Genomic DNA, 137,715 nt, shown 5'->3' with positions numbered 1-137,715 from the left:
CCACCTTATCAGACCCCGTAACGCAGGGCATAGGTGTACCCAGGGCCGCCAGGGGCTGAAGCATGTATTATGCCACCCCTGGCTGGCCTCCTAAATTTGACACAACTGGCTGCACGACAGCTGGGGCGAAGACGTGTAACCACCCTTCGCTTTAGGTATAGTAGCTCTATATCTAACCATACAATGGACACCCGAGTTCCTATCAGTCACTCCTATGGCAGGCCTTAACGATCCTGAAGGCAGAGTGCGTGGGCTCGTGTGAGCTAGGTTCAGGCCCGAGCCGAGCCCGGTTGCAGCTTGCGGAATCAAGACCCAATAGCTGTTCCATGATAACGCGTACCATATCGGTAACTCCGGTGTCGCGTTATCAAGGCATGTCGAGTAAGGTGTCATACGAATCGGGGTGCTGCCCTCTCACCAATTCTGGCGATGAGGTTAGCATCCCACCCTTCTAGAGGGACACGACATGTACGTAACTGTGAACCCCGGTTAAAGTTAACTGAAGCCTCAGCTCCACAAAATGGATGCTGCCACCACAGACACGAGTCTGACCTCCTGCTGCTGGGAGTCCTTCCAGCGAGGAGCACTTGGACAAAGGGTTTCCTGTCGAGGGCGGTGTTCGCACCGTCCCAGACAGGGTTTGTGTATTCTGGGTAGGTAGGGCTTTGGTGAGAAGGTGACTGCGGAGTGGCACCCCGGTGCTCACTACGCATCTGCCGGTTAGAACCAGTTCCAGGGGCGACAGCCCTGGCCTGGGGAAAGTCCGGCAGGGGAGAGGGGTGTAACTACCCCCCTTCCTGGTCCCACCCTTAGGGCAGGACCTAGTCATGTACCCACCCCTTTCTTTAGAATAAAGACCGGAGCGGGGACCCTTCCAAATTAGATCATCTTTGACTCAAGAACTACTTTCTACGAAAGGACATTCAAGACTCTTCTCAAGATTTCTCCCTTGTGGCTAAGGAGTAGTCACCCTGCATCAGCGGGCACCAACTAAGAACTCTGCGGTTTGCTGTAAGTCCTTCCTCAAGGAATCCGACGGCCCAGCTCGACGAGAACCGGCTTCCCTGGCACCTCTGACCTCTACCCACGTCATCAGCCCAGCTGTGATCTGTGGGTGCGACGAGACCTCGAGGGACCGGCCATCATCAGAACCTGCACGCTCTTAAAACCAGCACGACCATCGAGGTAACTCTCTGGTGAGTGCTCTGGGGTCCGAGAAGCCCCGACCCTGAGCCGCTCCAGCACCGAAGTGCAGTCTCCCAGCATCTCCACGATCTGCGTGGGGCCCTTCTGCTCGCTGCTCAGCACGTTGTCTGGTCACTAGCCGCTGGCTTGTGCCCTTCTGTGACGACATCCGAGAATCATCACTGCTGGTCTGGTTGCTCCAGACTGGCCCTTGCGTCCATCTTTGCGAGAAGCACCCCGGACCCTCCTGGTCCACTCAAGACGCCATCTTAGGCCCACCACGTGGCCCTGAGATCTGCCAAGGCTTGTTGCCCCATCCTGGGCCCAGCGACGCCGACAGCATCATCCTTCGTGGGACAGCTCGCACCTCCACCGTGGTCGCCGACAACGCCTCCTGGTCCGTGAGACTGCAGAGCCTAGCGTCGCCCACTCACCTGGTCGAGGTGACGGCCAACCGGTGCCTTCCTGGTACCCTTTGACTACTGGCTAGTAGTACGAACTTGGTCCCCTCTGCTTTCAGGTTTCATCAATCTCCGATCCAGGCTTGGATCTCTACGAACTATTCAGCACTGGTCGCCGGCCAGCAACTCCTTTTCTTCCGGCTCCTGGCTCGTCAGCGAAGACCCCGACGCCTGTAAGACTTGTGCAGCCGCAGCCCTCGTGGCTAGGTAACTCGGCATTTCGGTGCCTGCATAGCCTCCTTACTCTAGGGTCCTGAGTCCCTCGCTTCCGACTTGCCTTATCGGGTCCGCCCGAGATCTTAATCTTTCCGTGTCCTCGGACACTTGTTTTAATTGTGCACTTGAAGTATTTGCTAAAGAGATTTGGTTTGTGCTTAGTACCCTGTCCTCATAAAGAGTACAGGGCTGTTGTGATTCTTAATAAATATACTGTTTATTTTCATAACACTTGTGTGGTGTCCTTTCACTGGGTGTTCAAGGGGTACATGTGTGGTAAACAGCTGGCTTAACGCGCCCTCTCGAGTCTTTAGCCTTAGACTGCTCGTATCCACGCTACTAGGATAGCTGGTCTATAGGTTGACTTACAACCAAACACCATAAGGGTCGTTGGAACGATACATAGCGGTCGCTAGAATAGCGAACGTTGCATATCGGGCCAACTTCTCACATTGGTGAGCAGCGGTTGGGATTTGAGCTTGCTGTTGTTTTACCACACGTATCCTAAGAATATCTTGTTGAAAGATCGCACAAGTACTGTTAGTACATATAACTAAAAGCTTAGAATACTCTGAGTTCTACTGAACCAGCTGTTGTAGCTCCTCAAGGCTTAGCACACCTTGGCTACAACTCTTAGCAAGGGTACAGTAGGTAAACACGTAGTGTAGGTAGGTGCATCACTTACACCACACTAGAAACAGTATGTCGGACAAAGGAGGAAACTCTGGGTCTCCCCTTGTGTCAGTTGACCCTCCACAGGTCATCCCTTCAGGATATACTGTGCTGAGCTTCAAGGAGTTAAGACGACTGTGTCACTCCAGGAAGATTCAGCAGGGGTCTAACCCCACAACGTCCTTTCTGATTGGTCTCTTGGAGACTTATGATGCCAGAAGAGCTGAGAAACTTCGTAGCTCTTCTAATCCAGAAGGAGACATGCCTCCCCTCGAGGGAACCCGAGACGATCCTGACCTCATCCACCTCGCAACTGAGAACGAAGATGTGGAGGAGGATGAGGATGAGGATCTCTCTGGGGATGAGGCAGATAAGGGACAGGTAGAAGTCGTCAGACTAAGCAGGTCCAACTTAAGCAAACATGATAGCGGTACTGGGGGACCCCTGGGACCACTATCAGGTCAGCTTAACATTGGGAATGGACGAGCCCGATCTCTGTCAAGAGGCTCTGGCAGATCCCTTCAAACCAATGGCTCTCACAACTCGTCTCAGAGAGGGATGACGTCCCCTCAGAGGAGAGTGTACGAAGCTAAGGAAAGGGCAGCCAATCTAAGGATTGAAAGGGAAGAACTTGCCCTGGCCAAAGAAAGGCTTGCCTTTGCTAGAGAGCAACAGTTAAGTGGGGCAGTCCCCACTGGTGGCAGCAATGTACCTAGTAATAGGGAAAAGAGTTTCGATACGAAACACCTTGGTAAGATAGTGCCCCCCTTTAAACAAGGGGACGACATCCACAAATGGATTACTGCTTTGGAGAGGGCCTGCACTGTGCAGGGTGTTCCCCAGAGTCAGTGGGCAGCTATCTTGTGGCTCTCCTTTGAAGGAAAAGGAAGAGACAAGCTCCTCACCACAAGGGTGGAGGATGCTAACAATTACCAAATCTTGAAAAATACACTCGTTGAAGGGTTCGGCCTAACCACTGAGCAGTACAGGGTGCTGTTCAGGGATACCCAGAAAACGCAGTCTCAAGATTGGTCTGATTTTGTCGATTGTGCCACTAAGGCTTTTGAGGGCTGGTTGCTGGGCAGTAAGGTTACTGATTATCAAGGATTGTATAATTTGATGATGAGAGAACAAATTTTAAACAATTGTCAGAACCAGTTGTTGCATCAGCATCTTGTCGACTCGGATCTGACCTCTCCCCAAGAATTGGGAAAGAAGGCAGACAGATGGGTTCGTACAAGAGTTAAACAGAACCAGGGCCAGAATCAAGGTGGTCAGAAGAAAGCAGACCAGAAGGGTAAAGATTCTAAAGGGGAACAAAATGACCAGAAGTCTTCGACAGGTCCCCAACAACCCAAAGAGGGTGGGGGTCAGGCTCCCCAAAAGAAGAAAGAAGGCCAATCCAAAAGATGGTGCCAGTACTGTAAAAGTAAATCTCACTGGTTTAGTGAGTGCACCAAGAAAGGAGGAGGGCAGACTCCTGCCGCTGCAGCCCCTAAGGCACCTGTGCCCCCTAGTACAGTCAGCAGTGGTAGTGCGCCTCCCAAGGGTTTAGTAGGGTTAACCCTGGGTTCTGAGGGGCGTGACAACTTAGTTGGCACACTCACTCAGGCTGTCCTTGTCAGTACAGGGGACGCGGACGTATCCCCTGACGTAAGCCCCAATACTTTGGGCAAATACCGACAGACGCCTTTCATAAATGGAAAGATGGCTCAGGCCTATAGGGACACTTGTGCCAGCGTCACCATGGTGACGCCTAACTTTGTGGACCCTGGACAGATCATGCCAGGTACAGAATTCCTGGTGACCAATGCAAGCAATGTCACTACCAATCACAGTATGGCAATTGTAGCTTTCTCCTGGGGAGGGGTAACTGGCCAAAAGAAGGTTGTAGTTAGTCCAGACCTCCCAGTGGATTGTTTGTTGGGCAATGATTTGGAGTCGTCACAATGGTCAGAAGTGGAGCACCGGACTCACATGGAAATGTTAGGTTTGCCAGCACATGTGTTCGCTGTGACTAGGTCACAGGTCAGGAAATGCCCCACTGAACAGGTGCTGGATCCTGGAACAACGGACCAGACACCTCCCAAGAAAAAGAGCAGTAGGGTTAAGGCTGCGCCTTCCCCCTTGCCCCAGGTCGAGGATCAAGTCTCAGAGGAGGCTGACCTACAGGAATTGAGGGAAACTGAGCCTAGGGAATTCGAACTTGATCAAGTTGAATTCTTGGGTTCAGGGGGACCCTCAAGGGAAGACCTGGGGAAGGACCAGTTAGACTGCCCTTCTCTTGAACCCCTCAGACAGCAGGCTGCTGCTGAGGCTGCTGGGAACGCCACAGGTACCCACAAGGTATACTGGGAAGATGGACTCCTGTACACTGAGTCAAGAGACCCCAAGCCTGGCATGACCAGGAGGCTGGTTGTACCCTTGTCTCAGCGTGGTTTCCTACTTACCTTGGCCCACGAGATTCCCTTAGCAGGTCACTTAGGTCAGACGAAAACGTGGGACAGGCTTGTCTCACACTTTCACTGGCCTCACCTGAACGAAGATACCAAGGAGTTTTGCCGCTCCTGTGTCACTTGCCAAGCCAGTGGTAAGTCAGGTGGCACGACAAAGGCCCCCCTTATACCAATGCCTGTGGTGGGGGTGCCCTTTGAACGGGTGGGGATCGACATCGTCGGTCCCATGGAACCACCTACAGCATCAGGGCACAAGTTTATACTGGTGGTAGTGGATCATGCCACCAGGTATCCTGAAGCTATTCCCCTTAGGACCACTACAGCACCTGTTGTGGCAAGAGCCCTAGTTGGAGTGTTCTCCAGAGTGGGCTTCCCTAAGGAGGTCGTCTCCGACAGAGGTGCAAACTTTATGTCGAGCTACTTAACTGCTATGTGGAAGGAATGTGGTGTTAACTACAAGTTCACTACACCCTATCATCCACAATGCAATGGGCTTGTTGAGAGATTCAACAGGACCCTAAAAGGGATGATTCATGGACTACCGGAAAAGCTTCGGCGTAGATGGGACGTCCTGATCCCCTGCCTCTTGTTCGCCTACAGAGAAGTCCCGCAGAAGGGGGTTGGCTACAGCCCTTTTGAACTTTTGTACGGGCATCCTGTAAGGGGACCCCTGTGTTTGGTGAAGGAAGGATGGGAGAGACCTCTCAAAAAGCCTGCAGCCAACATAGTGGACTATGTGCTTGGCCTCCGCTCGCGGATGGCTGAATACATGGAAAAGGCATCTGACAACCTTAAGGCCAGCCAAGAACTCCAAAAAGCTTGGCATGACCAAAAGGCTGTCTTGACTGTTTACCAGCCCGGACAGAAGGTGTGGGTGTTGGAGCCAGTGGCCCCAGCAGCACTCAAGGACAAATGGTCCGGGCCCTACACCATCCTGGAGAAAATGGGAGAGGTCACCTACCTGGTCGACCTGGGAACTCCCCGGAGCCCCCACAGGGTGCTTCATGTCAACAGGCTAAAAGCAAATGTCGACAGGACGGACATGAGTTTGCTCATGGCCCTAGATGAGGCCGGGACAGGAAGAGGAGAGTGACCCTCTCCCCGACCTGCTCACTCAGAATCCTGACGATGGCTCGGTAGATGGAGTTGTCTTTTGTGGCAGCCTCTCCGAACATCAACAGAGCGACTGTAAACAGGTTCTTCAGTCGTTCAGACATATGTTTTCTCTAACACCCAGTCAGACCGATTGGTGTACCCATGAGGTTGACACTGGTGACAGCTTGCCCGTCAAGAGTAAAATCTACAGGCAGCCTGATCACGTTAGAGACTGCATCAAGAGTGAAGTGCAGAAAATGTTGGAGCTGGGAGTCATTGAACCCTCGGATAGCCCTTGGGCTAGTCCCGTAGTTCTAGTGCCGAAACCTCACACCCAGGGTGGTAAGAGAGAGATGAGGTTTTGCGTAGACTACAGGGGTCTCAATGCAGTCACTAAGACTGACGCCCACCCAATACCAAGGGCAGACGAGCTTATCGATAGATTGGCTTCGGCCAACTACTTAAGTACGTTTGACCTGACAGCTGGGTATTGGCAAATCAGGTTAGCTGAGGACGCCAAGCCTAAAACCGCATTTTCAACCCCTGGTGGGCATTATCAGTTCGTGGTGATGCCCTTTGGTCTGAAAAATGCACCTGCCACCTTCCAACGGTTGGTGAATCAAGTCCTTACTGGGCTGGATGACTTCTGTGCGGCGTATCTTGACGATATCGCTGTCTTTAGCTCCACCTGGGAGGATCACCTGGTCCACCTGCGGAAGACGTTAGAGGCACTGCAAGCAGCAGGTCTCACTATCAAGGCCACCAAGTGCCAGATAGGGCAGACACAGGTTGTATACCTGGGCCACCTTGTAGGTGGAGGTCAGGTTCAGCCACTGGAGAGCAAGATACAGTCAATCAGGGACTGGGCTCCTCCAACCACCCAGACTCAGGTTCGAGCTTTCTTGGGCCTGACTGGTTACTATAGGAAGTTTGTCAGGAACTATGGTTCCATTGTGACACCATTAAACGAACTGACAAGTAAGAAAATGCCAAAAAAGGTTCAGTGGACAGCGAGCTGTCAAAAAGCATTCGATGACCTAAAGCAGGCCATGTGCACGGCGCCTATCCTCAAGAGTCCGGACTACTCCAAACCATTCATTGTCCAAACAGATGCTTCTGAGTTGGGTGTGGGAGCTGTTCTTTCTCAACTGAATTTTGATGGTCAAGACCAGCCCATTGCTTTTATAAGCAGAAGGCTGACCCCTAGAGAGAAGAATTGGTCAGCTATTGAGAGGGAGGCCTTTGCTGTGGTTTGGGCCCTGAAGAAGCTGAGGCCATACTTGTTTGGCACTCACTTCAAGATTCAGACCGACCATAAGCCCCTCTTGTGGCTAAATCAGATGAAGGATGAAAACCCCAAACTGCTTAGGTGGTCCATTTCCCTACAGGGGATGGACTTTACAGTGGAACATAGACCTGGTACTGATCATGGCAATGCCGATGGGCTCTCCAGATATTTCCACTTAGAACAAGAAGACTCACCTGGTCAAGGTTAGCTTATTGTTCCGACGTTTGGGGGGGGGTCATGTAGGAGAGTAGGGTCTGCAATCCTATGATCACCCAGATTTTTTGCTTTTGTTTCACTGGTTTACGACTTTCTCTGGCTGTGGGCCTGCTAATCAGACCCACAGCCTGGCTGTTCTCTTTCTAAATTACGATATGTACCCTGGGTGCATTTACCAATTGGTACTGGGCCACCTTATCAGACCCCGTAACGCAGGGCATAGGTGTACCCAGGGCCGCCAGGGGCTGAAGCATGTATTATGCCACCCCTGGCTGGCCTCCTAAATTTGACACAACTGGCTGCACGACAGCTGGGGCGAAGACGTGTAACCACCCTTCGCTTTAGGTATAGTAGCTCTATATCTAACCATACAATGGACACCCGAGTTCCTATCAGTCACTCCTATGGCAGGCCTTAACGATCCTGAAGGCAGAGTGCGTGGGCTCGTGTGAGCTAGGTTCAGGCCCGAGCCGAGCCCGGTTGCAGCTTGCGGAATCAAGACCCAATAGCTGTTCCATGATAACGCGTACCATATCGGTAACTCCGGTGTCGCGTTATCAAGGCATGTCGAGTAAGGTGTCATACGAATCGGGGTGCTGCCCTCTCACCAATTCTGGCAATGAGGTTAGCATCCCACCCTTCTAGAGGGACACGACATGTACGTAACTGTGAACCCCGGTTAAAGTTAACTGAAGCCTCAGCTCCACAAAATGGATGCTGCCACCACAGACACGAGTCTGACCTCCTGCTGCTGGGAGTCCTTCCAGCGAGGAGCACTTGGACAAAGGGTTTCCTGTCGAGGGCGGTGTTCGCACCGTCCCAGACAGGGTTTGTGTATTCTGGGTAGGTAGGGCTTTGGTGAGAAGGTGACTGCGGAGTGGCACCCCGGTGCTCACTACGCATCTGCCGGTTAGAACCAGTTCCAGGGGCGACAGCCCTGGCCTGGGGAAAGTCCGGCAGGGGAGAGGGGTGTAACTACCCCCCTTCCTGGTCCCACCCTTAGGGCAGGACCTAGTCATGTACCCACCCCTTTCTTTAGAATAAAGACCGGAGCGGGGACCCTTCCAAATTAGATCATCTTTGACTCAAGAACTACTTTCTACGAAAGGACATTCAAGACTCTTCTCAAGATTTCTCCCTTGTGGCTAAGGAGTAGTCACCCTGCATCAGCGGGCACCAACTAAGAACTCTGCGGTTTGCTGTAAGTCCTTCCTCAAGGAATCCGACGGCCCAGCTCGACGAGAACCGGCTTCCCTGGCACCTCTGACCTCTACCCACGTCATCAGCCCAGCTGTGATCTGTGGGTGCGACGAGACCTCGAGGGACCGGCCATCATCAGAACCTGCACGCTCTTAAAACCAGCACGACCATCGAGGTAACTCTCTGGTGAGTGCTCTGGGGTCCGAGAAGCCCCGACCCTGAGCCGCTCCAGCACCGAAGTGCAGTCTCCCAGCATCTCCACGATCTGCGTGGGGCCCTTCTGCTCGCTGCTCAGCACGTTGTCTGGTCACTAGCCGCTGGCTTGTGCCCTTCTGTGACGACATCCGAGAATCATCACTGCTGGTCTGGTTGCTCCAGACTGGCCCTTGCTTCCATCTTTGCGAGAAGCACCCCGGACCCTCCTGGTCCACTCAAGACGCCATCTTAGGCCCACCACGTGGCCCTGAGATCTGCCAAGGCTTGTTGCCCCATCCTGGGCCCAGCGACGCCGACAACATCATCCTTCGTGGGACAGCTCGCACCTCCACCGTGGTCGCCGACAACGCCTCCTGGTCCGTGAGACTGCAGAGCCTAGCGTCGCCCACTCACCTGGTCGAGGTGACGGCCAACCGGTGCCTTCCTGGTACCCTCTGACTACTGGCTAGTAGTACGAACTTGGTCCCCTCTGCTTTCAGGTTTCATCAATCTCCGATCCAGGCTTGGATCTCTACGAACTATTCAGCACTGGTCGCCGGCCAGCAACTCCTTTTCTTCCGGCTCCTGGCTCGTCAGCGAAGACCCCGACGCCTGTAAGACTTGTGCAGCCGCAGCCCTCGTGGCTAGGTAACTCGGCATTTCGGTGCCTGCATAGCCTCCTTACTCTAGGGTCCTGAGTCCCTCGCTTCCGACTTGCCTTATCGGGTCCGCCCGAGATCTTAATCTTTCCGTGTCCTCGGACACTTGTTTTAATTGTGCACTTGAAGTATTTGCTAAAGAGATTTGGTTTGTGCTTAGTACCCTGTCCTCATAAAGAGTACAGGGCTGTTGTGATTCTTAATAAATATACTGTTTATTTTCATAACACTTGTGTGGTGTCCTTTCACTGGGTGTTCAAGGGGTACATGTGTGGTAAACAGCTGGCTTAACGCGCCCTCTCGAGTCTTTAGCCTTAGACTGCTCGTATCCACGCTACTAGGATAGCTGGTCTATAGGTTGACTTACAACCAAACACCATAAGGGTCGTTGGAACGATACATAGCGGTCGCTAGAATAGCGAACGTTGCATATCGGGCCAACTTCTCACACCCCTATCAGAAATGGAAAAGTGGTACAGAACCTACTGGAAGCAATCCAGTTACCCAAAGAATTGGCAGTAGTCAAGTGTGCTGCTCACAAATCTGGTAATGACGATGTGACAGCTGGAAATAGATATGCTGACCAAGTAGCCCAATATTGTGCACGACACAAAATGTCACTAAACATCAAATTGTGGGGAGGCGGAAACAGCTGCCAACTTATGGTGTTTGAGAGTGTATCTACTTGGGAGGAACTGAAGGGGTTGCAAATGGCAGCAGAACCAGAAGAACAGGAAAGATGGGAGAAAGATGGTTGTCAACCCAGGAGTAGAGATGGTGTCATTGCTTGTCGTGATGGTACGCCTGTGTTGCCAGACAGTATGGTTGCTCCCATGGCCAGATTAATACATGGAGACTCACACATAGGGAGAGATGCAATGGTCCGTGTTTTCAAAGAAATATGGTACAATTCGAAGTTTAGGAACATTGCAGAGGCACTTTGCCAGAGGTGCTTAACTTGTCAGCAGTTTAATCCTGGGAAGAGAACAGTAGTGTTACATAGTACAAATGGAAAGGCAGAGGGTCCTTTTATCAGACTACAGGCTGACTTTATTCAGTTACCCATGTGCAAAGGATATAAGTACGTTTTGGTTATAGTCTGCCTGTTCTCAAGATGGGTGGAGGCCTACCCAGCAAAGAAAAATGATGCTATTACTGTAGCCAAATTGTTACTAACGGAACTGATACCTAGGTACGGTTTCCCAGTCACAATTGAATCGGACAGAGGTGGGCATTTTGCTAATGGCATATTAACTGAACTCTATGAAGCATTCAAAATTACCCAAAAACTGCACTGTGCATATCGTCCAGAGGCTTCTGGAGTAGTTGAACAGGTGAATGGCACTATAAAGTCAAGATTGGGAAAAATGTGTGACTCTACTGGATTGAACTGGATAGACGCTTTACCCCTTGTCCTGATGGGATTGAGAAGCATTCCAGACCGAAAGACAGGCCTGAGTCCCCATGAGATACTAATGGGAAGAGTGATGCGACAGGCATGGGTACCAGGACACAAACTGTTAAGTATTTCGGATGATTTGGTACTAGAATACTGCAAGCAGCTGGGTGACCAAGTGCGTTCTATCTCTCACCAGATTGGGGAGGATGCCGTCGCCTGGCCAACAACTCCAGTCCATAATCTGAAACCCGGTGATTGGGTTGTGTTAAAGAAACATACCCGGAAGAGTTGCCTTGCACCGAAGTGGGGAAAACGCAGACAAGTGATTCTTGTCACCACAACTGCAGTAAAGTGTGCAGGGGTGCCAAAGTGGATCCATGCCAGTCATACTAAGAGGGTGACGGAAGAAGAAGCGACTGAAGCTGAAGATTGTGCAGCTGAGGGGTCTCCAGATGAGGGTCCGGAACTAGCTGATGACGAACAACCGAGCACCAGTCAAGACGAATGGTTCCCAGCAGACGATCTGATTCTTGATCCAATAAGAACCAGAAAGTACTCCTACCTAGATAGAGAGTGGGATAGTGAGGACGAGACAGGAACAGACGGAGAAAATCAGGTTATCGAGAATCACATCAGACCTGATGAGAGGATAGGTCAGGTAGGGACAGACCAAGTCATCGACACACCTCCAAAAACTCCAGAAACCGAAAAGGGACAGATAGTAATTAGGGCTGAAGTTCATGCGGAAGAAAATCAAGGGTTCGAAGTGCATCAACAGGAACAGATAGAAATAGACGAACGTGTTCAGGAGACAGAAGCTGAAACAGTCGAAAGTCAAAGTCAAAGTCAGCATACACCTGAACAAGGCCAGCTTAGAAACCAGGCGGAAGACACTGAAGTAAGACCTGGGACTAGTCAGACAGGAAGGGACGAAAATACCGTCGAAGTAAATGTGCCACAATTGAGCGGAAATAAAAGAGCTTGTGAGGAGAGCCAAACTACAGTGCCAGTTAAAAGACTCAAGAAGAAAAAGAGTGAACCAAGATTCTTAAAAAGACTGAGACTGAGATTGAAAACTGTAGAGGAAAAGCTAGAAGACAGAAAAAGGGCTTCCAGTGAAAAAGAGAAAGCAGGAGCCCAGCCTAAAAGAAGAAGTAGCAGGATAAAAAGACAAAACAAAAATTATCGAAGCCCTGAATGGACTTGCCTAGTGCTAGAGGAATTTGAAGATCTTGAAATAAGTGACGAAAGTGAGGAAGATCTGATTGCTGATCGGGTGTCCGAAGAAGACCCAACCTGAAAACTTAGCCTGTGTAAGTCACTTGTGTAGAGACACAAAGAGGGGTTGGAAGACTTCTTTTAAGACACAATGTCTGATTCAAATGTGAATGGAAGACCTAGACAGAATTGCTGTAAAACATGCTGTAAAGTATTTTTATGTAGTGTAGCAATAGTACTGATATTATGGATAGGACTAACAATTTGTATCCCGTTCATGTTAAGCAAAGATTCTAACTTGTACCCTACTAAAACAGTGACAAAAGACTCAGACATTCAAACGACAGAAGAAACACCACGAAGTGTAGAAAGACGTGAGAAAGCATTTAGCCTTAAGCAGACTAAACAGGACGAAGATGCATCAGATGAGGGAGGACTACATTATCACAGAATCAAAAACAGAACACATTTAAATGTATTTGCAAATCTTTTAGTACACTATGTAGAAGCAATGGAAATAGAAGACTGTTACGTATGCATGAAGCTACCCACTTCTGTAGCTGAAGGTGTGACCTATCACCATCTACCCCTAACCTATGGAATTTCCTGTAGTATATTAGCAAGCTTATTTTATAGAAGCACCTTACAGTATTACTATTCAAATTCTGACGTAATTTTTTCTGAACTCCCTATTCGGGGAAACCTGAATATTGTACATACCAAAAGCGAGGTGACCCGTTATATGGGAGAATATTTTCTGACTGTAGGTATTATAGATTCAGGTGATGTACACAGAGATAACTTGACCTGTTCATTACATGAACAAGAGAAAATGTTTCTGAATATGGCAGAGAAAAGGAGGGAAAGTTACCAAAGAAAAGCCAATGACAAAAGACAGAAAACTCCTAAGTGGGCAGAAAACATGGAAAGTACCTCAAATGGTGAAGCTAATCCTGCACTGTTGTTGGACTTCGAAAGAAAGGGAAAACTTTGCCTTCATAGAGAAAAGAATAGTTATTATAACAATGTATTCATCGGTTCCAGTGAATGCAAACACAATTATAAGGTAATTGGAGGTAGGGGATTCAAAAATGGGTCAGAACCTGTGTTTCCTGGAATTTATTATGTATGTGGAAACAGGGCTTATTTCAAATTGCCGGATCACTGGTATGGAAGCTGCTATTTTGGCATTGTCTTCCCGAAAATATACCATGTGAACAACGCCGCTGGGCAACAAGGCCCGTGACGGTTACGAGGCGGCCTTCTCTTCCACCCCTATTGACTTTCTCTACTGATGAGGGAAGATATCCCGAAACCCGGGCCATGTCCCGGGTCTAGAGATCGGGGGAACAACAAGTATCTACTTGCACCTACATAGGTGAACCACTTACAAACTTTCAGTAATTATTCGAACTTCAGGCACTGCACATACCAGAGAGCATAGGGGCGACCCGGAGGAGGGGCTAGCGGTGTGCGGTCCATTGCTGTTTTTTCTACATAAGGGCTCCCTTTGCCTCCCAAGCTGACGAGCTTCTGGACGACGCACCTGCGTGCTGGGCAACGAGGCCCGTGTCGGTTACGAGGCGGCCTTCTCTTCCACCCCTATTGACTTTCTCTACTGATGAGGGAAGATATCCCGAAACCCGGGCCATGTCCCGGGTCTAGAGATCAGGGGAACAACAAGTATCTACTTGCACCTACATAGGTGAACCACTTACGAACTTTCAGTAATTATTCGAACTTCAGGCACTGCACATACCAGAGTGCATAGGGGCGACCCGGAGGAGGGGCTAGCGGTGTGCGGTCCATTGCTGTTTTTTCTACATGAGGGCTCCCTTGAGCCTCCCAAGCTGACGAGCTTCTGGACGACGCACCTGCGTGCTGGGCAACGAGGCCCGTGACGGTTACGAGGTGGCCTTCTCTTCCACCCCTATTGACTTTCTCTACTGATGAGGGAAGATATCCCGAAACCCGGGCCATGTCCCGGGTCTAGAGATCGGGGGAACAACAAGTATCTACTTGCACCTACATAGGTGAACCACTTACGAACTTTCAGTAATTATTCGAACTTCAGGCACTGCACATACCAGAGTGCATAGGAGCGACCCGGAGGAGGGGCTAGCGGTGTGCGGTCCATTGCTGTTTTTTCTACATGAGGGCTCCCTTGAGCCTCCCAAGCTGACGAGCTTCTGGACGACGCACCTGCGTGCTGGGCAACGAGGCCCGTGACGGTTACGAGGTGGCCTTCTCTTCCACCCCTATTGACTTTCTCTACTGATGAGGGAAGATATCCCGAAACCCGGGCCATGTCCCGGGTCTAGAGATCGGGGGAACAACAAGTATCTACTTGCACCTACATAGGTGAACCACTTACGAACTTTCAGTAATTATTCGAACTTCAGGCACTGCACATACCAGAGTGCATAGGGGCGACCCGGAGGAGGGGCTAGCGGTGTGCGGTCCATTGCTGTTTTTTCTACATAAGGGCTCCCTTGAGCCTCCCAAGCTGACAAGCTTCTGGACGACGCACCTGCGTGCTGGGCAACGAGGCCCGTGACGGTTACGAGGCGGCCTTCTTTTCCACCCCTACTGACTTTCTCTACTGATGAGGGAAGATATCCCGAAACCCGGGCCATGTCCCGGGTCTAGAGATCGGGGGAACAACAAGTATCTACTTGAACCTACATAAGTGAACCACTTACGAACTTTCAGTAATTATTCGAACTTCAGGCACTGCACATACCAGAGTGCATAGGGGCGACCCGGAGGAGGGGCTAGCGGTGTGCGGTCCATTGCTGTTTTTTTTACATAAGGGCTCCCTTGAGCCTCCCAAGCTGACGAGCTTCTGGACGACGCACCTGCGTGCTGGGCAACGAGGCCCATGACGGTTACGAGGCGGCCTTCTTTTCCACCCCTACTGACTTTCTCTACTGATGAGGGAAGATATCCCGAAACCCGGGCCATGTCCCGGGTCTAGAGATCGGGGGAACAACAAGTATCTACTTGAACCTACATAAGTGAACCACTTACGAACTTTCAGTAATTATTCGAACTTCAGGCACTGCACATACCAGAGTGCATAGGGGCGACCCGGAGGCGGGGCTAGCGGTGTGCGGTCCATTGCTGTTTTTTCTACATAAGGGCTCCCTTGAGCCTCCCAAGCTGACGAGCTTCTGGACGACGCACCTGTGTGCTGGGCAACGAGGCCCGTGACGGTTACGAGGCGGCCTTCTCTTCCACCCCTATTGACTTTCTCTACTGATGAGGGAAGATATCCCGAAACCCGGGCCATGTCCCGGGTCTAGAGATCGGGGGAACAACAAGTATCTACTTGCGCCTACATAGGTGAACCACTTACGAACTTTCAGTAATTATTCGAACTTCAGGCACTGCACATACCAGAGTGCATAGGGGCGACCCGGAGGAGGGGCTAGCGGTGTGCGGTCCATTGCTGTTTTTTCAACGCCGCTGGAAGCAATGAAAATAATAATGGTTTAGTACGTAGTAGAAGAGAGAGTGTAGGAGAAATTTTAGGTGATATATTTAGTGCATTGATACCTGGAGTGGGAGTGGTTCTGAATACACACCGAATTTGCAAATTGTCTACAGTAGTGGATCGGTTATCAACTGACACTGCTGCTGGATTCCTGCTGGTCAATACCGAACTGGTTGCGATCAGATCAATGGTTTTACCAAATCGCCTCGCTCTTGATACCTTATTGGCAAAAGAGGGCGGAGTCTGTAGAATGTTGAAAGCGCAACATTGTTGCACTTACATTCCGGACAAAAGTGTCGAAATTAAGAAATATGTGAGAAACATAACTAATTTGGAAAAGGAACTCAAACCACTGGAGGTTGACAGTGCCTGGAAGAGACTAACTGATGGTCTCTCCTCTGTAGGTAGTTGGTTTTCTAACATAGGTAAAAGTCTTGTGAGTAAAATACTGATGCCAATAGCAGGAATAAGTTTAATTGTGTTAATCATAATAATTTGCTGCAAATGTCAAAAATGCAGAAAGAAGTATGCTGTGAATAAGAGAGGAGTGAAAAGGAATCTTGATGAACTGGAACTAGAAGAGCTGAGAAATCAGATTTATAAAAGAGCCAAGAATTCTCATCCTAATAAGGATGCAGAAAAGAGGCTCAATAACAAGTTTGTTGAGATCGAAATGAATGAGATGTAAAAGAGAAAAGTTGGCATCTGTTTCCATTAATAGTGATGATAGTAGATATCATCAAAGAGGGGATTGATGGAGCAAGGATTCGCACGTTATGCGACTTGCTTGAATTCAAGAACCTCGCATAATCATTTACGTTATTAATCACCCTGTTTTGTTATTAATATTGCACTTTCACACTACACGTGGGTGTCCCAGAGACGCTTGCCTATGTGTTCTCTAATACTAACAACGCTTGCATATTGACTGATCGCTGCTTTGCCGGATTCTAGTCTGCGCATGCGTCAGTTATACTCACGTGATGTGACGCACTCGCAGTTCTGGAGGGAATATGTCGCACATGCGCATCATTGCAAACATGGCCACTTTGTTTTTTACATGCATCTTGCTTGCTACCGCTGCTATTGCACAAATGTCTATATCTGCCTAACTCCTAATGCTATAGTCATTATAAAGTAAGGGATGTAGTATAGCCAATCACGGTATACAGTGTATTCATTATTTTTGTGTTTCTAAATTGTTTTCGCTTACTTTTCATGTGACACACTTTGGGGGCCTGGGAGCTGTGCGCCACTCCATCTTTGAAGCCCATATCACTCTAACCAAGTGTTGAGGGAGAAAACAAATTGCGCAGGAGTGGAACTAAGCCAGCTGGCTGCCGAAGCTGAGATGCTCTTGGGAAAGTGACCCTTGCTCTAGGAGAAGATTTCGGCTGTACCTGAAATTGAAACAATGTTGATATTTTATGTGTGTCCTATTGTACTATACCTTCCAAATGCCATGGGAACTGGAATGTAAGGGGTGGGTTCGAAATAATACATATTAATTATGAGAACACCAAATTCTAGGTGGTGACAATGACCTAACCACCTCTCTTGTCCAATCCAAAGTTGGGGATCCTGTCACTTGCAACGTTTGTGGGTGGTCCACTGACCCGAAAACAGTATAACTAGGGGGGACCTGACACTGCCACTGACCTGGGAGGTCACCACTTGGGCTCCTGGACCACTGCAGCCCCAGCGCTGCTGCGCTGCTACGGACACCAGGCTCTCTGCTTCCCTGCTGCCTGCGGCTCTCCAACCATCGCGGCGAGGCGGCAGATCGGGGACTACATCCCCCAGCACCACTTGCGCCTAGGAAGGCGCGCATCCTGTCCTGCCCCCGGAGGTGCGCTTAAGGTCAGTGTGAGCCCCGGGGGAGAGGGGGACCTGACACTGCCACTGACCTGGGAGGTCACCACTTGGGCTCCTGGGCCACTGCAGCCCCAGCGCTGCTGCGCTGCTACGGACACCAGGCTCTCTGCTTCCCTGCTGCCTGCCGCTCTCCAACCATCGTGGCGAGGCGGCAGATCGGGGACTACATCCCCCAGCACCGCTTGCGCCTAGGAAGGCGCGCATCCTGTCCCGCCCCCGGAGGTGCGCTTAAGGTCAGCGTGAGCCCCCGCGTCGCGGGATTGCGCGCGGGTCGGCGCCCGGGGCTAAGCCCGGGCAAAGGGCGGGCCCTCTGTGGCCCTCAGAGGCACAAGGAGGACGGGACGGGCCACCCCACTTGGCTCCATCGAAGGAGGAGGTACAGAGACATTTTTACCTTCTTATTAATCCCACATTGTACTGCCTATTTTCGCTTTTGTAGTTCCGATTTCCATTACTCATGTCCATCTGGGAGGAGCTGAATGCCCTGTGTGGCACGAAGTATGTCCCGGACGCATCAACCCCCCCTATAGTGGGTAGAGACGCTGACCAACTAAACTGCACTCCACAGGATGTACCTTTATCCCCCACTAAAACTCATTTTCAATTCAACACACTGTCCCGGGGTTTAATCAGTAAAAGGAAGTATGATGAGGAAAAAGACAATGTCTGTGAGAATCTATCTAATGCTGACAAAATGTGCACTAGCCCCTCATCATCCCCCTCCAATCCAACCATATTAACGCCGGCTAAGGATGTGAACACAATACATGACTCTGTATCGCCCCTCCAATTGCCCTTACTGGCTCAGATTGAGCAACTGTTTATATCTGCACTATCACCTCTGGTCACAAAAATCAATGATCTAGGGGACAGGCTGACTAGTATTGAAAAAACAATAAAAAGGAACTATCCACCAATTGAAAAAACTGCTATACCCATTTGTCCCATTCCCTCCATCAACAATGAAAAGCCTAAGTCCACTGCACGCAGGAAGGTTCAAACCCTCGAACCCCCTCCTACTACACCCATTCCAAGTGGTCGGAACGTTACTTTTAATCCCGCACTCGTGCCTCACAGAGCTCCCAGGAGCGCTCTAGAAAGAAGGCACCGCATCAATCTACCTCCCGAAGCCGCCCCATACGTGACTGTTCTCTCTGGGGTCCCTGCACTTAGTCAGGACAAACTTGAAACACACCAGGAACTGCTAAACAAAGCCATTTTCTGGCTAAATCACAACAGACCGCTGCCACCTGCTCTAGATGGTGGAATCCTGAGTGTCAGGAGGGTGGGGTGGCTAGGTACGTTGCCCAGAGACATCTCGGGGGACTTGATCTTAATTAAATTCAAGAATAGGAACCTTGTCCCCTACCTACGATCTTCCCAGCCCAAAGAGGGAGATGGCCCCATTTGCATCTGGGACTTGTATGATTTTTATCCCGGCCCCCGTTACAATCCGCCATCAAGACAAATGTCATTAAATCATAATTCTTGGTGAAAGGGGATTCCGTGTATCCTGTGCTACTAACCCTCTACCCTCTAATTAGTTTTGATTATGCACGTACTTTGTTTAGCTGATTCGTTAAATTGATTTTAGCTTGTTTTAATAGTCGGTTTCTTTTTACCTTGTAATGAAATGATGAGTTATCTATGTATGTATGTTTTTTTTCTTGTTGCTTTTATGGTTTTAAACTAAAAACCGAATAAAGCTTATTTGATTTGATTTGATCAGTATAACTAGTCTAGGTTTAGCTAGAAAAATTGTCCGACTTGTCTGAGTAGCTGACCTGTCACTGACCCTACGAACTCTATAGGTGATTGATACAGAGAGCTGCGGAGCACTCTGTCCGTAATTTCCACAAACTCACTGGGGTGGAATAGTCTTAAGTGCTGGCGAAGCACTTTGCTGGGAGATTCGAGAACCCAATCGGGGTTATTGGCAGATTCCTTGCAGAGAGGGAGTAGCGCAGGCGTTGCATCCGAAGCTGCAGGTGTTGGTCGTACCCTTTGATGAGCCCAGTCCTGATCCAAATCCTGAGGAGTATCCTGTCCTGACTGTCCATGAGCTGTACCTGCTCGCCTACTGGCATCCTAAGTCCTTGAGGGTCCTTTTCCCCGCCTTTCTCAACTGACCCGTCAAGTCAAGTCAAGTCAAAAAATTTATATAGCGCGCTACATACCCAGAGGGTCTCAAGGCGCTTGAAGAGGGGTGGGGAATTATTTGTCAAATATCCACGTTTTAAGTTGCTTTCTGAATGCTAGGTGGTTCTGAGTAAGGCGAAGGTGAGTGGGAAGTGAGTTCCAGGTTTTAGCTGCCAGGTAGGAGAAGGATCTACCTCCCATGGTGGTTTTGTTGATGCGAGGTACAGTGGCAAGGGCTTGGTTGGAGGATCGTAGCTGACGGGAGGGGGTGTAGAAGGACAGTCGTGTGTTGAGGCATTTGGGTCCAAGTTCGTAAAGTGCTTTGTGTGCGTGGGTTAGGAGGCGGAAAGTAATCCTCTTATTTACGGGGAGCCAGTGGAGGTTTTTCAGGTGACCAGATATGTGTTCTTTATGCAGGATGTCTAGTATGAGCCTGGCTGAAGCGTTCTGGATGCGTTGGAGTTTTTTCTGGAGTTTTGCGGTGGTACCGGCGTTTAGGGTGTTTCCGTAGTCCAGGCGGCTCGTGACCAGTGCGTGGGTGACCGTTTTTCTAGTTTTGGTGGGGATCCAGCGAAATGTTTTTTTGAGCATGCGAAGAATGTTGAAGCAAGATGATGAAACGGTGTTGACTTGTCTGGTCATCGAGAGTGAGGAGTCCAGGATGACGCCCAGGTTCTGTGCGTGGTCCGTCGGGATGGGTGCTTTTCCAAGGGCCTCTGGCCACCAAGAGTCATCCCAGGCGGAGGGGGAGGTGCCTAAGATGAGGACTTCTGTTTTGTCTGAGTTCAGTTTCAGACGGCTGTGCTTCATCCACTCGGCTACTTCTTTCATTCCTTCGTGTAAGTTGCACTCATCACAAACATTTACGCCGCACCACTTTCAAATGTCACCAGCCACCACTGAGTTCTTTCATGGATACATTTTGTCCTTGGTTCCCAGGCCTTCTTATGTGTGAAGCACAATGACCTTCTTTTACAGACTCAAGCCACATGATTGTAACTTCTTCTTCTCTCCCTGCCTAACTAATAGAACAAAGACATTATTCTAGTTAACAGGAGCGCTTCTTTCACCTGCAACACAAAACGTGAGAAACACAAATTCCAAAGCACACATAAAATTCAAATTATTAGTTCTAAAGCAAGAGTTTCCAGGGAACTACATTTCAGGCCTACAAAATTCAGCTAACATAAGAAAGCATTGTGTGAGCTTTACGAATTTGCATAACGTTAAGGCACTTCCAACCATATTCATTTACCTACATATGAAATGACATGACTAATAAGCACATCTAACATGTATAATTGTCAGTTGCATAACACGAGTTCTTCACGTTCATGTTTCTACTAGTTACATTAATTCCATGTTACTTTTCAATTGCCTAAAATACTTCATGTTTCATGTTATCACATTTCACAATTCTACTCTCTATATTATTATAACATAAGATTCAATGCGGGTGCGATCTACATGTGTAATTATGAGGTACCCTACAAATAAAATGCAATTTCCACTGCATCACACACTTGGCACTGACTCCTTCTGAGCCATCTTCTGTGCAATCTGCATTAACCCGCTATAAACAGGCAGATTATAATTAAGATGGTTTCTTTCACTCACAAATCCAGACGAGGCCTAGACACATACATTACAATCCAGAAGAAAAAGCATGTCCAAGTATCCAGAATTAATAAACCTAGAATGGAAGGGAGAGGTTTTCTCATTTCTCCTCTCTAGTCTAAGGAACCTGCTAGCGCTTGACTATCACAAACAAGAAGGCCCTTTCTAGGTCTATTCTAATAGACAGCGCATGTGCTGTCTGTTGTGAGAGAGATTGTGGGCTTACCAAGAACACACAGAGCTTGGAGCCTGCCCACTGTTTACTACTGGTTGGCTTTCCTGTCTCTCGTTTGTCTGCTTCTTATTCGTGCTACAGCTTATCAGTCTTCTTTTGGTCCCTCCCATAGAGCATTGCCAATTTACCATTTCTTTTAATTGGCTGTCTTCTATGCTTCCACTGATTGATTTTCTTTTGGATTAAACACTTCATGGGAGTGCATGTGTTTTCCAGCTCTCTCTTTCTTGTGTACTTCTCTCCCCCTGCATTCTGTGTTGCTGTCCATGTGCTTCTCCCTGCCACCCTCCATGTTGAGCTTGCTCTCATTTACTTCCCCACCCACAGTTGCTTCCTCGCCTGTGTGTTTCTACCCTGCCTGCTCAACATTGCTCATTCTCTCAGGTGCTTCCCCCAGCTCTCGACTTTGCTATTTCTTTGTGTTGTCCGCTTCTACCCAACTCACCCTTTGCATAGTGCCTCCCCACACCAGCGCCCCCATGTTACTTCCGGCTCTCTCCTGCCCTTGTGTCTCTTCCACCACATGTGTTGCTTCATCCACCCCGCCCCCGTGTTGTTTCCACCCCCATTGCTTCACCCACCTGCTTTAAAAAAGCACGTTTGCCAGGTTTTTTTTCTTTTTTGCTCCAACTAGGATCCGTAAGTACAAAGGCAAAAGTGGCAGTGGTACTTTATAGGCCCGCGCATAGGTTGTGTGCATGCCTTCAAACTAAGAGATGTGGCCAGCCACATCAGACTGTTTCTTTCAAATTCTCTAGCCATGCTGCACAGCAAAGCTAATAGATCACAAAGATAAAACTAATTGGCTTTGTCAATGCTTTTTAGGAAAAGGCTTTAAACAAGGCTCTTCTGTAATGAAGTCTAGCTGTCCCTGTGCTGCAGGAGAAATTATTGCACTGTACTATTTTGGTTGTTAAGTGATCAATCAATTAGTCAATAATTCCTCTTGGACACATAGTAACCACCGACAACAAGTAAGGTTAGTTGATTTATTACAAAGCCAAAATTAACTGAACATAAAGACACCTCAATACGAGGGTGTAGAAATACATCAGAATTAGCATGAAGCCCAATCTGCGTATCCAGTTTAGATGATACAAAGTCCCCTGGTGAAGAAGTGTGCTCTAAATAACTTATACTTCAAGACAGAAACAGAAATTACTCTGCGCCCCACCTTTCCAAATCCCCCATTGTTCTCTCATTTCCCTTTTACTTCAGATACTTTAATGGAGTCACCCTAAAAACAGAACCATCTCCGTGCTGGAGGTTGCTGCAAACCCACTGACTTCCTCACCAGTGGGCTGGTTACTTCCGGCCACTGCAGGACTTCGTTTTCCCTGCCTGGCCTTGTTCCTCTTTTACTCCTCAGGCTCCAGGATGTGAGTGGTCAGTGGCGACCTGAGGCGGTGGCATTCCGCGAGGACCCTCGGCTGCCATGGGCCCGCTCCTGCTTCTCAGCAGCGTAATCCTGACCGTGTCAAGGTCCACACATTCTGCAGGTACGGCTCTAGCTGCAACCCTACTTTTTGACCTCTTACTTGTCTTCGAACCCCCTTCTTTTGCAATATTTGAACATGAAAATATGTGTTGGTTTCTCTTTTTCTCAGTTGGGGTCCTAGAGACAGCGTCTTTCCTGTCTTCTTAAAGATTTTTGGGGCACCGGGCAAAACATTCTTTTAGTGGGCCCTGATGGGAACAACATTGCATTTTATTTCCAGTTTTTTGCTAATTCATGCCCTATGATGCGAAACAATATTTAATAATATTTTAAAGGTTGAGATGGAGAAATAGACAGATGTGAGATAGAGAGAAAGTTCACTTTCCGGAGGGCCACCTGGAAGGTGTGGGCACTTGGCAATTGACTGAGTGTGTCTGACACAGATGGCCCACTAATGTTAATCACGCAGTGTAATGTGATAGGATGCGGAAATTGACTGCCACCAAAAAAATGAGCTTCACACAAATATGTGTATGTGATAGACTATGCTAGCATATCACACGCAGTCTCAGCGTTTGTCGCCATCATAAAATTTGGAACACGGCGGTAAGAGCACAAACGCAAATAAGTGTATACACTTCTTAACCCGAATACAATGGTGGTTGTGCATTGTCTTTTTCTTCTTCCCTCAACAGATGGAGTGTCCTTATCCAAAGTAGTATAGGGAAATTCTCTTACTACCACTTTTTCCAGGGGGTCTCTTGCCCTGAAAAAAGTCCAGCACCCTTCATGGGGCAGCAGCTGACTGAAACATGTTGGCAATAGGGTCTTAGGACCATAATATCCTGACTGACCCTTAATACTATGTTTTTATTATATCTGTCAGATCCAAGAATAAAGGGATACTGGGATCTGATACTGATTTTTAAATCTTTATCCCCCTGGCCAATACTATCTCAGTAAGTGCTCCCTGAAAGACGGTCGAGCCCACCCTGACTTCAAGGCGTCAGGGTGTCCCGATGATGAAGCATGGCACCACTAGGGTGTGTGAGGGAGTATAAAACAAAAGGATGTGCCTCCTTTCCCACTCTGAGTGGTGTTATATTCATAGCTTCATATAGGACATACCACCTCCTTATAGTTGAGAGATTGTTCCAGTTAACTTTACCACTTAACAGCGGGTTAGGTAACCAAGGGAGTACTTGTTGTGAAATAGTGTTATTACACGGGAGGGTGTACTCCCCTCTTGAGTTCCTCTCGGCCCCCTACCAAGCGAGTAACTTCGTTCCCCACCTGGTTTGTGAACCCCGCACTTGGCAATTGCCCATGCCTTAGCCCCTTGCGTGCTTGTGACGGCCGGGAGCCGTCACGGTGGGCGTGTGAGAATCCCACCCACTAATAAAAATTCCCACACAGCGCCAAAATTTTGCGCGCAAGGAAGGGGTTTAAACGTCTCCGCCTCTTCCCCATAGTGAGGGCTGCCTAAACAGTTTATAGTCTCCCCATAAAGGCTGCCATTGGCTGGACATTTACCAAACTGCATAAAATAGTTTCTGGTATCCCTCGTGAAAATGCACACAAAGCAGGCTTAGCAGAGGTTCAGGACACAACATTTAAAATTGGGTTCTTCTTATTATAGTTTTTATGCAAGTTACCCCAGAGGGCTCAACTCAGCCAAGCCATAGAATGACCAGATTCTGAAAAACAAAATCTAGGGCATACCATAGAGCTCGAAGCAGGACTAGTATCTGGCAACAGCCATCGGGGCACCGAATAACCAAATGTATAGCCCTCACCAATATAAAAACCAGACCATAGCAAGACGGTGGTATCCTATATCGGGTGTTGAAGCAAATAACACTAGAAAACAGAAAGAAGATTTAAAGCACATTATTGTCATTGTAACTTTTCTTAAGGATGAGTGGTGTTAACCAATCCTGTGTGGGCACTACTGAGAGGCTTGTCTCCTTCTTGAATCCACTGGGCACATGACTTGCTCTGGGTCATAGCTATCAATGGTGCAGCAGGTGTAGTGGCACTGGGGCACCATGCTGCAAATGTGTGTGCATTCGAGGCAGGATTGTTTATGTGCAAAAAGGGCCACGTTCCTGCAAAAACAGTCCAAAGAGGATTTTTTTTCTTTCTATGTTGCAGAATGTAAACCCATAGAAAGAGGAAGCAACAAGGAGAAATAAAGATATTTCTCCTCCTAGCACCTCTTTTGGGACGGTAAATCATGTTGTAAACAGATTAAAATCTGATACACAGATATGAATCTAAAATTCCAGTTAGATGAAAGGCAAACTATTTCTGACATGAACAACATCAAATGAACCAATCAAGTTCCCAAAATTGATTCCATATGGAACATGTATGGTCCAGCAAGTTTTAATAATTCACCTGGATACATTACAAATGCAAATTTTGGACAAATATACCTGGTAATTAAATGAATTTGTGTTTTTCTTCTGAATTTTTTTTATTAATCTTCTCTGGTGTATAAAAACTTTTTTATGTTCATTTCTTTTCACATCCCTGAAAAAGTTCCATTATTACAAGGAAAGAAACACGTTGGTTGCTAATGCTTGATTTATCAAATTTTTGAGAAAGCATAGGAGGACTTTTAAATGGACACTTGAACTTTTGTCATTTCATTAGAATTGGATTGTGCTCCCCAGTTCAAACACATCTAACAATATAAGCATGAGGTCAAAAACTGTGTTTGGTCACATTCTAATTAGTCGGTCGGGACTGCCGACTGGGTGTCGGTCGGTCCCATGACCGAGACAATGTCGGGCGGAGGTAACTCTGTCCGACATCTCAATAGGGCCCTTTAATGAGCTATTGCCCAGAATCACATGATGCTGAGCTTCCGACCATGGAAGCCCCGTGCTCCGGAGTCAGCCACTCTGGCTGATGTGCCACACCTCTCCACACTTGCTCTTGAATATATATGGCCTATACTTATCATCCCTTAGGTTAGCGGCGGTTGCTGGTTCACATTATTATTTACCAGTGGGTCAGTCGCCCATAATGTGCACGTAAAGTTAGTGATATCTGTGAAACGTGATAATTTTGCTGGCCACTACTCTGAACTTGGCAGTATAGTTCTGTAAAGATTTTGTAAAACTAGTACTGTCTCTTTGGGTTCTGTCTAACTCTTCGTTTGCAAGTTAACTCAAAATCTGGAAAACCATATTTGATAAACTAGTACAATTTCAGATATTTGATATGCATCTTTTTTGAACATTTTCAATTCTCTTCATTAGAAGTTTGGAGCCACATTGGGCATCTCTTCTGGCTACAAATCATGAAAGTTGATTACTTACATGAGATCACTGTGAGATCTGCAGGACCTGCTTTTCTTAGGCATGTTGAGGTTCTGCCAGCCATCACAAATCCCTGTGTCACCACCAATATTAAAGTCTTCTAAGAGCCTGGTGCAGGGCTAGCGAAAGCTGCTTCCTTTGCCATGACTATAAGTTTCAGCATTCCACAATGTCTCATTTAACCGAATGGGGCCTTTGTCAGAGTCTGCCCTTCATCAGGCAAGGGCGGCTCCCAGGTCCACGCGCTCTCAAAGAGGTTCATGCTAAGCACGTCTTAAAGTTCTGCCCTGCTAGAAGGTAGGAACTGGTGGATTGTTTATTGGAGACCCCAGAGCTACACACCTATTCCAGGCAAAGGACCACAGGAGTGAGCTAAATATAATGAATACACTGAGAGCTGCGATTAACAGTAAACCTTTCTGGAGATGACGAGACGAAAATCTGTCAAGAAAAAACTGCATTAAATGACTTCCACGACTCAAAGTTGACTTTAATAGTTGGGTGAGATATATTCTCCCTGACTTCTGAGAGCGGCGGCTGAGCAGCCGGTGAGAGTGCTGGGTCCTAATCTGGGCACATGGAGAAGAGAGAGGTGTGCTATGCAGACTTTCAAATGGAAAACAGGCATTCCCAATATATGCCGCTTCCAATGTCTTAAATCTGGAAGCCATAATTTAAAAACAATGCAGATTCTTGAAGGCTTTGATTCCCTGGGGTGTGCCCTGGAATACAGGGGTGGGAATCTCAATGGCATCAAATATCATGGACACAATATGGAAAGGGAAGTAAGCCTAGATTCGCTATATTTAACTTCACTTATATATACCTTGACGATATGTATATCTTCAAGGTGCAAAGATGTTAAGAATAGTAAATCCATACGTCCTCTATGTGCACTTACATTTTGTTATATTGTCACTTGATATTCTGCAGTACAGTCAGTTCCTGGCTCATGTTGCTGAATGATGTTTCAATTCAGAACTGCGTAAATTACAAACTATTGGTCACCTGGGCCTGCATTTCATTTAGGCCGCACTGTCCTTGTTTGCGCTGCTCCATCCATTTGAAAGAGTGCACAGTGAGCTCTATTATCAATCAATCAGGGAATTGTAAGAACGCTACTCACCCGTGAAGGTCTCAAAGCCCTGGGAGGGGTGTGGCGGGGTGGTCAGCAGTGCTCTTCAGCCGAAGAGCCAGGTCTTGAGGATCTTCCTGAAGGTGTTCAGGGAGGGAGTGCGTCTGGTGTCTGTCAGGAGCTCGTTCCAGGTCCTGCCCATGATGTAAGAGAAGGATCTTCCTCCTGTTTTGGCTCTGCGGATGCGTAGGGTTTCGGCAACGACGAGGTTGGCTGATTGGAGGTTTTGCTTGGGTACGTGGAGGGAGACTCTGTCTTTGTGGTATTTGGGTCCGGTATTGTTTAGGCATTTGTAGGCGTGGGTGAGGATCTTGAAAGTGACTCTCTTCTCAATGGGAGCTAGTGATGCTTCTGTAGGTGTTGGCTGATGTGCTTGTGTCGGGGGATGCAGAGAACAAGTCTGGCGGCGGTATTCTGTATCGTCTGGAGTTTGCGGAGTAGGGACTTGCTTATGCCGGCGTAGAGGGTGATTCCATAGTCCAGCTTGCTGGTGATGAGTGTATGGGTGACTGTCTTCCTTGCATCAGGGTGATCCATTTCAACGTCTTACGGAGGATGCGGAGGGTGTTGAAGCAACTGGAGGCGACAGCGTTGACCTGTCGTTTCATGGAGAGGGATAAGTCGAGTGCAATGCCAAGGTTTTTGGCGTGGTCCATGAGGGTCAGTGGGCTGCTAAGAGTGGAGGGCCACCAGGTGTTGTCCCATGCAGAAGGGGGGGTTCCGAGGACGAGGACTTCTGTCTTCTCAGAGTTGAGCTTTAGGCAGCTGTTAGTCATCCAGGCTGCGACATCCTGCATCCCTTTCTGGAAATTGAGACTGGTGGGGTCGGGGTCCTTGGTGAGGGAGAGGTTGTCGTCAGCATAGGATACAATGCTGAGGCCGTGTTGTCGGACGATGGAAGCCAGGGGGGCCATGTAGATGTTGAAGAGGGTCGGGCTGAGAGATGAACCCTGTGGGAATCCTCAGCTGATTTCTGTGGGATCGGAAAGGAAGGCGGCAGTCTGATCCTTTGGCTTCTGCTGATTAGAAATGATATGATCCAGTTGCGGGAAGTTCCTTGTATGCCGGCGTAGTGTAGTCTGGCTATGAGTGTGCGAAGCGACACGGTGTCAAGAGCTGCTGATAGGTCGAGTATAATCAGGGCTGCGGTGTGGACTTGGTCGAGGAGGGTGTGGATGTCGTCTGTGGCGGCGAGTAGGGCGATCTCAGTGCTGTGCTTTCTTTGGAATCCAGATTGGGATGGGTCAAGGACGGTGTTGTCTTTGATGAATCTTGTCAGTTCCGCGTTGACTGTTTTCTCTGCGACTTTAGCAGCAAAGGGAAGAAGCGAGATGGGCCTGTAGTTTTTTAGGTCCTTGGGATCAGCTGAGGGCTTCTTGAGCAGTGGCCTGACCTCTGCGCTTTTCCAGTTTTCTGGGAAGGTGCTGGTTTCAAAGGTGGTGTTAATGGTGCATTGTAGTTCGGGTACGATGGCGACTCTGTGGTTGACGTGTGGTGGGCGTGGGCTGGTAGGGGCCCCTGAGTGGATGCCTTTCGTGGTCGAGGAGGTCTCTTCGGCCGTGATTGGTGTCCAGGAGGTGATGGTGGGCTGGCTGGTGTGGCTGGGGTTGGGCTGGCTGAGGAGTTGGGCTTATGGTCAACGAAGTTATTGTAGAGGTTTTTGATTTTCAGGTGGAGGTAGGAGTTTGTGGCAGAGGTCCTGGGAGGGGGGATGTCCGTGGCTTCACTGCAGGGATTGGGAAATTCCTGGATGACACTGAAGAGTTCTTTGGAGTTGCTGGAGTTGGAGAGGATTTTGTTGTGGATGAAGGCCCTTTTGGTAGTTCTGATTCGTTGGTGGTAGTCCGTCATGGCGTCCGTGTAGGTGGTCTAGTTTCCAGGTGTCTTACTGTTTCTCCAGTTCTTCTCCAGGCGTCTGCAGGTGTGTCTGGTTTCTTGGAGATCGGTGGTGAACCAGGCTGCTTTCATGGGGTGGTGATTATCGGGGTTTCGTAATAGGGCGAGCTTGTATGCGCAGTTGGAGATCCAAGTGTGCAATTCCCTGGCTGCGAAGTTGGCGTCGGTTGTCGCAGTGTGGTTGTCTCGGATGAGGTTGGATTTGAGTAGCTCGTTGGTGTCCTTCTCCAGTTCCTTTGTGGTGAGCCTGGTTTGGGTGCCTTCACTTTGTCGACGAGGAAGCGTGTGCAGTGGTGGTCGGTCCATGGGGATTACCGTTATTTCGCTACCACAGTGCAGCTGCGAACTTGTGCCTGCTCTGGGAACAGCGCATTAGTGAACGACAGACCGGCTGTTTGAAACTGCCAGTCCCTGTTTCTTTACGCAGGTGGCAATGTGGCTTGTATTTGAAAGGGTGGGGGAAATCCCCCTGTAGATGGGTGCAGAGAGAAGAGAGTCTGAGGTTTCAAGGGGGTACTTTCAGGGGGTACACAGACTGCAAACCACTTCAAGTTTCAGCTGCACCCTGAATAGCGCACTAACCATATGGTGCACTGCCCTGATCTGGACATGATTCATCCATTTAAACGTGCATCGCAGCGTAGGTCGGGGAAGTGCACCCTACACATAATATAGGGCCTGATTGCAAGGGGACTGGGCCTAAAATATGTTTAAGGTGGGTCTCCCATGCAGAGCCTGTCTGTCATGACCAAACCCTTGGTGGGCAATTTTTATTTATGATATATTATATATTTTTATTTTGCTTTGGTAATTTCAGTATGTGACTATCCACAGATTGTAGACGGCATCTTGAATAGGCCTGGTGTACTGCAGTGATACTTACGCTAATGCTTTGACACTTATTTTAATTACTGGTTCAAGTTCCCCTGTCTTCCTTAGCTCTGCGGAGGCCTTTAGTTTTTGGCCGAAATGTTTCGGCTGCTGTGAAAGGAGTCCAGTGAGGGGGAATGCCTTTAGACTACATTAGGAGGAATCAAAGGGTGTCGGCCCATGACTCCTTTAGGACATTAGGACTACCTTCAGGTGGACTGAACTCCGGAACAGACTGGATTCCCTCCTTAGTCCCCCCCCCCCACCCACCCCCCCTCTCCAAAATGAAGGAAGTAACAAGGATCTGACTGAACTTCACATGTTTCTGCCCTTGGTAGAGGACTGGTCTCTACTATGCAACACACAAGAACTTTCTTCAGTGTGAATTTTAATATTTTCTTAATCCCCTATGTCAGAGATCTACAATCATGACTTTTTGTTGTAGGATGATTATAGGCTCAGGGCAGATTTTGCTGGGCAAAGATAAGCACAATAAAAGCACTTTAAATTGGCACCAGAAACGTGGGTCTGCTCATCGCCATTCGGCTTGGAAAAGGCTGGTATCTGTGGCGAAGTTTTACATATATTTGAGAGCTATGTGTGTCCCTAAAAAATGGAATGCTCAGTGATAATTATTTGTTTATTGCGGTTTATATGATTGGATTCCGCTCTGTTTTTCCAGTCTTTGAGGCCCCGGTTCTGTGGGGTCATTTGGGCAAAGCCTTTATGTATTGTTCCTGTGTCTCTTTCAGAGTCTTGGGTGAAGGTGAGAGCCGGCGGCGGTGCTGTGAGGATCACCTGCTCCCTGGACAGCGAGGACCCGGTGCGAGAGTGGAGATGGGCGCCCCGCTACCCCCGCTGCGTCAGCACCGGGTCCACGGAGGCGGTCATTTACATGTCATCTTTCCACCCATGGTGGGTGGACACCGAAGACACCTTCCATGGCCGCCTCGGGGTCTCAAACAACAAACGAAAATTAACGCTGAAGCATCCGAGAGTGAGAGATTCTGGAACTTTCACCTGCGTCGGCGAAGACAACCAGTCCAGCGGCGTCAACCTGACTGTCAGTCACGGTGAGGGCTTCACTGGGAAGGAATGCCAAAAGAGACTGCGTCCCAAAGAGAGAGAGACCGCGCAAGAGACATCTGTGTGTAGTTGAGGAGAGATGGAGGAGAGAGAAAGAGAGAGACATCTGCGTACTGTAGAGGAGTGGTGGAGGGAAAGAGAGATATCAGTGTATGTGAGAGGAGAGATCTAGAGCAGTGGTTCCCAAACTTTGGACTCCTGAGGACCCCCACTGAATCACTACTGGAAGCCGGGGACCCCCAAGCAATTTGTACAATTTCAATTTCAAAAAATTAAAACAGTACTTCGCAAAAAATACACAAACAAGTACACACCAAACAAATATGTGCATCAATAAAGCTTTTATTATTTTATATTGAAAAATATGCAAAAATCAAAACATTTTAATGGGAAGGGTGGTGCTGCATCTCGGCTACCAACTTTTCAATGTTTGGTTTTATTTCAGAAAGTTGAATCCTTAGGTCAGATTCAACATTTTGCAAGCGATTTCTGCACTTATTTTTAAGGTACATAAGATTTGAGAAAGCCTTCTCACATAAATATGTGGTGGGGAAAGGAAGTAAAACCTTAAGTGCCTTGTGCGATAATTCAGGGTAATCTGTACGTACATGCAGCCAAAAATTTGTCAGACTCATAGCCTTTACCTTGAATTGAAGTTTAAGTGCACTATCTGTAGAGATTTCAATCAAACCGTTTTCTTCAGATGCGGTCAGCCCCATTACATTGTCAATATCTACATTAAAAGGATCTTTAATCCAGTTTTTGCTTTCATCTGGAAGTGGAAAGTACTGGCGAAAACTACACCGCATATCTTGGATATGCTGAATAAACATTTCTAACACTTTGTTCGATAATTCATCATCAGTAGATTCCAAGAATGTCTTCAGGTTCTGAAAAGAATCAAAATTTCTTTGTGATAAGCGACGAGCCCATACTTCTAATTTTTTTATCATTGCCTCAATCTTGTCTTCGACATAAAAAATTGTGATACCTACTCCTTGCATACTCAAATTGAGTGCATTTAAATGGGTGAAGATGTCTGCGATATATGCCAGCATAGCTAGCCAAGTATAGTCATGTAAGCGCTCATGAAGTGGAAATGGAGATTCCAGTTCAGTGAAGAAATCTCTGATTTCATCTCTTAATTCAAAAAGCCGAGACAAAACTCTACCACGAGACAGCCATCGGACATCCGCATGCATTAAAAGCTGATGATAATCACTATCCATGGACTGACAAAGCTGTTCAAAAAGCCTTGAATTTAGAGACCTAGCTTTGATAAAATTTACAATTTTAACTGACTCATTCAAGACCTTTTTTAATTCCTCTGGTATCTTCTTAGTGGCTAATGATTCTCGATGAATGCAACAATGATGCCATACAACTGAAGGGTTAATTTCCCTTATTTGTGCTACAAGTCCAGTTAGTCTCCCAGACATGGCACGTGCCCCATCTGTGCTGATTCCTATGCATTTGGACCACTGAATTCCATTTGATGTCAGAAAATCATCGAAACTGTTGAAGACCTCTTCAGCAGTGGTATGTATCAAATAGCGACAGAACAGTAAATCTTCAATAATGTTCCCCTCAAAATCATATCTAACGTAGCACAGGAGATGAGATTTATTTGCTATGTCCGTAGTTTCATCTACTTGCAGGCTATAATGCAGACTCTTACAAATTCTTTCGATCAACTGTTCCTTTATGTTGTCTGAAATGTTGTCAATTCGCTTATTTACAGTGTTGTTAGATAATGGCACCAAATGTAAATCTTTTGCTGCTTTTTCTCCAACCATTGCTGTCACCATGGCTTTAGCAGCAGGTACTATTAGTTCTTCAGCAATTGTATGAGGTTTTCAAGCTTTTGCTATGAGCATGGACACTTCATATGAAGCTTTCAGAGCATTTTCATTAACAGATCCTGTTGCAGTTTTCCTAATTATCTTTCTACTTTTTAGGAGCTCTTGCTCTTTATTCTTGAAGAATTCTATGGATTTAGTTGCATGTTCTTTATGCTTAGTTTCCAAGTGTCTTCGTAATTTAGAGGGTTTCATGGCCTCATTTGACAACATTTCATAACATAGCACGCATTGTGGTTGCAGTTCATGTTCTGAACCTGAACATGTGAAACCCATTAGTAAATATTCACCATCGTACCTCCGGCACTTCCTTTTCTTTTCACTTAAATCACTTTGTTTTGACCATGATGGCCCATCATTGATTTCTTCAGTGGCTTTCCGCTTAAGGTTAAGCCAGCGATCCATCTTCCTTATGTTTGGGATACAAATGACAAGTCTATTTCACAGCAGGTAATGGAATCAATTTCTATCCAAGCTTTTTGGTGAGGCACGTAGTAGACCTTCACTACTTTACCTACTACCGGTTGCCCTCCTCCGATATTTCCGAACTATATATGCTTTGACGTTTAGAGGTGAAGCAGCACCTGTAAGAAGATTTTAACACTGTATCAGCACTTGTTGAAAAGACAGAGGACACTAGCAAATCATATGCATGGATATGAGAATCTTATGTACACTGATTCAAGATAATTCCACTTGCTCAGTTTAATTAAACATAGCTCATTCATTTGGCCTCCATTGTGGAAGCAGTCCATTGTTGATTGTTGTTAATATGGGAAAATATGATCAGGGTTTGAGTTAAGCGAGAACACTTCAGGAATTCATTTTGTGCAAGAGATGTCAGTATGGTATCCGCACAGGAGGCATATTGTTTCAGGAACATCATGGAGCAATGTTATTCCAATTACCATAAACACCTGTTCGGCATAATCTTTAGTCACAGACAGTAGAACAATATTTTACCACCAATGGGTGAGCAGTGCATTTAAGGCATATTTTAGAGAGGCCTCACATGGCACCTGACAAGACCCTCTCCTGTTAAGGTGCCCAGTGCCTCCATCCCCTGCCAACAACAAACCACAGAGGCTATTAAGTGGTCCTGCTAAGGGAGCATATTGCACAACCGTTCAGGCATAGACAAATAGGATTTTTACACAGGAGCAACTCGTAGCGCCCCGAAGACCCTAGCAACTGGGTCCTCCATGTTCAGACCTGTGAACCTTCATAATTTTTTTTTTTTTTAAGAGTTCTATATAGCGCAAACTAGACCCGAGGATATCAGGTATCAGAGAACTTTACATGACTACCAGTTTCGTTACAGAAGGACACATTCATTTTTGTTAGGCACAGGGAGACAAAGTGATTTGCCCAGAATCACAGGATGTTGAGCGTCCCTGCTGAGACTCATACCCGGTTCACCAGCTTCGAGGTTGACCTCGCATAACAAGACGGCCCTATTCAAAGTCAGAAGGGGAGTAGGTCTTTGTTAGTGTGCAAACAAATTCCCAAACAGAAATATATTACTTTGTCAACCTGGTGATCAGTGATATGTAATTGATTCTTTTGTCGAAGCAAAACATTTTTTGAATTCCAGCTCAGTCTCCCCCTGTAGGGTCAGTGGTACAGTCCTCTCTTCCGTGAGTCTATCAGATGAGTATTTCCATTACAGTCCTCTTTAAATTTAGAAGCAGGGGCGAGGTGGGGCTGAAAGAACAAGCATTGGCATAGCCAATAGGTCTCGCCTTTGGGACCTTATAAGTGTTTAGCCAGAGATTTTGACTTTGCCTATGTCTTTAAGCTGTGTTGTACAGAAGTCTGCAGCATGCTGGAAAGTTATAATAAAGAGATGGCAGAAGCAAACTCCACCCAGGCTTAATTGTGGGTTAGGCACAGGGCCCGGCTGGCCAAAGGCTGTGCACATTGGGAAGGGAACACTTTCAGAAGTTGAGTTTACTTGTTAGTATAGTTTGACAGGGGGAATTTGTTATTCTAAAACGAAGTACTCTTTTAATTAATTTTTTTTATTGAATTGAGAAGAGAAGATCTAAAAGTGCAACAACTACAATCCAATGATAACTATAATAAAATAATAAACGACCGCTTGTGAACCCAAAAATAAATGGAGACGCACGAGGTTAACAGAGGCGAGAGAGCGCTTACTGACAAATGAAAGACTGTGGTACAAATATGGGAAATTTCAAACTACACATTTGGCTAGATAGGCGAGATTATAGTAGGCAGTTTAAAATCTCTACCAAACTGCGGATTACGTCCAGTTCATGTGAGGCAGTCGTGTGAGTCAGGCGCATTCACATCAAACACCATCAGCCTCGGTATCAGACTTCGAAGGAATCTGCTCCCAAGCCGCTCCCCCACCCCCCCCCCCGCCACAGCAATTCCGACAATGTTTACAGTATCCTTGCTCCTCAAATGCTGTTGCTGTGTTGCCATCTCTCTAGGTACACTCAGCTTGAAAAGACTCGACTTGCTAGCTGCAATGATGTCTGCCCTGCCACCATTTACTTCGGATCCTCACCGCCTCACCCACCCTCACACAACCTCACTCACCGTCACTCACCCTCACCCACCCTCACACCTTCAGCCCCTCACCCCCTCAACCCCTCACCCTCACACACCCTCACACCCCCTCACCTCACGCCACACACTGCGGCACGCCACACACTGCTGCATGCCCCTCCCCGTCGTGTGTGGCAGCCCGGGATGAGACAGATCCCGGGCACACACAGAGCCGCACCCGAACGTTTAACAGGTCTTTAAAAGACCATTTGAATGTTAATTAGGCCTTGCTGTTTCACCCCTTGTTGGAGGCCCTGCAGCTCAACTCTGCCTACTGATCAAAAGTTCAGCCCCCCTGACATTTTTTCTTAGCCCCCCCCGAAATTTGGCTCTAGTTGCGCCTCTGCCTCACACTGCTGCATGCCTCACACTGCTGCCCGCCTCACACTGCTGCTCGCCTCACACTGCTGCTCGCCTCACACTGCTGCCCGCCTCACACTGCTGCACACTGCTGCACACTGCACACTACCGCACGACTCACTGTTGCACGCCACACACTGTTGGACGCCACACACTGCTGCACGCCACACATTGCTGCATTACTTACACTGCTGAATGCTGCACACTGCTGCACGCCTCAAACTGCTGCACGCCTCACAACACCACCACATCACTCTAGAACACCACCACTTCACTCTGGGACAGCACCACATCACTCTGGGACAGCACCACATCACTCTGGGACAGCACCACATCACTCTGGGACAGCACCACATCACTCTGGGACAGCACCACATCACTCTGGGACAGCACCACATCAATCTGGGACAGCACCACATCACTCTGGGACACCACCACAACACTCTGGGACACCACCACAACACTCTGGGACACCACCACATCACTCTGGGACACCACCACATCACTCTGCACCACATCACTCTGGGACACCACCACATCACTCTGGGACACCACCACATCACTCTGGGACACCACCACATCACTCAGCCCAACCACATCAGCACTCCGCACCACAAAAGCATCACTCAGCACAACAACATAACTGTCCTTGCTTGCTACCAACAAGCATTGCCATAGCCAATAGGACTCGCATTAGGAAAGTGTAAGCTATTGGCTTTGTAAATAACAATGCTATTAATTTATATTTTTTCAAAGCCAACACATATTTAAGAAAATTGTCATTTACAATACCAAAAGCTCACACTTTCCTAATGCGAGACCTATTGCATTGCAAATGCTTGTTTAAAAATACAAGCTTGCCTTTGTCTCCACTCATGGTGTATGGCAGGTACCACTAGTCAGAGTGTCCACTGCTGTGTTAGCACGCTGGATTGTCCAATTCATGATATCTCTCTTTTATTTAACATCCAGCAGATGCATACTGTGCGGGCATCTTGGTCCAAGCACTGCACTTCTGTAATGGGCTCACAGCCCATAATTAATGTTAGAAGGGTTATGCATGTAACAAAGGGCACAACCTATGTTAGGGGATTTGTGGTGCGGGGGGCAACAGGAAGAAGTTGAGAGACTAAAGCAAACCTTTCTGCTACAGTGGAAATGCTATTTCAAAGTGGTAGGTGATCATCGAAATGAAAACTGTGGTAATATTCACACAATCCTACTATTTTCAAAGTTGTAAGTCAGCAAAAACAAATCGCAACAGTGCCCTGTGTTAAAACGTTTCCTTCATAAACTTCAATGGTGGGGGCTAGCATGTAATGTTGGTGAGCCAGAGGCTGTGGTCAAAGCAACAGGCTTAAGTATTGCGCCTTCTGATAAGATGGAAAAACCACTTCAAAGAACTCGAGTGGAACACTTTTTTTGTAAAGGTCAACTGGAAAATAAAGACTAGTCTCTATGTAACTGCTCCACCTCCTAGCAAACATCACTGGCAAGTAATTCCACAGGTGAAGTATTTTCAGACTAGATGGGCTCTGGTCAGTGATTTTTGTTTAGTATGTTAGCTACTTGTATAATGTGTTGTGGTGCCTGAAGACCGCAATAAAAAGCAAAGAGCGGTTTATTTAAAAAAAAAAAACCTTGAGACTGAAAGTATACCCAAAACTCTGTTGTCCACCGGACAGAGCAACAGTGCATATAGGATAGCCATTCTTGAGCATTAGAAAGTACGTGACAGTGTGGATACATTATTGTACACATGTAAATATAAAATACTGGGGCGAGCCAAAGAGGCCTGATGGGCACGTTTTGCAGGTTGTTGATACTGCTGCAACAATAAAAAAGAAAGCTCTCCTTGCACTAGGGGGCGGCAAAACCACGGACATTAATCTTCATTTATTTATGGCTGGTTGCCTGGAATTCTTTTATTTTCTCACATGGTCTTTAATCCGGGAATGCCAGCTCGTTCTGAAGCTACACTTATATTTGTTTTCAGTGAAGGGAAAAGATTAAAACCCATAAATCATTTTAACTAAAGGGCAGTTGTGACAAGCGCACTTATTTCCAAATATAATCCACTCATCTGGTATGCTGTAGTCCTGAGTGAATGCGTGACAGATTTTAGACTGCTTTCTTAAATGCAATTACAAAACAAAACAAACAACAAATCTACACACAAACACGCACACACAATTAAATACTTACATGCAGTTCCGAAAGAAGAGCCCTTCTGCCCGTTCCACGTGCTCCAGCGCTCTTCAAACTCGCCACGCAGCTGCTTTCAGGGCAAATGGGGACAGATAGCAAAATGCCCACGGCCTGGTCTCAAACAGAACAGGAACCACACGCACTGCTGTGCGAGCTCGAGGTCGGGTGGTGGGCAGATTGATTAACACAATATAAGGGCAATCACCCTTCAGCTTGTACCTTTAGCTGAAGGGTGATTGGCCCGATTTCATCGCAGTCATGCCGCCCCTGGCGCCAAGGACATTCACACCTCTCCTGTGTGTGGGGGGGGGGGGGGGGGGGGGGCAGATTGTATGGCAGTGTTGGCGCCCGGGCGCCAAGTATATTCACACCTCCTTATGTGCTACGAGGGCTCGTGATTGTTTAGTTTTTATTCCGACGTTAGGCACTCAAGTCCTGCGGACCCCCTGGGAATGTGTCACGGACCCCTGGGGGTCCGCGGACCACAGTTTGGGAAACGCTGATCTAGAGGAAGAAACATCTGTGTACGGGAGAGGAATGACAGGGAGGGATGGAGAGAGAAAGAGAGACGTGTACGTGGGAGAGAAGACATGAGGGAAAGAGAGCGACAGACATCTGTGTATGAAAGAGGATCTATGGGGAGAGATCAATACAGACATCTGTGTATGGGAGAAGAATGACAGGGAGGGATCGAGAGAGAAAGAGAGACATCTGTGTATGGGAGAAGAGAGATGGAGGGGCACAGAGTGAAAGAAATCTGTGTGTGGCAGAGGAGCAGTGGCAGCTACTACCAGACGGGAGTGGTGGGCAGGGGTGGGTGGAAAAAAGCACACACACCTGGGCCGGCTGGCCGCCATCTCTCCTCAGTTCTCTTCCTTCTCCTTGTCTCTCACGGAAGCAGGAAGCACCCAGGTTCCCAGACTCCTGTAAGCCAATCACAATGCTTCAATGCAACCGGGGCGCAGTGGTTCGGTGCTCAAACAGGGAAAGGGAGCCATTCCATGTTCCTCACCAGCCTGTGTGAAGCAAGCCTGGTAGGGAAGATGCAAAGTGCGCAGGACTGTTTGGCTCGCACAAGAGGGCCGGCCAAGCGGTAATGTGCACTTAAGGATGCAAACCACTCCCCTCCCTGCTCCCCACCTGAGAGCCACAGACTTCAATAGGAAAAATAAAATGATAAGAACGACACGTTATTATCATTTTCCTTTTCCTTTTGAGCAGTGGGGCAACGCTCCGCCGCCTTAGCGGAGGAGCCGCCACTGGAGAGGAGAGATGGGGAGAGAGAAAGAGAGACATCTCAGTGTGGGAGAGGAGAGATGTCTCGTAAGGACGATCTCCACACAGGATGGGTATTTAACCCTTTCTTTGCGTCGGATGGCCCCGGCCATCCGACGTGACAGTGGGCCTGTGCAGAGGACCGCCGGGGGCTGTTCTAACCACGCCCAGTCATAAATCACCCGCACTGCGGCTTAATTCGCGCCGCGGTCAACGAGTTAAAGTACTTTATTGTACAATGCTAACACGGTGAAAGCAGCAGCTGCTTGTGCCTCCAACAGCTTCCCCAGTAACCGTCTTCGCCTCCCACGTCATACAACCCCCACATTCTATTACACATTCTACCTGCGTGCACCCGCGTGCTCCTGTGTCTAAAGGAGAAGGTATGTCACCACACATCCCCCTCTTTTATATATATAACCAAGAATAAAATACATCTGGTTCAACAATAAAAATATTGATACACAAAAAAGGAAATAACAGTTGTCTCAAATTCTAATAAGTTGCATACAGTTCTATTCTAAAATGTGTAAAGTAACACCCCCCCTTTTTTATACAATGCACAAAATTAAACAAACAAAAGCAATAAAAAAATGCGGTGACGAATGTGAATAACAACATCTATTCACAAATATAATCTTCCAACCTTGTGGGTCTCTTCACAACTCTCCTGGTCCTCCCCACTCTACAATCTGTCTCAGCTCTGCAAACTTCAGGAGCCAAGTTACCTGCTAAAACATCCATGCTTCCTCTCGCTTCATCCGTGATGTTATCCCATATCATATCCTTCTCCTCCACTTCCATCCACCGATCACATCCTTTCCCAACTTTTCTTCCTTCATTATCCACACGTTTGTCACACACCGACAAAGCTCTGAAATGACGAACCTTAACATTACTCAACAAAGCAGCATTGCAATCAGCCATCCCTAACAAATGACTTAACTTCACAATCTAATGAGTAAACTAAAAATATTGTCCTGGAACGTTAATGGTCTCCGCACCAAACCACGAGCTAATGAAATCATGCAGTATCTTCGAGATACCGATGCGGGAATCATTATCCTCCAGGAAACTCACTTAATCGAGAGTGAGATACTTGACTTGGTCCGTAGGAATAGATGGATAGAATCATCAATCTCAACAACACAAGGTTCTAACACACGGGGGGTCTCGATCTTTTTCAAAAAATCTGTCATATTCAAAATTAAACAGCAGAAAGTAGACACCGGAGGGAGATGGGCTATCGCGGCAATAGAATTAGGAGACACTAAGTTAACACTCGTGGGATATTATGGCCCTAACATTGATGACCCCTCAACACTGGAAACTCTATTTAGTCACTTGCTTAGTTTCCCAGACCCAGTGATTATAGCGGGGGATTTTAACATAACCTTGAATCCACTCTTAGATAAATCCCCTAACAGTAGGCAGAAAATCACTTCCAAATCCAAAAACTGCCTGCTAGGTTTGATGCACCAATATGACTATTTAGATATTTGGCGGTTTAAAGAGGGTCAAAGGCAAGAATTTTCATTTAGAAATCGGAAATATAGACACAGGTCTAGAATTGATTTCATTCTCACAAGTAGAGCTTTAGCTGAAAATATTATCTCAATACAATACACCCCGATGCATCTCTCCGACCATTCTGCAATCGAACTAGTACTAAAATTGGCTACGACCCCTCCCACTAGAATATGGTCCTTCGACAGATCCCTTCTCTCTTCAACAGAGGATATTGTATTTTTACAATCAGAGACAAGTTACTTTTTTAGTACTAATAAGGATACAGCCCCCATAGGGATAATTTGGGACGCGTTCAAGTGTACACTTAGAGGCCTTATTAAAAATAAAGTAGCCTACCGTAGTAGACAATATATAGACGAAGTCACCTCCATCGAAAGAAACATTTCGATAGTACAAAACGATATAGATAACATCGATCCCATAGGAAATCCAACCCTTACTGTTAAACAAGCAGAATTGAATAGGCTGAAACTTTCATTGTCAGCAGTTTTGGAGAAGCGGGTCATGCAGAGATGGGAGGCAAGTAAACTCTCACATTTCCAATATGGGGAGGGGGCAGGTAAGCTACTTGCCTGGAAAATAAAATCTGATCGGGCACGTAATAACATCTGTTTAGTTACATCAGCGGAAGGTACTTTTTCCAGGGATGAGGAAATCAGAGCAGTTTTCAGAAATTTCTTTGAAACCATATATCAAGACGATCTTAGGCCCAACCATTGTGACGTAATTAATTGGCTGGCGGGCATATCTCTTCCGTCCTTAACAACAGAACAGTCTTGCTACTTGGACGGGGAAATAACTATAGTGGAGGTGGAGGAGGCCATAAAGAAATCAAAAAGTGGAAAGGCGGTTGGCACAGATGGGATGCCTAGCGAGATTTATAAAAAACTTATCTCGGAGGTCTCACCAGTGTTGGCCACTCTGTTTAACCAAATTCTTAGAGAGGGCGAAACACCACCGGAGTCATGGAATAATGCCTCTATAACCCTAATTCTGAAACCTGGTAAACCCGCCTCTGATTGTGGCTCATACAGGCCCATCTCTATACTAAATGCCGATTATAAAATTTTTACATCTATTTTAGCTAATCGGCTAGGTCGGGTAGTTTCGGATATTATAGCTCCGAATCAAAAGGGTTTTATAAAAGGGAGACAGCTCTGTGAGCTTACATATGAATTGATTGGTTCAATGGACATTGCTATAAAGGAAGAAATTCCACTGGTTGTTCTCACTCTGGACGCCACCAAGGCCTTCGATAGGGTGAATTGGCTGTACCTATCGGAGGCCTTGAAGAGGTTTGGCATTGGGGATAGATTTCGGAGGACGATAGAGCTTTTATATCGTAATCCTTCTGCTTCACTGCTAATTAATGGAGGTTTGACAGAACCTTTCAAGGTCATGAGAGGAACCAGACAGGGTTGCCCCCTGTCCCCCCTTCTTTTTGACATATATATAGAGCCATTCGCTCAGACTCTTAGGGACAACACACTCATTAAACCTTTTGTTTATGGTGGCTGGGATAAGAAGGTGGCACTTTATGCAGACGATATTATGATTTTTTCCACAGATTATGAAGAGGCATACCCAGAAATAATTGAACAGGCCCTTACATTTGGGAAAGTGTCTGGGTATGAAATCAATGCTCTCAAGACAGAGTCAATGTCCTGGAATTGTAACAGAACTTACAATAATGGGACACTTAAAAGCCAAATCCGTTATCTGGGGGTGAACATAGTTAAGGATATCAATGCAATTGCTTCTCTTAACTTTAATAAAGTAGCTGCAGAGTGTAGGAAACTCATGAGAGATTGGTCTCATCTCCCGCTTTCTGTTCTGGGTAAGCTTAATTTGGTGAAGATGAGCATTTTACCGAAAGTTTCTTTTTTATTTAATTCAATTCCACTTTATTTTGATCCAAAATTAATTTCTAAACTACAGAGTGCTATTACCAGCTTTATTTGGAATAATAAAAGTGCCAGAATCTCGTGGAAAAAAATTAGACGACGGAGGGAGAAGGGAGGGCTGGCTGGACCAGACCTTCAAATATACGCATGGGCGTTCCAGCTATCGCACATGCGTATGTTGCTTAAAACTCCGATATCTACTGGGATGGGCCCTCTTTTTTCTATTTTATTGGAATGCGAGGGAGTTAATCATGCCGGTTTCTTGTTTAAGTTTAGCGACCCCAAATTTTTTAAAAAGATCAAACTGAAAGTTCTAAAAGGTTGTGTATCTACTTGGTACAAAGTTAGACAAGCGATAAAGATTGGCTACTATTCAGCGAGGGCTCCGATATGGAACTTACCCGCCCCTCCCTTATGGACAATAGACGCCCTTAATAACCCCTTAATAGAAGCTGGTATTTATTGTTGGGATGACCTGTTTATGGACGGGGCTTTACTCCCATGGGATTATCTTATTAATAAAGTCGGCCCTGAGTTGTCAAGATTTAAATATATTCAGATTTCCAGCTGGGCTCAGTCATATATCGGTCAGCCAATGCGACGCAACAAGCAGCCTATAGGCGGCCTTAGTGACTTGTTAACCTCTTTATTAGACAGCCCAGTGGCAAAAAAAGAAATCTCGCGGTGGTATTACAAAATAATAGATGAAATAGATGTTAGTTTTCAGTTACCAACAAATTTGTGGGCAGAACTAATGCCAGGCCTAGATGTGGAAGAGCTCTGGATTGCTTCCTGTTCATTGCTTTGGGATTTAGTTAAACCATCGTGGCTCCGTCGGAACCACCTCTTTACTTTGCATAGGGCATACTATTCTCCCCACAGGTTAACAAAATTCTCATTAACAGGTCCAGTTCTATGTCCTAGATGCGGGTTAACTGCAGCCACGGATACACATATGTTTTTAGATTGTCCAAGTTTATTAGAATATTGGGAAGCTATTAAAAATAAGCTGTCACATTCTGTGGGTGAACACATTACTATAGACCTCGCTCTTGTTATCTTTGGTCTGAGAAATAAAACCCACAACGCAGCAACAAGACTGATATTCTATTCCATCCTTGCGGCACGTAGGGAGATATGTAGACACTGGAAGGATGTTCAACCACCTACAGTGCATGAATGGCGAACATCACTCCTCCAAATTTCCAAACTTGACCTTGCCAGGGCAGGAAATCCGAATACTAGAGCATTCTGGGCAATGCTTGGTTAGTCGCGATCTCACCTGGGGTTTTTTTTTTCTTTTTCCCCAGGTCCTATGATTAATGTGAGCATTGCCTATCCTGGCTATCAAGACTAACAGTCTTGATTCCAATGGGGTCTCGGTGATTCGGGCACTATCAACTGAGGTACCATCCTAAGCGATTTCAAGATTGGTCACTGTATATAGTGCTTAAGGGAACTGGCCTCGCCTCTCGTTAGATAAATTCCCCTACCAGCTATAAGCTGAGTTGGCATAGTACAGGACCAGTTGGCTCATTGCTCTGTGGTGGTTTTCTTCTTGGTTTTGATAGATTGGAGCTATGCACACAAATGAGGATAAAAAAAAAAAAAGAAAAGCAGCATTGCAAAACAATTGAGTTACCTTATGTGGCCTTGAAAACCTGTTCTGTCCCCTCCTTTAAACTCCAGTTCTCTTAATCCATACAATATCTCCAACATGCTACTTAATTGGTTTGCAACCGTGTTTGTTATCGTAATACTCCTTATATACTTGTTTGGCTTTATCAATGCGTCCTTTCACCACTTCTGGATCCCAATTTACTCTCCTCGCGCACAGCATCCACCCAATGTTGTCCTTCGTGAAAGCAGCCCTCCCTCCCATGCTAAGGCCATGTTTTTAAAGCAGCTACTTAATCCCTCACCGACTCTTCCTTCTCTTGCTTCCTTCGAAAACATTTGTATCGATCGACAGATAGACATGCAGTGGGACTTTAGGACCTGTCTAGGTCCTCAAGCGCATGTTCAAACACATTTCCTTGGTCATCTTGTCTGACTTTCTTTTGTACATTTTCAACCCACCTGCCCCCAAGCAATGTAGCAAAAACAAAATCATTTTAACCGGTGTTAATTCTTCATCATAAGAAAAGGCGGACATATAAACCGCAAAATGCTCTTTCCACTCATTCCATTTCAATCCAGGCTCTCCTTTGCCGGCCAAGAGTGCCTGCGGTGGAGACAAATTCCAAACATTGCCAGACGCCATTGCTATATAATAAGGCAAGTGTATAGAAAGTTGAAGGCGCATATCTATTTATATATATTGAGGGACCCCTGGGTGTGTGGGATCCTGTGAGTGGAGAGTTATAGAGGCCTTCTTTGAGAGACACTGGGTATGTGAGAGGCTCGTGAGTGGAAAGTTATAAAGGCCCACCTTGAGGGACCCCTGGGTGTGTGGGACCCCGTGAGTGGAGAGTTATAGAGGCCTTCTTTGAGAGACAGCTGGCTGTGTGAGAGCCGGTGAAGGGAAACAGCCCCAGAGTAAGTGCGCTGGGTGTGCTAGAGTCTGTGAGAGGTGATATACAGGGTTAGTGAAGAGAAACCTCTATATTCGACGGCCTGTGAGCGGTGTTATGGAGGCCTCCCCTGAGAGAGTTGTGTATGTGAGAATCTGTGAGCGGAGATGGGTAGCGCTCCAAGGTGAGTGAAAGCTGAGAGTGTGAGAGGAGAAATGGAGCACAACACAGCTGACTGTGTGAAGGTTTGTGAGAGCCTAGAATGCCTTGCAGAAAGACAGCTGTACGTGTGGGTGTCTGTGAAGGCAGTGTGAGAGGGTCCAGAGAGAGGCAGCATTATCAAGAGTGTTTGAAGGATGGAAAGACACAAAGAGACAGCTGTGCATGTGAGACTGAAAGATGAAAAGAGAGCCGCATTTTAACAGAGGGCTGTGTCCGTCAACAGCTGTGAAGAGAGAGGGAGGTCAAGAAAGAGACCGCTGCATCTGTGACAAAAGAGGCGGGAATGTACAGTGCACAGTGAGCGGACTGCATTGACCTCTTTTCTGCCACAGGTTGTGACCCTGCACCCGTCCAAGGCTTGGATCAACTTGGCGAACAGATGGAACTCTCGTGCTGCGGGAGCCAACACCCCGTCACGTGGCTGCAGGACGGGCAGGAGGTCTGGAGCTTCTCGGGCCTTCGATTCATTCGAAATGGAGTGCTAGCCATCTCGAAGCTGGGCCCGGAGCACCGCGGCCTCTGGAGCTGTCTGGGTGAAGATGGAATGGCGTTGGTCGAGCTCTGTCTGGAGGTGAGGGAGGAACAAGATGCCCCTGTGGCTGCCCAGACAACCTCCGCGCCTCCAGGGGGGCACAGCACCAGGGGTGAGTCTGGCTCGCAGGGCCTGCTATTTTATGCATACATTGTTTTTCTACAGCGCAGATAATACCTCATAAGGTGTTGTAGTGCTTTATGCAGTTTTGCATAGTTGGAAAACGAGGGAACCAAATGTCGCCATTCTCCGAGATTGTAGACCTCTATCTTATCGCTCCAGATCTAAACCCCGTTCTGGTCGTCTGAACCTTTATTGCCTGTCATTGAGGAAAGAAAGTGCATCCGATACCAGGTTAACTTAATCAATAAAGGGCTCGACTCTGAAAAACCACAGACTGCTTCTAAGTTTTAAAGGTTTATTACAGAGTCATTGATAACTGCAAGTACAGACATCTCAAAATGAGATTCAAAAGATACAAAGGCACTATTACAAACATGTGTTCTCTGAAAGCTCTTAAGCGGGCAAAGAACACTACTAGGACTAGCTCCAGAATCAACAGGGCTGCAAGCATAGACACGAACTGCGATCTGTCCGTCATTTACAGGAGGAAGGAAAGAATCAGGTTAGGCTGTCCCTACCCTGTACTAGATGGTATCCCTACTTAACAAAGTCCCTATCTATCAAAGGTGTCAGCTGTGAATGTCTTCCTGAGAAGATCACCCACTCTTAGTCTCTAAGTGAAAACCTATGATCTCCAGTCATGACCCCTCTCTGCCTACCCATCCGCTCTCTGAAGGGTCCTCAGGCATCTGCTCTAACTCCACCCAGGGGTGCTGACCCTAATACAAAAACACAGTTTACAATTGAAACGCCCCTCACGAGACGCCCCTCACATGGTGTCGATTCTGGCTTTTTCCATGATGATCTTCCTCTGGGCCTTGTGTTCAGCGTTGACCTTGCTTCTCAGGCTCTTCTCCGGCCCGCTGATACCCCCTAAACATTCCTGAATCCTCCTCCATGTCTGTACCAGTCTATTCGAACAGAGCTCTATTCAATATACTTTTAATCGGAACCCCCTCGCACCTGCAGACAGACATCCGCAGCTTGAATCTTGTTCTCATAGACTTTTAACAGAAGTTTGCAACGTATTTCTCAATACAACTCGACATGTGTCAACACGTGCAACTAAGAAACCCTATTTCTCTTTTCAGGCCTACAACCCTTTTCGCAGAGGTTAACTTGAAATTACATGTTAGCATCTTATGCTTGAATAATAAGAAAACACTTCTATGGAATATAAATCTTAACGAGTAAACAAATCACTATAACATTATTGCAATACACGTTCATGTATGAGCGTTCATTTCTAAACCCTTCTGCCCTGGCCATGAGGCCTGCTCCCTTCAATGCCTCACAGCATGACATTTCTCCATTAGCAGCTACATAACATGGATCATGATTAATCACGTCTAATAAGAATACATTTACCACACATTTCTGCATCAGTCCTACTTCTATATGTATTTTCTATGTTAACTACACACGTCTAAGTATAGGTGCATATATATCTTCAATCCTTAATGGCACTTCTATTATAATTGTGCGACTAACATGTGCTTATAGTGCACTCGTGCATTTTTGTTCAGTTTGCGCTCTATCAGTTCCCCCCTTTGATGACCTCTCGTGGTCATCACCAACATTCAAACTGAACTAGTTGCCATTCTCACTCTTTTCAGCATCTCTATAGCCCTCAGACTCTTGTACTGATTGTCTTGCATGGCAGCTAATCTTCGTTCCTGCTCTCTCCTGGCCCTCTCCAGCCTATTTGATCTGTACCATTTGTACGACCTCACCAATCCCCACAACACGATCACACAGATCAGTATTATGATGATAGGCTTCAGTATGTACCATACAAAGCTCTTCCCTATGTTGGCGAACCAACCTCCAACTTCACCCATTCCATGACCCACTTTTTCCCAAACATTTACTTTAGTCAGGTCTTCGATCTCCTTGTGAATGTGAGTTATGTTCATGATAACTTTCTCCAGAGGTTTTGAATTGTCTGGAATGTAAGTGCAACATTCCTGGATCTTCAAAGCCTTACAGACTCCGCCCTCTTTTGCTAGCAGAACGTCTAACGCAAGACGGTTCTGAAGCACCATGGCTCTTATCGATTGCATCTCTCCTTCCACCAGCATTAAGGATGTCGCAGTACTGGCAGACAACCTGTCTACGACTGTTGCCAGTCTTCTAATCTTGACATCATTGAGGATCAGTCCTAAAATAGGAAATGCAGCTCCAAACACGTCTCCAACCAGTTCTGCATCTCCTACGTCTCTCCTTCCTCGTGTTTGGACCTTGCCCTCTATGATCTCTAAGTCTTGAGCGTGGTATATTTTGGGGAAGACAATGGCCAAATAGCATGATCCATACCAGTTGTCAGGTAGTCTCACATAGGCATTTCTTCCACAGACAAAATATACATTCGGAATCACTTGCATTCCCTTCAAAAAGTCTTTTGTGTAATACTCTAATCTAAAAGCATGTTCACAACTGACCTCCCCTACGAATACATTTTCGTAGTACGTTTTGCTCCTGTGAAGGCATAACTTCCCTCTCTGAGTCTTATCCAAAGCTATAGGACCACTACTACCCTTTCTCTTGTGATCTTTTTCCTCCTCGGTCCAATCTGTCTTCCACTGTCCTGATTTTTTCAGGATCTTTTGTTTTCTATATCGATCATCCACTTGCCCTATAAACTTTTTCTCGACTTCTGACACTTTGCAAGTCAGATTGTTTCTGCGGGCATGTGAAGTATCTAAAGTATCCCAAGGAAGGAAGAACTTGGCCAATCTGTCCTCACTCTTGTAGTAGTCCCACTTGTTCATCTGTTTATAATTGGGGACCTCAGGTAACACTGAATCGTAATTCGAAAAATAATACTCAAAGCTATCTCTACCATAAAATATGCTAAGCAATAAGCTACATGTAATGCCATAAGTCAACGGGAGATGATGGTATCTAATGCCTTCATCTACAGACGCAGGCAGCTGCATACAGACGTAGCAGTCTTTGACTTCCATGGCATCTACATATTCGTACAATAATTTGGCATAAGCATTTGACCTATAGTCGCCTTGGGACTCATCCATGTGTAACCTATGGGCTTCTGCTGCTAATAGCGCTCTCTCCTGTTCGGTTTCACCGTTCTTACCAGCAGCAGTGGGTTTTGGTGTCACTACAGATTTTGCATCTGGTACCTCTGCCTCACTCTCGTGTCCCATCACATATGATACAGTAACTACTAAAGCTATAAGAAGTATCACCCCTACTATAAGTGTGCCTATTATACATTTGGCTCTACGGTTTGGGCTACCGGCCTCCATGTTCCTCAGACGGTATGGTTCCTTACTCTTTTTCAACACAAAGTTCCTTCTCATGAGTTCCTTTACAGTCTTTTTTTTTCTTTTTCAATCTTTAGAACCACACAACCGGAAGCTAGCAATCTTCTTTTCGCAAAAGTCTTTTCGAACTTTCTCTCAGACAACCCTAGCCCTTCTCCGTCCACTTAAAGGAAACCCCTAAGTTTTCTCTGCATTCCTAGGCGCTAGGTTATCTTCTTTTATTCTTGCTTATTTACAAAGTCTTTAAGCATCTACAATGAGACTGGGACCAGCGGCTTGTATAGCATAGTTCAATAACTCCAAACGAAGAATGTGTTCCTCATGACCTGTTATCGTCATTCCAAAGTCGGGGAATTGCAATTCGGTGAAGAACATGTGTTTTAACTTGCTCAGGTAGGGAGGGTTGGGGACTTTGAACGTTAGTGACCCTTCTGCTTCAACTCCAGGCACCAACAGTTGTACTTCTACTGTGATGATGGGTTCAACATTGGCCACCAGCACCGCCCGTATTCTCCCTGTCGTCTGTTCCCAAGACATCTGTCGCCAGATATGTCCACTCAGGGGTGGCGTATCTTCTGCTAGGCACGCGTACTCGCCTTGACCTTCTTGGACCTGCTGCTTCAGCGCCCAGAGCACCTTCGTCCGGATCTGAGTCCTCGGATACAGGAGCAAGAGTCCTCTCTGGAGTTGACCTCAGACTTGGCCTCCTCCTCTGGGGCCAACTAGCCTCTCTCCGCCTTGCTCCTTCGCTCCTTGTCCTTCTGCTTCTCTCGGGCTCACTTTCAGCTTGGCCCGCGTCTGATTCGTACTCCCAGCTACTTCCTCCTTCTGTGGCGTCGTCGGTTTCACTGTTGTACTGACCGTCCTCAGCTTGGTCAGACACACTCCCAGCTTCTTCTTGCACCTCTACAGCTTGGCTGGCCCCCTCTGTGGCTTCTCTGTCCGCAGCTGGACTTGCATCCGAGAGAGGAGCTGTTTCTTCCAGAGGTGCTGGAACTCTCCGCGTATGAGACGCGTGGATCCAGTTGGGCAGACCTCCCACCTTCACAGCAGTGTTCGATATCAGGATGATCTGGAAGGGCCCACGCCAGCGGACATCTAGGCAGCTTCTTCTGACGTGCTTTTTTATCAGCACCCAATCTCCAGGGCACAGGTCATGACACAAGTCCTGGCTCGACGGGACTTCGGCAGCCTGCACCTGAAGGGACACAGAATGAATGGCGTCAGACAGACCCTTACAATAGTCCAGGATCATATCATCGGTGATATTTAACAAGGCTGCAGTCGGTACTGATGGCAATCTCATGGCCCTCCCCATTAACACCTCATGTGGCGATAGTCCCGTTCTTCTGTCTGGGGTACTACGGATGCTCATGAGAACCAATGGCAAGGCATCGGGCCAACTCAGAGATGTCGATGAACACATTTTGGCAATTCGGGATTTGATGGTGCCGTTTATCTGCTCCACAATTCCCGAAGCTTCTGGTCGGTAGCTACAGTGCAATTTCTGGTCTATGTTCAGGGCTGCACAGATCATCTTCACAAGCTCGCTATTGAAATGCGTTCCCCTATCTGATTCCAAAGAGGCCGGTACCCCGAAGCGTGGAATGAGTTCCCTGAGCAATAACTTAGCTACTGTGAGGGTGTCACATCTGCGTGTAGGGTATGCCTCGACCCATCTGGAAAATATGCAAACAACCACCAGCACGTATCGAAGGCGGTTGCACCTTGGCATTTCGATGAAATCGATTTGCATTCGATTGAATGGACCTCCAGACCTCCCTATGTGACTCAATGCAACTGGTGTTCTTTTCCCTATGTTCAGCTGCTGACAGGTCACACAACGCTGGCACACTGCTTCGGCTGCTACTCTGAACTTAGGGTTGTACCAGGTTTGTCTGAATACTCTCAGCATTGCGTCTCTCCCTAGGTGCACTGGACCATGTATTTGTCGCGCCATTGGGCTCACCTACTCATTTGGCAACACTGCCCTTCCATCTGATGAAACCCAAAAGTTTGTCTCTCCCACCACACATCCTGCCGTTTCCCATGAGTGTCTCTCAAAATCAGGGGCATTCTCTTGTGCACATTTTAACTCGTCCCAAGTATCTACAGTCTCCAATATCATTGCTAATTCAGTCCTTACACTGATTCCACCCACTTCCACCTCCGTGAAAGAGTATCCCTGCTCGGCACAGTATCGTGCCACCTCATCCGCATACCGGTTGCCCTGTGACACAAAGTCTTGATTTCTTGTGTGCGCGGTACATTTCACTACGGCAATAGCTGCCGGACATAGCAAGGCTTCCAACAATAGTCGTACGAACTCTCCATTTCGAATGGGGGAACCTGACGAGGTCATGTAACCCCTTTGAGACCATAATTGCCCGTAATCATGAACTACCCCGAAACCATATTGGCTATCGGTGTATATGGTGACTCGAATTTGGTTGCTTGCCAGGCAGGCACGCGTCAATGCAATAATTTCGGCTACCTGAGCGGAGTGTACTCCTTCCAGGCATGCGGCTTCCACTACTCCAGTAATTGTACAAACAGCATAGGCTGCTCTCAACTGCCCAACATCGTCTCTTACACATGAGCCATCAACAAAGAAAACTTCATCCGGGTCAGTCAGTGGCTCATCCACGATGTCGGGTCTCGGTTTGGTGCATAGTTCAGTCACATCGAGGCAATCGTGGTCTGTACATTCGTCATCATCAATGTCAGTTGGAAGTGGCATCAATGTAGCAGGGTTCAAAACAGAGCATCTCTTGAGGGTCACGTTCTCTGCGGCAAGAATGACTTGCTCATAGCGCGTGAGCCTGCTATTCGTCAGATGCTGTGTTTTGGTCCTGGTCATCAACAGTTCAACAGAATGTGGCACATACACCTCTAACTGGTGTCCCATAACTATATTCTCACAGCGCTCAATACTGACACCCGTTGCAGCAACGGATTTGAGACATCCGGGCAACGCTGCGGCTACTGGGTCTAAGGTAGCCGAGAAGTAGGCAACTGGTCTATGGGCATTCCCATGGATTTGGACCAGGACTGATAAGGCACAACCCTCTCTTTCACAACAGTAAAGCAAGAATGGTTTGTCGTAATCAGGCATTCCCAGAGCAGGAGCACAACACAGGTCCTCTCTCAGCTGCAGGAATGCCATGAAACAATCTTTGTCCCATGGTACCGGATCACTCACCTCCTTGTGCGTCAGTTTTTGCAAGGGTTTTGCTTTCAGTGAAAAGTTCGCTATCCACTGTCGGCAATAACCCACCATCCCTAGGAACATCCTGACCTCTCTCTGTGTTTTAGGTGCGTTCATTTTCATGATCGCCTCTATCCTGTCCGGGGACACCTTCCGCTTTCCTTTTTCAATTCTGTGCCCCAAATACTGCACTTCTGTCAGGCAGTACTGCAATTTGCTCGGAGACACCTTGTGCCCGTTTACTGCTAGGTGATTTAGCAATGCAATGGAGTCCTCCTTGCAAGCTTCTTCAGTTTCTGACGCGACAAGTAGGTCGTCTATGTACTGGACCAGAACCGAATTCTGGGGCAGTATTAGACTTTCAAGATTCTTCTTCAAAAGCTGATTAAAGATCGATGGGCTCTCTGTATACCCCTGTGGGATACGACACCATGTTAATACGCGACTTTCCAGCTTAAAAGCGAAAAGGAAATGGCTGTCCTCGTCCAAAGGGATCGAAAAGAAAGCCTGGCAAAGGTCTATCACGGTGAACCATTCGGCTTGGAACGGTATCTGAAACAATATCACTGATGGATTCGGTACCACTGGACAACATGACACAACTATGTTGTTGATTTTTCGAAGGTCCTGCACTATTCTGAATTTCCCACTAGGTTTCTGCAAACCCATAATCGGGGAGTTATATGGACTACCCACGATTTCCTTCAGTATTCCCTGCTTAATCATGGACTCGATCACAGGTTTTATACCTGCAATGGTTTCTGGTGTCAATTTGTATTGGGGTGTTCTCGGAAACTCAGCATTTGGCTTCACTATTATTTTCACTGGGTCCACTCCTTTGACTAGTCCAATCTCTTCCCCAGTGAAATCCCATACTTCTGGTATCACAGTCTCCCTCAGGTCCCAGGGGAGCTCATCCACTGTCAGAGTGGGATACAGCTCTATGCATGTTCTTGAGTTAGCGACTTTAAAGTCAGCATCATCATCGTTAGTCAGTACCTCCACTCCCTGTGGTGTACAATATATTGTACAATTTAACTTGCACAATAGATCCCTTCCTAACAGACATACAGGACTAGAATCACAAACCACAAACTGATGCTCATCACTGTATTTCCCTATTTTCACTAGCACTGGTTCTGTCAGTGAGCTTGTTATTCTCCTGTTTGCGACCCCCACCACTTGGATGGTTTCTCCGGACATTGGCAGGCCTGGAACTACGGCTGATCTTATCGTGGATCTAGTGGCCCCGGTGTTTACTAAGAAAGTCGTGGGGCACCCTGCCACTTCAGCCTCCACGTAGGGTCCCCTTTGATCTACTTCTAAGACGGCCCCGGGGCTACAGTCCTCTCTCTCCACTCTCTGCCCTGTGAGGGGATCAACGTAGTAACACTCTTCTCCACCCACGAAAAGAGGCATCTGTCTATAGGTCTTTCCCCCTGTCGCTATTCGGGGTGGCTGAGGGAACGGGGCTCGTGGTGCTGGGGTCCCCCCTTTGACCACCTTCCCTTGGTAGGCTGTTGCCCTTCTTCGTGGAGTGTTTTGAACCTCTTCCTCCTCTACTTCTACTTCTCCAATTTCTACATTGTAGGGACACTCGCGTTTCCAATGTCCCACCTCGTTACATTGGTGGCACCGGGTCGTCTTTTTCAATGCCTCGATATCTACCCTAGGTCTGAAGTTAGAGTTCTCCTCATTTCCTTTGTTCTGGTTATTGGGTCTCCTACCCCCAGTCCCTGTTCCCTGTTTCTGTTGTCCACCCTTACCAGCTGACTGCATCTGGACCACCATCAGCTTTTCTTTTAGTTTCTTGGCTTTGGAATCTATCTCATCGCTGCAGTACCTAGCATATCTCAGAATTTCATCTAACGGTTTATTTTGCCAACAAATCAAGTGTTGCTGAATCATTAAACAAATTTCCGGCCTTAAGCCCAAAACAAATTTAGACACAAACTGCCCTATGTCTTTAGGATCCATTACGTCCAACCCGCTGTATTGTTTAAACGCCTTCAGCAATCTTTCGTAATATTCATGGACTGTCTCCTTGGGTTCCTGTCTAGTCCTATCTATTTTGACCCAATCTATGTCCTGCATTGGCACCTTATCCTTCAGCCAAGTCATCACTCTCTCATATTTTGCCATTACTGTCTCAGATGGCCCATTAGTCTGCGCATCTCTCTCTGGTTCTGATGTGGGCCATTCAGCACTGACCTTACATGCTGACCACAGATCCCCTGGTACTACGATGTCAAACAGGGTGTTCAGGTCAATCCAGAGTACTTTGGAGATTTTTACGAACCTCTCTACCTGCTTATACCACTCCACTGGATTCTCCCTCAATTTAGGAAAGGAATTGGTAAAGGCAGCTAAGTCCCCCCTACTCCAGGGCACATGCACGTAGTTCCCGTTTGCGACCTCACGCAAAGGGTATGCCTCTACCTTCTGCAGTCCTCCCTCTGGGGACATCCCAAGCATGCTCCTCCTGACGGTCCCTTTCTTGGACCATCTTTCCTCCCATTTATCCAGAGCTCTCCATGTCCTTATTCCAGTGATCAGTTCCCTTATGTGTGTTTTTAATCCGATTGTCCTTCTCTCATCTAGGTCCTGATCTGAATAATGTAGCCTGTGGTTACCCTGTAATGCTTTGGTCCTTGACAAGTCTACCATGTATTTTCCGGCCAGTTCGACTAATTTCTCATGTGCTGTTCTCGCTTTCCTAGTGACGTCCTTTGCCACGAACAATATTTCATCCTGTTCATACATTTCCATTCTCTCCAAAGGCAAAGTACCATCTACCATGTCGTCCAGATCTGCTCTTAAACTGGCGACATCAAGTCTCTTTGCTTTTATCTCGGCTCGCAATATGTCTTTCCTAGGGGGTTCATTGCTCTCTCTCCCATCCCAACTCCGAGTCCTACGCCTAGGCTCAAGGGCGTTAGGGAGGGTCCTCCCTTGTTCCCATCTTTCTAAGTCCCATGCTCGGCCATCTTCCCTTGGAGGGTGGTGAAACACTGCCCTGTTTCCCCCGCTTTCATTTTGTCCCTCCTGTCTGTTCTCTTTGGCCCCATGATAGGACTCCCTGCTGTTCTCCACTCTGTCGCTATTCCCTCTTTGTCTCTTGTCACTCAATATCTGGTAGGCTCCCTCTCTGCTTCCCATGTCCCCCGGATTACGTTCATGTCCGTGCTCACAGGGGTCATGGCGAGACCTCTCGCAACTCTCATTTTGTCCGCCGTTGCCAGACATACGGGGTGTACACTTAAAGCTGTCCCTGTACTCTTGCGTTCTCCTATCTCCTTCACTGAGAATGGGACAGGACACCTCCCCGCACTCCCGGTTCCTGTCCTCCACTACGGGTCTGCCTCCGCTCCTGGAGCGACAAGTACCGTCTCTATTTTCCTGGCTCCTCCCGTCCCACTCCGGACTGCTTTCGCCAGCCCCGCAGTGAGTCCGGGTTCTGCTATCTTGGCTTTCCCCTTCGGCTTCCGCTGCTATCAGGCTCCTGTGAGCCTCTACTGTCGCATCCCATTCCTTCAGGTACTCTCTTAACTCCTGGAAGGATTTCGGTCCTGATCCCCTCAGATCCGTCGGCCACCTCGGGCCCCTCTGATCTCTCGTGGGATCTACTGCTGTGTGTACTGGGGTACTCCAATCTCTTGGTCCTGGCAGCTGTCTGGGGGAATTGATCGTTTCGTCCCTCCTCATTATTTCTGCTCTCTCCCTGTCCACTCGTACCTGTTCCTCCCCGCCGGCTCTCTCTGGGTCATATATCGATACTATAGGACCTATAGTAACAGGTACTTGCAGGGCATCCGGCAGTGCGTACGATGTGGCACGCTCCGTTTCTGGCGCCTTTTGTACAACAAACCTTCCGACTACTCTCTGCACCGGACCAGGTTGAGGCAATACTTTATTTGCAGTGGGATCCCAATCCGTACTAGGGAGCAGTCTATACTCCCCTATTTCAGCCCCTCCTTCCCTGCTGGGCTCGGCATTTTCTGTCTCTCTGTTGTACGGGGGTGGCCTATCTGTTAGCAACCTATTTATCACGCTGTCCTCTGTCTCGCTCTCCTCATCTTCCTCGAATGGGTTCTTGTTTCCCGCCACCTCTATCACTGGGTACAGTTTGTTTACTACAAGGTTATGCACTCTCCATCTTTTAGCATCCGCATCCCATTTGGCGTCCTGCACTGCTCTTACCGATCTCTTCACCCTTTCTTGGCGCCTGTTCTGGTTTCTCTCGTGCGCCGCCCTAATCCATGCATTGAGGGCTTCAAACTGGGTCGGTCTAGGCAGAGGTCTCATTGCGGTCATAACTGTTTTTAATCTATGCAGTACCTCTAATCTAAACGTCCCGTACTTTGGAAACGTCAGTTCCTCATTCCCTTCTGTAATCTTACTCCAATTTGAAATCCACAATATAGTATGCAACCCAACACTCGTTGCCATATAATCTGCCGGCGTACCCTCCGGCGGGGCTTCTTCCCCATCATAAGATCTCCGCCTCTCTCTCTTAAACGCCGCTCTTATCCATTTAAAACATTTCATGATTAACCGCACAATTTCCTGCTTCGCTATTCTGTTTACTTCCTGGTGACAATCCACCAATCCTAGCGCGGCTTTGCTAGCTGGCCTATCACAGCGCGGTCTCACCCGTACCGGCCAATCCCAGTGCGGCACTTGCTGACGTCACTCGTCTCCCTCTCGCAGCAGTTCCCCTCCTTTCTCAGCTCGTATCCCTGTCACGCATGCGTCCCATTCATACACCGAAAAATGACTACTTCCGACCAAGCGATCACTTTTCTTGACTGTACGTCCACAGTCTATCTGTAATTGTCACCACAACTGGCGAAATGCCTTTTCAGGCAATCGTCTCTCTGATAGGTTACTTACACACAGTAACTTCCGACCAGCGTCCGTTACTCACACGCTCACTCTTACGTTCCCCCTATCACGGTCCTGCGGGCAATCAATGGTACCTCATGACCCCCTTCACACTTGGTTGACAATTACTTTGGATGTCCGATACACCCGAACCACTTAAGCTCTTTTCTGAACTTAAGATTTTCACCGGTTGCGCGCGCTCACAACCTGTTCCACAGTCACTCTACAGGCATTCAACTCCGCCAAACATTACAACATGGAAGCAACACAAAAACACCGCAATCTAACACGCATGACCCTTTATACTCACTTTCGACCGTTACTGCTGCGTTTCTTTCTCGCGCCGTCAGCACCCTCTTCGGCGGGCGGTTCTTCCGATCATCGATCACTAGGGGCCTTGGGGTAATCTAACCTGGCCTAGATCACCTTCCTCAAGAAGGCAACCATCCTCTATAGCTACCAACTGAAAGGGCGAGATTGTAGACCTCTATCTTATCGCTCCAGATCTAAACCCCGTTCTGGTCGTCTGAACCTTTATTGCCTGTCATTGAGGAAAGAAAGTGCATCCGATACCAGGTTAACTTAATCAATAATGGGCTCGACTCTGAAAAACCACAGACTGCTTCTAAGTTTTAAAGGTTTATTACAGAGTCATTGATAACTGCAAGTACAGACATCTCAAAACGAGATTCAAAAGATACAAAGGCACTATTACAAACATGTGTTCTCTGAAAGCTCTTAAGCGGGCAAAGAACACTACTAGGACTAGCTCCAGAATCAACAGGGCTGCAAGCATAGACACGAACTGCGATCTGTCCGTCATTTACAGGAGGAAGGAAAGAATCAGGTTAGGCTGTCCCTACCCTGTACTAGATGGTATCCCTACTTAACAAAGTCCCTATCTATCAAAGGTGTCAGCTGTGAATGTCTTCCTGAGAAGATCACCCACTCTTAGTCTCTAAGTGAAAACCTATGATCTCCAGTCATGACCCCTCTCTGCCTACCCATCCGCTCTCTGAAGGGTCCTCAGGCATCTGCTCTAACTCCACCCAGGGGTGCTGACCCTAATACAAAAACACAGTTTACAATTGAAACGCCCCTCACGAGACGCCCCTCACGTGGTGTCGATTCTGGCTTTTTCCATGATGATCTTCCTCTGGGCCTTGTGTTCAGCGTTGACCTTGCTTCTCAGGCTCTTCTCCGGCCCGCTGATACCCCCTAAACATTCCTGAATCCTCCTCCATGTCTGTACCAGTCTATTCGAACAGAGCTCTATTCATTATACTTTTAATCGGAACCCCCTCGCACCTGCAGACAGACATCCGCAGCTTGAATCTTGTTCTCATAGACTTTTAACAGAAGTTTGCAACGTATTTCTCAATACAACTCGACATGTGTCAACACGTGCAACTAAGAAACCCTATTTCTCTTTTCAGGCCTACAACCCTTTTCGCAGAGGTTAACTTGAAATTACATGTTAGCATCTTATGCTTGAATAATAAGAAAACACTTCTATGGAATATAAATCTTAACGAGTAAACAAATCACTATAACATTATTGCAATACACGTTCATGTATGAGCGTTCATTTCTAAACCCTTCTGCCCTGGCCATGAGGCCTGCTCCCTTCAATGCCTCACAGCATGACATTTCTCCATTAGCAGCTACATAACATGGATCATGATTAATCACGTCTAATAAGAATACATTTACCCCACATTTCTGCATCAGTCCTACTTCTATATGTATTTTCTATGTTAACTACACACGTCTAAGTATAGGTGCATATATATCTTCAATCCTTAATGGCACTTCTATTATAATTGTGCGACTAACATGTGCTTATAGTGCACTCGTGCATTTTTGTTCAGTTTGCGCTCTATCACCTGTCAGATTGAAACATGCAATGTATTCAGTACAGTAATATCTACGTGGAAACAACAAAGAGGTGACGGATGGGTCCATAATCTATATTTCTGGAGCACACCCTGAGAAAGAGCGTGAGAGGGGGGAGGTTGTCCTGTTAATGGGAGCTGCTGCTTTACTCGTTTGAGAGTCTCTCAAACTCCAGAGCTTTGAAGATGGCTCAGTCTGATCTGAAGATGCCTCGGGCCTGTCAGGGCATCCATTCGAGCTGCATCTTTTCAGGTGTAACCTGAGAGAATATTTTGTGCCCTTGATCTTACGGATCCTTTGGTGGTGTGAACCTCTTCCTTGGTTTTAGGAGTTCTTCCAGTTGTGGAGCCATTTGTGGAAGTTTGAGTTTTAATTTTCATTCTGCTGCAAGCCGCTAGATCTGGCGTAGTGGGCAGTTTTAGGGCAGAGTCTGTGTGCCATTTCATGGTGACGTGGCTCTTCGGATCACGACTAATAATGATGAATTCTCTTTTGATTTGGTTCACCGTTGATTGGCGCTTGTTCATCCATTCTTGTAGTTTAGGTTGGTTGTCCATGATGTCTTTAATTGATGGGTTATTCTTCATCTCTATGTTTCTCACGGTTATCATCTTACAACTGGTGCGATAAGACCCCGAAGGCTTGCAGTAAGCTCACATAAACATTATTGAGGAGGGGGAACAACCATAAATTCTTGGGGGTCTCCAAAAGGAGTGGTCATGTGGTTTGTGCAGCTTTGGTTAATTTTACCCTTTGGCTGTGTCTGTAGATAAGACTTGCACCACTCTAAGATGGCCGCCAACACCAAATCGGATCGATGGTGTATTCGGTAGTAAGTCACGGACACGAGTTTCGAACGCTGCTCGTAGGTCCAGAGGTCGCAACAGCTACACTTCCCCTTGTCCATTGCCCGGTAGCACCCATAACGTTGAGCATTGTAGTTTCAGTGCTATGTACAGGTTGACCCTAAACTCATAGTTTTATGGCACGACACGGAGGCTAATATTATGCAAATCTCCTTTATTACCACAGCTCAGCAGCAACAATTGAAGAACATGGAACTTCAATGAACATTCTAAAGTAGTATAAAGTCCCATGTAGACTATCTCTCATCCTTCTTTGTTGCTGCTGCTCAGAAAGATAAGTATCTCTCTTTGACATTCATTGTCTGACTTTATATATCTTCTTTTTATTAACATCTATTTATGATTGATGTATTATATATATATACCTTATAGATGTAAACTGTATTTCATTGTTTCATATGCTTACTGCAATGCTTTTGTGTGTTTTTATGTACTTCTATATAATCGTTTTTTTGGAGACGTATTGCCTTTACCCCAATCGACTGATTAGTCAGGTCACCCTCCATAAAATAACTTTCACCCCCTCCGGTCTTATTTCGGACCGGATTAAATAGTTTAGCTTCGTTGTGACACGAGACTGACTCTCCCCGTGTGTTTACTTCTGAAATTCCCAACGCGCGAGGCACAACACCGAGCTGGCCCCGAGCTGCCACTCTCTTGTGCGCTCGCTCATACCTTCGAGCTGCGAGTCTTGCGTACTGCCCCCTCTCTTGGCGACCTTCGCTCCGTCTCCATGCTTGCACTCATCTGCCCCCTTCGATAATAACAACGAAGGGGCGGATTAGAGGAATGCACCCTAGCGCCGGCCGACGCACGTCGTAACGTGCGTGCCGGCCATTTTATAACATTGGGAATACCCAAATCATTAATATTAGACGGCCATTTTATTTCATTGGGATAAACACGTAACATAATGACAGTTCTAACTGACTTTTATGAACCTATTGTTTACAGTTCATCGGCGAAAATTCAGCGCTTCAATTCAACTCTTGACAGTGATCCTAAATTTATTATTCCGATTGATATATTAATATAGCCAATTAATTATTTAAAATTATTCACACAAGATGTCTGAACCCCTCTCAAACATCGAGGGACAGCTAGAAAAACTCATCAATAAAGCCTTTGAGAAGGTAATTGATTCAATTGATGTGACCATAGACAAAAAACTTGAATCTTTAATACCCCAACGCCCTTCCACTAGTAACCATCAAGAAGGAGCATCAAAGGCTCCACAAAAGCGGAGATTAGGAGGAGGTAAGGGTAAAGACCCCAAAAGACCTAAAGTATCCTCCCTCCCCTCACACCCTCGGGGTGGTGACACTAATGGTGCCTTGGGCACCCCATTTGGGCAAAGTGAAGGCCCGGAGCCCCCCACTATTATTGAAACTAGTGACAACTCAGAAGCTGAGATAGATCTCTCTTGTTCTTCTGAATTTAATTCTGACGAGGAAGAGGCGCAAGAAAGGGGAACAGGGAGCTCACAATTGGCACTAAAGGCCCAAGACAATAACATGGGTCTCTTGGACCCCCTGGGTAATCCGATGTTTGATCCCCTCTTAATCAAACACCCGTTATCACCAGACTGGACCCCCTCCCAAAATGTGGGAGATTACCTTACATTCTGGCTTAAAAAAGAAATCCCACAAGATGTAAGAGCCCGATTGCGCTCCGAATGCCCTAGACCTTCACTACCAAACAAAATTATGGCTACCCCAGAACTTGACCCAAAGGTTATTGCCTTTATTTCAAAAAACTCTAGGGATCCAAGAAAAGGCATCGGCAAAGGCTTGAGATCTTGCCAAGATCGCCTACTTGATACAGTGGGTCCTATCACCAAAATTTTTGAGATGGCGGAATCTGCCTATCTGGAAGAGCGCCAAGTAGACCCTAAAGAACTTAGAGAATGGGTTCAAAGGGCCATTTGTTTAATTGGTAATGCCAACACTGCATTGTCTATTGAGAGAAAAAAGGGGATCCTCTTTAAAATTGATCCAAAATTAATTGAATTAGCGAAAACCAATACAGGGGAAAATACACAGGGTTTCCTTTTTGGAGACGAATTCATTAAAGACATGGCCAGATATGTCGGAGCCTTCAGCTCTATTCAAAAGTCACAAAAAGACATCAAAAAAGTCTTTCAAGATCGTGTTTTTACTCGGGCCGGGAGAATGCGGGGTCGTTTCCCCGGCCGTGGAAATTCAAACACAAGACCCTTCATTTCCCGTGGAGGAGGAAGATACACTAACAATTCAAACTTCAGTCAATTCTACCCGCAGAGGCAAAGAAATCGCGGACGCAACTTTAGAGGAGAACAAAGACAACGTTCATTTTCTTCAGGTAAGAACCTTACCAGACCCTTTAGATACCCTTCCAAAAGTAGGGGGGAGACTACGCCAATTTGCTGGGAATTGGAATCTAATAACAAAAGACCCCTGGGTCCTCAACACTGTCAGGGGCTACAAAATAGATTTCATAGCTACCCCTTATCAATCCAAACCCCCACGAGAAATAGTTTTCTCGGGGAAAGACAAGGCTTTGGTGTCTCAAGAAGTTCAGGAACTTTTAAAAAAAGGTGCAATTATAGAGGCTACTCAAACCGGCTTCTTGAGCAATATATTCCTTGTAGAAAAGAAAAACAAGGAACAAAGACCTGTCATAAATCTGAAAGAATTAAACCAATGGGTAGTTTATCAACATTTCAAAATGGAGGGAATTCACCTCCTACGAGACATCCTAAGAAAAGGGGACTGGCTGACAAGACTAGATCTGAAAGACGCCTATCTAACAATACCAATTTGGATACACCACCAAAAGTTTCTCCAATTCACATGGCAAGGCCATCTATACCAATTTTCAAGCCTTCCCTTCGGTCTGTCTTCCTCCCCATGGTGCTTCACCAAGGTCCTCCGCCCCGTCGCCTCGTGGCTGAGACAAAAGGGAGTGAGACTGATAATATATCTGGACGACATACTCATAATGGCCCAGTCGTCAAACACCGTTACCCTTCACACAGACCTTACAATCAACCTCTTACAACATCTAGGCTTTGTGATAAACTTAAAAAAGTCATGCACAATTCCATCCCAACAAACTCAATTCCTAGGTTTTCTAGTAGACACTGTAAAGGCAGAACTTCGCTTACCAAGCGACAAAGTAAGAAAAGTAAGGAAGGAAATCAGAAAAGTCCTGAAACTAAAGAAATTTCCCCTGAGACTTCTAGCCAAATTATTAGGACTTCTTTCCTCAACAATACAAGCCATATTCCCAGGCCCACTTCATTACCGAGCTCTACAAAGACTCAAAACACATTTCCTGAGATTGAACCAATCATATTCTCAACTAATCTCTCTAGATCAGGAATCCAAAACAGAACTCATCTGGTGGCTAAAGAATCTAGAGGCATGGAATGAGAAAGCCATTTTCGGGGAAGAACCAGATCTTATAATAGAATCAGATGCGAGTTTGAAAGGATGGGGTGCCAGATGTGGAAACTTAACTACCGGGGGTCGTTGGACTCCTCAAGAGAAATTGTTACACATCAATTGCTTGGGACTACTAGCAGGTTCCTTTGCAATTCGTTCTTTTACTCAGAACTCAATGAAATGTTGTGTAACCCTTCGCATGGACAATGTGTCAGCGGTTCGATACGTCTCGAAACTGGGGGGTCCTCACTCGAAAGACTTAACAGACCTAGCCAAGAGTCTGTGGGACTTTTGCTTGAACAAAGGTATTTCTGTTGTGACAGAACACATTCCTGGACTGAACAACGAAGTAGCAGACTGGTACTCCAGAAATGTCCGAGACTCCAGCAATTGGAGACTAAACAGACAAATATTCCTGACAATTCAATCCAAGTGGGGTCCCTTCAAAACAGACCTGTTTGTGGACCGTATGAATACCCACCTGAAGAATTTCTTCAGTTGGAGACCAGACCCTCAAGCCCTGAATGTAGATGCATTCCTGCAAGATTGGAGGGGACTAGCTCCTTATGCTTTCCCTCCTTTTGCAATGCTTCCTCGAGTCCTTCTCCATGCTCGACGTTACAAACAAAGTATGGTAGTAATAACTCCTCTTTGGAGATCTCAAGCTTGGTTTCCCATTATCCTGGAAATGAGCATAGATTTTCCCATCCTAATTCCCTCTTTCAAAGAAATCCTACTGGATCCAGAGGGTCATATCCATCCACTAGTAGAACAGGGACTTCTTCCTCTGACGGCATGGAAGATTTCCGGCGACAATGGCGAATCCCTGGCCTTTCGTCTAATGCTTTCAGACTCATTTCTGAATCCTGGGCATCAGGAACAAGAAAAGCATATAGATTGGCATGGAATAAATGGGTACGTTGGTGCATTCAACGATATTACGATCCCATTTCAACTGATTTAGTTAATGTTGTTAATTATCTTTCAGACCTCTTTACCTCCGGTCTATCTTATAGAACCGTGAATGTCTACAGATCTGCAATCTCTGCTGGTCATTCCTTAATTAATGGGATTTCTGTTGGACAGAATCTTCTAACTAAGAAAATAATGAGAAGTATGAGGGTTATTAAACCACCTGGTCCAAGATACTCTACCCTATGGGACGTTAACCTAGTTCTTAGAACCTTATCTTCGTGGGGAGATAATTCTTCTCTTTCCCTTAAACGTATCTCTTTTAAACTTACCGTTCTTCTATGCTTAGTTTCTTTTAGAAGAACCTCAGATGTTAAAGCCTTAGACATCTCATCCAGAGCCTTTCAACCTGAAGGAGTTTGTTTTTTCTTGAAAAGAAGAACTAAAACACTTTCCTCTTCTATTTTCTACCCCTATTTTAATGGGAATAATAGACTTTGTGTAGTTAAGTGTTTAAAAGAATATGAAAAAAGAACCAAAGTTTTAAGATCAAACGAACCTCAATTACTAATCTCTTATAGATCTCCTCATAAGGGAGTCTCTGCTCCAACTTTAGCCAGATGGGTTAAAAATGTTATGTATGAAAGTGGTGTGGATATCTCAATTTTTGGGGCTCATTCTATTAGAGGTGCCTCTGCATCTAAAGCTTTCTGTCTTGTTGGTGGATTACAAGATATCCTTAGAGCTGCAGATTGGTCTAATGATGCTATGTTTAAAGCTTGTTATTTCAGACCAATCAACAATGTGATTGACAATGTTCTTAATGCACTTTAAACTTGCATAATATGGCCTCCGTGTCGTGCCATAAAATTTAGATTTTTCACAGCCTGCTGGGCAGAAAATCTGGATTTTATTAAGGACACGGAGGCTAATATTATCCCTCCTCTTGCTTTTATATCCCACCCTACTCTTTATACAATTGTATAATATTGTTCTTTTCTTTCAGAATAAATTGTCTCTTCTCTTCTGCAAGTTGATATTGGAATTCTTGGTTCTCCAGTTGTTTTAAACTCTACGCATATGTTCTTCATGATGATCTTTCTTCGCAGTTTTTGGACAAAGAAGGATGAGAGATAGTCTACATGGGACTTTATACTACTTTAGAATGTTCATTGAAGTTCCATGTTCTTCAATTGTTGCTGCTGAGCTGTGGTAATAAAGGAGATTTGCATAATATTAGCCTCCGTGTCCTTAATAAAATCCAGATTTTCTTCCCAGCAGGCTGTGAAAAATCTAAATTGTCCAATAGTTGGTTCCTTCTCTGCAATGCTTAATTTGTAAAATAATAAAGGCCGGGCCATCATCAGGAGGCAACTGCAGCCAGTGGTGTAGCTAGAGGGGGGTGGGGGGCTCCACCCCGGGCAGCACGAGTTTTGGGTGCGGCGGCCTCACCCCCTATCACCTGCCATCTCGGGTGGTAACTGCACCCCCGCTCCTCAATGCACAAAATACTCTCCAGCACCCCCCCACTCTTCACTGAGGCCGTTGCGGGCGGCAAACGCAGAGACCACCGCCACGGGCGCCGATAGGGCTAGCTACGCCACTGATTGCAGCTTGCGCCACCCATTGCCATTGCCCTTGACATCACTGCCAATGACTCTACTAACACATCTACTAACTGTCACACTCCTACGAGTGTGATAATTCAGATTATTCCAGGCCCGCAAAGCTAAAACAATGGTTTAGGTGGCAAGAAATAATCATTTTTAACGTGTATTGAAATAATAAATGACTGTTTCTGTGCTTATCCAAAGTAGGCAAATAGCGCCACCATGTGCAGCACTGCTATAAGTGCCGGTGTTGACAATCAGGTGCATGTGCCGAGCACCGGAAACCTCCGGCTCAAATTAAACACTGCCTCTCTGTTACCTATAGGTATAGATGCTTGGCAACACATTTCTCCCTGATTTTGGCAAGGAATGATAGAGCTGTGGTTCGGCAGGTGTTTTATTTTCAGCCCAGATGGGCCTTTGAATTCTTTCAAATGGGCTTTAGAATTCCTTTCTTTAAGGAGGCGTGGATGATACTGTGATTGAGGCATTATTCATATTGTTCCATAAGAGCATGAGAGAGGGACTGGTGGGTTTTGCTAAATTAGGTGGTAAAGAGTAAAGTGAATAACTTGAACGTTTATCGAAGATCATTACTTCCAGTACTTCCAACGTGACATGTCTGAAGGAAGTCTAGATCTTTGAAGCCACTTTAATGGCAATGTCTGGGTCAAATTTCATTTGCAGATTTTGAATATTTTGGGCTATATTTAAAATATTTTGGCATAGGGCAGCACCACAAGCCTTCTAGATGTGCTTCCCCAAGTCAAAAGAAAATGGCAGGAATGCGCTGTATCTACAAGTTACGGCGCGTTGCTTTCCTTTCTGCCGGCGCACAAAGTGCAGCCAAGTGCCAACACAGGCACTTATCCACCATGGTGCAAGGGTGACTGTGTTGTTGGCATGATTGTTTTTGTGCAGGAAGGGACACCTTCCTGCACAAAAAAATGAAAGGAGGCTTTCCCTTGTCTATATGTGCTGCAGAATGCAGCGCCCATGGAAAGAGGAAACAACAAGGGGAAATTAAAAAATGTCTCCTCGTTACGCCTGCTTTGGGAAGGCACTAGTTTAGGCGCTGCCCCAGATTGTTGCTATGCTGTAAATTTGGGGCAGTGTCAAAAACCATGGGGAATGTTTACAATGCCCTTGTGGCACTTTTACCCCTCCGGAGCATTTCAAAAGGGACGCAGTGTGCCAGCCCATATTTACAATGCCACACACAGCCACCCTGTGGGGCTTTTCATGTCCTTGTAAATACGGAGTAAGGCAATGCCTTACTCCGCATGGGAGGGGCGTTCCATTGGTGTTGCTGTGGGTGTTCCTGCCCTTTTCTTTTGGTGTAGGGCAGCGCAGCTAGAAGGCTTGCGGTACGACTCTACGCAAAATATTGTAAAAATGCCCCCATTAGGTGTTGCGTGGGAATACCCACACAACACCCAAGGAACGCTGCTTCCATGCAGAGTATGGCATTGCCGTAATACTTATTTACAGGGCCATGAAAAGCCATGTAGGGTGGCTTTCCGTGGCCTTTTAAATATGGGCTAGCACACTGCGCCTCTGGAACATCACAAAAGTGACCCTCCGGTGACGTAAATGTGCCGCAGGGGCATTGTAAATATGCCCCTTTGTTTGTCTAGAGGTTTTGCAGGTCTTCACGTTCTCATCAGGTGTACCAGAAAATGTCACAGTATCAGTGGCTTATGATGTTACAGTGTGGCAAAGTCTGCTGGCCAGATGACTCTGGTTTTTGAAGACAGCAGCTTTAGTATTGAGTCGGCTAGATTTGTAATTCCTTCTTCGTTGTTTTAAAGTCTTTGTGAGGTGAACGATGGACATTTCCATGTTTTTCCTTTCTAAGCTTAGAGGAGTAAACCAACCTTTATTGCTTTTTTTAGTCCGTGTTCTAGACACAGGAGCTAGAGTGTGCATCATTTTCAGAATGGTGGAGATGAAATATTCAACTAGTGTGGAAGTGATTTCTTGAGTTTTGGTACAGGACTTGGTGCAGTATCCCGTTATTGCTTTGGAAGACGTAAAACAGCAATTGCAGATTTTAGGATTTTCAAATAAGAATTATTTGTGTTATTGGCAAATTCATATTTGTGTTTGAGATGAGTATAGAGCACAGCTTTCCAAACTTTTTATGTTGGTGGCACACTTTTTGGAGATGCATCATTTTGGGACATAGTAAGACAGCGTAGCGAACGAGCATAGCGTGCGAGCCCCAACCACTTAAGGAGGGTTTGGGGGGTTTTTCCCCCGGAAGAAAATTTTGAAATAAAAGTGGGCAAATGGTGTATTTTTTCAAGCAAATTTGAGACCATGAGGTTGAACACAGGCCCCTGCAGCAGATGCCTTTGTCAACTGAGCCACCAGACCCGGCGTACACGTATCTTTATCTCTCTCTCTCTTTCTGTCTCCCTCCCTCTCTCTATCTCTCCCTCCCTCACACTCTGTCTGACTCCCTCTGTCTGTCACCCTCTGTCTCCTTCTCTCTGTCTCCGTCCCGCTGTCTCCGTCCCTCTGTCTCTCTCCCTCTATGCCCGTCCCTCTGTCTCCCTCCCTCTGTCTCTGTCTCCCTCTGTCTCTGTCTCCCTCTCTCTCCCTCCCTCCATCTCTCTATCTCTCTCTCTCTCTCTCTCTCTACCTCCCTCCCTCTCTCTATCTCTCTCTCTCTCTCTCTCCCTCCCTCTCTCCCTCTCTCTATCTTCCTCTGTCTCACTCACTCTGTCTGTCTCCCTCTCTCTCTCTCTCTCTCTCTTTCTCTTTAATTGGATCACTGTCTCTGTCTCACTCCCTCCTTCCCCTCTCTCTCCCTCTGTCTCCCTCAATCTGTCTCGCTCCTTCTGTCGTCCTCCTCCCTCTGTCTGTCTCCCTCTGTCTCCCTCTGTCTGTCTCCCTCCCTCTGTCTGTCTCCCACTCTCTGTCTCCCTCTGTCTTCCTCTGCCTCCCTCTGTTTCCATCCCTCTGTCTCACTCCCTCTATCTCCGTCCGTCAGTCTCCCTCCCGCTGTCTCCGTCCCTCTGTCTCCCTCCCTCTCCCTCTCTGTCTGTCTCCCGCCCTCTGCCTCCCTTCCTCTGTCTGCATCCCTCTTGTCACCCTCCTCCCTCTGTCACGCTCCTCCCATGTCTGTCTCCCTCCCTCTGTCTGTCTACCTCCCTCTGTCTGTCTCCCTCCCTCTGTCTGTCTCCCTCCCTCTGTCTCTGTCCCTCTGTCTCCCTCCCTCTCTCTGTCTCTGTCCCTCTGTCTCCCTCCCTCTGTCTGTCTCCCTCCCTCTATGTCCGTCCCTCTGTCTCCCTCCCTATGTCTCTCTCCTTCTGTCTCCCTCCCTCTGTCTCCCTCTGTCTCGCTCTCTCTGTCTGTTTCCCTCTGTCTCTGTCTACCTCTGTCTCCCTCTCTCTCTCTGTCTCCCTCTTTCTCTGTCTCCCTCTCACTCTGTCTCCCTCTCACTCTGTCTCCCTCCCTCTGTCTCCCTCCCTCTGTCTCCCTCTATCTGTCTCCTTCTCTTTGTCTCCCGCTCCCGCCCTCTGTTCACCCCTGAACTCCCTCCCTCTGTCTCCCTCCCTCTGTCTACCTCCCCTCCCTCAATCTGTCTTGCTCCTTCTGTCGTCCTCCTCCCTCTGTCTGTCTCCCTCTGTCTCCCTCCCTCTGTCTCCCTCACTCTGTCTGACTCCCTCTGTCTGCCACCCTCTGTCTCCTTCTCTCTGTCTCCGTCCCGCTGTCTCAAGTCAAGAGATTTATATATCTCCGTCCCTCTGTCTCCCTCCCTCTATGCCCGTCCCTCTGTCTCCCTCCCTCTGTCTCTGTCTCCCTCTGTCTCTGTCTCCCTCTCGCTCTGTCTCCCGCTCTCTCTGTCTCCCTCTCCCTCTGTCTCCCTCTCTCTGTCTACCTCCCTCTGTCTCCCTCTATCTGTCTCCTTCTCTTTGTATCCCTCTTCCGCCCTCTGTTTACCTCGGACTCGCTCCCTCTGTCTCCCTCCGGCTGTATCCCTCCCTCTGTCTCCCTCTCTCTCTCTCTCTCTCTCTCTCTCTCTCCCTCTGTCTGTCTCTGTCTATCTCCCTCTCTCTCTCTCTATTTCCCTCTCTCTCTCTCCCTCTGTCTCCCTCTGTCTATCTTCCTCTGTCTGTCTCCCTCTCTCTCTGTCTCCCTCTCTCTCTGTCTCCCTCCCTCTGTCTTCCCCTGTCTCCCTCTGTCTCCCTCCCTATTTCTTCCTCCCTCTATCTCCCTCTGTCTGTCACCCCAGCTTCCTGGGCACACACACAGCCGCACCTGAGTACTTCGCAGGTCTTTAAAAGACCGTTTACTGGGAGACGTTATGCAATAGATGAGGCGTAGTGAGAACAAAGCTTTCAAAGGCATGCCCTTCATTAGCAGCAGTTATATGCTAAGTGCCCGTTAATACCTGTGTCATCCCGCGACACACCCACCATTTGCAGGCGACACAGTACTGTGTCGGGACACACAGTTTGGGAGGTGTAGAGGGTGAGTGTGGGAGTTCCCCTCGGGAGCAGTTAGCAAAGAGGTCAGATCAATCGACTTCCTTGGACTCAACAACAGTTGGCTCTATTCATAACAAGCAACTCTATTGGTTGTGCAGTAACAAGCGACTCAATTGGTTGTGCAGTAACAAGCGGCTCATTTGGTTGTGCAGTAACAAGTGGCTCTGTTGGCTGTGCAGTAACAAGCGGCTCTATTGGTTGAGCAGTAACAAGCAGCTCTTTTGGTTGTGCAGTAACAGCCTGTAGGATTGCCCCCTTACTGTGAACAGGTTCCAGGGACAACTGCATTGCTTTAATCCAGTTTTAATAAGAGAAGGGGCCAATTTGTTCAATGAGATCTCTTCTTTGTTGTTCCAGTGGAGACTAAAGTGCCTGAGAAGGGGGTGGTCCTGCGAAGATAACAATTAGTTGGTTGTTAGACCCCTTCACTTCTTTGATGAAGATGGCATTGCCTGGAAGCTGGTCGAGCTGTCTCTCAAGGCCCGCCTTGAGAGAAGGCTGGGTATGAGAGTGTCTTGAAAGGAAAGATAGAGGCCTGCCTTGAGAGACAGCTGGGTATGAGAGTGTCTTGAAAGGAAAGACAGAGGCCCGTTTTGTGAGACAGCTCGGTATGAGAGTGTCTTGAAAGGAAAAACAGAGGCCCCCCTTGAGAGACAGCTGGGTATGAGAGTATATTGAAAGGAAAGACAGAGGCCCGCCTTGAGAAATATATGGGTATGAGAGTGTCTTGAAAGGAAAGACAGACGCCCACCTTGAGAGACAGCTGGGTATTAGAGTGTCTTGAAAGGAGGGACAGAGATCCGCCTTGAGAGACAGCTGGGTATGAGAGTGTCTTGACAGGAAGCCCAGAGGCCCGCCTTGAGAGACAGCTGGGAATGAGAGTGTCTTGAAAGGAAAGACAGATGCCCGCCTTGAGAGACAGCTGGGTATGAGAGTGTCTTGAAAGGAGAGACAGAGGCCCGCCTTGAGAGACAGCTGGGTATGATAGTGTCTTGGGGAAAGACAGATGCCCGCCTGTAGAGACAGCTGGGTATGAGAGTATATTGAAAGGAAAGACAGAGGCCCGCCTTGAGACACAGCTGGGTATGAGAGTGTCTTGAAAGGAAAAATAGAGGCCCGCCTTGAGACACAGCTGGGTATGAGAGTGTCTTGAAAGGAAAGACAGAGGCCCGCCTTGAGAGACAGCTGGGTATGATAGTGTCTTGAATGGAAAGACAGAGGCTGGCCTTGAGAGACAGCTGGGTATGAGAGTGTCTTGACAGGAAAGACAGAGGCCCGCCTTGAGAGACAGCTGGGTATGAAAGTGTCTTGAAAGGAAAAATAGAGGCCCGCCTTGAGACACAGCTGGGTATGAGAGTGTCTTGAAAGGAAAGACAGAGGCCCGCCTTGAGAGACAGCTGGGAATGAGAGTGTCTTGACAGGAAACCCAGAGGCCCGCCTTGAGAGACAGCTGGGTATGTGCGTGTCTTGAAAGGATAGACAGAGGCCCGCCTTTAGAGACAGCTGGGCATGAGAGTGCCTTGAAAGGAAAGACAGAGGCCCGCCTTGAGAGACAGCTGGGCATGAGAGTGCCTTGAAAGGAAAGACAGAGGCCCGCCTTGAGAGACAGCTGGGTATGAGCGTGTCTTGAAAGGAAAGACAGAGGCCCACCTTGAGAGACAGCTGGGTATGAGAGTGTCTTGAAAGGAGAAACAGAGGTCTGGAATGCGTTGGAGACCTGGGTATTTCATGACTAGTTAATTGTAGCCACTGAAGAGAGGTTGTGCTGAGAGACAGCTGGGTATGAGAGTGTCATGAAAGGAGAGACAGAGGCACGTCTTGAGAGACAGCTGGGTATGAGAGTGTCTTGAAAGGAGAGACAGAGGCCTGCTTGAGAGACAGCTGGGTATGAAAGTGTCTTGAATGGAAAGACAGAGGCCCGCCTTGAGAGACAGCTGGGTATGAAAGTGTCTTGAATGGAAAGACAGAGGCCCACCTTGAGAGACAGCTGGATATGAGAGTGTCTTGAAAGGAAAGACAGAAGCCTGGAATGAGTTGGGAGACCTGGGTATTTCATGACTAGTTAATTGTAGCCACTGAAGAGAGTTGGTGCTGTGGGAATCCATCAGTGAGTACATGACACAAGCCGCACCCAGCTCCAGACATGGGTTTTGTAGGAGTCTGGGTTTGTTTTAGGGTTTGGCGTTGACAGAAGAGCCCTACGGAGCATCAAAGTTCTAACCTTGCTGCAGGCAGCCAGCATCTTCTGTTGATGGTGATGTGTCCCTGGGTCATCCAGTTGGAGCACAGCCACACAGCACCCACCAGGTGTTAAAGCATAACATTTATTAATAGGGACAAGAAGAAGGGCACATTCAAGGTTTCAAAAGAAAGTGGCTTTATTGCCAATAAAGCTGCAGCTGAGACAATTTGCAGGAGTGCAAAGAGATCTGGTTTTTTCAGAAAGCAAGCCAGTTCTTATATACAATTTTCAGAACCTGGATACATTAATCATTAACAATAACATCATGGTGTGACCATGCTAGAATTAGGTCCACGTGTACATTACAGTATCAAGTTGCATTTCAGAAATATGTCTACGTTCACAATTTACATTATTTGCGACGCATCTGACCATGCAGCTACAGGTTAATCTTTAAACTACCACCTCCTGACTTTCAGCCTTGCCTTGGCCGGTTATCTTGAAATGTCAATGTGCAATGTTGATCTACTATCAGCAGAGGCCCGTGTTTTCTGCTTTCCCACACAAATGACCCACTTGCTATCTGTGCTGAGCAAACACTTTGCCTCTTCACTTAACGGGGCAAGGGCAGGCCAAACTTGTCACGTCCTAGGTCAGCGAGCGATTTCTAGAAAGGGCTCGCTGAACTGACTGAACTGGCTCTGTACATAGGTGAAAAGCTAGTGAACCATTAAACAACTTGGAGCTACAGCAGAATGTGAAGACTTTCTGTATTCTAGCGAAAAACCCAGATACTGTTTCTTCAGTGTCTTGAATGCATGCATTTAATTTTGACCAGTCTATTTGTTTTCTGGGTACCAGTGTATTTACTTTAGCCATTATTTTTGCTGGTAAGTCTCTAATATCATCTGATATATCATCTCCTCCTTTCCTTGTTACTGAAGTTATATCTTCCCATTTTATTTTTAAAAATTCATCATCCTCTCTCCTTATTTTTCCCCAAATGTCTGGTGGCAATATTATAGAAAACATTTGTTCTATGTCATCCAGTGTGAGAGTGCTAACTCTTAGTATTATTTCTGTCTGTCTGTACCATTCTTCTCTGTCTTGTCTAATATCTGGAAACTGAAGTGCAAATCTATGTAATTCAACATTTGACCATGGTGTGTGCACTTTAATAGTGGGCTTCCCTTCCTGACTACCTGGTACTTCTCTTAATGGCATGGCAAGAGAAGGGGAAAGAGCCCTAGCTTCCTCCTCTTTACTTTTTTAAAGTTTAGTACATTTTCGTTCTAGTATCATAAGTGTATCTATCCATTCAGCTAATATCTGGACTGCATCTAGTATTTCTGTGCTTGTTGCCCCTACATCGTCTATGACCGCTGATATTGTGCCGTTATGAGCACGAGACAACCTGTCAGGTTGGGGGTAGCTGTCTTCCTCAGGCCAATGTTTGTCCCAGTCTTTAAACCAGTTGTAACTTTTCTTGTCCAGCTTTTCCAAAGCACTGCGTTGAAGTGCAGGCGTGAAATCAGTAGGGAAGCGGCTTTTTGCACTACGCCATGTAGAAGTACCATTTTTCATAACCTCCATCACCCACTCGTGTATTATTTTCTGTTCTTTTTCTGATATTTTTGTTCGTAACCCTTGTCTACCAGAGGTAGAAAGAGGTGTATCTTGAAGTTGTACAGGTACTGTCTTACTAGTTGGTGATGTAGCTTGTGGTGTGCGTGTGTGTGGTGCTGATGAAGTTTGTGAAGTTTGCATTGTTTGCGGGCTGTATGGTGGTGGGGTTGTTAATAATGCCTCTATTACAGGATCTTCAGTATGTTCCTGTTCTAAGGGAGCATTAGGTAGAGTGGGGTATACATCTGGTATTGGCTTGTGAACTGTAAGGCAGTTGTCTATTTCCATTTCTTTTTCCCTACAACTTGTTACACATCTTTCTTTTGCCTTCTCCCTATCATGTGCCAAAGCTTTCCCTTTCGTTGTCCTAGGTTCCCCTGGCCATCTGTTAGCGGCGTATGACCGCCATGCATGAAATGCATCCCATTGTAATAAACGTACTTTCTTCCCTTTCTTTTCACGTTCCCTTAAACAATCTTCTAAATAAAGCATTTTAGCTCTGTCAAATGTCCCATATTCTGGCCACTGTAAATCAGGATTTTTCCTGGTATAATGAGTCCATTGATCTAGATGAATAGCTGTATGGTACCCTTTTTTCCCTGACACGTACCATGCTGGTGTGCCACGAGGAGGTGTTGGTTGAGTGACATCTAAGGCTGCCCTGCGGCCTTTAGCTGTGCTCAAAAATAGTTTGCTAAGCATTTTGAATTTTATTTAGTTACTAATTTTATTATTTTTCCTCTTTTATCACTTTTTATTTCCTTTTGTTTTAAAGTGCACTTAAAATACACTATTTTACACTACTTTACACACTTTTTTATACTATATTTTAACACTTTTGCAAGATACAGTTGTATGACCTATTTCAACAATATGCATATGTATTTTTATTTTTTTATTTTTTTAGACGTCTATCAGAAGCATGCTCTGTCTAAAGGCGACCACCCACGGTCCCTCTCCTAAAAGCGACCACCCACGGTCCCTCTCCTGTCCTTGGGATCCTTATGATCTTTCACAGGTTGGACAGTCCTCCTCAGGCACCTATCTTAAAGGCGCCCTCAGACCTCCCCTAGAGACCTCTAATGAATCTCAGTTTGTACCTTCTGATGTATGTTAGAAAAACACTATTCAATTGATAAAATTGAGTTCAGTGCAGTTAAGCACTGCCTACCTGATCATCAGACCAGTTGTATGCCGTTGTATGCACCCTTCTTAGCTGTGGCAAAATCACCTGATGGCTCAAAGGAAGCTGGTGGTGTCTTTTGTCAAAGGCTTATCAACGGGAGCCTTGTCGTCTGGGCGTGTCAGGAAACAAGTCCTCTCAGTAGCTGCGCAGAATACACTGAGACTGGAAGGCCCCTGAAGAATCCAAAGACAGCAGTTCTTTATCCCCTGCAGAGACCATCAGTTCCTGTCGAGTCACGGCGCCATCTGTTAAAGCATAAAATTTATTAATAGGGACAAGAAGAAGGGCACATTCAAGGTTTCAAAAGAAAGTGGCTTTATTGCCAATAAAGCTGCAGCTGAGACAATTTGCAGGAGTGCAAAGAGATCTGGTTTTTTCAGAAAGCAAGCCAGTTCTTATATACAATTTTCAGAACCTGGATACATTAATCATTAACAATAACATCATGGTGTGACCATGCTAGAATTAGGTCCACGTGTACATTACAGTATCAAGGTGCATTTCAGAAATATGTCTACGTTCACAATTTACATTATTTGCGACGCATCTGACCATGCAGCTACAGGTTAATCTTTAAACTACCACCTCCTGACTTTCAGCCTTGCCTTGGCCGGTTATCTTGAAATGTCAATGTGCAATGTTGATCTACTATCAGCAGAGGCCCGTGTTTTCTGCTTTCCCACACAAATGACGCACTTGTTATCTGTGCTGAGCAAACACTTTGCCTCTTCACTTAACGGGGCAAGGGCAGGCCAAACTTGTCACGTCCTAGGTCAGCGAGCGATTCCTAGAAAGGGCTCGCTGAACTGACTGAACTGGCTCTGTACATAGGTGAAAAGCTAGTGAACCATTAAACAACTTGGAGCTACAGCAGAATGGGCACGTACATGTTCACTTGCCTTTCTTTTCTGGTTTCAGCTGAATTTCAGACAACTTAATTTAACCCTCTGTGCACCAGCTGTGCACCATGGAGCAACATTTCATTATGACTAGTGGGCTCATTTTGATTGCAAGCAGGTTAATAGACAGAAATTAATATAAACTACGGTTCAATTTAATATTTTCATTCAACAAAGGGCCAACTAATTTTTCATCTTTTACACAGGGCAGGCTCTGTCTCCAGTGATAGGGGGCCGGTTCAGCCCCTGACTGCCTCTGGCATTGGAAACAAGCCCTCACTCCAGTATCAGAAAGTGTGTCCAGGTTCTTGAAGTTCTTCAAAGTTCAGTGCACCTTAGCAAGGCACTACAAAGATGGATACTGGGCTTCTGCTGCTATATGTTATAAGCCTAACGAGCAGAAGATGCCCGTAAAGAAAAGAAATCTCTTTTTATAGAAGAGGACCTCAGCAATATTCTAGACTAGTGATATTTACATTTATGTCCTTCAAATCTCATTTCAAGAAGAACGAGCTAAGAGAGTGGCTGCATTCATTCTGAGCTTGCTTCCGTCAGCTACCGAGAACTGAAAAAAATGTGGCCACCTTGAAGAACTTCATAAAGTTAATAGAGGCTTAAAAAGTAGTCAAGGAGTTCACAAAACCTGCTTCGAGTCCGACCTCTCTCACAAATTAATTCTCCCTGAAAAAATCTCTAATTAAATATATTTTGCAGGAAATGTTGCTCTCATGCGTAATGGTGAAAAGTTGACACTGGCACTGTAATTTTAATGTGGCAACACAAACAAGCACCCCTGGGTCTGTATGGAAACGGCGAATGCGGGGGAGTCCCTTTTTAAAGGACGGTTTCCCTCACCCACCCGTGGGTGGCATGCTTCATCATCGGGAACCTCCTCGCACTGTGAACTTTGTTGCAGTGCGGGCTACAACCCCCTCACTGAGAGGGAGGAGCTCAGGGATGCTTTTTCAAGGTAATTGTGAGGTATTCTAAAACCTTCAAATGAGCCAGGCGTGGAGGGAGTATGTGAGGATAGTGAGGGTGAAGTTAAAACTAACTCCCTGGTAGGCCAAAGACAAACTTTAATGGGGCATCTAGGGGTCAGGATTAAGAAGGTATGGGCTATTGCAGGAAGATTCAACCTGTCATGGTCTCTAGATGGTCGACATGTTTCAGCTAAAATGCCCTCCGCTGAGGTGCCGGGGCTTTCTTCAGGACCAAGTGAATTGTGAAAAAATGTGTTTAAAAGTGAATTGTGCCCAATACCAAATTTGGTAGGTGGAATAAAAGGATATAGCCAGCCAGTGGATTATTGAAGCAGTTATAAGGATCTGTTGGTCAGCAAAGTCCCCATATTGTCAGGGGAGTTAATGGCAGCTCATCTTCGTCGCACGCACTCGTGGTGGCTTTCAAACCCTTGCGGGCAAGTTGCCCCCGAGTGTTTGGAAGCCACCTCGAGTGCGTGCGCCGAGGATGAGCTGCCACTTCGCAGTTTCCATTCAGACCCAGGAGTGCTTGTTTGTGTTGCCATATTTGTTATGAGGGGAAGTGCCCCCTGATGGTCTTTAAACCTCCTCAGGCCTCTTTTGTGTGTATCATCACTATAATTTTAATGTCAAACATTTCTAATTGTCACTCAGTATGTTTGCCCCAATCTTTCCTGCTCGTCACAGAGATCCCATGTGTTGAGGACGAGATGGGGGCGGGCGCTCCTGCTGGCTGTGACTTACTTTCAGTAGTAAAGAAAGGGTTATTAGTAGCTTAATTTGCATGTTGTGTCCTTCCTGGGTTAACTCTTTGGGTGTGAACTACCCCTAGATGACAAGCCAGCACGTGTTATAATGTGTTTATTGTTTCATCAGATGCCAGTGTAGCACATAAACATATACTCTGTTTGGATTCTAAGTAATATTTTAAAATGATGATCTAGAATCATAATCTTGCAAAAATAATATCAATTAGTTGTATGATAGAGGCACGCATGAGTAAACCACACGTGCCTCTACAACGCTGCCCTCGCCGCGAATGCGTCTGACAACACATTCATTTACCACCCATGCCTTTACCATGCATGCCTTTACCATGCAATTTTGTGGTAAAAGCATGACTGGTAAAGGGATATGTGTGGTAAAGTTCACGTCCGAGACCTTAAAAAACTACCCGACCCGCCCGAGCCCTTAAAACTATCCTGACCCCCAGCCCTAAAACGTACCTCGAACCTGAGCCCTGAAAACTACCCCAACCCATAAAAACTACCCACACCAAAACTCGGCCCCAGCCCCTCCCAATACTTCCTGTTTCTGCGGCCACCCATTCCAGCATCTAGGCACATGTATGCCAAGGCCTGTGCATGGTCAAGGCATGCCTCGTTGCGCTTGCAGGGGAACTGCACATGTGGCTTAGCCAGTGTTGTAAAGGCTGTTTCCCATTTCAATTTCATGCGTTTTAGTGTCAATCACACATGCCATTTAAAGTTTAAAAGGATTGAGTCATGTGACTGAAAGAGATCCTGTTTCACGCACACGCCTGTAGGCATCCGACATGTCACGGCTGTGGATATTCATGAGGCTTTTCTACACAGAGATCAAAACTCTGTCCTTAGCATAAAACACATTCCTTGTGTCCAGAGCATTAGGTCAGACCTGGAGTCAGCCACAGTGATCAGTGCACAAAAGGAAAGATTTGACCCACCTGCACAGGAGCACATGAGGGCTGAAGCGGGGGTGGGTGGGGCCTCAAGACCTCAGCAGAGTCCACACATCAGGGCACAGAAGAGGTTTAGGGGTTCACAAAGACACGCCGCAAATATTCAACTAGTTGTTCAGTCTTCGCCCCTTCAGGATATTGTTTGGTCCAGACCTTGTAGTGTGCACATCATGAGCTGAACCATCTCTAGGTGTGACCAATCCAGTGCAAGCCACCAATGACGTGTCCAGGTTGAGGATGGGTCACCTGATTTCAAGACTAATTGCTACTGACACCTGACCCTTCAACTTTGACCATTTCGTAAGCCCATGAAGATGTCCAAGGCAAAGGGAGAGCAAATATTGGAAGTGTTCAATATGTGGATCATTAAGAGTTTTTAAAATTTGCAATTTGTGTGCCTCAAAATTTCAGAAGCAGAGTTGGTTTGGGAGTAACCCTGGGCGTAGTTCGCGAAGTAGCGCTACGTGTTGCTACACGAAGTGCACTTTGCACTACGCGAGCTACGCATAGCACGACACGAACTGGGTAGCACCCTGTTCGCACTGTGCAAGATGCCGTTTTCAATGATTGCACAGTGGGGAGAAGCATGCAGCACTGTGCAATCATTGAAAACGGCGTCTTGTACAGTGCGAGCTGTAGTTTTCTGCCGCTCGAGTAGATTTTTACTCGAGCGGCATCTTTCTCAACGCGGACTGGTAGTTTCTCATCGCGAGCGGTCACGAGCATACGCAACCACTCGTAATGAGAAACCTGACCTCCCCGCGTTGAGAATCTCGCCGGTAGGTTTATTTTCCACGCTCGCGATCGGCAACTTGATGTTGCTTATCGCGAATGGTATGTCATTTTGCTTGCTCGCGGTCGCCAACTTGACGTTGAGGACCCCGAGCAAGCAAAAAATGACAGCTGCACTACACTACGCATTTTTGCACTGTGCTACGTGCAGTTCGCGTAGTGCAAAGTAGCGCAAACTTCGCAAACTACGTGGGCGTAGCGTAGTGCTTTGCCCAGGGTTAAGTTGGGAGTTTCCCTTCAATCCATATCTTGGTTGACCCCAATAAGGTTTCCAAATCCATAGGTTAACCGTGAGGTGTCCAAAGGGTCAGCTGCAGATCCTATAATGATGCATATTCAATTCAATTCAATTCAAATGATTTATATAGCGTGCTACATACCCAGAGGGTCTCAAGGCGCTTGGAGAAGGGTGGGGAATTACTTGTCGAATATCCAGGTTTTAAGTTGCTTTCTGAATGCTAGGTGGTTCTGAGTGAGGCGAAGGTGAGTGGGAAGTGAGTTCCAGGTTTTGGCTGCCAGGTAGGAGAAGGATCTTCCTCCCATGGTGGTTTTGTTGATGCGAGGTACAGCAGCAAGGGCTTGGTGGGAGGAGCGTAGCTGGCGGGAGGGGGTGTAGAAGGAAAGTCGTGTGTTGAGGCATTCGGGTCCAAGTTCGTAAAGTGCTTTGTGTGCGTGGGTTAGGAGGCGGAATGTTATCCTCTTATTGACGGGGAGCCAGTGGAGGTTTTTCAGGTGACCAGAAATGTGGTCTTTACGCGGAATGTCTAGTATGAGTCTGGCTGATGCGTTCTGGATGCGTTGGAGTTTTTTCTGAAGTTTTGCGGTGGTACCGGTGTATAGGGTGTTTCCGTAGTCCAAGCGGCTTGTAACCAGTGCGTGGGTGACCGTTTTTCTAGTTTCGGTGGGGATCCAGCGAAATGTTTTTTTGAGCATGCGAAGGATGTTGAAGCAAGATGATGAAACGGCGTTGACCTGTCTGGTCATCGAGAGTGAGGAGTCCAGAATGACGCCCAGGTTCCGTGCGTGGTCCGTCGGGATGGGTGCTTTTCCAAGGGACTCTGGCCACCACGAGTCGTCCCAGGCGGAGGGGAGGTACCTAGGATAAGGACTTCTGTTTTGTCGGAATTCAGTTTCAGGCGGCTGAGCTTCATCCACTCGGCTACTTCTCTCATTCCTTTATGTAAGTTTGTTTTGGCGGTGTCAGGGTCTTTGGTGAGTGAGAGGATCAGTTGAGTGTCATCAGCGTAGGAGATGATGTTGAGGTTGTGTTGGCGTGCGATGGCCGCGAGGGGGCTCATGTATACGTTGAAGAAGTTGGGGCTGAGTGAAGATCCTTTTGGCACGCCGCAGATGACTTCAGTGGCCTCTGATTTGAATGGTGGGAGGCGGACTCTCTGGGTTCTTCCGGCAAGGAACGAGGTGATCCATTCCAGTGCTTTTCCTTGGATTCCTATGTTTCTGAGGCGTTGTAACAGGGTGCTATGACAGACTGTGTCGAAGGCTGCGGAGAGGTCGAGGAGGATGAGGGCGACTGTGTCTCCATTGTCCAGTAGAGTTCGAATGTCGTCTGTTGCTGCGATGAGTGCGGTCTCAGTGCTGTGTTTGGCTCGGAAGCCAGACTGTGAGGAGTCTAGGGATTTGTTGGTTTCGAGGAAGGCGGCGAGCTGGTTGTTGACAGCTTTCTCAATGACTTTGGCCGGGAATGGAAAAAGCGAGATGGGGCGGTAGTTTTTGAGTTCGGTGGGGTCAGCTGTGGGTTTTTTCAGAAGGGCGCTGAGTTTGGCGTGTTTCCAGCTTTCCGGGAAGGTGGCGGAGTTAAGGGAGCAGTTGATGACATCTCGGAGGTGGGGTGCGATGACGGAGTCAGCTTTGTTGAAGATGTGGTGAGGGCATGGGTCTGTGGGGGGTCCTGAGTGGATGGAGTTCATCAGGCGGATGGTGTCCTCAGTGGAGATTGGGTTCCAGTCATTAAGGATGTTCAAGGGGGGTGGGGGTACGGCAGAAGGTAGGGTGGGTTGGTCTCCAGGATGGTTGTTAAAGCTGTTGTGGATGTCTGCTATTTTGTCGTGGAAGAACGAAGCTAGGGAGTCGCAAAGGGCTTGAGAGGGAGTGATGTCGTTGGAGTTGGCAGTGGGGTTGGTAAACTCTTTGACGATATTGAATAATTCCTTGCTGTTGTGGGCGTTGTTATCAAGTCGGTCTTTGAAAGCGGCTTTCTTGGCGGTTCGGATCAGTTGGTGGTGTATGCGGATGGCGTTTTTGAACGCGTCCCTGGTGCTGGTGTTTGGGTCTTTTTTCCATGTCTTCTCAAGGGAGCGACAGAGTTTCTTGGATTTCTTAAGATCATCGTTGAACCAGGGGGCGTTTTTGCTGCCTAGTTTGATTTGACGTTTTTTCAGGGGTGCTAGGCTGTCGGCGCTGTTGGTTAGCCATTGAGTGAAGTTAATGGCTGCTTGGTTGGGGTTCGAAGAGTGGGCAGGGGGGTTTTGAAGAAGCGATGAGGAGATCTGGTCGATGGTGATTTTGTTCCAGTTTCTTCGCAGAGTAGGTTGAGGATGGTTGTGGGTTGTGGTCTTTTTGTAGATAAAGTGAACGCAGCTGTGGTCCGTCCAATGGAGAGCTGTGGTGTGACTGAAGGAGATATGTTTGCTGGAGGTCGAGAGTGTGACCTGCGTGGTGAGTGGGGGTATTAACAAGTTGTTTGAGTCCGAGGTTGGCGAGATTGTCCAGCAGGGTAGTGGTGTTGCTGTCGTTGCTTTTTTCCAGGTGAAAATTGAGGTCGCCCAATAGAATGTAATCCTCGGAGGGGAGGGCGTGTGGGGTGATAAAGTCAGTGATGTCTTCACTGAATTGTGCACGGGGTCCTGGTGGCCTGTAGAGGAGGGTGCCTCTGAGTGTGGTCTTGGGGTCGGTGTGGATCTGGAAGTGAAGGTGCTCGGCGCTAGCGAGGTTGACGTCTGAGATGGTTGAGATGCGGATGGAGTTCTTATGGACGATAGCGATGCCTCCTCCTGTTTGCTTGGTGCGGTCTTTTCGGATGATCTTGTAACCTTCCGGGATGGCAATGGTGATGTCTGGAGCTGAGGAGGCGTTCATCCATGTTTCTGTTAGGAAGGCAACGTCCGGAGAGATGGTGTCAAGTAGATTCCAGAGGTCGATGGCGTGTCTGTGGACCGAGCGGGTGTTGAGCAGGATGCATTTAAGGTGGTTGGTGTCAGGTCTCTGTTTGGTGTTAGTGGATGAGGAGTTGGTCTTGGTGCCGTCATACTTGCAGGAGTTGCATGAGAAGGGTCCATGGGTGTGTCCGGGGGCGGCTTGGGCGCAGTTGTGGAGTCGGCCGGGGTTTAGGGCTAAGAGGGTGGAGGCGGCGTATGTAATGCGGGTGGGGTGGGTGGGACGGGGGTTAGGGGGTCTGGCGCTGGGCGCGGCCTTGGCGCGGACTGGCGTAGACGGGCTTACCTTTGGCGCACCTTCGGCGCGGCCGTAGAGCGTGGATGCTGCGCGTTGGGGCATTCGACTTAAATGGATAGTCGAGGGGGGCGGAGCGTGGGAGGGTCAGCAGGGAGGCGTTAGCTGGGAGGGTAGGCGGGACAATCGAGTAAACAACAAGCCAGGTTCCAAAATGGAGTTTGGAAAGTGAAACTGGGACAGACTATGTTTAGTGCAAAGCTAATACCACAATGAATGCACAGTCGAGGCAGCACAAGAATGCAGATTAAACAATGTCAGCAGTAGCTACAATCACGTGAAGTTAAACCACAATGCAGAAAATGATGCGAGGTACGGTGCTATTAATTAGTCAAAGCGCTATGTTTAAAATAACAATTTCTATCGTGCGCGATGATACCAGGTCAGTTTCACTCAGGCGCTGTGCTTCAATGTCGAGCGCGATGTTCAGAATGCACTTTAAAAGCTAATTGACTCGAGCCCGATGTTCAGAGCTCCTTACAATCACGCGCTATGTTTAGTATGCTAATGCAGTCGAGTGCGAGTTACAAATGCTGCTTTACAGCTATGCGCGATGAAATAAAGTAATTGCAAGTGAGCGTGATGCTCAAATTTCTACAATACCAGCGTGCAGCAGATCTCAATGGCCAGGGAGCGTGGGGGGGAGCGACCGTCTGGAATCAGATCCAGGTGGATCAGCCTCCCTGTTGTCCTGGTGATATCTGACTCCCTGTGACTTTTCATCACAGGTGCCGCGGCCACGCCCATCAGTGGGTTCATGGTGTGGGGTATCGCCAAGGGTCTGGAGGTGCTGCTCTTCATCTTCCTGGTGACTGGAGTCTACTGTTGTCTGAGGAGACAGAAACTGCGAGCTACAGAGAGGTATGGAAAGATGGATGGAGGTATAGAGTGCGCACCACTCCATGCCGCTGCAGAGAGGTATGGAAAGATGGATGGAGGCATAGAGTGTGCACCACTCTGTGCCGCTGCAGAGAGGTATGGAAAGATGGATGGGGGTATAGAGTGTGCACCACTCCGTGCTGCTGCGGGAGGTAATTGAAGGGCACCTCAGATGCAGTCGCTGAAATCCCTCATAACGAGTGAGAGATGATCTCTGTTACACTACTGTAGGCATGGCTTCTACTAAAGCATTCCTGCTGATCTAGGGTCTGTGTGTGGAGTAGGATATGAGTGCGGCCAATGCTTATTATGAAAAAAAATAAGAGCAGGGCCTAATATTTTTCTAGGAATACTTAGAAAAAATATATATATAAAACTGCCTGATCTGGATTACACCTCCTGCTATTTTCTTCTACAGCCCTACATACCTCATACCTTTATCTCACACCTGCAGGTTCTTTTTCATCCATGCTTTGTTCTTTTGTCTCCATTTTTCTACCTTTCTCTTCCTCCTTTTCCCCCTTTTCTGCTATTCTGTCTCTGGTCCCCAAAATGAGTGCAAGTCACAGGTGTGAAGTATGCACTAAACGAAAAAGAGAGAAAGAGAGAGAGAATGGGAGAGACAAATAGATAGAGAGAGAATGTGTGTGTGTGTGTGTCCTGTCACTTACATTCCAAGTGCAGAACAAAAATAAGCATTCGATCTCTGCTTTTAAAAGGTGCGCCTGCCGCAAACAATGACAGTGCATAATATCACCTCAGAAAGGCAGAAATTTTGGCTTACAGACAAAGTCTTATAACCAATTTTCTGTACGATTTAGGATAAATTCAACAACAGCATATTGTTGGATTTATTAAGGCCATAATCCTAAGTCTTTGAATGATATTGTATTCAATTCCTAGCAATACGTATGTGTTCATAAACTATTGTAATGTTATCCTATGGGGTTAGGCATTTACAATGGGAAAACTGAAAGGTGCAATTTCTCTATCACCAGGGCATATAAAACATCTTTTATAAGAACCCTGATTATAGTTACATGACCTCTCACCCCACAATTGGGACACCTAGGCGAGACCTTGGGGGTCTTGAATATGCAAAAATAGTGTTGATCCTCATCGCACCAAGGTCGGTTTTGGGAGGCACTTTACTACAATAAGGGAAGTGAAATGTGCAATTTCTCCATCCACTGTGCATATAAATGATCTTTTTTAGGGACTGCTTATAATTGGATGACCCGCCCACCCCAGGGACACCGAGGGGAGAACCTGGAGGTACCTACTATGTAACAGTAATTACGATTATCACTTTTTAAGTGCCCCTACCACCAAGGTCGAGTTTGGACACCGTTTACATTTAAAATGAGTGCTGCAACACAGGTCTGCTTTTAAAATGACCTCAGGCTCTCAGCAGTGCACTAATGCAAGTGCAACAAATGCTGCTGGCCTCTAAATTGCCATGCCCTATTATATTCTAGGGACTTAAAGGTAGTTTTAATCCCAAATGCTGGTAGCCTCTAAATTCCCATGCCGTATTATATACTAGGGACTTGAAGGTAGTTTTAATCCCCCTGACCTATTATATACTAGGGACTTATATTGTAGGTCATGCCAATTATAGGGGTACCCTAACAAATAGTGTACCCTAATGCATGTGTGTGTTTTCACTCGTGTTTTCAACATAACAGTGGGGGGTTTCTACATAGCATTGGCCCTGCCCATAGCAGAGAACTGTGCACCCTCAGAGTAAGAAAGGCAGCATCTATGGGTTTCAGGGACCTCAAACAGGTCCTGGTTTCCGACACACACTACCTGTCCTTCCTAGGCAGCCCACCTGGGTAGCTTCCGGCTCAGCATGTGCCTTTCTATCTGAAGTCCTTATAATGCTCGTTGTGAGGAACACACCAAGGGACCCTGTGGGCTCGGTGTGAAGCACCCAATCATGTAATCTCCTTTAGCTCTGTGTGAAGCACTCTACGATGCACCATTCTAGGGCTCAGTGTGAGGCGCTCTACAAAGCACCATTCTAGGGCCCAGCGTGCGGCGGTCTACCAAGCACCATTCTAACGCTCAGCGTGAGGCACCCTACAAAGCAGCCTTCTGGGACTCAGTGTGAGGCATTCTATCATGGACCTTGCTAGAGCTCACCGTGAGGCACTCTATAAACACCATTCTAACGCTCAGCGTGAGGCACCCTACAAAGCAGCCTTCTGGGACTCAGCATGAGGCGCTGTACCAAGCACCATTCTAAGGCTCAGCGTGAGGCACTCTACAAAGCACCATTCCAGGGCTCAGCGTGAGGCGCTGTACCAAGCACCATTCCAGGGCTCAGCATGAGGCGCTCTACCAAGCACCATTCCAGGGCTCAGCGTAAGGCGCTCTACCAAGCACCATTCTAGGGCTCAGTGTGAGGTGCTCTACCAAGCACCATTCTGGGCTCAGTGTGAGGCGCTCTACCAAGCACCATTCCAGGGCTCAGCGTGAGGCGCTCTACCAAGCACCATTCTAGGGCTCAGTGTGAGGTGCTCTACCAAGCACCATTCTGGGCTCAGTGTGAGGCGCTCTACCAAGCACCATTCTAACGCTCAGCGTGAGGCACCCTACAAAGCAGCCTTCTGGGACTCAGCATGAGGCGCTGTACCAAGCACCATTCTAAGGCTCAGCGTGAGGCACTCTACAAAGCACCATTCCAGGGCTCAGCGTGAGGCGCTGTACCAAGCACCATTCCAGGGCTCAGTGTGAGGCGCTCTACCAAGCACCATTCCAGGGCTCAGCGGAGGCGCTCTACCAAGCACCATTCTAGGGCTCAGTGTGAGGTGCTCTACCAAGCACCATTCTAGGGCTCAGTGTGAGGTGCTCTACCAAGCACCATTCTGGGCTCAGTGTGAGGCGCTCTACCAAGCACCATTCTAGGGCTCAGCGTGAGGCGCTGTACCAAGCACCATTCTAGGGCTCAGCGTGAGGCGCTGTACCAAGCACCATTCTAGGGCTCAGCGTGAGGCGCTCTACCAAGCACCATTCCAGGGCTCAGCGTGAGGCGCTCTACCAAGCACCATTCTAGGGCTCAGCGTGAGGCGCTCTACCAAGCACCATTCTGGGCTCAGCATGAGGCGCTCTATCAAGGATCTTTCCAGGACTCACTATGGAGAACTCTAACCTGCCCCCTCCTAAGACTCGCTGTGAGGCATTCTACCATGGCCCTCCTATGGTTCATTGTGACGCACTGTACACTGGCCCTCTTGGGCTCAATGTGATGCACCCTGTGTTGGTGTCTCATTGGCACAGTACTATGCACTCCACCCAGCACCCTTCAGTACAATGCTGTCACTCATAATGAAGTTTGCTCTATTCTGTAGTGGGCCTTTTGGCTTTGTCAGTGCTTTTTTTGTCATGGTTTGTGTTGGGGGAGGTGCATGCCCTTCATCATTAAACAAAAGAAAACTTTTGGTCTCAAAAAAGGCACACATTGTGATATTAGTCCCTGGAACTGAAAGGAACTACATTGTGTGGCTGTGCTCCTTGTGACAGAGTACAATGGCGTCACTTTCAGTAAAGTTAGCCAATGGCTGGAGTGGGTCGGCCCATTGCCACATGCAGTATGCTGCATTAGGTGGAAGAAAAACACGAATGATGCAAAAGCTGACCAGTGGATGAAGAGGGCTGGCTAGAATGCCCTAAAAATAACTAATATATAATTTTAGACAAATCAAAAAATCTGGGCTAATGCCAGACCTAAAGATTTCCGAAAGGGAGGCAGCTTCGAGTCCCAGGCACAACTGAGGCAACTGTAGTGTCCTGCGAGACACGTTCTAGTGTCTCGCCAGGCACTGATTTAATAACCACTCCCCCTATGGGAGTGGGCACACACATGCCACACCCATCCACCACCGGCGTCACGAGTGACGTGACCCGGCTAATAAATGGGCCCTGGTGCACGTGCTCGTGGCCAGTTGTAGTACTCAACTAACGTGTCTGTGTCCATGACTGTGAATCATGTGGGCCTAGGGCCCGACACGACAATGGCGACGAGGCGGGTCTGACCCCGCGTGCCTGCCGCTCGGTGTGGCACCGTCCTTCAAGGGGGAGAATGAGACAGAACTGTGATTCCGCCGCCTCCTAGACCCTGGAGGGTCAGTGCAGCCTGCCGGAAGGCTTCCACAGGCATATCTCAGCACGACAACAGAGGCCGTGCTGGGGCGGACAAAGGTTACCCGGTGCTCATACTGGCACTGCCGATGCCGACCTGATGCTGTCGCTGCAGCCCCGGTGCCAGCCAGCCCAGCTGTGAGAGGTCAGTGAGGGGAACAGCAAATACGGGACAGGAAGCGCCACTGCAAGTGCCGGAGGCAGCTGTGACTCAAACCCGCTAAGCACGCAGCCCTGAGGGACCCAGGGGTTGCCCCGCCTACCAGCTCGGCAACAGGAAAGAAAAGGGAGCGTTCCGGGGCCCCCCTCAAGGTGAGGCACAGCCAGCACCACGCGTGGTAGTGAGCAGCCCTGTGACCCCCTGAGCCTAGCAGGGAGACAGACCAGAGCGGACGTTTGCCGCCTTCAAGAGAGGAAAATGTAGCAGGACCTAGACGTCACCCAAGCGCATCCTCGCACCTCTACAGCCTGGTCGTCCCCTGCAGTCTTGTCGGTTGGGAGGTGAGGCGCCTCATCTGCATGCCGTGAACTGCATCCAGGAGAGACCGTGATTCACGTCTACAATCCCTGCGCGGGCCGAAGTTAGCAAAGGTTGCTGCCAAAGAGTGCATCGGGAAGGAGACGGAGAAACAAGTGCGCCAGCTGCCCAGCGCAGCGGCATCAAAGCCTCCGTGCCTCCTGCTGCACCAGCGGAGAGGAACAGGAGCAGTGAAAAGCTCCACAGCAAATTAAGGCACCCACCACGTGGGGAGTAGACCTGCAGCTGAGACCTTGCCTGCCGGCCAACACAAATAAAGAAATAAACACTCACCCGGAAAGCCCTGCTGCGGTTGCCCTTCTCCGTCCCTGTATCCGTGTTCATCAGCTGGTGTGGCCCATGCCCTCCAACCACTCGCTCGACCCCATCCCTAGTGCCATTGCCATTGACTTCTATACCCATTCTCTTCCCTATTGGACCACTCTGGTCAACCTCTCCCTCTCTCAAGGCTCCCTTCCTGTTCCCTTCAAAACTGGGCAGGTCACCCCTCTGCTTAAAAAACCCACTGCGGATGCGAATGACCTCAACAACTTCCACCCCATCACTAACCTACCCTTTCTTGCGAAGATCACAGAAAGATGTGTTGCGAAACAACTCTCTCGTCATATCAAGGACAATGATCTTCTTGACAATCTTTAGTCCGGCTTCATCCAAAACTGCAGCACTGAAAATGCCCTGCAGCAAGTGATCGATGACGCGCTGCGAATACTAGACTCGGGGGGGGGGGTCTTGTCTTCTAATTCTTCTTGACCTTTCGGCAGCCTTTGACACTGTCAATCACAACACCCTCCTCAACACTCTTCAACAGAGAATGGGCATGGAGGGCACTGTGCTTAAATGGTTTGCTTCTTTCCTTTCTGATAGATCCCAAATGATCAAAATAGCGGACAGTCTTTCATCGCCTTTGGCAGTGGGTCAAGGTGTTCCCCAAGGCTCTATTCTTGCACCCACATTGTTCAATCTCTATTTAGAACCTCTGGGAAATCTCCTAAGTAAATCTGGGGTCAACTATCATCTCTACGCAGACGACACTCAAATCTACCTCAAGGTTGCCTCCACTCACGATCTCTCCGTCCTAAGCTCTACCCTCGACTCCATTCAAAACTGGATGTCAACACATCAACTGATTCTGAATCCCTGCAAAACTGAATTCCTCCTCCTCTCCTCCTCTCTTTCTCCTCCCCCGGTTCAGTCATGGATGGACGAGATGAATCTGCTGAACAACAAACCCATCATTGTCGACAGCGCAAAATCCCTCGGTGTCATACTCAACACAAAACTCAATCTACTCTCCCACATTAATTCAATTGCAAAGTCTGCTCGATACCAACTGCCCCTTCTTTGGGGGATTCGTCGCTTCTTCCCGGAGCATGACCTTAAAACCCTGGTCCAATCGCTGGTCCTCTCCAGACTGGACTACTGCAATTCTCTTCTGACTGGCCTCCCCAAATCCCACCTATCCCCCCTTAAGTCTGTTCTCCATTCAGCAGCTCGTTTCATTTATGGGGCCAAAAGAAGCGACCACATCACTCCCATGTTATCCACCCTCCGCTGGCTTCCCATCGAGGCTAGAGCTATCTTCAAGACTGCCTGCATCACCCACAAAGCCTTGCATTCCTCCTCTCCGCTCTACCTGGGGAATAAACTGAAACTCTCTGGAGGCTCTAGACCATCACGTAATGCGGAAAATCTACTGCTGGAACCTCCCATTTTCAAGAAGGAAAGATCGATGGCCCAATCCTTTTCAGGCAGCGCAGTGAGAATCTGGAACTCACTTCCGCCTCAGCTCCGGACCACCACCTCCTCCCAGGCCTTCAAAACTGACCTCAAAGTTCTCCTCCTTCAAAGACACTTCCAAATGTAATCCATGCCCTCTCTATTATCTGAAGGAAGCCCTTCAATTATTGAAAAATCTACTTTGCATGACTATGGAAGTGTCTTCCCAGTGTGTTCTTGTGGTTTGAGAGTCTGCCATTTATTGCAGTATTATCCTTCTACCTGTGCTTGGGACTCGTGTGTAACATGCACCCGTCACTTTCTCTTGTAACACACTGTTTTCTACCTCTTAAATTTGTTTGTTTCCGATACCTGCACAAGTGTAACCAGTGCCTACATAACGTTTGTTCTTGTGCTTGAGTGTCCTCCGTATATTACAGTATTATACCTCTATGTTTATTTTGTACGCTTTTGTAACCTGCACACGTCACTTTTTCCTCCTGTAATGCACCGTTTGCTACCTCTTGTATTTTGTTGGCTCACGATTGTCAATTTTGTAATGCACCGTTTGCTACCTCTTGTATTTTGTTGGTTCACGATTGTCATTACTGCTTCATTTAATGTAACGTTTGCTTTTGTATTTTGCTCACTTGTAATGTTCTCATGTATCAGTTCTGTTCCTATTGTGAAGCGCTCTGACACCTTCGGGTAAAGTCCGCGCTATATAAAAACGCATAAATAAATAAATAAATAAAAATAAATACCCGCCGCCAGTGGCATCGGAGGGTAAAAGCTGAGTCGCGGACGTTTGCCAGCAAAGTGTAAGAGGACGTGAGCTACATCACCACCAGGGGCATAACGAACACCCCTGCAGCCCCCGCTGTGCGGGGGGGCTCAGCCCTGAGTAGGTGAAGGGGGCCCCTCAGCCTTGAGTAGGTGAAGGGGGCCCCTCAGCCTTGAGTAGGTGAAGGGGGGCCCTCAGTGGAGATCAGATCTGTGAGTGAGAGGCTCTGAAGCAGGTGCAGGCTGTCTGCAGCCTGCTCTGAGCCCCTCCGCTCTGACCCAGGACAGAAGAGAAACAATGTTTCAACTTACATTGTTCCTCTTCAGTCAGGGTCAGAACCAGGAGCTGGAAAGAGGATGGGGGTGGGGGCGCGGAGGGGGGGGGGGCAGGGGTCAGAGACAGCATTCTCCACAATGCTCATGTGAGAAGGGAGAAGGGACTAGGCAGCAACATGGTGCCCTCAGGTAAGAGCACACTTGTTAGAAGGCACACTACTTTGTGTCTGCCCTCAGTCAGGCGTGTTTAGTAATTGAGCTCAGTGGTCCAAGTTGCGTTTGTGTTGCTCTGGTTGCAGATGAGAGGCGGGGACATTATAGTGTGAAGGTGGCTGACTGTTCTGGATGCCTGGGGTCGGGTGCCTGTTCCCACCTTCTTATATATTTGTTGACACAAGTAACTCTCAACAAGGACCGATAACAAGGAAAGGGTGCTGCGCTGCAAAGAGCGTTGAGTGAGTCTTAAGGCAAAAATCGCTATATTTGTTAAAGACGTCTTGGGTCTTGCTCATCTTATTTGGACTTATTAAAAGTAATGTGCCACGGTAGCGCTATGCACCTTGTTTGGTGTCCCAACAGACAGTGGAGAGAGAGAGAGTGGAGAGGGAGGAGAGAGAGAGTGGAGAGCTTGGAGAGAGAGTGGACAGCTTGGAGAGAGAGAGTGGAGAAAGTGAATGGAAAGAGAGAGAGAGTGGAGACAGAGAGTGGAAAGAGAGAGTGGAGAGAGAGAGTGAAGAAATTGGAGAGAGAGAGTGGAGAGAGAGAGAGAGAGTGGAATGAGTGTAGAGATTGGAGAGAGAGAGTAAGTGGAGAGAGAGAGTGGAAAGAGAGAGTGGAGAGAGAGTGGAGACAGAGTGGAGACAGAGAGTGGAGAGAAAGTGGAGGGAGACAGTGGAGAGAGAGAGTGGAGAGAGAGAGTGAAAAGAGTAGAGAGATTGGAGAGAGAGAGTGGAGAGAGAGTGAGTGAATAGAGAGAGAGTGGAGAGCGAGAGAGTGGAGAGCGAGAGATTGGAGAGCGAGAGAGTGGAGAGCGAGTGGAGAGAGAGAGAGTGGAGAGAGAGAGTGGAGAGAGAGTGGAGGGAGAGAGTGGAGAGGTTGGAGAGAGAGAGTGGAAAGAGAGAGTGAAAGTGGAGGGAGACAGTGGAGAGAGAGAGTGGAGAGAGAGAGAGTGAAAAGAGTAGAGAGATTGGAGAGAGAGTGAGTGGAGAGAGAGTGAGTGGAGAGAGAGAGTGGAGAGAGAGTGGAGAGAGAGAGACAGTGGAGAGAGAGTGAGACAGTGGAGATAGAGGACAGAGTGGAGAGAGAGGGTGGAGAGAGAGTGGGGAGAGAGAGAGTAGAGAGACTGACTGGCTGACTCAGAGACTGAATACTGAGAGACTGACTGGCTGAGAGACTGACAGAGAGAGAGAGAGAGAGAGAGAGAGAGAGAGACTGGCTGACTGAGAGAGAGAGAGAGAGAGAGAGAGAGAGAGAGAGAGAGAGACTGACTTACTGACAGAGACTGACTGACTGAGGTAGAGAGATACTGACTGAGAGAGAAAGACTGACTGACTGAGAGAGAGAGAGAGAGAGGCTGACAGAGAGAGGCAGAGGCTGACTGACTGAGATAGAGAGACTGACTGTGAGAGAGACTGACTGAGAGAGACTGACTGAGAGAGACTGATAAAGAGAGACTGACAGAGAGAGAGAGAAACTGACTGAGCGAGACTGGCTGACTGACAGAGACTGACTGACTGACAGAGAGAGAGAGCGAGACTGAGAGACTGAGTGACAGAGAGACTGGGAGACTGACAGAGAAAGAGAGACTGGCCGACAGAGAGAGACTGACTGAGAGAGAGACTGACTGAGAGAGAGAGAGACTGACAGAGAGAGACTGACTGACAGAGAGAGAGACTGACAGAGAGAGACTGACTGACAGAGAGAGAGACTGACAGAGAGAGTCACTGACTGAGAGAGAGAGAGACTCACTGAGAGAGACTGGCTGACTGAGAGAGAGAATGACTGACTGAGAGAGACTGACAGAGGGAGAGAGAGAGAGAGAGACTGTCTGGAAGACTGATTGAGAGAGAGTGAATGACTGACTGAGGAAGACTGACTGACTCAGAGAGAGAGACTAGGAGAGAGAGAGAGACTGAGAGACTGACTGACTGAGAGAGAGACTGACAGAGAGAGAGACTGACAGAGAGAGAGAGACTGACTGAGAGAGAGACTGACTGACAGAGAGACTGGTAGACTGACAGAGAAAGAGAGACTGACCGACAGAGAGAGAGAGAGACTGACCGACAGAGAGAGAGAGACTGACTAAGAGAAAGAGAGACTGACGGAGAGAGACTGACTGACAGAGAGAGTCACTGACTGAGAGAGAGAGAGAGAGAGAGAGAGAGAGAGAGAGAGAGAGAGAGAGAGAGAGAGAGAGATACTCACTGAGAGAGACTGGATGACTGTGAGAGAGAGAGAGAATGACTGACTGAGAGAGACTGACAGTGGAAAGAGAGAGAGAGAGACTGTCTGGAACACTGACAGAGAGAGAGACTGAGAGAGAGAAACTGAGAGAGAGAGAGACTGACAGAGAGAGTGACTGACAGGGAGAGAGACTGACTGAGAGAGAGACGGACAGAGAGAGAGAGACTGACTGACTGAGAGAGAGATTGAGAGAGAGAGACTGACAGAGAGAGGGACTGACAGAGAGAGACTTTCTGACTGGGAGAGAGACTGACAGAGAAAGGGAGACTGACTGACCGAGAGAGGGAGACTGACAGAGAGAGAGAGAGACTAAAAAACAGAGAGAGACTGACAGAGAGAGATTGCCTGACTGACAGAGAGAGACTGACTGACTGACAGAAAGAGAGAGATGGAGAAACTGACAGAGAGAGAGAGACTGACTGACTAAGAGAGACTGAATGACAGAGAGAGATAGACTGACTGACTGACTGACTGACAGAGAGAGAGAGAGAGAGAGACTGATGGAATTGCTGTCAAAGTGTGTATGAAGCTATGCAATGCCTCTTAAGATTGCTATTGTCTACTAATAAAAATGTCTGCATCAGGAAACCCACCTAAAATTGGGCAAACTTACCCGGTCTAGTGATGGCAGGGACCCTGTAATGAATGGACCACCACCTATGATAGCCTGCGGGCAGACTAAGCCCAACCTTTAACTCCACCATCCAGTGTTACTTATAACGGCTGTATTGGTGACAGTGGGGTAACAATAACCCTGCATCCCCTGCAGTATGGCGGGTCGCTGGCCGGAGAGCTCTAGACTGGCACGGAGGATGGGAGGGGGGCCCCCTCCATGTAGTTTGCAGGGGGGCCCCCTCAAGTTTCGTTACGCCACTGATCACCACGTGTGCCTTCACACGAATAAACTGGTTTCTTATGTTCCCTTCATGCCTGTGATAGTAAGGTTGTAATCACTACATTAACACAATACAGGATTACAACAAGCAGCCGCCCAGTGGTTTCTGAGACAGTATTCCGCAATGCCAGCCCGAGCAGCTGCCGGGCGCGCACAGAAGAACACTGTGCTGCCATCTAGCGGCCAATTAGCGGTACTGCACCCGCTAAATAAAACTCCCTGCAAACACTGACAGCACCCTGTGAGTTCCCCAGCATGAGACTCTGCCTCTCACGATATCCCAGGTTACAAGGAGAGTACACTAGCTAAGCCTGAAAAGAAAGGGATTAGAAGCAAGGGCTAGCCAACAGAGCATGGTATGGCTCTCAGTGATAGTCAGTCACCACAGCCATAAAGAGTCAGTGTCTCATAGAGCCTAATAGCCGGCAGTCACCCACAAAATGACTATGCACAGTGTCAAGCGCTGCCAGCAAGTCACCACTGAAGCAAGTCGAGTGAAGGTTTAGCACTGCATATAGGCTAGACAGAGAAAAGAGGCCGCAGGTGGACAAGCAACATCCCTGGGAAAAGAGGGCAGCGCAGCACGCCCCCAAGATGCGAACGCCCAACACCACTAGAGAAAAGTAGGCACGCACAGCGCCAGCAGATACTGCATAGTAGCTCCAGCACCGCCTGACGGGGCACCAACTTATGTCTGTCGCATTGGAGGGGTGACACTATTAAGACCACAAGGAGCCTCAGGAAGCACAAAGCTGGTGCAGAGCGCGCACCACCAGTGGCTGCCCAATGCCACAGCGATTGAGAAGAGAGCGCTACAAGCCCCTGGCGGTGAACGACTACCGCCGTAAAGAGGACCAACAGGCACGCCAGGTGCCAGAAGAGGGTGTTCCAAGAAAAGATGAAGAATGCGCAGTCCGAGGTGCGTAACACAATGCACCCAGAAGCTCGCCAGCACGAGTGAATACCCAGTAGGAAGAGAGACCCCTCCAAAAGGAAGAAGCACTGCTGGAATCAGCAGGGAGATCCCAAACATCTCTGCAGAAGCAACAGCAACGGAGCCCGGAAGGGGTCAAACGCAGAACAGTGTCCTCCCTCACACTGCTACAAGCAGGAGTCGTCAGTGACCCAATGTTGACAAGAGGAGAGTCGTACACCACAAGTGGCCAGCCACCACAACAGCTTACCACTGTCCATGGAAGATATTCCCTAGAGAGGGAACACCTGAAGAAGAAGCACCAAAGATGAGTGGCTGCCCGCTACGCAGCCCAGAAGAGCGACTGAAGGTTCGCCGGAATGGTTCAGAGACCATTGAAGTTAATAGGCCCGTTGGCCTTGTTAGAACATGGTGCATGTCACTGCCTCAGAAGAAGAAGAAGAGTGGAAATCGTGTCACCCAGGAGAACCTGGCACTCACCCGCAGGTGCATCACAGATGAAGAGAAGCTCAAGGACTCGTAGCACCACAACCCAAGAACACCTCCAAAGACACCAGACAGACACTAAGGCGGACCGACGGCCCTGGAGACAGCACCAAGGGAGAACCACACGTGAGCCACAGCAAGCGCAAACCGAGTCTCATCCCAAACCCTTCCCAGGTGAGCGTCATTCGGCGTCCCTGGATACAGTATCAAGGGAGAACCAAGAGTAAGCCGCAGCAAGCGCAAACTGACTCTCATCCCAATGCGTCCCCAGGTGAGCGTCAACCGGCGTCCCTGGATACAGCCTCACGGGAGAGCTGAATTCGAGTCCCAGCAAACGCAAACCGTGTATCATCCCAACACGTCCCCAGATGATTGTCCACCCCAGAGTGTCAGCAGTCTAAGTCAAACGGCATCCCTGCTCCTAACTGCAGATGCCATGGGTGAAGATCGGTATCAAGTGTCTTTCCTCACACTGCCTCAAGATGGAGTCAGCAGTGGCCCCAAGCCAGGCAAGAGAGGATCCATACACTCTACGTGTCACGCCATCACTGAAACTCAACCTCAACAAGGCGGAAGCACAGGGCTGCCAAGTCCCAGCTGACATCCAAATCTCCCAGCACGTCACCACCACCTGTCATCCTGAGTCCCCACATGGCTGGCAACCGCCATCACGCCAGCCATCACCACATGCGTCAAACACCACTCCCAGAGCATTGATGGACTGGAGTCACACGCTGTTGAAATACCAGCCGAGAGAAGAGACCAGAGGCTACTTGTGAACCAGGCACACCTCTAAACCGCGGCAGCGAGAGCAAGCATCGGCCAAGACACCTCCACCCTAGAGGGTTGTGCATGCGACCAAGCAACGGCTCCTAGGTGGTCCTCCAGCTGCTCCAGTCAGCACACAAGTGGCCCCAGCGTAGCCTTCCTGCAGTCCCGCAGCCCCGCAGCAAACCCGGCAAAGGCCTCTCCAGATGGGAGAGTGAAAAAAGACTTTGCCCCACCGGCGGCTTAGTGGTTACAGCCAAAGGAGTCCACAGGAACACGTGATCAGGCAACACCTCCACGAACCATCACCATGAACTCCGTCCATGCTCATGACGCATCCCATTGAAAGAACTGTTTGAATTCACCACAGACCGTCACCGACGTCAACAAAAGGGAAGTCATGCAGGACACGCCATCCCAAGTGAACTGTCGCCATGCAGTGGACATCTCCAAGCCAGTGGTCGTGTCCTGAACTGTTCAGATTAAATTATGAGTTCCAACCGGGAAGGTCCTGCTGCAGGTAGAGTCATCAGCCCACGTCTGGCGTCTTCCTGCCACCTGTCTCGGAAGACTAATCTACTCTGTGGTGTTTTAGTTAATTGTTTTGTCCCCACAGGGTGGACCATCATTTTGTTTGTTCTTTAATAAAGGTGGAAAGGAATGTAGTGTCCTGCGAGACACGTTCTGGTGTCTCACAACACAGCCAACACCCATCCACCACCGGCGTCACGAGTGACGTGACCTGGCTAATAAATGGGCCCGGGTGCACGTGCTCGTGGCCAGTTGTAGTACCCAACTAATTTGTCTGTGTCCATGACTGTGAATCATGTGGCCCTAGGGCCCGACACGACAGCAACCAGCCCTGCCGGGTGCATGCATCTTGTGTTAGAGGAACATTTCCTAGGTTGAGTCTCCACATCACCACAAGGCTCAAGTCTGTCCTGCAAATCCTCGGAGTAGAAAGGCTGTGCACGTTCTGTCCCCCTTGCCTTCGGTGCTCAGTTCTAATGTTTCCCTTTGCCTGATTGGGCAGCTGGCTCATTGCAGCCAATCGAGGATGTGGAAACCTATGACGTAGCTCAATCCTGATAGGGCTGTTGTATTCTGCATGGCAGCCCACACTAACCTGGCCCCCTGGAACTTACTCCTCCAGCAGATAGGCATGCCTTTTGCCACTGCAAACCAAACATAACCCAAGGTTTACCACTGCATGTCACGCGCAGCCCATACACCCCTTGCCAATGCACGCCACAAACACCACCACTCGCCATTTGCAGTTGCGCTCCGGCCCCACCTGCATGTGGTTTGCGGCTTCACACTGAGGCCACCATCACATGGCCTGTGGTCTGTGTATGAAGAGGCAATAGTGGAGCACGTAAGAGCAAGTCACGGTCCGAATGGGTTCACCATCTACGCTGCTGCCTCAGAGACATTACAGTGACTAACTGAGTGAAAGAAAAGAGATAGAGAGAACTGGCTGCACCAACATGGCTGAAAAACTGAAGACTGTCAGTGAAGCAAGTGTTATCGTGCACTGCATTTACCATAATGCATCTGGGCGAATTGAGTGCTGGGATGTGAGGCTATGAGCTCCCACCCTCCTTTTCACTGATTGAGAGAAACGACCAGCAGCAAAGCATTTTTCAGGGGCCCACTGGGCATAAAGTACACATCTATCTGCATCAGAGGCCCACGCTCCCCACTGATCACTGGTCCTCTGGTGTGCTTCTGACAAGGGCAAGAATACACAAAGTGATAGATTAGACAACTCTGCAGGACCACATGAGGTCCATGAGCTCTCAGTTCTTCTCTCTATTGCCCAGACATCCATATAGAAATGTTATACATGACCTGAACCATACACACAACCCTTGAAGATATGCATGAAAAGGTCTCTCTATATGTTTCCTTGCTACCGAACAACAGTTTCCATACTGCAGATGTGGTTTAAATGTGAGGCAACTGACTGTTAGTGCCACCTTCCAATGCCACCCTGAAACCTCATGCCACTTACATAGTAGAAACACTTTTTCTTTCCTTTCCCCCTTTTTGTTTTCCTCAAATTCCGGATGTGGCAATGTTTTCGTATATTTGCGCCAACCATCTTTTCATTTTTTTAACCGACAGATTGCATTATATTTCACATTTTCCATTACTTTTCTCACATAGCTTAATTATGATTAAAGTGTCAAAAGGTTTCCACTGCTCATATTTACAGATGGGTGTTTTGTCAGAGTCACTGATTCCTATTCTTTTATCTAGTTCTCATATGTTTGTTGTATATTTTCTGACAAACTACCCCAGCCATATTATTACAGCCTTGTGAAAGCCACAGCAACATCAACAAAGTGATGAAAGGAAAGATTGACTTTATTTCCGCCTATCGTGATCTGATCAGGTTTACAATCCAGTCCATTGTTTTTTATTCACTATGCAACCCTAGGCAGAGACCTGCCATTAGTAGATCGGCGTTGGCCCTACTCCAGTAGGGACGGTTCAGCCTGAAATGCCTGGCCAGGTCCTCTCCAGATGTGAGCACAAGCAGGCATACACCAGTTGTGGCCTGCTGCGGCTTTGGTGGGATGAAGCTTGGCTCCAATGGCGTAGTGAGTACCAGACCTGCGTCTGGGTACACCCGTCACACATGGGGTGTCTGCTTCAACAAACAACAAAGTCATCGAAGAAATGCCTGAATTAATCTCAGCCACTGGTGATTGCTTGGACTGGATTCCAGTCCATTGTTTTTCACCCACTCTGCCTCTTAAACGGTGGTCTTCTTTATAACACCAACCCCCCCTTTACAAACTGTTTTGCATTGTCCCCCCTTACTCTGACATGCATGGGGTAATTACATCTTTGGGAGCAGAGAAGGGGTAGAAGGGGGTAGGTTTTTTGGGTGAATCTGCTGCACTGCACAGTGGGGATTGTACTGGGACATGGAAGGTAAGGGAGTGGACCTCTCCTCTTCTCACCTCACTCCAGGTTCCTGCAGCCCCTTCTCACTGCTGACTCCTGCATTGTGTATGCCGGGCCCGCATTGCCTCCTGCCTCCCTCCTCTCCACTAACTCCTGCAGCTTTTCCTCCCACCCTCTTGCCACCATACTAACCTTCAGGAGCCTGCAGTGTATCCTCCCTCCAAGACAAACCATTCAACTCACCTTCATCTCGAGAGTGTCACCGTGAAAGGGCTCATTTCCACCCTTCAAATGAACAACATTTCCCATTAAGCTCAATGGGATAACTCACCCTAAATGCTTCTTTGCCTGAAAAAAAGTGTTTTCTTGTCATGAATGGGATAACCCTTCAACACCTCTCCAGCTCGCCAGACTTGGGGGCATATTAACAACACATAGCGATAATAATCGCTAAACGCACTTACCACATTTTTTTCTATCGCTGGATTTTATCACCATGATAGCGCTGTATTAACACCACTTTGCACATTGGCGATATAAAATCAGGCGATAGCGGCTAAAAACCCCTTCAACGAGAGAAATCAGGAGATAAACGATCAGCAATAATGGCAGAGCTCGCTGATACTGAAGTGTGGATTTAACTTCACAATCCACCTCCCACAGGACATAATGCTAAGTCACTTTTCTTGCAGACGTTAAAATCAGGTGATAATGGGGGCTTAGCGCGAGTTCAGGCATCACTTCGCGGGTCAGCTGCCAGCTTGTTAATTTGGCAAAGCTGTGTCAGCACGTAATGCAATGCTGTTTTCCTCAGGAACGCCTACTTTGCATCTAATTGTAAAAAAAAAAGTAAAAAACTTTATTGTTCAGTTAATTAAAACCATGACAAATTTTCTTTGCACTTGTATCATACATTTTTTTTAAATTAGTTAAAAAATACATGTTCGAAATTTACATCAAAATTAAATTCAAATACTCGTTAAAGGACAAGAAAAATGAGGTTTCAGAAAGTCACACTACAGTATTAGAGGTATTAGTCAGTCATCAAGCGTTTTTCAAAGGCAAGCAAAAACTTTACAATCTTACAGTTGATTTGTGTATCCGAAGAGTCCAAGCATCCTATAATGGCTGACCTGCAGGTGCGTAATCCTTTAGTCAGAAAGTGATTCTTTAAAAGAAGCGTTCGTTCCTGAGTCAGCTTTGTACAATGACAAATAATATGAATTATGTCCTCTTTTTTATAATCACAGAGCCGACAGGCGATGGATCCCATGTGTTTCCAGGCTGGTGCATCAGCCAGCGTTGGATATTTTCCGAGTCTTAGAGCCATCAACCTTTTTTTAATAAAAACTGAGTATGTAGAGTCCAAGTAGAGCGCCGGAGTAAGAAATTTGTAGCTGTTAATTGCAACCCAAGAATGTGAACGATGGGAAAAGATCTCCTTGTCAATAAGTAGAGAATGTAGTTTGGCGACTTTGTTTATTATCTGTTTAAATGAGTTAACTGGCAGGTTTTTATCCCATAACTAGGCGGTGCGTGTTAATTCCAGTGCTTTAGTCAAGAATTTGTTTGCCTTTGATTTGGTTCCCATTTCGACTTCTTGCCACAAAAATTTGTTTAAGTTGTTGTCAGTGGCATTCATTTTAATGCGGTACCAGGTTTTAATGCACGTGTATAGTCTTCCCACTGACTCATTCATGAGACCAAATTCTAGGCGCGTTTGCGCTGGTGAAGCAGTGCTGGGAAGTAGAAAAACTTTTTTGTAAATTTTGGTAATTAAGGTATTTAACAAGGCGCCGTCCTTGCCATGCATTGCTGCACTTGCGTATGTTAAGGTGGGAAGGGCTTTAGCTGCAATTACCGTTAGTAGTGGTTTAAACGAAGGGCCTTCTAGTTTTTTGTACAAAGAGCTAAATGCAAAAATCAAGGCTCCGGTTCGTTGCGTAAGGTAATGTTTTTGGGCTTTTAGAGTCATCTTTTCGTCAACAAAATGTCCCAAATATTTATAATTTGAGACCCTTTCAAGCCTTTTGCCTTCTATGCAGATATTGTAGTCTGATGAGCGCCGATTAGAAATTAACATTGTTTTGGTTTTTGACAAGTTCAAAGTCAGTTTGTTTGCAGACAAAAAAAGCAAAAGTTCTGATATTAGTCTAGTCATACCGACTCTTGTTAGGCTCATAAGTACAATGTCGTCCGCGTATGCAAGATGTGAGAGTTGCAGGTTACCTAATCTCGGGGGATGAGCATTGCAGGTGTTTAGTTTGCCGGAAAGGTTCGAAAGAAATAGGTTGAACAAGTGAGGCGCCAAAACACATCCTTGTTTTAGTCCGGTTCCTGTGGACACTTTTCTTGGCAATCGCGAACCGTCGCCTAGCTTTACTTGTGTCCGTGTGCCGGTGTAAAATAGCAACAGGCCCCTTAGTAAGCTCTCAGGTATGTCCCATGATCTTAATTTAGCCCATAGTAGGTCCCGATCCACACTATCGAATGCGGCTTGCAGATCAATAAAACATAAGTTCAGCTCCTGTTTGTTACGCTGGCATTTATCAGCTATCAGGCTTATTGATAGAATGTTTGAAATAGTTCCGATGCCCGCTCTGAACTTTGCATCTAATTGGCGATGCAAGGCGAGGCATCAGGAAAACTGCTGCTAACATGCGCTAATGCATTTTAGCGGTGGACTGTAAATATCGCAAATTACGATCGCCGCCGGCAAAGCGGCGATATGTCCGTTGTTAATATGCCCCTTGGAGTCTCAATGCTGAGGATCCCTTACCACCTTCTCCACCGTCTCTCCTGCAGCTTTCTTTCCGCCACACTCCCCCACTGTCCTCCAGTGCTCCCTTGGATCATGCTCCTGCAGAACTCCCGTCCTCCAAGGATTTAGGAACTCTCCCTGGCTCCTGACTGAGGCACTTTTCAGCACCTCCAGAATTTCCGATCACCCAGCCCTGCCAAGTTACCCAGGTCCATGTAAGATGTGCTGCTCCAGTCCAGGTTTTTTTCTGTGAATTCTAGGTTTTGTAGTCTTCTTTATTCCAATATTAAATAGGGCTACAAGTCACAGATAAATCCTGGACTGGCGTAGGACATCCGGCATGGACCTGGGTAACCTGGCAGCTATGAATTCACTCCATCTGCACTGGTTCCTAAAGAGCCCCCCTTTATTAAGACTCCAGCAATGACAGCAGCTCTCTCTATCCACCATGTCTGCTCCCTCTGGGCTCTATTCCTAACCCTCCTTGCTGCATGCATGCCAACATTTCAGAACTGGAAAGTGGGAGATTTGGGAGAGCAGAGGCAAATTCAAGAAGGAAGCAGCTAAAATAATGCAATTTTTTAATATAAAAAATCTGGAGTTTTCCGAGTCAATGTAGTGATCTCCCCTCCATTTCTCTAGTCCCGGGGCACAAGAATGGATGCCCATTGTCACCCCTTGTATTTGCCATCGCTTTGGAGGTCCTAGTGGGCCAGTTAAGGCAGCACTACGCACCGTGGTCTGGCATTCATTCCGCGGGTGATACCCATCTCTCTGTACATGGATGACGTGACTGTATGTTAAAAGCCCAGCAGAACATCCAGGTCCCTTAATGTGGGAGTTTACGCAGTTTGGAGGACTCTCGGGCATACATATTAATTGGGGCAAATCGGTAATATTCCCACTGACAGCGGCTACAGAGCGATTCCAATCGGAGTGTCCACTCTGCTGGGAGGAGGGACCAGTGAAATACCTGGGAATCTGGCTGTGTAGCAATGTTGAGGAACCATGGCGCTCCAATTATGACAGACTCATGGAGTGGGTGGAGAACTGACTGAAGCGATGGGAAGGACTGCCGCTGTCCCTGGGCGAGCGATTGGCTATAGCCAAAATGAAAAAAGAGAAAATATGGAGTTTCCCGCTTGAATCAGGTCTGTTGGCACGTATGCTGCTTCTGCACCCACAATGCTCCTTTGCCCTAGAACACTGCTCAACTCTTGCCATGGATGTTTTCTCCACTACAACCACAAATGCCTGTAAAAAGTAGCCACAAACAACACTAACCCACACAATGACACTAAACACACTTATCAGCATTATTGTATCGCTTAGGCTTGTTTTAGTCTGTTTTCTACAGGCAGTTGTGCTTCCTTTCAGCCCATGCTCGTTTTGTGACCAGGAGAGTTATTATTCAATTTCTTCGATATGGGAGCGTGCCCCTCTCCAGAAGAAGCTTTGCCCAGGGAGGTGTCTCACAGTTTGAAGACCTCTGCTTTAGACAAAGACATATGCAAATCATACTTGGCTCTGTTTCAATAGGAGCAGACCATCCTCAACTGCCAGGCCAGGCACCTGTAGATGGGAGCACAAGCAACCCAGTTCAGTAAAGCCCAGGCACAATATAACAAAAGGGGCGAAACGTGTTGCTGCCGGTTTAACTTCAAAGTCAACAAGAGTATTATATACAAAATCTAAATCTATTTGATAATGTGAAACTAAGGTTGCCGCTCGCCTGTTTTCTACTTGCATCACCAGTATTTTAATGTCCCAACTGGTACAAAAAAAAGCAAAACCTCCCAAAGCTGTTATCTTTAGTCCTTATCTGTACATACTTCAAACAGCAAACACAAATATAAAGCACTTTTAACGCCTTACATGCTGATGACGGCCCCCAGCCGTCATGCATCACGGTGCTCGTGTGCTGATGACAGCTGGGGGCCGTCATGAACCCGCCCACTCATTAAAAGTGCCGCACAGGTGCAGAATCGCGGCCGCGCCCAAGGGGTTAAATGTCTTGTGGTGCTTTGTTAACGATCTCTGGATAATAATAAAATTAAACAAAGGAAGAAAAGACATGTTACAAATGAATACATGGAATTTTGTTTAAAGTCCTACTTAGTATCACTGCCAGGCCTTTATAGACTCCTAAAACAAAAACAAATGGCCCGTATTTTTCTCTTGGAAAAGTGGCAACCCTATGTGAAACTGGGCTCACTGTCAAAAAATGACTATGTAAAAACTGAATGTGTGGATAAATTATCATATACCCTTTACACATGTATCTTTCCAGTAACATTATCAGTGCTTATAACTCACATTTGATAATGCCTTCTAGGAGGAAAGCAGGGGAGGCTCCTTTACAGCGCACTAAGTGAACCTCCAAGGCCTGCTTTCTCTATGAAAGAGGAACTTACATGTAATACAATAACAAAAATAAACACAGTGATAACAAGGCAAGAGAGGAAGTCACAGTACTGGTGTAGAGGGATAAAGAAAGGAAAGGAAAGAGAAGAAGAAAGCATGTATAAGTAAAATGAGAGACGTGGTGAAAGATGAACACATGGCGGTAAGATAGAAAGAAGGAAGGCAAAAATAAGACTTTTCTGATATTATAGCAGTCAATAACTCTCTGCTCTTGTGTCTTCCCGCAAAAAATATAGTGCCGCGATGGAAGTTCTCAATCCCACTGGTCAGTGAAACCCACTCGATGAATAACCACTCCACCGCTTCCCACTACCACATTCCAGCCGCCCTGAAAAAAGAATCCTCCAACGAGACAAGGAAATAATGAAAATATGGTCGACAAGAGAAAACTCCAGAAAGACAAGGAAGGAGGAGGAAAATTAATATGTTGGCTCTAAAGAGCATTCTATTGGGCACAAAGGGCAGACAAAGATTAAAGATTAGTGTTTGGGATTTAGCAGAAATATAGATAGCTAGCACAAGACCTGGGTCACTATCTTCACTCGTGTTGGATGTCAAATCAAAACTTCATTGTTTCACCTTTAAAATAGTCATACAATTAACTCATACAAAACAGTGAACCACTTGGTTTAAAATAGAGTTATCTACCCATCTCATCAGCAGATCACACAACAGTAAATTGTAATACAACAGTTGATCATTCCTTGCAGCCGGAAAAGATTGATAAGTGAGCTAATACCAACACACACAGGAGAAGATTGAGAAGTGATGTAATACCTACACCCACCGGACATTGATAAGTGGGCTTATACCAACACACACCAGTGGTGATTGATAAGTGGGCTAATACCAACATACACCAGTGGTGATTGATAAGTGGGCTAATACCAACATACACCAGTGGTGATTAATAATTGAGCTAATAGCAACACACACCGGATTTTGATAAGTGGGCTAATACAAACACACACCAGAGACGATTGATAAGTGGCTAATACCAACACACACAGGAGGAGATTGGTAAGTGGCCTAATACCAACACACACAGGAGGAGATTGATAATTTAGCTAATACCAACACACACCGAGAAGTTTGAGAAGGGAGCTAATACCATCACACAAAGGAGAAGATTGATCAGTGGGATAGTACCAACACACACCAGAGGAAATTGGTGAGTGGGCTAATAGCAACAAACCGGAGATGATTGATAAGTGGGCTTATACCAACTTGCACCGAGAAGATTGATAAGTAAGCTAATACCAACACACACTGAAGAAGGTTGATAAGTGGGCTAATACCACCACACACCAGAGGAAATTGATAAGTGGGCTAATAGCAACACACACCGGAGATGTTTGATTAGTGGGCTAATACTAACATGCACCAGAGGAGATTGATAAGTGGGCTAATACCAACACTAATATTAGGAGTAGGTGTCCAAGATGAGGGTTACAAGCTACAGATATTGGCCACATGTTTGCTAGCTGTCCGAACCTAAATAGTTACTGGCTCAAGGTTGCCCTAACTCTATCTCAGTATTTAGAAAGCGATGTGCAGTTGCCCGTAAGGACTATTGTAGGGATTTTCAACTGACTCGGGCTGCTAGTTCTTTGTAGTGACCTCCATTGCAAGCATCGTTGCCCACTTGTGTATCGACAGGGACTGGATCAGTCAGAGCCACCTACGGTAAGTGAGTGGTGGTACCTTTTCCATCAGATACATGAAACTGAGGCTGCCATCCTTAGGCTTAAGGGCCATAAGAGGGAGAAGCATCTACATCAGATGTGATGTCTAGCATTCCTGTATTAATTCTGGATTATATTTGCAACCATCTTTGTGAGTACCCCTGAACTGTGCTAGTAGTTTATTGAATTCTCTGTCTACTTAGCACTGATTACACGCATAAGTGAAGATTGTACTCATCAATTCTTTGTGACCACATCCAAATTCATGAACACATTTTTTTTAAAGGAGATGAAAAAACGAGATTTGTAATTGGGTCTGAGTACCCTGAGGGAGAACAGAAAGTCTTGCAGCGTCTGATGGCTTGCACATGGGTGCATGCCAGATTTGCAGGGCAGCCCGTGTCACATTGTAATGCCAGCAGTTGGTTACACACTTCCCAGTTGAGGGGACTGCACTGAATGTGGTCACAGTGCAATCACCAAATGCTCCTCTTGGCACTGTGCATTGACACAGGCTCTGGCCTAACAGCAGGGCCTAGGTCTCCCGACCCACAAAGGAGCCCTTCTGGGAGGTGCCTTGCAGTCATGGCTAAGCCACTGCAGCAAGGTTCAATAAGCGCGAGACGGCCAGTGGTGGCTCACAGCACTGATGGCAAGAGGGCTGCTGGCAAGCTGGGTCTGGTGGCTTAGTGGACTAATACATCCACTGCAGATGCCTGAGTTCGACCTCATGGCCACAGGTTCAAATCCCGGAGGGTCCACTCAGCCTTTCATCCATCTGAGGTCGATAAAATGAGTACCATTGAGTTGGGTAACAATAAACATCTTTTATTCAGCGCCTTGAGACCCATGGTTGATATGTCCGCTTTACAAATACACGTGTTATGTTTATGTTATGTTTATGTTATGTAAACCCCTCATAGCTCCCCTTAAAGACCAGCATCTTCTGGGGTGGAGGGGTCTAGGTGACGTCAGGGCAGGAGCCTCCAACAGAAGCTAACCACGTTGAGGCCTATTAGAGGTTTTTGCTGAATCTGGGTGTTCCCTACTTTCTCTTACCTTTCTTAGTGGATCACTGTGATCCTTCTTTGTGGAAGGTGGCCTGTGCGATGGGTATATGAACAGGAAACAGCCAAAAGCTTAAGCTGCCTGGTCTCCACCAGCCCAATAATACCAAAAGAAAGTGTGAACATGTACTCATAAAGCCATTTCTTTTTGCGTTTGAATCTAGATGTATTTGCTTGCAACAACATTTTATGATGCAGTGTCTAACCAGCTAATTACTTCCATTCGAGGAAAATACACTGAGGGGGATTTCTTCGATGCTTATTTGATTATTGCATAATATTAAAGTTAGACATATACACATATTACTTGTAGAAAAATGAAATTTAGAATGAGGAAAAAGGAGAAAGAGATAAACTTAGACAGAGGCTTGAGAAAAAATAGCTTTGGCATAGCCAATAGGTCTTGCCTTTGGGGCCTTATAAGTGTTTAGCCAGAGCTTCTGACTTTGCAAATGTCTTTAAACTGTGCTGTAGAGAAGTGTGGCTGCTGTACAGCATGCTGAACAGTTTTAATAAAAAAGTGTCAGAAGCATTTTTTTACCTTATATATGACCAAGAAGGTATTATGTACAACTGAACGACCATATTAAAAAAGGTATGTACAATAAAACATTTCAACTATTTTCTTTTGTTCTTGCAATGCTGGCAACTTGTTTCTGCCTATTTCAATGTTTGTTTGTTAAAGCTTTTTTTTGAGGGGGCATAAACAATGGGAGGGTGAAGGTTGGGAACTAGTAGCTGTATTATAACACTAGCAGCGGCCAGACGCTAGGGGAGAATCAACAGATGCCAGATGCCGAGAGCAGGCTGAGGTGGTGCTGAGTGATGCTGAGTTGGTAGTGGTGGTGGTGGTGGTGACTGGTACGGAGACGATGCTGAGGTGATGTTGAACAATACTCAGGTCTTGCTGAGTAATGATGATGTGGTGGTGTACTAGTGCAAAGACGATACTGAGTGATACTGATGTGGTGCTGAGTAATGCTGTGGTGGCGCTGAGTGATGCTGTGGGGGTGCTGAGTGATGCTGTGGTGCTGCTGAGTGATATTATTGTGGTGCTGAGTGATGCTGCTGTTGCGCTGAGTAATGCTGTGGGGGTGCTGAGTGATGCTGTTGTGGTGTTGAGTGATGCTGTTGTGGCGCTGAGTGATGCTGTGGTGGTGCTGATTGATGCTGTGGTGGTGCTGAGTGATATTGTTGTGGCCCTGAGTGATGCTGTGGTGATGCTGAGTAATGATGTGGTGGTGCTGAGTGATGCTGTGGTAGTGCTGAGTGATGCTGTGGTAGCGCTGAGTGATGCTGTGGTGGTGCTGAGTGATGCTGTGGTGGTCGTGAGTGATGCTGTGGTGGCGCTGAGTGATGCTGTGGTGGCGCTGAGTGATGCTGTGGTGGTGCTGAGTGATGCTGTGGTGGTGCTGAGTGATGCTGTGGTGGAGCTGAGTGATGCTGTGGTGGCTCTGAGTGATATTGTTGTGGCACTGAGTGATGCTGAGGTGGCCCTGAGTGGTGCTGTGGTGGTGCTGAGTGATGCTGTGGTGGTGCTGAGTGATGCTGTGGTGGCCCTGAGTGATGCTGTGCTGGCGCAGTAGTTTGTTGTTGGGTAGCTTTATGTGCGCGTTTAAAATGTCCAGGAAGCATTCAAAACAATGAGGCATGTCTGGCGAGTGGTGTGCGGTGTGCACGCGCTGTAAGGGTGCCTGTGAGCGATGCACTTAATGAGCCATGATGAGAGAGGAAAGCCAGATGGCACCTGTGCGCGTAACCGCACGCTTTAGGCCAAACAAAAAGGGTGTGGTCAGCTTTTTAAAGCCCCCATACTAAAAGTCTCGCCAGAGCTGCGTAATTGCTAGCTCAGGCAAGACCTAAAAAAGAAGAAGCTGGCATCTAATTTGAATTTTGATTATGACACAAGAGGCTGTGAAATCTTACAGCAAAACACTGGCGAAAAAAGCGAAAATTCCCATGCTGCAAGGAACAGCCCAGAAAACGAAAATCCCCGTTCTCTAAAAAATTGTAAATGAACATAGGCCCGTAAATAGCCAGGCATTTTCAGCGCAAGGGTACACTAATGACCCAATCACGTTTCAGCACAGAACTTACCCAGTGCACTGTTGGAGTCACGGACCTTGATTAATGATCAAAACATCTAGGTACATTTCAAACACCATTAATCGACAATACCTTCATAATCTGAACACAAGTAAAATAACAGAAAATCAAAACACATGCTTCACATCACATCTGAAGAGGGTCCTGAAACTCCTAGGGCCCGATTCACAGAATTTACTTAAGACAAAATTCTAAACTTACTACAATTTTGGTATTCACAGAAGGCACTTACTCATTTTGGTATTCACAGAAGGCACTTACTCATTTCGGTATTTACAGAAGTCATTTAGGAGTCCTAAAGTTAGGAATCCTAACTATACTACTCCTAAAGTGAGAAAAATCCTAACTTGAAGACTTTCGGTATTCACAGAAGGCATTTAGGAGTCCTCAGTTTAGGAGCAGTATTGTTAGGAGTCCTAAATTTAGGACTCCTAAATGCCTTCTGTGAATACCGAAAGTCTTAAAGTTAGGATTTTTCTCAGTTTAGAAGTAGTAAAGTTAGGACTCTGCGGGATAAAAAATACACTTTTTATTTCAATGGGAATGTTTTCAAGGCTCCACTTATGCACAGGCTTTTACGGTCAAGCCAGGCTTTGTGATTCAGCTCTGACTGGGCTCTCCTTGTTAATTTGTTGGTTCTCCCACCTCTACCCTTCCCAGCCAGAGCCCCTGCATTTTACACAAGAGAAAATTGACTTTAGAAAACAAAATATGGGAGGGCGTGGCCAGGCGCCAGCGAAGATGGCCGCCTAAACCGAGAGCTCCGCCGGAGCCGAGCCGTATACCCCTATTATCTGTGCAAAATCCGGCATTACATACGTTCCCTAGACTGGGAAAGCCTGGTCTGACCCGGCGGCACTAGCAACACTGAGGCGGGGACTTGCATCTGACCCCGGATATGTGCTGTGTCGGCGGCCTCCTTAGCTCGCCTGCTGTCTGGATGAGGTGTGCCAGAAGCCCGGCCTGCTCCTCACGCGAGTGCCCGGCTTAGCGGCCTGTGCGGGGGCCTGGGAGCGGGCGCCGCGGTCGGCGATGGAAGCCCCTTCAGTCTCGCGGAACCTGGAAGAGGGGAGTACGGTGGCCAGCAGCTGTTGCCTGGAGGAGGTGAGCCAGAGATCCTGCCTGCTAATCGTGCAGGGGCCCGGCCTGTGAGAGAGACGTGGAGCGGGCGCCACAGTCGGCGAAGGGCTCCTCCTGACATCGCGGAGCCTGGTGAGGGGCCCACAGCGGCACACATAGTACCCACAGGCAAATGATTTACATGTGGGCCTGTTGCAGTGGTGGGACTACACAGGCTAGAACTAGATAAGGCTAACATTTTACCATCTTGGAAGCCTGCGGCGGTGGGGGGCTGTCTTGCGGAGATATAGTGACCATCCGGAGAGCGAGACGCATCCCAGAGTTGGGGGAGGGGCCTGGTGGACGGCCACGAAGGACAGACCTGAGCAACGTTGTAGAGAGGTGAAGTGGAACGGCGCTGTGAGTTGCAGCCAACGGTGGAAGCGGGAGGCCCAGGCGCTATCTCCTGGGTGGCTCCTAACTGGGCCTAACGAGGCACGCAGGGCCTACTAGTGGGAGTGCAGACCGCCGCCATGAAGCCGAAGGTTGGGACTGCTGCACAAACCAACAAACTTGATAAATATGCGGTCCCAATGGGTGGCCCCCAAGCCGGGGGTACACCGGGAGATCAGGCTGCATCCAAGGAACCGTCTCTGGCCTCGATTATGTCGGCAATACAGACGCTGGGCACCACCCTAGAGACGAAGATCGATAAAATGTACATTGAGGTCAACCTTCTCCACGCAGATCTTGGCAAAACATCTGAGAAGGCCAATGCCAACGAGACTGACATAAAGGAACTCCAGGATTCAACTAAGAAACTAGAACAGCGTGTTAACAAACTAGTGCATCAACACCGCCAGGTGGCCCTCAAGCTGGAGGATCAGGAAGGGAGGGCCCGCTGGAATAACATCAGGGTGTTGGGCGTTCGGGAGGATTCAGAGGGGCTGAGTATGGACCTTCTCCTGGAGGACCTGATCCTCAACCACCTAAAACCTAAACGCCTATCTAATATCTTCACTGTTGAGCGCGTGAACCGGGCACCCGTCCCCAGCCCCAAACCGGGGGCACCATCCAGGACAATCATCGCGAAAATGCTGAACTATAGAGATAGAGACGCTATTCTCCAGGCGGCCAGACAGTTGGGAGATCTGCACTACGAGAATGCCACGATCAGATTCTTTCCTGACTTCACTCTCCAGGTACAACGTGAAAGGAGATCCTTTGATGGAGTGAAGGCGGCACTGCGTGCTAAAGGAATTAAATACATGATGTTTTTTCGGCCAAACTCAAAGTGATCGGAGGGGGCAAATCCATGTTCTTCATGGCGCCATTAGAAGTACAGGACTGGCTGGACAGGTAGTCATCGACGAGGCCCTCAGGCCGAGTAGAGGATGGCGAATGGAGAGACGCGTGGATTGCCTCACCAGGGTCCCTGGACGACAGATCGGATGTGGACAGAGCAAGCCAGTGATCCAGGTGGTCAAGATCAGCATGCCCCAAGTGGGGTACTCCTCGAGATGCTCCAGGCCGCTAGTGGAGGAGGCACTGTCAGATTCGGACCCCTTCGCGTTATTATGTAATGTATGCTTTTGCACTATGACGCTGGGGGCCGTGTATCTTACTGTGGACTTTGATATGTGGGGTAAGGTTGCCTAGTTCTGTGTTATGGGTGTCTGGGGTGAGCCGGGAAGTGACTATGAACACTTCCCCCCCCTCCTACGGACTGATGACCGGCGACGATCCGGAAAGGGCCGGAGCAACACTTTCAATCTGAGGGATCGTACTATTGGGGACATGGCTTTGATTTTGAAGTAACGTATGCATGTTTGAAAAAGTACCATGGCATGTTGGGGAGGGGCGGTGGGGACTGGAGCTGGTATCGGCGCATTTTCCCCTTTAAGTAGGTTTTTCAGGAGGGGGAGGTCTCCTCACTCCTGGGTTGGGTTGGGCGGAAGGTGCTCTGATAATTGGGGATGTGTGTAGTTCGGAGCCTATGGAGCAGGGTAGCAGAGAGGGGAAGGAGGGGGGGATGTCACCAGGTTCAGGGTGGCGGATGGGATGGGGCGGTGGTTTGGGGTTGGGGGGGAGTTTGCAGTGGTCACACCAGGGGTATGCAGTGGTCTTGAGACAGAGAAACAGACACCACAGGAATAAAATGACAGCTTACTGTGCAGATGGTTATGAAGTGGGATAAAAGTCTTAAGGTAATTAGCTGGAATGTCAATGAGCTGGGGGACAAACTCAAGAGGAATGTTGTGTTACAGTATGTTGAGCAGCACCTCGCTGATGTGGTCCTCCTACAGGAGACCCACCTGCTGGGAAACACATGTCACGCACTAAACAGGTGGGGGTATTCGCTAGTGCTTCATGCTGGCTTTACGTCTGGCTCCCGGGGGGTGGGGATCCTACTGCGCCGTATCTTTCCATTTGTTATTGACCACACAGACTCGGATCCATTGGGGTATTTTGCCGCCATCTCAGGGAAGTGGGAGGGGAGTAAGCTTAACTTGGTAACAGTCTACATTCCACCGGGCCTCCAAACTCAGTCCTATCACGACCTGGGGAAATTGCTCCTTTCCCTCCCAGAGGGACGGCTTCTAATGGGAGTAGATTTTAAAGCTGTGGTATCGGGCGATTTAGACAGGCATCCGGCGAGGGACATAGCGACGGGGCACATGTGGCTCCCTAATCTCCTTGAGGTGTTTGGACTTCTTGATCTCTGGCGCCTACATCACCCGACACAAAAACAATACACCTTCTTTTCAGGACCGCAGCGCACGTTCTCACGTATGGACCACCTCCTAGCACCGATGCACCAAGACACCACCGTTCGTGAGGTCACTCACATTGCAAGAGGCATCTCGGATCATTCCCCGCTGTGGGCTCACATTACCATCGGGGATCGTAGGGAGGGGTGTGTAGCTCCGATTAATGCCTGGTACTTCCGCAATGAGGAGGCGAATAGGAAACTGACTCTTTCAATTGACTAATACTTTGGGGAGAACATGGGGACCGTGGAATCATCAGTGGTGATGTGGGAGGCTTTCAAGACAGTGCTGAGGGGTGAAGCCCTTTCGGCAATCGCTGGACGCCGCAAGGAACATGAAGCCTATAAAGGCCCTGTTCTCTGGAATTCTCTACCCCCTACGCTGAAGCAAATCACCAATCTAGAATCCTTCAGGAAAAATCTAAAAACCTATCTATTCACCCAGTTTTAAGAAACATTTTTTGCCATCAGCATATGATTGTGTTTGAGTCTATCAGATAGGAGCATAAGCGCGGAGATATCCCTCCGGGGATCGATTCAGGCGCTATATAAGAACATAAATAAATAAATAAATAAATAAAGCACAGATGGTAACTCTAGAGAGTGATCTTCTCGCACTAGAAAGCGCCTTGAGACCCTCCGGGTGAGTAGTGTGCTATATAAATGCCTTGATTGATTGATTGATTGAGAAAGTAAAGCATATAGGGACGATGACCCAGACACTATCCACTGAATGCAAATTAAAGCGACAGAATATAAGGATTTGGCCACGGATGCGGTTAAGACCTTGGCAAGAGACAGGGAGGGTAGACTCTACGACCAGGGGGACAAAGAGGGCAAATTGATAGCCTGGTTAGACAAGAAGCAGCAGGCACAGAAGGTGGTGGCAGAGTTGAGGGTGGACTCGGGGGAGGTTATCACGGAACCCCGGGAGATTGTACAAGAGTTTGCGGAGCACTTTAGAAAGGTTTACACCATGGGGTCGGACCGGTCAGAGGAGGACTCTGCTGCCCTGCTAGTCAACATTACGCTACCTACCCTCTCAGAAGAGGAACGTGAAACTCTGGAGGCGCCACTCATCGCGGAGGAACTGGTCAAAGCCATCCGTGACCTTCAGCCGGGGAAGGCCCTGGGGCCGAATGGCCTTCCAATTGAGCTCTATAAGCTCAAGCCGGATAGCCTTAGCCCACATTTGAAACGCATGTTCAAGGAAAGTAGGGAGCAGGCATGCTACCGAGAGACCAGTGTATAGCCACAATTGTGGCCATCCCAAAGGAGGGGAAACCAAAAGAGGTGAGCGCCTCTTATAGGCCAATCTCTCTGTTAAATGCCGAGCCAAAAATCCTGGCCAAGGTGCTTGCTAACAGACTCAAGCCGGTCCTTAACACACTGGTGCACCCGGACCAATCGGGCTTTATGCCCCACCGTAACACAGCGTTTAATTTGCGCCGTCTCCATGGGGTGTTGGGACGCTGCCATATGATCAAGGAAGACTCTGTTGTGGTGTCACTAGACGCAGCAATGGCGTTTGACACGTTGCAATGGCCCCACATGATGGCAGTTCTTCGGAAACTGGGATTTGGTCGACCTTTATTAGCTGGGTGCACCTCCTCTATACCGACCCTCTAGCCCAGGTGGTAGTTAACAACAAAATCTCTGAGGTCTTCACGCTAGGAAGAGGAACAAGACAGGGATGCCCCCTCTCCCCTCTGCTTTTTACCCTCTCTCTGGAGCCACTGGCTGCCTGGATTAGACAAGATAACTCCCTGAAGGAACTCCGATGGGCTGACGGCTGGGAGGACAGGATTTCGCTAAATGCGGATGACATTCCTCTGTACGTTACAAACCCCAGCGGGTCCCTCACAGTGGCGATGGCAATTTTTACCAGCTTTGGGGAAAGCTCAGGCTACATCATCAGTTGGGGAAAGTCACTCCTTTACATCCTACAAGGGCTCCCCCCCCGGTAATCCCGAACACATGCCCGATTAAGATAGCTGAGGATGGGTTCAAGTACCTGGGAATATTAATTTCCAAGGATAGGGCTGTCCGATATGAGAAGAACCTCTTGCCACCTCTGCAGCGATTAAAGAGAGACACTGCCACCTGGAAAAAACTCCTGCTGTCCCTACTGGGCCGGGCAGCACTTTTCAAAATGATGGCGCTACCAAGATTTCTCTATGCTCTACAAAATTTTCCGGACCTAGTTCCACAGAGGTATTTCGCCGCTATTGAGGCTACACAGAGAGACCTTCTTTGGACTGGAATGCCACGTATATCCCTACAGAAACTCACATTGGGATGGTTTGATGGGGGAATAGCGCTCCCGGACATCCGGAAAAATATTACTGGGCGGCGCATCTCGCGGCCATTAACCACGGTACCTACAGTGCTGGGAATGACCCGGGCTACGGGATGGACAGATGGATCCTCCCGGGCGGTAACTTTGAGGTCGGACTTTATTCTAGGCCAGGCAGGTACCGCCTCATGGGATCTACAAAGCACCCGGTGCAGCTGTGGCACGTCGTCCAACGCAAACTGGGATGGGCTGGCAAACTCACAATGGCTACCCCGCTGTGGGCCTCGGAAAAGCTAGGTACACTGAGTCACACAAGAGGTTTCCGTAATTGGGATCTGATTGGGATTTCTCAGGTCAAGGATTTGTGGGGCCCGGACGGGGTTATTTCATTCACATCGCTCCAACGTACTTATGACCTGGCTCGGACAGAACACTTCCGCTACCTACAGGTAAGGCATTCTCTTCAGGCCAACATCCCCCCAAGGACCCAACTCCCAGAGTCCTCCCCTCTGGAGGACAGGCTGCTGGACGGCCACCTTCCGGAGAGAGCCATCTCCCTTACATACAAAAAACTCATCAACCACACTCCTGACCCACTACTAGCACTTAGGGGGAAATGGGAGGCAGACGGACTCGAAATCGATGATGAGGAGTGGAGAGAGGCGCTTGCTTCCCCCAAGGAAATTGCGATCTCAGCCAAACTTAGACTGATTCAACTGAAAATCCTACACCGGGTGTATGTGTCGGGTACGAGGCTGGTTCTTATGGGGCGAAGTGAAGACGGACACTGCCGGAGGGGGTGTGGGGAGGTGGACACCTTCTTTCATATTCTGTGGGACTGTCCGGTGCTGCAGAACTACTGGAAATGAGTGCTTGCCTGTATGCCTGAGGTGTGGGAGGTAGAGTTACGCCTGGAGGTCAAGAGATGCCTTTTGAACATCTGGGAACCCACAGATTTACCATCAAAGGGCAGGATATGGGTAACGCTGGGATTGGCTATTGCAAAGAGGATCATAGTAAGATTGTGGGGGGCAGCACCACCTCCAACGCTCAGTTCATGGAAAAAGGATATGGACTGGTGTATGGTCCAAGAGAAAACAGTGTATGTGGCCCGGGGCTGCCCCCGGAAGTGGGTGGTGGTGTGGTCCAACTGGAATGAATACCGTGTCAATTTATGTGAACCCCCCAGAATCAACCCATTGACGAACTGATAACAATGTGATTTATTGCCAACTTAGTGCCTTCCGGACTCATAATATGTAAGAATTATCTGTGTTTGCTGTGTCTCTCTGATAAGAATCATGTAACAAGTGTATTACCCGTATTTGATGACCACTGCTTTGTTACTTTTGTAATAAAAAGAATAATAAAAAAAAGAAAACAAAATACAATTGAGTTGTAACTGCGGAGAAAGCAGATCTGCACTGGAGAGACAGTGGCCAAGCACTTGCTACTTGCAGACCCTTTCACGTGCACTTTATGGGCAGAGTGTGGTAATTCAAGGCTTGCAGCTATATATCTGGTGCTGGACACTGCAGACAACATTCACTCATGCAAGACACACGTGCAGTGACATATCAGCCCCGTGCACGCAGACAGGACATTCAGTACATGTGTTTTAGAAATGCTTACGTTCTCTGACATCCTCTTTATTAACCTTAATTCCCGCCCACTCTGCTTCTGCGTCACTAGCGCCACCTTTGTCCTCAGTCTGGCTCCAAATAAGTGCTGCCCTACTCTGCTATGCCAGCAGGAAGCCTTCTCCTAAATTTAACGCCAAGTCATGAGGCATGGCTGTTCGAAAGCCCTGCTCACACACCTACTGTGCTATTGATTCCAAGGAGCCTGAGTGGACCCTGTGTCATTCACAGTGTGACTCCGGCCCCTCCCAAACTCCCTGCCAGCTCTGAATAGATGCATACGGGCCGCTGCTCAAATATCACCTTGAAAGGGTAGATTAGCACTTATCAGAGTGCTTCGCCAAAACGGGCCGACTCGCCAGCACTGTCGCGCTTCTTTTTGTATATGCCAAATTTCAGAGATTGACTTGCTCTCCCATGAGAACCGACTCTCTCTTTGGACAAAGAGAAGTTCCGGTGCACAAGTGCAGACAATTTAGAAGTGCTGGCACTAAGTACCGGTGAGTACCGGCCCATTTAGAGCACTGGCCGAAGGTATCAGAGTGCTTTACATGAGCACCAGTTGCGTTACTCAAGGACACATTCATTTTTGTTAGGCACAGGGAGAATAAGTGATTTGCCCAAAATCACAGGATGTTCAGCGTCCTTGTTGAGACTCGAACCCGGTTCCCCAGATTTGAAGTCGACTGCCCTAGCCGTTAGACCACATGCTCTCATCATCCTCTGCTGAAGGTTTGCAATGAAAACTTGTCTCCATGCTAGCGTCTGCTCCAAAGAGGCGTCATTTCTTGATTCAAAACCCGATCTGGCTTTAGTAGATCAGGGTTTGTGTAAAAAAAAAATATGGATCCTTACGTGGCGCAAAGTGCTATTCATGGTTCGAAAAGTACATCTTTCCTAAGCAAAATAGACTTTGTGCTGCAATCTAAACACCCTTGCAAGTTTGTGCTTCTTTGCATCACTTTGCATGACTTTCCCCTGGTGCAACTCCTTAATAAATGCAGCCCTAACTTTCTGTTAAACATGGTGGGATTTCAAATTTAAAAAAAGAAGCTTTTTTTATGAGCATCGTTATTATGGCAGGAATTGTTTCTGGCCACTAAGTTTAGCAGGGGCTCCTTGGACGGTGGTGGCCCTGGGCAACTGCCCACAATGCCCATGCTTTAAAACATCTCTATATATATAAAATCGTATATATAAGGCACACGCAAGTTAGAATGTGTTTAAATTACACAGATCTGTGCATGTCACAATTTAAACACAGCCCATGTCAAAAATAAACACAGGTGATTTTCTTTACAGTTTTATTTAAGTATCATGTCCGGGCTTTGAAGGATCTTAAAATGTGAACACATGGTTGATATTTTATTTTGAGAATGTTCAATCCTACAAGTGGCCCGCATTATTCCAGTGTTGTGGTAACTAATCTACAGTGCTTCTGATGAGCTGCTACCCAGCGGTGTGGGGCTTCATGGGGGCGACAAATTTCATCCCAAATGGCGAGCCTGGATCAGGGGTGCTGCCATGTATGTGTCTATTATATGCCCATTACTGTTCTGTAACATATGTTTTTAATTCATGCCTTATGGTTGCCATAATCAAAGGTCTCTTCGGAAGCAATTTGAGAGTTTTCTTGACCTTCTGCTGCACTTCACAACTTGTCCACTAGAGGGCAGCGCAAGGCTTGTTTTCACGTTCCACTTTGACCAAGAAGATAAACAACGGAGGCCACAATAGGACATTTCAGGTCACGATGTGAAGGCTCCCAGGGGCATGTGATACGAGAGGCAAAATTGAGCCACGACCAAACAGGGTTGAAAAGCAGCAGCCTCTGGATTAATACAGAGGGCTCTCTGTCTCCAGTGCTAGTGAAAAGCCGCAATCACAGATCACTGGGGGTTACTGTAACTCCTCGGGGTCATTTAAAACCCCAAACGGGGTCCAGTAGCCCCCCTTCTCATTATATGTGTACCTGCGCAAGATAAACACTCTAATCACACGACCTCCTGCATTTTGTAGTTTACATTTGTTTAATGGCATTTACCACTATGGTTGCAATATACAAGCAGGTGTAGTTTGTGCTCAGCTTGTGACAGCGGCAAGTGCTAAATAAGGGTCCATATTACCATCAGCACTAGATACTGAATGACCCCACTTGTACTTGGCCTCTCTGCTGAGATTATAAGCAGGCAGCGCTAATAGGAGGAATTCTACCCAATGTTTCATATACCTTCATATACCCTGGTCCAGGCAGCTTCACTGGTTGCCAGAGGTGGGCCAACAGGAGTCAAGAACGCTGCCTCACCTCGCCGCCTCGCAAGCTTATATTTGCAACTAGGCCCTGCTTTTTCAACCGTGCATAATTTAATTTAAACTAAGCGCCAAGGCCCTTGTCAGGAGTTTGCACCACCCATTGCCCCTGCCAACATTGCAAAGGGCAGTACCAGCATAACTACTAACCATCACACTCCTAAAAGTGTGACAATTCAGACTATTCCAGGCCCCCACATCTATAAGAATGGCTTGGGTGGTAGGTACTACTCATTTTTAATGTATATTCAATTAATAAACAATTGTTGTTGTGCTAATATATCTACACTACACAAACATTGCCACCATGTGGCAGACTGTCATAAGTGCCGGTATTGACAATTAAGTGCTGATGCCGAGCACCAGAAACCACAGTCTCAAATTAAGCACTGCTTCTCAACAATCTAAACATATGGCGCACCTTGTGGAGTGCTTCGTCCAATGGCCAGCAATCACCTGACGAGATTCAACAATCAAACGTGAGGAGGGCAATACTCTGGAAAGACTGCCAATCCAAGTTTAGAGGTTAGCACCCATGTTTTCAAGAAACTCAGCCCGACACTTGTTTCGAGCGATTGCATGTAGTATATCACATGTAACATAACACAAGAGTGGAAAGAGTAATAGGGTTGTGGTTGGATTGTTTGATGGTTGAGAAGTCAAGAGAGGGAGTAGAGGTAAGGGACTGATGGCGTGGTTGAACAGGCAGAGGAGTGGACAGAGAGAAGCAGAGCGAGGCTGAGAGATGCATACAGAATTGTATTTGTATTTCTTCATTATAAACATTTAAGAAAACCAGAATTCCATAGTTAAGCTTATTTTTAACAATCTGCATGCAATTAAAAAAAGTTCTAGAGTTCAGTTAAACAATTTCAAGGCTTCTCTTTTGTGAGCCTGGTAGACCTGGCATCCTTGACGTGGGTTTCCCCTGAACTTTTTACCTTTAACCCTTCTTTGCTGACTTTGTTTTTTCAGGCTTTAGTATTCTATGCACTGTACCACTGCTAACCAGTGCTAAAGTGCTTGTTCTCTCTCCCTATAGCAGAGTAGAATTGGGTTATACCCAAATGGCATACTTAATTTACTTGTAAGCCCCTAGTAAAGAGGCACTACCTGTGCCCAGGGTTAGTAGTGGGCCTGCTGCACTGATTGTGCCACCCACTTACATAGCCCTTTAAACATTTCTCAGGTCTGCCATTGTAGCCTGTTCGTGCAGTTTCAAACTGCCGTTTCAACCTGGCAAAATAAACTTTTTGCCAAACCCAAAACTTACTTTTTAATACATGTGAGCCACCCATAGTACAGGTCCTGGACAGCCCAGAGACCAGGGTACAGTGTATTTAAAAATGATGGGCATGTACTTTTGAGTTTACATGTCCTGGTAGTGAAAAACTCTGAAATTAGTTTTTCACAACTGAAAGGCTACATCTCTCATAGTGTCGTGTAGTTCCTAGGACCCCCCCAGGACCTGCACGTTTTGGATGACCTAAACTGAGGGCTTGGTGTGCAGAAAGACTTTGGACACCCACACCAGACGAGTCAGCCGCTAGACCAGCTAGCTCTACTGTGCCACTATCACCCCGTGTATTCAACAGTGGTGTGGGTAGTTTCTGGCAACCACAGAACATAACAACCCTGATTCCTCAGATATCATGGAAAACAATGTGGTATCTTTCGGTCAGTCACCCACGCTTACTTTTCTTAGAGTACACATAGAATGACGATTGGAACGGTTTCAATAATTATTTATTGGTCAAGCGACAGTCTAGTGCGATACATATTAGCTGCAATAATCAAAAAGACAGGAGCAGACAAATGTGATCGCTAGCACTAATATAGTAAATAGTAAATACATTTCTACCATAGTGCTAATAAGATGAATAAGAACAGGTTATATAAAACAATAGCATTGGCGTACTCCTACGACGCGGAGCCTACCTAAATGTACCTAGCCTGGATATGTAGGTGAAGCATGTGTATGTACTTGCTAATGTAGATCCTAATGAAGCCAAGAATTCCCTGGTGAAGTACTGACCCCTCACCCGGTGGTTCTGAATGAAGGACCCCATCACAGCGTTGGGGATGACACCCATCAAGGGATGTCAGGTCTCTGCTTGTCGAGCGATCAGCCTGCAGAGTCTCTGTCCAGCCTAGAAGGGATTCTCCTCTGTCTTTCTATGGGGGAGTGAGGGTCTTTTATACTAAAGTGGTCACTCCGGGGATTTTATAGAATCAATATGTTTTCAAAACATTCACTAATCCTTTGATAATCCTTTTCTAAACAAAATATGCATGCACAGCTGTCTGTTGGCCATGGATGAAAAAAGTGGCGACCCTTATACAGAATAAATCTGCCGTGCCTGGGTACATGTTTATGTACGTCAGGTACAGAGATTAGGATAGGGTACCGAGAGCCTGGTCTCAAAGAGACAGAAGTCAGCTTCTAGGTAAATGGTCACCTGTGCATAATCGTTATGTCGTGTGGATGGGACAAAAACATATGTATTTAGTGTGTACATGATGGGACTATCGTAAAGGACATGACAATAGGAACATTGGAGTTATCTTATTACATTTAATAAGCATTAACTTTCAAATAGTAAAGGTTACTAGTTCATGTTTGGTTTTTGGAATTGTAATAAAAAATCCTCTCTTATGATAAATGTGGGTTTTAAATTACAATTCTGAAAATGCCACATTTAGAAACTTGCCAGTTCCCTGCCATAGCCATATAATGCCTACAGTCTATCTTGGGGTCACATGACTGGGTGTAGATGACAGTTGGGCTTTGTGGATTCCTCCTAGTCAGCTACATGTAATAGAGGGCTTAGTTGTGCCTGGATGGGCCATCATTAAATTTTTATTATTACATTTTTCTGTATGAGTATATATGTTTATGTGGGGACTGCGCCTTGATGCCCGTTGGGCTAAGTTCGCGCAATACAAATTAACTTTCATTCATTCATTCATTCATCACTGACAGGATGGGAGAATAGGGGTGGACACAGCCCTAATACACTTGAATAGGCTGTGTCCTGCCTCCAAACAAGGAGATGCATACCCCCTGTAGTTAGTCCGAAGCCAGAGTAGGGGAGGCAGGAAGCCTGTGCTCTTCAAATAAAAACCTCTAGAAGTATCTCCCACTTCAATGGAGGTACCTCATATTAATATCAAACCTCAGACACCAACTCTTCAGCACAGTTCTCCTGTGGAGACTCTGCCAGGAAGAAGGACTGCAAAGTGTGCTGCTGAAAGGACTGCCAGACTGCTGAACTGCTACTCTGCTGGACTGCTGCCCCGCTGGACTGCTGCCTTGCTGCCCTTCTGCCTGAGACAGAGGCAATGGAGCTGCACCTGAACTCAGGACCACTAGAGTGACTCCAAGGGCTAGTCTGCTAGCCTCCTGGTCAGAGCCACAGGGACACGACAGCCACCCAACAATCTGAACCAGCTCTCAGCTCCAACTGGAGCAAACAACTGACTCCAAGTGGTGCTCCTCCGGTCCTCTACCCTTGGTGGGGCCTCAGTGGAGCTGAATTGATGTTTTTTTCCCTTTGTGACCGCAAATGGGTCCATTGGCGCCAACACATTGTCAATCGCACTGCCCACAAACATGAAGTTCCATCAACCTGACCCTTTGTCCTACATCGCTCGTGGGGGGACTCCATCGTGAAGCACTGGCCCGACTGCCCGCGATGACAACAGGACCAATGCGCTATAGCTACGGCCATCCGCGACGCTAGGCCTGCTCTTCATACTACATTGATGACCATCTGTGATGCTCCCCTGCTCCTCATGCCACCCTCCACTGCGAACGTGACTCTTGGTGCTGGACTGAGAAGTTAACTTTTCAGTGAAACTAACCTGGTCCCTGTATAAGACCTACACTCCATCCTGGTTGGCCTGAACTTGTGACTTTCTCCCAGTTTTCGCACGAACAGATAGCCATGAGTGGCACTTGGTGCTTTTTTTGGCTCTATTTTCACCTAAATCTTTCAAATTGCATATCTCCGGTTCTACTGATTCGATTTTTGTCATTTTAGTCTTGATTTATTTATTAAATTCAACTCTATTTTTCAAACTTTGTGTGGAATTTTTCTTATGTTGTGTTTTCACTTTATTCCTGTTTGAAGTGCTCCATAAATACTTTATACATTGCCTCTAAGTTAAGTCTGACTGCTGTGTGCCAAGCTACCAAAGTGTTTAGCACACGTTAATTAGTGGTTTGATTTTGCCTCACTCTGACAAGGATTGTGGTTGCCGCTTGAGTAGGCTTCCACCCCATCCCACCAACTAGTAAGCCAATTTCTCGTGGAGCCTCATTCTCTTAGTATTTAGGGGCCGATTATGATCGCGGACGGACTTGCGTCCGTCCGCGATCACTGAGGAGGAGGGGACGTCCGCATGGGCTGCGGAGTCCCCTCCTGTGCGATTAGGATGTGACCGCCACCCTGGCGGTCACATCCTCTATTTTTAACATTGCGGCGGGTGCGGCTTCAAGCTGCACCCGCGGCAATGTTAAAAATGCAGTCATTGCATTTGCATGCAGAAAGAGGCAGGCACCTTGCGGTGCCTGCCGCTTTCTGCATACAAATGCAGGGGGGTACCATAGGTACCCCCCATGTGCACCCCCACCCCCCCTTCACCTAGGGGGCCCGCAACGGGCCCCCGCAGTGAAGTTACACATGCTTTTCCACGGCGGAAAAGCCGCCGCGGAAAAGCATGTTTTACATCCCATCCTAATCTGCCTGACGGTGTCTGAGAGACACCATCACCAGATTAGAGCTTTTCTGCCGCGGTTGTAAGCCAACCGCGGCGGAAAAGCTGCGGACGGAAACCAGGACCCACCAGCCATCCTAATGTGGTGGTGGGTCTTTGGTCAGTCCGCTGCGGTTTTTCCGCATCCTCTGGGCCGGCGGTGGCTTCCGCCGGCCCCGAGGATGCGGAAAAACCGCAATCCTAATGAGCCCCTAAATGTATAGTGCACAAGCAGCTAGGGCTTGCTTAACACAATGAAGGTCCCTTATGATTAGGGGCCAGATGTACAACCATTTCATTTTGCGAGTCACTAATTGCAAGTTTTTGCGACTCACAATTAGAGACTCGCAAAATGAAATGTACTGATGTGTCTCAGACACATTTAGCGATTCCCAATAGGGCAAATGACCTGCCTCATCAGTTTTCATGAAGTAGGTCGCAATTTGCGACTCATTGAGAATGGCCTGCACTCACAGGGATGGTGGCCTGCTGGGTCAGCAGACCACCATGTTTTCTTTTTTTAAATGCAGACCATTTTTCTTAAAGGAAAACGGGATGCCTTTAAAAAAGAACATTTTTAAGTTTCCTTTTCATTTTTTAAGTGTAGGGAGTGGCCGGGGGACCACTGCCTGCTCTTAAAAGATGTTGGTGCCCACATTTACACATTCCCTTGGGAACCCCTTCCCGTTTGCAAATGGGTTACCTCCTCCTTCATGTTGTCGGTAAAGTATGAATGCTTTGCGACTGCATTCCGGTTGCAAAACATTCATACATGCCCCTAGGACTCGATATTAGTAAGGGCCGCCTTTGGCATGCCCCTTCCTAATAGTGGCTTTCCAATCCTAATTTGCGAGTCGGTAATAGGTTACCAACTCGCAAAATAGGGTTAGCCCATGCTAGAAGCCGCTTCAGAGGTCGCAAATGGCCGGATTCTCCGTTTGCAACCACTAAAAACGGTCGTACATATGGCCCTTCGTGTATAGTGCATCCGCTGCGAGGGCTTCCTTTACATAACGCACGTTCATTAGGATTCAATGTAAAGTCTACATGATGCTAGGACTTCCTTCTCATTACACACATCCCTTAGCAATTAATATAAAGTCTACATGATGCTAGGGCTTCCTTTATACAACACACATCACTTACAATTTAATGTAGCCTACATACTGCTAGGGCTTCCTTTACACAATAGACGTCCCTTAGGAGTTAATGTGAAGTGTACATGCTGCTAGGGCTTCCTACACAAAACACACGTCTTTTAGGATTAAGGTAAAGTCTATATGCTGCTAGGGCTTCCTACACACAACACACGTCTTTTAGGATTTAATGTAAAGTCTATATTCTGCTAGGGATTCCTTCACACAAAACACGTTACTTAATATTATTAATGTAAAGTTTACATGCTGTTAGGGTTTCCTTTACACAACACACTTCCCATAGGATTTAATGTAAACTATACCTGCTGGTTGGGCTTACTTCACACAATACATGTCCATTAGCATTTAATGTAAAGTTTACATACTGCCAGGGCTTACTTTACATGTCACACTTCCCTTGGGATTTAATATAAAGTGCATGTGCTTTAGGATTTGCTATTAAGTGCACACGTTTCCCTCATGTGTACAAAGCAGTACAAGCTCCAGTCGCTACCTTCTGGCACAAGTGGTGGCCTGAAATAGTTCTTCCTGCTCCTCCGGATAATATGCAAGGATTTACTTTTCCCATTGAACCAATCAGGCCTCTAGGCGTCATCACTGGCTCGTCACCATAACCAACTCAGGCCTACTGTATTGAGCTTCAGTATTCCCATGAGAAAACCGTCTGGCACACCGCCACACAACTACAAATATTAACCAAATTAGAGTTGGCAAAACAATTTGGAACCCCTGATAGGAGGGTTTAACAAGGGTTATCAATCTGCAAATCTTCTACCCCAGGGTTTCAATGAGTGCATGAAAACACCACAACCCTTGCAGAAAAGTCATTTCAAGATTTCATGTAACAAAACACTTATCGACAAACGTTATCATAACTTCTATTTGTAAAGTGCATGGTCACCATGTGCTGCCTTTTATTTTTAAAAAAAAGGAAGATGTCCTTGTTTTTAAATTTGCTCCCAGTGGGATGTGTAAGGCAGGAGTGTGCACGGTGAGTGAGGCTCGCATGAAGGGAAGAGTGAGAAATGAAACATCCAGGGGTGCGAGGCCGAAGCAGGAATGGCAGCAGTTAAGTATGGGCGAGTGTGTTAAGGTGAAGATTGTATTGAATGTTATAAAAAGGTTTGCCTGTCTGGTCGACTTCTAAGCGAGTGTTAGACGTGATAAAAAACTTGGTGGTGCTTGAAAGTGGGCTTTGGGAAAGGTGACAAGGTGCAATGATCTGGAGCTAAGAGAATGGAGAAAGAGATGGAGTGGGAATGTACGTGTCAAGTGCCATGATCAGCATGTAACCCTGTACTTGCCAAAATGGGCTACTAGCCTTTCCAAGGTAAAAACAACAATTTGGTCTTTTTACTTTTAGAACACGTCAAAATGCCTGTCCCACTTTTTCATATGCAGCACCCTGCCTTAGGGCTCGATAGGCCTGCTGTAGGGGTGACTTATATATATTAAAATACGAGATTTGAGCTTTGCAATTAGTTTGAACAGCGAAGTCAAGTTAGCAGTTTAAAACTTCCGCCAGTATGCAGTGGCAGGCTGGGTGACATGTTTTGACGTTGTCACAACCTGGGTGGCACAATAGGTTCTGCAGTCCTAGTGGGACACTTTGACTTACGGGCCCTGGGTACTGGGGACTTATAGGGTACAGGCCAACTAAACATATACTTTTAAGGGTCGGAGCACTGGCAATGAGGTCTGGTTATCAGGCCTCAGTACACTCTCAGATTCGAAAAACCAGCAGCACCGGTCCAAACCTTTGGGGGTGATCATGCAAAGAGAGTCATTTCCTTACAAAGACTCTCTGAATACCTCCACATACCCTGCATTAGTTCTATGAACAGCACCTGTTATCAAAGGCTTCCTGGAAGATCTGAAGACCCCCTTCTACTCAGAACAGCAGAAAACAGTCCCCTCTAGTCAGATTTATCAAAGAAGACCATAAGACACCCCACACCCTCCCAGAGCCCCAAGAGAACAGCACACTCTGCTCAGCGGTGTCACTGAAGGGCTCCAGATCACACCCCCAACTAGTGCTCCAGAGAAGAGCACCCTGAGGTGCCTAAGAGAATCTGAATATCCAACATATCCCACCCACAGCTGTAGAGAACAGCACTGTGTAAGCAGAGGTATCATGGAGGACCTGAAGACACCCACACCCTTCTGGAGCCTAACAGATGGGCACCCTCCACTCAGGGGTGTTGAAGAAGACCTAGAGAGCCCTGCTGCACCCCAGAGCTCTAAACGTACTGCCTGGCATATGAGACAGCAGCGGAGGAGCTACACTTCTGTCTGTCTTGCGCAAGTTGCTGTACGGCGCCCCAGCTGCGGTTCAGGGTTTTCATTTATTTTTCTACAGTTCACCTCCAGGTGTTCTTTGGCCTGGGTCTCTTTTGTTTACCTTCGGAGCTCCAGAGGAGAGATGTTCTTGTGATGGAGTCTTGTTCTCTTCTGATGGTGCATTCTAACCATCGGGTGGGTAATAGTTTGAGAGAGACCCCTTAGCACACCAGGGGATTAGAGTACTAATAAACAGTAAAAAAGAAAGAGATCCCTTGGTGGCACCACTTATACAAAACAATCAATATGCACTTAGCACCAGAATTAGCCCATGTATAAGAAATGATCACTAACATGAGATAATACACCATCAGTAAATTATATAAATTCTTTTATGTTATGATTTTTTTAAAAACACCTTTTGAGTATTGCAAATGTTTAAAAACAGTACATTACAATTGCATTAAAAACATGTAAATCAGCACCACATTTTTATCTATATTTCATTAAAACAACACACAATAAAAAAAGATATGAACAAAGATTATAGAAAATGTTAAACATTTCTTATACATGGGCTAATTCTGGTGCTAAGTGAATAGTGATTGTTTTTGTATAAGTGGTGCCACCAAGGGATCTCTTTCTTTTTTACAGCATTCTATCCATCTCCATCTTTTTCTCATTATGATGGTGTCCATGCTCTCCTGCCTGTATCTGGTGACCTGTTCCTGGCTGGAGATGGTTTGTGGCCAACAAATGTGCAAGATTCTTCTTAGGTTACTGGTATGGAAGGCTTGTAGTTTGGTGATATCACTTTTCATCACCCGACAGCATTCTGAGCCATAGAAAAGTGTGGCCAGAACGCAGCTCTGGTAAAGTCTAAGCTTGGTGTTGGTGCTGTACTGAGAAGATCTGCATACATTGCTCAGCATCCTGAAGGCCTTCCTGGCCTTGTTTAGTCAGCTAGAAATGCCTCCAGAAAGCTGAGCTCTAAAGACCAGTCCCGAAGCGGAGTCCTCCCGGCCACGGAACAGCACCATCCTGCTGCACGCTCGGCTTTGATCATTTAATAGGTAAGACATAGCAGAGGAACGAAATTGTTTGATCGGCAATTACACTCTTGCTACTTGCTATCCTGTAACGGCACATCTCTATCAGTCCAAACCCTTGGTTCTTTTTTTTATTTTCTAGTTTACTACAGCCCCCAAATATCCAGTGAGAAGAGGCGTCTCCAACACTTTGTTGAAACCACTGTCTCCGAACTAGAAGACGTTGTGCTACGTTTAATAAGGTATATTTATTGGTATACCTTCTCTAATTAATTTTTATGTAGTTAGAGCATCCGTAGCTAAGTTATCATTAGTAACCTTTTATCTTTATATTGTGTACATATCTTTCCCTCTGCAGTAACAAGCTATCAAGCAATTGGTATTATACCAGTCATCTGTGGGGCTACCAGCTTTCCCCCCCCCTTTTTTTGAATGTACACGTCAATCCAGGAATCTAAGGTAATTAAATAGCGTTACATCACTACAACGCTACTATAATATGTCACCGCTCTGGCATCAATTTGGTGCCATAGCCACTGCGAGATGTGATTAATCAAGTTAATCTTTCTCCATTTTCCTCTTACTTGTTCCTTAGTGATGTGAAATTTGACGCTAATATAAAAGGTGTTTATCTACACTTTTAACTGCTTGAAATAAGCTGTTTCGACCATTTCAACAAACTTTTCCCTATGTATATATACAAGATTACCACAAGGACCACAACATATTTTATCAGGTAATATAACTACCTACTCTGTTCCCACTTATTATAATCATTCCTCCTTATACCCAAGCAGCTGCAAATATTTGGTATGAGCAAGTGATATTGTTACTTGCTGCATTCTGTTTCTTTGATATCTATAGATCCGAGAACATACATCTGTATGCCTTTATGAATTTAACGACCATGAATCAAATCTACTTAGCACTTCTTTAGCTGCTCATCTAATAGAAACTGAAACAATGTCCTTATCTTTTCTATAATGCCACAGATCAGGCCCTAATCTATCACTTATCCATTATCATAAATAGGACTAAGAGAACAACATCATATATGTATTTTGTATCTGTATCTACTCTAGTAATATTTTGGTTGAGAAAAGAGTTTTTACCCTCAACTATTTGCAGCTTAGTCAATGTGTCTGGTACACTACAACCATGTGTGCTCAAGGTTATTCCATTATATCCACATCTTATATATTTGGATGTTTTTTAATTAACCAGGAATTAGCCTTTATCAAGTGGCTCCCCTTGTGAATATGAAACTATGAGATGATGCTACTCAATTTCTGATGTACTAAGCAAGAACACAATACTTTTGCTGTAAGTTGTTTTTGAATTACTCATATAAGCCATATTGTGTTTTGAATGATCTGTTACCTCCATCTAAAAACGTAGATACTATACCACCATCAAGAAGAAGGCACTTATCTGTTTTTTATTAAGATACCTTGAATGTTATCTTACTGAGCACTGAGAAAATATTTTCAAGTAAATAACTGTCTATCATATGACTTTAGTGTCCGGATTCATAAGTCTAGAACTTTCAGGTTGAGAAGAACTTTGATTTTAATAACAAGGAACGTAAAATTGTTATATCTTTGCAATTGTATTTTTAACATCTATGTATAGATTTTGTCTTTCGTGTATATTTTATTTAACACTATTTGCTCACTAGAATACTGATGTATGTCTTTCTTGTAAAATGTATTTTCAGAGTTTTTCACCAGTGACTCCTGAGGAAGGCGTTTTTTCAGCCGAAACGCGCGTCGCGTTTTTTTGTCAATTTTTATATTTTGTGTATGAACTATTTTATCTGTAATGATTATGATTTATGTACACTGTGTATTTATTGTGAATATAATGTGTTATGTTTCCTTTATTGTATCATATAGTTTCAACGTGTTGTAGTTACTATATGATTTTTATCTATGCTAATTAAACATATTTTTAATATATATTTATATTTCATTGTTCCTCTCTCTGTATAGTTTAGACTAATTGTTCACTAACTCTTACTGACGGCCTAGGTTATTTTTCTCATATTGGTTCTTACCCTGCCCTAGGAGTCTGCGTACCTTACTACCCAGGGGGTCCTTGTTTAATTCTCACTAAGAAATGATCACTAACATGAGATAATACACCATCAGTAAATTATATAAATTCTTTTATGTTATGATTTTTTTAAAAACACCTTTTGAGTATTGCAAATGTTTAAAAACAGTACATTACAATTGCATTAAAAACATGTAAATCAGCACCACATTTTTATCTATATTTCATTAAAACAACACACAATAAAAAAAGATATGAACAAAGATTATAGAAAATGTTAAACATTTCTTATACATGGGCTAATTCTGGTGCTAAGTGAATATTGATTGTTTTTGTATAAGTGGTGCCACCAAGGGATCTCTTTCTTTTTTACAGCATTCTATCCATCTCCATCTTTTTCTCATTATGATGGTATCCATGCTCTCCTGCCTGTATCTGGTGACCTGTTCCTGGCTGGAGATGGTTTGTGGCCAACAAATGTGCAAGATTCGTCTTAGGTTACTGGTATGGAAGGCTTGTAGTTTGGTGATATCACTTTTCATCACCCGACAGCATTCTGAGCCATAGAAAAGTGTGGCCAGAACGCAGCTCTGGTAAAGTCTAAGCTTGGTGTTGGTGCTGTACTGAGAAGATCTGCATACATTGCTCAGCATCCTGAAGGCATTCCTGGCCTTGTTTAGTCAGCTAGAAATGCCTCCAGAAAGCTGAGCTCTAAAGACCAGTCCCCATACAGACGTAATATGGAAGCTAGACTACGACACCGCACATCACCACATCCAGACACCATCGGGCTGTCCTCTGGGCCATGAAGAATGAAGGACACTGTGTGGCCTCCTCTCCTGGCTGCAGACCTCTGGGATGTGTATGTATGTATTATGACCTAATTAAACTTGTCCTTAAGACATATCGATTGTGCTCTTCTATTTGGTAAATGATGTACTGACTTCTCTTTACAGGCAACTTTATGTGGGACATCCATTTTATGCAATTCAGTAAGAGGCAGATTTATCAAAAAGTCACACAAAGCAACACAGCAAGACAACTTGCTGCACTGCGTTATGTGACAGGGAGAGAGCAGAAACACCCATAGTCCATCCACGGAACGCCTTCCTAATGCAGGGTAACGCAAGACAGGAACAGGCACTGCCTTGTGTTAATCTGGATTTACTAAACCATGCAGAGCCACGCAAGGTGAAGCAAATCTCACTGCATGGGTCTCACACCGTGTCTGAGCTGTGCACACAGTGTGTGGGGGTCTCGCACAGTGTCTGAGCTGAGCACATGGAGTGCATGGGTCTCACACAGTGCCTGAGCTGTGCACATGGTGTGCATGGGTCTCACACAGAGCAGTGCACATGGTGTGCAGGGGTGTCACACAGTGTCTGAGCTGTGCACATGGTGTGCATGGGTCTCACACAGAGCAGTGCACATGGTGTGCAGGGGTCTCACACGGTGTCTGAGCTGTGCACATGGTGTGCATGGGTCTCACACAGAGCTGTGCACATGGTGTGCATGGGTCTCACACAGAGCTGTGCACATGGTGTGCAGGGGTCTCACACAGTGTCTGAGCTGTGCACATGGTGTGCATGGGTCTCACACAGAGCTGTGCACATGGTGTGCAGGGGTCTCACACAGTGCCTGAGCTGTGCACAGATGCTCCAATGCAGATCTGTGCCGGTGGTAATTGCAGGCACCAGACAATCTCTGCCCCCGCCCGGAGCCCACACACATATCCTGTAAATCTGTTTAATATGATCCGCTTATAAAAACATCCTTTGTCAGGTGGGGTTAGGCCTGAGCCCCACCCCCGCAGATGCCTCACCCACGGGGCGCCGGGAGGAGGAGGAGTCTGGCAGAGCCAAGGGTCTGCACTCCAGGCAGAGGAGTGGGGCTTGGGGTTCTCACCTCTCAGAGGTTTACCCACAACTCACGTGGCATCTGTTCCTGCCAGAGGAGATACCGGCCCTATAGAGACCAACGGTGTGTTCAGAGGGAGCATCAGACCCACAGAAGGAGCATCATCCCCACAGAGGGCCATAGTGTGTTCAGAGGGAGCATCCGCCCCACAGCGGGCCATAGTGTGTTCAGAGGGAGCATTAGCCCCACAGAGGGAGCATCATCCCCACAGAGGGCCATAGTGTGTTCAGAGGGAGCATTAGCCCCACAATTACCCCTAGTGTGATCAGAGAGAGTAAAGGTTCCAAAGAGCGCCAGGGAGTGTCCAGAGTGAGCACCTGCCTCACTGAGACCCATAGTGTGATCAAAGGGAGCACCAGCCCCACAGAGACCCATAGTGTGATCAATGGGAGCACGAGCCCCACAGAGACCCATAGTGTGATCAATGGGCGCACCAGCCCCACAGAGACCCATAGTGTGATCAATGGGAGCACCAGCCCCTCAGAGGCCCATAGTGTGTTCAGGGAGCACCAGCCCCTCAGAGACCCATAGTGTGATCAATGGGAGCACCAGCCCCTCAGAGGCCCATAGTGTGTTCAGGGAGCACCAGCCCCTCAGAGACCCATAGTTTGTTCAGAGGGAGCACCAGCCCCACAGAGACCCATAGTGTGTTCAGAGGGAGCAACAGCCCCACAGAGGCCCATAGTGTGATCAGACGGAGCACCAGGCCCACAGAGACCCTTGGTGTGATCACAGGGAGCAGCCGCCCCACAGAGGCCCATAGTGTGATCAGAGGGAGCATAAGCACCAGAGAGAGACCCATAGTGTGATCAGAGGGAGCATAAGCACCACAGAGAGACCCATAGTGTGATCAGAAAGAACATAAACCCCACAGAGACCCATAGTGTGATCAGGGGGAGCACCAGCCCACGTACAGATACAGCATGGTAAGCAGGAGCACCATGTCAACAGAGGCCCATAGTGTGATCAGAGGGAGCATCAGCCCCACAGAGACCCATAGTGTGATCAGAGGGAACATAAGCTCCACAGAGACCCATACTTTGATCAGGGGGAGCACCAGCGCCTCGGAGACCCATAGTGTGCTCAGAGGGAGCACCCACCTCACGGACAGATACAGCATGGTAAGCAGGAGCACCATGTCAACAGAGGCCCATAGTGTGTACAGAGGGAGCATCAGCCTCACATAGACCGGTAGTGTTTTCAGAGGGAGCACACACCCCACAGACCCATTCAATGTGTTAATTGGGAACACCATCTCCAGAGAGGCCCATAGTGTGTTCAGAGTGAGCATCTGCCCACAGATACCCATAGTCTGTTCCGAGGCAGCACCAGCCCCACAGAGACCCATAGTATGTTCAGAGGAAGCATCATCCCCACAATTATCCCTAGTGTGTTCAGAGAGAGCACCAGCCCCACAGAGACCCATAGTGTGATCAGAGGGAGCACCAGCCCCACAGAGACCCATAGTGTGATCAGAGGGAGCACCAGCCCCACAGAGACCCATAGTGTGATCAGAGGGAGCACCAGCCCCACAGAGACCCATAGTGTGATCAGAGGGAGCACCAGTCCCACAGAGACCCATAGTGTGTTCGGAGGGAGCAGCAGCCCCACGGAGGCCCATAGTGTGATCAAAGGAAGTGACAGCCCCACAGAGACCCAAAGTGTGTTCAGAGAGATCCAGCCCCACAGAGACCCATGGTGTGATCAGAGGGAGCATAAGCCCCACAGAAACCCATAGTGTGATCAGAGGGAGCACCAGCCCCACAGAGACCCATGGTGTGATCAGAGGGAGCATAAGCCCCACAGAAACCCATAGTGTGATCAGAGGGAGCACCAGCCCCACAGAAACCCATAGTGTGATCAGAGGGAGCATCAGCCCCACAGAGACCCATAGTGTGATCAGAGGGAACATAAGCCCCACAGAGGCCCATAGTGTGATCAAAGGAAGTGACAGCCCCACAGAAACCCATAGTGTGATCAGAGGGAGCATCAGCCCCACAGAGACCCATAGTGTGATCAGAGGGAACATAAGCTCCACAGAGACCCATACTTTGATCAGGGGGAGCACCAGCGCCTCGGAGACCCATAGTGTGTTCAGAGGGAGCAACCACCCCACTGACAGATACAGCATGGTAAGCAGAAGCACCATGTCAATAGAGGCCCATAGTGTGTTCAGAGGGAGCACCAGCCCCACAGAGACCGATAGTGTGATCAGAGGGAGCCCACACCCCGCAGACCCATTCAATGTGTTAATTAGGAGCACCATCTCCAGAGAGACCCTTGGTGTGTTCAGAGTGAGCATCTGCCTTATAGAGACCCATAGTGTGTACAGGGGTAGCACAGGGCCCAAGGAAACCCATTGTGTGTTCATTGAGAGCACAGTGTCCATAGATACCATAATGTATTATATAAAACTATGTTTAAGTTAAATATTAATGTAAATTAGTTTTATATATTTATTTTACAAGTAAAACTAAAGAAACAAATCCTACAGTGATATTAAGTTAATTTTGTATTAAATCTTTACTTAAAGTAAATATAATAAAATAAATGAAAATGATTTGAAAGAGATTAGATTAAAACATAAATCCCCATTAAAAAAAAGTTCAATTTAAAATTTCAAAAATGTCAACTTTCAATTTCAAATTTGAAAATAAATCCCCCTCTACAGTAAAAGAAAATACATTTGGTATTGTGCATTAGTAATTATTAAAACCGATGTATAGAATTAATTAAAAGTAATATTTATATGTTAATAAAACATTCTGTTGCATCAATTTTTAAATGGAAAAAGGTTATTAAATGTCTTATATCTAAATTAAAATATGAAGTATTTTTGTTAATTATGTCTAACTACATTCTATTTATTTATATTTGCAAGTTGCAACTATTTAAATAATTGAATTTAAATTAACATTATGTCCTATGGCTTTTATTTTAAGCACCTAACACCATTATTTTTTATGGGAGGGTGTTGCAATACCAGTTGTAGGTCCTATGTCCTGCTAGGCGTACTCCATCTCTGGAACGGAGTGCATTGACTACCGATTTCGGATTCTTTTTGGCTGTAACAACTATAGAAATGAAGTTTGTGAATAGTAATGAGCAATGTGTTTACTTCCTAACCCTCCCTTAAACAGTACTTAATTAATGTCCTACCATTTTGTAAGTAAGTATTCCCCATTTTCCAGCCACTCCGTTCTGTCTCTCCCACATTTACTACGTAAAAGTGTACTTATGTTTGCGGAGACTCCGCAGTCAGGGCGGCGATCTCTGCACAGAAACAGATAGGAGATGACGAAACTCTGAGTGTAGGTTTGTGAGTAGATTTTTGTAGAACATTTTGTAGTATTACAAAGCATGCTAAAAAATGTGCAGTTTGTGAGAAGCTTCCCGAGTCTGCACCAACTAAATTCCAGACCGTGTACTTGAAATATCTAACTTCAATCAATATTAATATCAAGCAGTTTTTCTGGCAGCAGGCGGCCTCATAGGATCTTCATCTACAACCCTTTAGAAACATCCTATCTACTGCTCGAGGACGGACTGGCCAGCTACCCCCACACTCCCAGGACTAGCTCTGCCAGAATTGCTTTATAATTCCCCCTGCCCTGAATCGGGTGACAGGTCTCAAAGTAGCCAGGAACTATCATCCTCAG

At 47.1% G+C, this 137,715-nt stretch overlaps 1 protein-coding gene across 1 annotated transcript; it reads left to right on the top strand.

The window, feature by feature from the left end:
* The first annotated feature begins 22,989 nt into the window (after positions 1 to 22,989).
* On the top strand, positions 22,990 to 106,320 carry LOC147717890 (lachesin-like). The gene is made up of 5 exons (XM_086924658.1): positions 22,990 to 23,121; positions 31,043 to 31,363; positions 46,157 to 46,468; positions 84,651 to 84,783; positions 106,144 to 106,320. Exons 1-5 carry the CDS (start codon positions 23,058 to 23,060, stop codon positions 106,178 to 106,180), a joined length of 867 nt encoding a protein of 288 aa, XP_086780784.1. The 5' UTR covers positions 22,990 to 23,057; the 3' UTR covers positions 106,181 to 106,320.
* Positions 106,321 to 137,715: the final 31,395 nt, after the last annotated feature.

This window comes from Lissotriton vulgaris, chromosome 5, assembly GCF_964263255.1.
Source record: "Lissotriton vulgaris chromosome 5, aLisVul1.2, whole genome shotgun sequence".
Taxonomy (NCBI): Eukaryota; Metazoa; Chordata; class Amphibia; order Caudata; family Salamandridae; genus Lissotriton; species Lissotriton vulgaris.
The sequence above is the reverse complement of the archived record's forward strand: the minus strand, read 5'-3'. Positions and strand labels throughout refer to the sequence as shown.

Excerpts from the sequence above, each read along its gene's own strand:
- LOC147717890 (XM_086924658.1), top strand. The coding sequence starts at position 23,058 with ATGGGCCCGCTCCTGCTTCTCAGCAGCGTAATCCTGACCGTGTCAAGG. Across the intron at positions 23,122-31,042 it reads AAGGTCCACACATTCTGCAG|AGTCTTGGGTGAAGGTGAGA; the intron begins GTACGGCTCTAG and ends TGTCTCTTTCAG. Across the intron at positions 46,469-84,650 it reads AGGGGGGCACAGCACCAGGG|GTGCCGCGGCCACGCCCATC; the intron begins GTGAGTCTGGCT and ends TTTTCATCACAG.